The sequence below is a fragment of the Leptosomus discolor genome, chromosome 15 (genome assembly GCF_034619465.1).
Source record: "Leptosomus discolor isolate bLepDis1 chromosome 15, bLepDis1.hap2, whole genome shotgun sequence".
NCBI classification, from domain to species: domain Eukaryota; kingdom Metazoa; phylum Chordata; class Aves; order Leptosomiformes; family Leptosomidae; genus Leptosomus; species Leptosomus discolor.
The window spans coordinates 5,745,988-5,889,875 of NC_141405.1; the positions used below are offsets into that span (position 1 = coordinate 5,745,988).

At 48.3% G+C, this 143,888-nt stretch overlaps 2 protein-coding genes and 3 long non-coding RNA genes across 9 annotated transcripts; 3 read left to right on the forward strand and 2 right to left on the reverse strand.

Moving 5' to 3' along the window:
* Window positions 1-1,312: 1,312 nt before the first annotated feature.
* Window positions 1,313-23,251, reverse strand: CSNK1D (casein kinase 1 delta). 3 transcript variants are annotated; one of them, XM_086473799.1, is made up of 10 exons: window positions 23,160-23,251; window positions 17,718-17,828; window positions 14,953-15,101; window positions 14,219-14,447; window positions 13,673-13,843; window positions 11,936-12,084; window positions 11,204-11,375; window positions 10,716-10,855; window positions 5,442-5,508; window positions 1,313-1,391 (listed from the first exon to the last, which is right to left on the reverse strand). In XM_086473799.1, exons 1-9 carry the CDS (start codon window positions 23,233-23,235, stop codon window positions 5,476-5,478), a joined length of 1,230 nt encoding a protein of 409 aa, XP_086329925.1. In that variant the 5' UTR covers window positions 23,236-23,251; the 3' UTR covers window positions 1,313-1,391; window positions 5,442-5,475. The 3 variants fall into 3 exon arrangements, with proteins under 3 accessions (XP_086329925.1, XP_009944867.2, XP_009944865.2); XM_009946563.2 differs by lacking the exon at window positions 1,313-1,391 and adding an exon at window positions 3,619-3,656; XM_009946565.2 differs by lacking the exons at window positions 1,313-1,391; window positions 5,442-5,508 and adding an exon at window positions 2,872-3,656.
* Window positions 23,252-31,599: 8,348 nt separating this feature from the next.
* Window positions 31,600-32,600, forward strand: LOC147414383 (uncharacterized). The gene is made up of 3 exons (XR_015183909.1): window positions 31,600-31,777; window positions 31,863-31,916; window positions 32,012-32,600. It is a non-coding gene; the product is annotated as an uncharacterized LOC147414383 (long non-coding RNA).
* A 3,203-nt stretch (window positions 32,601-35,803) lies between these two features.
* Window positions 35,804-43,581, forward strand: LOC147414384 (uncharacterized). Of its 2 annotated transcripts, none has more exons than XR_015183900.1 (3): window positions 35,804-35,905; window positions 37,464-37,969; window positions 40,564-43,581. It is a non-coding gene; the product is annotated as an uncharacterized LOC147414384 (long non-coding RNA). The 2 variants fall into 2 exon arrangements; XR_015183901.1 differs by having other exon boundaries at window positions 40,591-43,581.
* A 4,275-nt stretch (window positions 43,582-47,856) lies between these two features.
* LOC147414385 (uncharacterized) lies at window positions 47,857-49,574 on the reverse strand. The gene is given in 3 exon segments (XM_086473508.1): window positions 47,857-48,093; window positions 48,095-49,420; window positions 49,422-49,574. Coding segments are annotated over 3 exon segments (1,716 nt in total).
* Window positions 49,575-71,332: 21,758 nt separating this feature from the next.
* On the forward strand, window positions 71,333-73,839 carry LOC147414386 (uncharacterized). 2 transcript variants are annotated; one of them, XR_015183904.1, is made up of 3 exons: window positions 71,333-71,604; window positions 72,549-72,705; window positions 73,193-73,839. It is a non-coding gene; the product is annotated as an uncharacterized LOC147414386 (long non-coding RNA). The 2 variants fall into 2 exon arrangements; XR_015183905.1 differs by lacking the exon at window positions 72,549-72,705.
* The last annotated feature ends 70,049 nt before the right edge of the window (window positions 73,840-143,888 follow it).

Below are 143,888 nucleotides of genomic sequence, written 5' to 3' on the forward strand. Positions count from 1 at the left end.
AATATTTGCTGATAAAGTTAGTAGGACTTTGCTGTGAAACAGATTCCTACTGAAGATCAGGCCTCTGAGCACTCTCCTGGCACAAAACTACTGAATGATGCATATAGTCCATAAAATTCAGGTTCGTACAATCACATAAATCTAGACGTATACATGTAATGCCAATAATTGTCACCTGAATAAGGAAGTATTGCATTCTTTAACAGCAAAAACTTTTTATTATCCTGTCTCATCCAGTGAAGTTCAGAAGCTACTCTGCTGGAGGATTTAAGTTCATGGTGGATTACACTTCCTCACAACTGGATTAAATCTAGATTTCTGACCAGATGGCTCAGCACTATTAAAAAAACAGCAGCATTGTTTGTTTTCACTTGGTATTTTGTACACACGAAGTGCTGCTTTTGTTAAGCAAAAGTTAATGAAAAAAATAAATATCTTTTTATTTCATTCTTTTACAAAGAGAAAATAAATATTCTTGAAATGAACATGTACGCTCTAGCCAATGATCTACTTACAAATCTGTAAATGCATCAGAAAATCCAATTTCTGAAAGTGTTGTCTTTGACAGATTTTATGGAGGAGCTGCCATTCAGAAGTCTGGAACGGGGGGAAATGAAGACAACAAATAGTTGTGCTTACATTATTTTTCTCCACTGGAGAATGAAGGATGAAATGTCTCCAAGGGAGGATTTGAGTACTTTCATGAAGTTCACATGGATATGGAGTCCTTAAATGCTTTTACTTAATGTCTCTCTTAGAAGTGTAGAATTTATTTTCAATTGCTTTCAAGGTACTTGTACCACAAAGAATTCAGACTCTGTAACCATCAAGATTATGTAAAACAGCAGCACAGGTGGTATTTTCCACATAATAGCCAGTTCTAAAGGAAAACGGTGAAGACAAATTAAATACCCTTCCAGCTTTTAGAGGCCTGCTAATCAGAAACACAGAGGATTCTTGAAGGTGCACTTGTGCTCAGATTATGAATAGATTTTTGAGAATTACATAGCAAAAGCCAGGACTTTTACTATACAGGGCACTGTGTGTAGAGCTCAATATTTTTCTTGCTTTTATCCTAGCTGCCATAACTGATCAAGTCTCAACAGCAATTCTTTTCCCATACTTCCTATCAATACAATGTAATACTTGATAAAAGAAAGTGTTTGTAAAAGCCTTCTAGAAAAGAAGCAATATCCAAACAAAAAACATTTACCTTTAAAGAGACATGTTTTCTGTGAACAAAGCAATGAAAGCCTTCTCTTTATTCCTGTATACCCTAACTGCTGCTTTCTGACCACAACTACCAAAATCCTTCAGTGAAAGTTTTTAATACCACGACAATGTCTTCAAATGTTTGCAATTGACAATGCTCTTTGTAGGTACAGAAACGCCTTTAGGGAAAAAAAAAAAAAAAAAGAGAAAGAAAAAAGTTACACCAAGTAGAGTAAGGATTCATTGTAAGTAAGTTACACCAAAGAAGAATAAAGTTATTATGAATGTATTTACACAATTGTTAAAGTACACAAATACAGTGGTAGTACAAATGAAGTGCTCTGAGATACTGGTTTCCAATACACAGGTTTATATAGACAGTCTAACTATTTTCCGCATGATGAAAGTTATCTATTATGAAGGACAAAAATTGCCCACAAGTGAGTACAGTTCTAGAAGTCTGCAGTCAACTTTTAAGTGTAGTACAGCAATCTAAGGTTCCAGATACAGAGAGAATAAAGAGGCTGCCTTTTTAAGTCCCTCTAACAGTACATTATTAACCACAGATATTTACAAGAAAAGCAGAGCGAAGTGTAAAACTGTTTGAATGGTAGTGCACATGCCTAAAATACTGAAATTTATAGTAACTGAGGAAGTAATTCTCTTACACAAACTTATCCATGGATCAAACTCTTAATCTTTTCCACTATACTCTCCCCAGTCAGACCCAGAGTACACACAAGCAAGTAGCTAATGTTCTGAAAGCATCTAAAGAAGAGTGACTAATAGTTAATACATGGACTTTTGGAGAGGCAAAAAGAATTTGTAAACACCAAAACAATAAAAATTACTCTTCATAAAACTTTGAAGACCAGTAGGCCTTTATAAAGAATTCTGCTTTCAAGCAGGGAAGAATTTCTCAAAATACCTAACTGTTCAAACAAAATCTCTGTATATACTTTCATTCCCAACATGGAACTTCCCACTATTTCCATCATATTAGAACAAACAGTACTTCTGATGCTGTTCCAAGTACTGTGAGGACAGAATACCTACTTTTATTTTGAGACCATTTACAAACAATATGAAGAATCTCCCATATTCCATAATCAACAGGTGCTAACAACACCTGCAGCAGTTTTTTTGGACAACCTAAGCATGTTGAGTCATTCATTCCTAGCTCATGATTCTGGGCATACTCAGGTTGAATACACTTAAGAATTAAATATGGTATGCACCTGAACCGTAAAAATTCTCAGGATTTCACAGTAAGAATAGGCTGGGGTTTGGTTTTGCCTTTTTTTTTTTTTTAAGCCTTCTTGAGTCTTGGCACGAAACAGAAGGCCTGAATCAAATTATTTATTTATTTTTAAACATGTAGGTGCTGAATGAAACGTGCAAACTCACTGAAGATTCAGTAGCAACGTGTATTTTCCACTCGTACCCTCCAAGCTAACCAGCCTCAGAGTGCAGGAAACAAAATTTTACCAATAAAAACAATGTTTGAAACTATCTATTAACTCAAACTGCGTAGAGATATAGGACAAGCTTTCAAATTCTAAATCCCTCAAATGCCAGTCTTTCACTTTGTCCTTCATATTCTTTAAAAAAAAAAAATCCATTATTATCATCTCTACTATACTTAAGACTCTCCTGCAAGATATTTAGTTCTCCTCTTTTATGAAAAAGAACAAGTATTAAAAATTCCTTTGTGTTACACGTAATAAAGTTAAATGTTAAGTGTGAATGAAGACAGCAAATAGCAAAGTAAAATTTTAACATTTTAAAAGTTTCATGAGAAAATTGTCTCAGTCAAAATGGGACCACACAAATAAGTAAACAGTTCAAATAAAGTCAGATGGTTTCGATTGATTTACATGTTCCCTGCCAGACTAATTTTTTTAAACAAGAAATTTCAAGTCATTGTCTTTAGTTTAGGTTTGTTTATATTCTACATTTTTAAATCAGACAAAAGCAAGAGTTCTTTACAGAGAATTAAGCCAATAATTCTAGCAAAATGATACAAAAAACTTTCTTAAACCAAGTAAAAGATCTATAGTTACAGTAGAATAATAAAAAGGGGGTAAAGTCTGCCGCCTGTGGAGGGAAAACTGAAATGGCCATCCAGTAACAGGCGGTCAACTCTGTAAACCATCTTTCTTTTCCAGCCCTGTTACCACAGGGTTCTCTTAAGGTCATTGGGTTTCTGGCAAAAGCGTCCTGCAATGGCAGCTGCTGGAGTCTGTCCATGTTCCTCCAAGTGCCTTTTAAGTCACATGGAGAACTCCAATTGTAATGTTTCCACTCTAGTTTAGGGTATTTTTGCTAGTAAAGCCATTGGTAACATAGGAGATCAGCCATGCATTATCTGCCCTCCATGGCAAAAGTAATTTTCATCGGTGCACAGCGGACTGGAGAACACTGGTAGTTACCCGAGCAGGAATCTACCAAAGCCAAAAAACAAGACAACATCAGCAAATATCCTCCCAGTTAACACCCAAGTGGCTCTCAATGTACTTTTAAATAATTCATTGCCAAAAGTAAGTATGTGAATTTAAAATCCAATGAGCTATACAGTGTTTCACACCCACCTGTACCTACACGAAGGTCCCTGTATTTTCCTCCTTTATTAGAAGTTAACATGGAAAATTCACCTTGCCAGCCAGAGGGAATGTTTTGAAGAAAAGTAAACAGAGCATAAACATGCACAGAAGAAAGAACAAACCAGATGAAAACACTACCAATGTGTAGAAGCAGACTCAATGATCCCAATAAGAGGGTAACAAAAAAATTAATTATTTTCAATGGCTTTTCATTTTTCATGGGACATTGTGTTAAAAGGTGCTTCATTAATTTCCATAGCTTGACCTATTTCAGTAACAGTGTTACATTATTTCAGTAACACTTTCACTGTGAAAATGAAAACCATCACTGCAATTTAAGAAGCGAGAAATGTCTAAGTAGCTGAATCAGTATTCAGTATTAATTTCACCGGTAAACAGCCACAAATAGTAAGGCATACAGTGAAGGCCAACCAACGCAGACACAACCCTGAGCAGACGAGAATCTGCACGTCTCCCACACGCAAGCTTTCCAACGCAAAGCTTTAGGTTTGCCTTCTTAGTTTTTTAAATTTATTTTTTATTAAGGTCTGATAATTGGACTTTGAAGTGTTAAGCTGCCATTTACAGACGAATCTTTTTAATGTTACAAACTGTTTACGAAGCAGCTTGTGCACAGTCAGCCAAGCACACAAAGCAGGAAGAAGAACAGCAGGATTCTTCACCAACTAGAGATACAGGATTAGTGCAAGCTTAGGCTTTATAGAGAAAGTGAGGCAGCAGATGGAGTTATACAACAGAATTTATTAAGGAACAGAAAAATCTCAAAGCCTTTTTTTAATAAGAAGCAAAGCAAAGAAGCTCCTGAAATACTTAAGAAAGCATCCTTCATCCATCAAGGTTCAGATTCCAACTGAAACTTGTTATTTCCCTGATGAAACCTGTTATTGCCAGAAGCAGAACAGACTAAAAAGCCAAAAGCTGCACACAGAAAGGCAGAAACTTCTACTGCACTGAACAGCGGAAAGGAGTTCTAAATACCCAGATCCAAGTCTGTCTACCTCCGAGATGCTCATGTTCAAACTATTCTCATTAGTATGGGAACATTTTAAAAATATAGATCTGAATATTTTTAAAATGACAGCTCATAAGGAATGGAGAAGAATATAAAACAGTGAAAAATGGATACGGCTGTAGTAGAACATTCCATTCACGACAAGACAGAGCCTCATTTGAGTAATATAGTCAATTGAGTCTTCATACAAGTATTTTGGTTTTACAATTCTGAAGCAGATCTAGTTTTGAATGGATGACACTGCTGCATGAACATCCCTGGAAAGACAAGTAATTCTCAAACAGCTAAAATTTAGACTTGGTTATTTTATTTTGTTGTTGATGCTTGAACAATTCTAGGGACTTTTTAAGTCACTATTTTTGTCAGCTCTGCTTAAGAGTCCAAGTGGAACAGCAGCAGTAATTCAACTTTTGGAAGGACATTTACTTTTGAGTTAGAGAAAAAAAATCACAATGCTCCATCAAGCATCTGATCAGAAGGCACAGGTACAACCATGAGAGAATGTGAGGAGAAGAAGCAAGGTTGGATGTTTCCAAAGATTTTTTTTTTCCCCACCCCATAAAAAGTTTTGGTGTCTAATGAGAAGCACTCACCCAGTGCTGCCTTCCAACGAAAGGAGACGAGCAGCTACTTGCCATGGTGTTCGAAAGGAATGCTATTCTGAGGTAGGGGAAAAGACAGCAATTTGTAACAGTTCCACTGCCCCAATATATAAAGATGTCTAACAAATATCCAACCTAAACTTGCAGTAGCAAATGTATCTTTTGAGGAGCTCCAATTTCTGACTTCCGTAAGACATTTTTATCATAGGGAGAGATACATAAAAGGAACAACTCATTATTCCTCAAAGAAAGCTGACAGGGTCAGAAGAACAATGCAGAGTATGATGCCTGTTAAGATGGATACACGGAGAAAGATTTGCTCATGAGGAGATGGAAAATGCAGAGGCATTGGAAGTACGTTGCTTTTTCCCCAGGGAAGTGGCACAACACTTATGTTGTTCAATGCCAGTGTTAGCTACAGTCCTCCAAAAACCTCTCCTGTGAAAGAGACTTAATCAAATATTTCTTTGTGCAGCACTCCAATCTTTTCTTCCAACTACAGAGAGAATACCTCTATTACCAGTAGGAATTACGCACAGCTTTGACTGTTGGGTGCTGAACATGCTACATTCAGGAAAAAAAATTAAACAACTTACTTGTATACCATGAGCAGCTGGATAGAACTTTCTGTGAAAGGAAATGAAGGCTACTCACCCATAACTAGACTCTTGAGACGATCATTGTTTTCGGGATGCAGTCTGTGCAATGTGGACCAATAGAACTGATTCAAAGTAGCTAAAATACTCGTGATCTCCTTTACTACGTTTCTTAACATTTAAAGACTGACTACGTAAAGGAGACTTAGTGAACAGTTCACTCATAGAACTTAAGAGCAGAAGGATCTTTTAACAGCTGATATGACTTTCTGTCCAGCACAGATCACAACTCTTCACTGCACAGAGACCTGTAATTTAGGCTTCCTTTAGACTCGAATACACCACCTAGAAATGAATCCAGTTTTGATGCAAAGGCAAAGGGGACAGATGATCTGCTTCTTTCAGAAGCTGCTTCAGTGGCTAACTGCCTTCACTTAGACCTCAGTTTTGCTTTTCTTTAACTGAGAGCGGTTTTAATTTTAAGCAGTAAGCTCTTCACATATGCTTTCTGCATAAATGTCAGTTCCTGTTAAAATCATTGTCTCTAAAACACTACACCAACTAACTGAAGATGATCCCTTACCTTTCAGACAAACTGAAAGACACTGATTTGAAACTCTTGCATTGTACAATCTGTTTTCCCAAACCAAATTTTAATGGCTCTTCTGTGTTACTTACAATTTTCCAACAATTTAAGATACTGAGAACTGAACTAAGCACAGTATTCCAGCATCCATCTCACTAATGCTATGAAATAGCTTCTCAATTTCTTTTCTTTACTGTACCACACACACACACCTTTTCATTATGACATCACATTAACCTCTCCAACATTACACCTAAAGCCTCCTCCATCATTGTTTGCCACAGATGCAGTTCCCCCGTGTAAGACAATGGGCTCCACTCTTCATCCTAATCAGTACTTTGGAGTATCACAGTAATACATATTTTATTTGAATAGGCTTTTCCTGACTGCTCAACTCTCACTAATATTTATCGCTGTCAAACATTTCAACTTGCAGGTTTTTAGCTGTTGCATTCACTTCCTTATAATTGAGAAAAGTAATGAGTAACATGTGCCACAGAACTTATGTAATTTCACTAGAAACACTTAAGTTTCACAAACCGTTTTATAGACATGCTAGTTGTTACTCAAATAAACACTCATTACTTAGTGTTACAGAGTGCTAGTGTTTCTAATGAGAATGATTTAGGTGCTATGTGGACAATACCTTGGAGGTGGGGAATATACATGACACCTATTTTGCTATCTTTAGCAATTAACGTTTTTCCCGTAAGTGTTAAATTTCTCTGAGAAGACCTATTTTCCATAAGAAAATTTTGGTTCTATTATCTACATTCCCAGCCTTTGTTTTCAGTTTTGGTCTGAACTGATCAGAACTCATTTTGTAAAAAAGAAAGGTAAAAACGTGGAGTCATCCTTTAAGAACTCTCCTTAGAGGTAAGTAGCTTTCATTATTTCTTTGAGTAACCTCTGCACATTTCCACTGCCCAGAGTTTAACAAGCAGTAGCCCTTCCTCTAGATGATGAGCTGTAGATTACAGCTGCAGCGTTGCCTTACCAAACCAAGGCATCCAAATAAAAAAACCCAAACAACACTCATTTATCAAGTCCTAAATAACAACTGTTAACAAATGTAGTTCTTAACATAAGACACCTGTGGATCTGCTTGGCAAACTTTGAAAGCTGCTTTCTACCAGGAGTATGGTCTAAGCACTTCCTCAAAAAGGAACAGTGGTAGCATATTTACTTAATCCTTACAAAGGAAACTAACACACTTGGAACGGGCATGGACAAAGAGTTGCTGTTCTTTACTGTTCTCCTGATAAGAACTGGTATAGATGATTTTCTATATTCTTACACCCAGTCAATCAAAATTCTCCTTAATAATCTTGCCATACGAGTTGGATACTTTAGGCTTTCCTGACTAAGAACAAGGTATAAAAATAATGGGAAACCCATGGCTTTAATCAGTAACCTCGCTAACATCTAAGGATAAATTTTGATTATGGAATAACTAGTTTAACGTTATGAAAATAGTAAGAGCATAAGCTATGAAAACTTGCAACTTGAGCCATCTTGCCTTCTATGCAGTAAGCCAGAACTGGGAAAATGAAAAGCAAACTGTCTCTAACGAGCTCAAGGGGAAGCGTTATAAGGTAAAGTAAGTAAATCTCTCTTGCCTTCCCAATCTGAGAGGGCCACAGGAGGATCTTTAAATTATACTACAGTCACACACTGTCATTCAGTCACCATAAGCGCTGACCAGCAGTGGTTCGCTGCCTTGATAAGAACTAAGTGAAGACAACAGATGATGAATGATTAATTCTAACAAACTCAGAGAAGATCCCAACTAGGCCACTATTGGGACTGTAAAGAAGTCAAGTGAGTGATCCCATACTTGGAGCAGAGTGTTAAAAACAGTGGGTATGGAAACGTGCCATTAAGCCAGACTGTACTGTTGGCCCACGCCACAAATTATGTACCTGATATTCAAAGACTACTCAAAAAACCCCACAGTCCTATACAATCTCAAAAGCATTCCCATTTTACAAGTTAGGTAGAACCACTGCAAGCCCATCTGGATTACTCATACCTTACAATATTTAGAGAAGTGTCACGTGCACACTGAGCTACATGTCAGTCATATAGCAAAAAAACCACACCAAACCAAACCAAAACAAAAAACCAAAAAACACACACACACTCTCGCCTAACACAGTCAAGTAACATCACTGCACTTACCACTTACTTCTGTTAACTATTTATCTGACTGACAAGAGAGACAAAGCATCTGAGATTTGCTCAGAATGCCAGAGACAAACCCTGGGCATCTTTACATTTGGGTAAACATTCAGGGGTAACTTGGCGTCACAGATTCACAGAACAGCTGAGGTCAGAAGGGTCACCTGGAGATCATTTAGTCCAATCCCACTACCCAAAGCGCAGTCACCTAGAACAGGCCACTCAGGACAATGTTCAGCTGGGTTCTGAGTAATTTGAGAGTGGGAGACACCACAACCTCTTAGGGCAACTTGTTCCAGTCCTTGCCCACCCTCATAATAAAAAAGCTTTTGCTTACGTTTAAACGGAATTTCAGTATTTCTATTTGTGCCCACTGTGCATTGTCCATTCACTGGATATCGCTGAGAATAGTCTGGCTGCACCTTCTTTACATCCTTCTATCAGGTATTAACACATATTTACAAGATCCATAACTATGGGCAGTTCTACCCTCATTGTTCTCATACTGTTTACAAACTTCAGCCGTAAAATATTTCAACAGGAGAATTTCTGGTGGCAAGAATTGTAGTTCAGTGAACAATTTCAGATGGCAAAAACTGCCACCAAAGCCAACACAGAAAACCTTACCTGACTCCTACTCTCATCCTTCTGCTCCTGAACTGTTTGTGCCTTGTGCAAGCACAAACATTTGTGCAGCTACATGGTGAAACAATTCATTCAGCTGAAAACCAACCCCCAAAAAATCCTACTTCACTTTTGTTACAGCAGAATTGTTTCTCCAATCCAGTTCACCCTCAGTCTTCATTAGAGATAGCCACCTGGCCTCCATCTAAAAAAGTGTTCTCTCTAGCAGTATAACTTTGCATATAAGAACATGAACTATCCAAACTAATTAATTCTGCCAATTAAATGATGACGCCAAAAGGAATTGAGCTAACTTCTATCAATATGCTCCGTCAATAATAATGAGGAATAAAATGAGTCCACAGCTAAAATTATGCAGTTTGAACTCCATCACAGCATGGAGGCATGACGGAAAAACCTCTAGGCGACTGCACCAGTGCTCATAACAGACTGCTATCCCAGTAATGTTGCAGTATGCCTACAGTACAGGTGATTCTCCATTCTGTAGGTAAGACTGAAGGTAAGCTGTACAAAGCCAGACACACGCTACTTAGGAAAAGCCTCTGTGCAAATACCCTGAAAAAGGAATGTTTCAGCTATAGCATAGAGAGCTAAAAATATATTTAAACATTGTCAGTCTTAAAGAGAAGCATGCCTAAAATTTCTTCGCTAAGTCACCATGAACAACGAGGATGATTTCAGTGCTGGCTACGGCTATGAATCACTCTATCATTCAACCCTCCTGCCATCCTTTCAAATAAGCCTTCTGCGACCTATCATTCACATATGTGGTTTCTGACCTGCTTTGAATTACAGTACTGCACTACATTTCTTCACTTTTGCACTTGTCTGTTCTTCACAAACTATTTCTTGTCTATTCTGCATGAATATTCTCTGCTCTGTTATTTGGAAACATGACTCACCACTGCCTCTAACTTACTCTGCTTCCTCACTGATAACAGATACAAGAAATTCAATAAGCAAAGGAGCTAAACACTAACTGTAGGTAAAAATGCTGCATCTCTAGGATTTTGCATCATCTCATATATCAACGACTCTGTATAACTGAGTATTTTATCCTTATAGCTGCCAAGGTAAAAAAAACAGTATTTTTTTCTTTACAGTAGGCTACAGTCACATCACAAACGTTCAAGTATTTGTAAGAGTCAATGTCATCTGCAAAATCAGTATGAAGTCACATCAATTCGCTGGTATGTTCTTTTGGCAAACTAATGTTATCAAATGACCCTCATTTTTCCATTACAGAGAAACCTTTACCTGCGAAGTTGACATGCGAGAGGTATCTTGTCGGCCTGTTAAGTCAGACGACGAGATATTGACTGGGGCACCACGATGCAATCTCATACTCACTTTCCTTTCTCGCTCCATACCAGAGACTGGACGAGGAGAGGTGTTGGCTGTGAGAAAAAACGCATTAGATTCTCATAATGAGAAATGGCATTGTAACATAGTGACTGGAAAAATTACACTCACTTTCTGTGAAACTTCCACAAAGTCATACATGAGAAAACAAGGCCTTTATTTTACATTCATAGAAATCTAAGTAGCAACTGGCAGGTAATGAGCGTATACAACTACCTTCAATCTACTGAAAAGCAAGGGAGAGATAAAAAAAAACCCGAACAAAAATCCCAAACCCTGACCAGAGACAAATACTCAGGTATCCTAATTCTAATTTGACCAGGAACAAACTGCAAATTAGAGTAGTCTACAAGGTGCATCTATCTAGGTACTTGCTTACTTACCAGCATGTGAAGTTGGGGTAAGAGGAGTAGGAGGAGCTACATCTTGCGCTCCTCTCAGCCTGCCAGAAGCAGTGGAGGGTAAACCACGCACAGCTGGATTTCGTGTATGTCTCAATCTTTCCTCTCGTTCTCGCCTTTCACGTTCAGCATCTTCAGCTGCTCTGCTTGCGCCCTGCGGGTCAAGACTAGTGAACAACTTGGGGGATTATTGAGCTTACAACTATAAATTCAGATAAAAATACTGAAAAATAAAGAACGTGACAACCTGTGAACTGCAGTTTGCTAAGGCATTAATTGTTTTGGTAAAATTTCTTGAGAACTGCCATAAATTTTGTTCATCAAACTGCTGGGACAGTCTTCAAAATGCTAATGTACACACATACTGTTATGGTAGCTGGACATCTCCTCAACAGTTGCAAATGACCTGTGCTGAAGATCAAGGTGGGAGAAAACAGTAATTCTGCAACCTAGCCTGATGCCTGCCCAGAAAGAAGTATCTCAGAAGCCTTACACATTTAAAACCCTGTAACTTCAATTTACTTGTCATTCAACCCCCATTTCATAGCTCCTGTATCTCCTGCCTTTCCTGGTTTCCCGACTTTTTTTTTTTCTCTAGACAATAGAGCTTCCAGGAGGAAAAAAGCAAGACAATTTTATGCTTTCAGATAAGATACTCAAAACTGACATGATAGTAAAAAAAAAAAGTTTTAGAAAGCTATGTCAGCTACTTACAAATTTCAGCATGTTCCAGTCAAACACATAGTCATAGGAGAACCCTTGTCGATGGAAGAGGTTTCTGAATAATTGCCTTAGATAGGAATAGTCTGGTTTGTCATCAAAACGCAAAGAACGGCAGAAATTCAAGTATGTGGCAAATTCAGCTGCAATAGAAGAAAGTGTGTTTTTTTCCTTCAGCTTCACATTTGCTTTTCACAATTCTGAATCACAAAAAAAACCCAACCACCCCAAACCCAACTAACAGGAAATCTCCTAAACGTAAGAAAGAATAATGACCTAATACTAGAAATCTACTGAAGGCAACACTATAACCCATCTGTCAAGTCAGTCATGAAAAGGAAATTATTTGTCTGCCACAGAGTAGGCAAAGATCTCATTGGTCAACAGCAGAGAGGATCCAATATTAGAGTTCTTTAACCAACACTTGGGAGAGAGAGAGAGAGAGGACAGGTTTAAAACTACAGTTGAGCAAAGAAAAGAGATTTTTTTGCCTTTCTTTGCTTTGAATATATTTAAACACAATTTCTTGCAGGACACAGAATACCATCTCTCTGCTTTTAAGTCGCATAAAGATTCGTGTCTGCTGTCTCACAAAACACACAAAAGCTAGGGAACCCATATAAGTTTCCCATGTAAGTCACGCTACCATTTTAGATTCGCAATAGTCTGAACGCCTGTTTTTATATGGCACAGGAAATATTAGTTATGCAGAAAAAAATTAATGTTCTTGTAAATTCAATGCACCAGAGATAACAGCAGTATGAAAATACCAGCTTTTGAGTGCAAGTCTTTCCAGCTGAAATAATATATTAATAATTTACGTTAAGAAATAAATTCTAACAAACAGCACAAGAAAAGTTGTTTAGTCTTCCCTGCCTGTTAACCCCAGAGAAAAAATATAGTTAATGAATGTAAAGGAACATATGAAATGACATTTGAGACAGATCGAAGACAGTAAGTTTTCATACCACCCTAACAAAAACTATCGTTCTTGTTATTGTACCTAGCTGCTGAAGCCAAGAGCGTGGAAAGAATAGACAGAACCCTTCATGAAAGACCAACAACATTCTCTGATGGCAACTAATGTTAACAAGTTTTAAAACAGATTTAATTATCATTTTGCAGGGCTCAAAAATGCCTAGTTATTACTGTGGTGTAAATACCAAACTGAGAAACAGAACAGCTTTGCGGCATGATGCTAGGATATATAGGAGAGTTTCTTACGTCTCTCACAGATGCTGACCATCACAGGCCAAACTAGATGAACCTGCAATGACAATTCTCAAGTGAAACAACTGCAACAGGTAATAGGCACATCTGGCTAGACAATCAAATTCATCCAAGAAACAGCACCAGTACATAGGAAGAAATGGGTAGTTTCTCAAAAAGCTATTTGTCTGTTAAAGAGTTATCCAGCCAGCATAGACGTACGGAGACACAATACAGCGCAAATCAGATGTACTGAGCTACCCTTCGACTTGAGGGCACCACAATGACTGTTTACTAAAAGACATGGAGTAATTAGAAATCGTCTGTGAACACTAAGATCCCAGTCTTGAAAGCACAGTATCTTTATCACAGACGTGCCCAGTCATTGGGGGTGGGTGGAGACATGGGGTGTGAAAATAAGAGAGAGGAGTCAAAAAGACTGGTAGAATTCAGTGTAAAGAAAAAAGGAAATAACAGTAAAACGTGAATATGTACGCCTAGCGCCATGAAAGAGTAACTTACAAGGATATCCTTTACACAAAACCTCAATGGGTGTCGACATTTTCTTTTCACTGATACGTTCGTATTTCTGCCTCTTTGTTGCTGCTTTCAGTCCCTGCCAGGGGAGGGAGCCCAGGTTAAAATACATCAGTACATAGCCCAAGGACTCCAAGTCATCTCTGCGAGATTGCTCTACAACAGCATAAAAAAGTGGACTCATTAGGTTTCATTTTCTACTGGAAAAACAAAAGACTGTGCAACAAGACTGTCATAAAAACCCTTAGAAAAACAAGAGACAGCTGAGAGTTACTATGCCCATGATAAACTCATCCAGTACAAGAAAAAAAGACTCATCACCCTTGCCATTACTAAAAAATATGCCAATTCCTGAGAATTACAAACTGACCAAATCCCACCCAATAAAGACATACGAGGCCAAGCATGCTGCACTGTTAGTGCCAGAACCAGGGACTGTCTTCTATGCCTCCATAAAGCAATATCTACTCGCACTAAAATTATGTCCATCAACACTTTAAAAGTTTCTATTTATTGCTTTCCTCAGCTCACCAATTCCAAGATGAGTGTTGATGGATGCATAACGGGCAGTTCCTGTTAAGTTTTTATTTTCACGATATGGAATATGTTGGTGAGTTCGAGCATCTCGATACTTCTTTGCTAATCCAAAGTCTATTATGTAGACAAGGTTGCCTTTCTTCCCCAGGCCCATTAAGAAGTTATCTGGCTTCACGTCTCGGTGGATGAAGTTCTTGGAGTGAATATATTCAATTCGACTAATCTAAATACAGAGGAAAAAAAAAACAACCCACCAGCAAACCATCATCAAAGAGTATGGACACACACCTTTTTTCTTATAAAAACCACTAGCAACACTGTCTTAACGATAAAAGAGGTACAGAAATTTTTTATTGTAAAATGTGAGGGCATTGAAGAGAACATAATTTAGAAGACAACAGATAAACCTTCTCTCCAGCTCTTTCCCTGCATCTATTTTACATTTGCTTCCAAAAACTTTCTTGGGGGAATTTGTCTTTCAGTAGTGCAACACCTGCTTGGCAAAGAGCAAAGGTCCAGTTTTTAAAAAGCCAAATTTAAACTTTATAATGACTTTTTAGGGGACACTTTATATTTACAGAAACAAAACTAATTTGGAGTCTTTTCTCTAATGCTACAGCCTATTCACCTCTAAATTACAGAAATAAAACATTGTTTGTTGTGATCCCTCAATAAATTTTAATATCCCAACATACTGCTCTACCAAGATCAACAAAGCAGTTTCCTACCATTTGGTCAGCCAGTAATAGGACTGTCTTGAGACTAAATTTCCTTGAACAAAAATTGAAGAGATCTTCAAGACTCGGTCCCAACAGCTCCATCACCATTACATTGTAGTCCCCTTCAGCTCCACACCACTTAATTGTGGGAATACCCACTAGAAAAAAGGAAACAGTTTATTCGGGATAACCATTTATGCAGTTCATACACACAAATCTTCAAGGCTTCATCTTAAAATTAATTCTGAGGGTCATTACTGTGAATGTTCATATTTACATGAAGCCTAACATTTTATGCTACCTTCAGCTATTCTGAAATGAAAAGTTTGATAATTTCACAGCAGAACCAACATAAAAATTATAGCAAAAAATGTCTAAACCCAGCCTTTTTCCTCTTCCCCAGAAACATCCCTTACATTACATTAGCTTGTAACTTGAAAGTATTTAGTGTTTTTGCTGGATTTGAACCTTAGGCATTTCGCAAGAATGAACACTTACGTAGTCTCCAAGATGGCAATAAGGAGCAAATTGGAAGTCTGAAAATAAGCACACTGTCAAACCACTAAATACTATTACTGAAAAAGGCCTTAGAAATTAATTTCTTAGTTTCAAAGCCTACATCACCGTAAAATACCTCTCTCTTCCATTTCAATTTGCAATGAATTTTCACCCTTGCTTCATACTCTTGTCTTTCCTCCAGTTCCACTGCATTTGCTGCTTGGTGAATCTCCATCAAAGTAGCATTGTTTATGAGATGCACTACATGTTCAGCTTGAGAGAGCTAAAATTAGCCCCACTTTATTGAGAAACTCAGGAAAGTTATTTCACACAAAACTGTAGAATTGCTCAAATACTTTCAATTAAACCTGTATGTAGGTAGCCTTATTCAGAATTTTAAATACCTTTACTTTGAGCTAATTTTATGCATTTTGGAAGTGAAATGGTATAAATCACCCATTTTAAACTCTTACTTTTACTTGATACGCATTATTTTTTTTTCTCTGAATTCCCTTCACCAAGAAACCCTTATTTGGATGAAAACTTAACCTTCTGCCACCTGCCTCTGCAGCGTCCATCCTCAGAAAGAACCCACCATGGCCTTAGTAAGCCCATAAAGGAAGCATTTTACCCTATGAAGGCTGTTCATGTTACACAGAGGTGGCAACTGAATGAGGCAGGAATTAAGTAGCAACTAAATGCAAATACACACTATCATCCATTTCTAGATACATGTTTACTGTATTAGGCATTTGAGATACAGTGGAATGTAGTCTTTATGCAAAGTATAGCCTCATTTAGGAAGAATTCAAGGGACTATGAAACAAAATCAAAACTTAACCATACTGAGTTTATGTCCTAGAACTGCATGGGAATCTCACATTCGCAGAATTACAAAATACACAAGTTGAGTTATTCTAGCGGAGTACCACACAGTAGCTAAGAAGTTACTTCGCTCCTGTTCTGTACTAGTAATGCCATTTTGTCTTAGAATTCCCACAGCAAGGAAATACTTTTAATGCGGAAGAAAAAATACTAACATATACAACAATGATCAACCTGAATTTACTAAGTTTAGAATTGTGCTACTATAATAAGCAAGTCAGGTTAAACACATCAGAACAGTGATTACTATCTTTCACTGACCCATGAGAAACTAAAGTCACGGAATCACAGAATGGTAGGGGTTGGAAGGGACCTCTGGAGATCATCTAGTCCAACCCCCCTGCTAAAGCAGGTTCACCTACACCAGGTTGCACAGGATTGTGTCCAGGCGGGTTTTGAGTATCTCCAGGGAAGGAGACTCCACCACCTCCCTGGGCAGCCTGTTCCAGTGCTCCATCACCCTCAAAGTAAGGAAGTTTTTCTTCATGTTGAGGCAGAACTTCACGTGCTCCAGTTTGTGCCTGTTGCCCCTTGTCCTGACACTGGGCACCACCGCAAAGAGCCTGGCCCTGTCCTCTTGACACCCACCCTTGAGATGTTTACAAGTGTTGATAAGGTCCCCTCTCAGTCTTCTCTTCTCCAGGCTAAAGAGCTCCCGGTCTCTCAGCCTCTCTTTGTAGGAGAGATGCTCCAGTCCCCTAATCACCTTAATAGCCCTCTGCTGGGCTCTCTCCAGTAGTTCCTGGTCCCTCTTGAACTGTGGGGCCCAGAACTGGACACAGTACTCTAGATGCAGCTTCACCAGGGCAGAGTAGAGGGAGAGAACAATCTCCCTTGACCTGCTGGCCACACTCTTCTTAATGCCCCCCAGGATACCATTGGCCTTCTCGGCCACAAGGGCACATTGCTGGCTCATGGTCAACTTGTTGTCTATCACAACTCCCAGGTCCTTCTCCACAGAGCTGCTCTCCAGCAGGTTGACCCCCAGCCTGTACTGGTGCACGGGGTTATTCCTCCCCAAGTGCAGGACCCTACACTTGCCCTTATTGAACCTCATTAGGTTCCTCTCTGCCCTGCTCTCCAGCCTGTCCAGGTTGAGTCCATCAGTGCGCTGCCAGGCAGGGTCAAACTTTGTTCCACATTTTAATATTCTGGCACCACAAGCAACGTCGGAGGATCTTAGGGTTATCATGAAGTTTGATAGCCACGGATTTGGAACGGCTACTCTGTACCGCTTGCAGAAGAGCTGAGGTACCCTTCATCTACCCTACCACACTACCCACCTTCTTACATGTCAAAAGACATCTTAACCAGTAAACACTTTCAGGTGGCAAATACACCAAAGACATAAAACCAGTTAAATCTCCGAAGAAGGAAACTAATTTGCTTACCTCCACCCTGCATCATTTTGTAGATTTTACTCTCTATGTGGAGCTGAGGATGTTTGGTTTTCACACATTCCAACTTAATTGCAACCTCCTCTCCGGCAGCAATATCAGTTCCTAAAACCGTAAGAATTTAAAGCATTGGTCAAAATATTTTTTAAAATGCATTTCCTTCATGAAGACTGAAACAAAATAAATATCTATAAACTACTTCTCAATGAGGGATTATTAAGTACTTTCAGCCACAATTTTCTAAAAATTGAAGTCTCACAGATTCTCTCCAACAGACTAGCAGTTTAAGAGATAACTATTAGACACTGTAGCACAGGAAGGCAAAACTGCTGCTATCCATTAAAAACAAAATTCAAACAAACAACGCACCTTCTGAGGGGTGTCTCTCCACTTCCAGTTTGTAGTGAAAGTGCTCAGAATGAATGTTTACAGGTGTGGCATGGATCTCTGCCAACCTAAGAAATGCTCAGAATTCCTATCACCTCCTCTTATGCTTTGGAAACAGAGACTACAGCTTCCTCAAATCTCAACCTGCTCCTGACACCTTATGATTTTATCCAGTTGGGAGGCAGACTATCTAGAATCACAAATTTGTCCTCTCAAAAAAAATTGTTTGAAATCTCATTAAATTCTTGTTTCAGGAATCAAATGACCGAAAAATTGGCTTACCTGTTCCCTTTCAAAATTTAAACATAAGTAGGGAAAACCTGACATTCTTAAAAAGAAACACCGAGTCAAGAAAATACATACTCTCACAGCCAAGCAACTTCAGAACTATAGGGAAACAGGAATTGGCAAGAGGAGACGTGTGACACTTTTTAGACATATTGCTGAGTCTCTCTGCTTTCAGAATGTGGCTTTCTCTTTTTTGCATTACCTCATGGTTTAGGATCACGTGAAGCACATCACCTGCTGTCTGTTCTCACCCCCACCCTTAACTTGAGCTCTGCTAGTTTTTGTTTGGAAAGAAACAGCAAAAAATCACTTTGTACACACTTTCTCCACAATGTTCAGGATTTCACAGAATTCTACCCTACCTCACTTCTCCTTAACTTTTGTCATTCTTTGTATAGAATTAATTTTTGATTACCACTAATTATTCCACATTTCACCTATCTGTTCCTTTTCCAGTGCCATAAGACCTTTTTGAGCACCACACAAAGCAATTAAGTCAGAGATGCACAACTACAATTTTATTCTGCTTACCTATTTTTTTCCATATACTTTTCTTTGATCATTAAAGAGTACTGAGCTAACATGTTCACCTAACATAACTGCAAAATCTTCTTCCTGAGATTAAGGAGCTACTTTAGTGCTTTACAGCCTTTTATCTCTAAAGTCAAGCTAACCAAGGCTAATAATGAAAGGCTAACATCCCACACCTCAAAATGGGCACGACTCTTCACTTTGCAAGGAACTGACGGTGTGTGGAATTATCTATGAGTTCATGCAGGGCTATTTTTTTTTTTAGGTTAATAAAATGTCTTTTTGTGTGCACTCACACGTGAGTATTAAGGTGTTGTTGCTGCTACAGCAAGTTATTCTGAGTGAACATCAGGGTTGATACTAGGCATTTCACAATGCACCTTAAGAAAACAAACCATCTGAAGCTCACTCTAGGCACAATAAGCACAACTCAAGGTGAACAACGGGAAGACGCAAAGGAAAATAAGACTGTACATATATCTGTCTCATATGCCTCCTTTGTAAGTGGCCTAATATGTGGCAGGATCCCCGATTGTTACTTTGGTCACAGCACAGTAACAGCAACTGGAAACTCTTCAATCTGTAATCTAAGGTTTTCACATTTTATGAATACATTATTTTGGTGGCCTTTAAATGAGTTATGGTGCACATTGATCCAGAGGTGTGAAAGGACAGACCAACAATACAAGGAGGAAGGCATTATCTTCTGATCTAAAACTGACCTCCTCAAACAAGTAAAAATCTTGATTTTGAACCACTACCTGTTCTCCCCAGTCCCACAGTAGCCAGTATCAGGGAAAGTGTGGACCAAAGACAATATTATCTCATGTGGGATCAGCAACAGATGTGGTTGTTTTGGGGCTTCGGTTTTTGGTTTTGTTTGTTTGTTTGTTTGTTTTTTTAAAAAAACCCCTTTTTCCAATCCAAAACAGACACATACTGCTGCCCGAGTACACTGAAAGACACATCTCTCTATAGATACCTGCCGACTTCTGTGTTTGATTAGGGCAAAAACTGCATGGGAGGATCAAGACCTGTATTATCAGTATCAAGTTCTGCTCAACACAGTATTAAACAGTTACTTGATAGACCATGGTCTTGACCTAGTAAGTAATTTCTTAGGATACCTGCTCTTCCCAAGAAGTCTTTATCACCTAAGATAGCCAAGATCCTTACCCTGAACTCTGCTACTGTATAAACCCTCTCCATCAAGACAAGAGATTTCGTATTAAAATAACAGAATTAAAACATTTGATCCAACGAAACTGATGAGAGGGGACAAAAATATAAATCATTCCTCCAAGCAAGGCAGTGCTTGTCCCCAAACAAGGACTTTTGGCCCCACTTAAACCCTGGGACAAAATTTCCGTAGCAACCAAAAGCTTAATTTCCTTTAAGGAAAACACAATATTCGAGAAGTAGCAAGAAGCACTATTATGAGAAGAATCAGTAACTAAAAAGTAGTAACAAGCAGTATAACGAGAAGTCACAATCTGTACGTGAATAAGAAAGTACAGAGTTGTGAAAGTACTTTCTTTTAAACTGCAAAATTCCAATTCACTTGGAATTGCAAAGTCCTCTACCATAAGGAAAGTCTTAGAAATTGTTTTAATTAGTTTATAACCCAAACCTCATTTGTAAGAAAAATGTATACATAACACAAAAATCATGAAAACACTGCAACTGCAATGCTTTTGTGACTCTCATACATTTGACCTCATGAACTGAGCAACAAAATAAATGCTTATTCTGACACCCCCACCCCCAGCCCTTTGTCCATCTTTTATACTATTTACAATATCTGTGAATCTATTTCTTTCATATCTTCCTCTGGAGGGTAACTTCAAAAGATACAGGTATGCTAAATTCCTAAATTTTATTTTAAGTTGTCCACACTCCTTTATCTACAATAGCGCCTTACAACTCAAAATCCTGTCCCACAGACCCTGCCATTCCAAGCAAGCAAATCTGGCAACATTTCAAATTCCAGAAGACATTATTTTGAAGGAGAATAGGAAATTATATGAAAGAACTATGATAATAATGAAAGACAGAGAAAGACAGACAGACCCTCCCCTCTACTCTGGAATGTCTTCGACACCCTTGTAGCTGCATTAAAAAAAAAAAACAACAAACAAGGGACTGGAAACAGGCAAAAATAATCAAATATTCCTTTTCAAAGCATAAAACCAAGCCAGAAAGCTACACTGAGGTAACGTATCACTAAGGGCTATCAGAAGGCATGTACTTAAAAAAAATTTGTGACTCCTAAAAGAATTAAAAAAGTTATTTTAAGGCACTTATGTCCTACTGTACAGTCTGAACAGCTAAGTAGAAACTTATTTTTAAAAAAAAATACAACACATTTCATTATCACAAAAAGCATATATTTTGAACTCCTCTGTTTTACCAGATAATGGTAGGGAAATCAAATGGGTCCCTACAAAAGGCTTCAGTTCTTGACAGACACTAATTTCCCCTGGAAAAAGAAAGCCATGCCATTAGCTGGATCTTCCATCCATATAATTCTCTGCGAGTTACTGGCTCAGGCATGACACATTTGCAGCAAATCCTGTAAGTAAATCCATGCTGGCTACTTAGAAATGAAGAGGTCAAAAACCGAGGATGAGGAAGTCTTGTGCAAAATGCAGTATGTCAGTAGTACTAAAGAACTATTATTTCCTGTGCAACTTTACAGGTGTGAGCTGTATGCATAAAGATTAAAAGTGATGAATAAAAAAGCCCTGTTTATTTTACTTGCACTTTAAATTTATACTACAATATAAACTTATTTACCTGAGCAGAAGTCAAATGCTAAAGTAGGAGTTTCTCAAATCATCTAAGATTTTTTCAGATTTTAACTGCTGTCTTAATCTCCACCCAAAATCCCAACGGTAGTGAATAAGGATTTTTGCAGAAGTGTTACCACCACCTTTCTCATAATAATCTTCAGTCTTTTATGCGAGCATTGCAGAGAGAAGGAATCGTGTTCTCTGCCTCTAGGCAATCACATGCCTTCAGCTAGAAACGTGGATTTTTCATCAGGCATATGATCTATATTACATACTTCATTATCTGTAAACAAGCAGCTTTAGCTAACAAATTATTTCGGAATGCCAGCTGTGCGCTGCCACATGAAGCACTGCTGTCTAGGAAGAAAAAACACCTCTCATACTGCGTACACTGCCAAACATACCACATACATTAGCTAGTGATGTTTTTACCCTCCCGATGTACGCGGTTAATGTACCTTAGCCCCTGCAAGTTCCACCTCCCCTCCCTTTTTGACCTGCTTTTCTAAGTTACTACAATTTTCAAAGCAGAGTACTCATTTCTATGTGGCAGGATGTAAAACTTCTATTTCTCTGGATTTGACCCATTTCTTATGGTTTGAGAGTTTGCAGAATATACTGAGTATTTTAAAAATACCTGCTTTCAAAACTTGTACCCACTACTGCTTGTCATAATCATAAGCAGTGAGCCATTATGATACAGAGCTACACAAACGGAGGAGCAAAGACAATGCCAATCCTGCAATTTTTAAAATTACATAGAAATCATGGCAGCAAAATAAGATACATGCAATAAGGCATTAGGGCAACATTCAAAAAACAGGACAGCTAAACTATGATGAGTCTTTGACGGATTTGAGGGGGTTTTAACCACAACTTAGTCATCTGCAGTTGTGTAATTTTTTTTCAGGCCTTGCAGTAGAAACAAACATCCCTGGGACAGTAATTTTTCCTAGTCCACTGCAGTGATATTTAACCCTGATGCACGCTTCTTTCCCAAAACATTTTTCTGAACGTGGAGGTTTGGGGTTGCTTTTTTTTTTTCCAAATGAGGGGATTTATACTCTTATCCCCATTACACAGATGAGAAGATTAACGGTGCCCAAGGTCACAAGACAACAATGGGAAGAGGCAGCTAAATAAGCCCGAATTCACGATTTCCGCACTGTCCAAGTTAGCACATGATGTCAACGAAATATTAAACGGCTATTGCCATGTCCCTAGCAAGATACCTCATATCAAAGCTCATTTCTCGGACAGCAGTGCAGCCTGAGCTACAGCGGGGGTGAAATGAGGTCCTGGTGGTTGCCCCCAGCCGAACCTCATCAGGGGCTGGGAACGGCCCGCAGCGAGCAGCGCCCACCCCGGCCCGGTCCCCGACGATCTCTACAGACCCGCAGAAACGCCAGGTACGGCCCCAGCGAGCCACCCTCCTTACCCAGGTAGATGTCCCCGAAGGAGCCGCTCCCGATCTTCCGGCCCAGCCGGTACCTGTTCCCGACCCTCAGCTCCATGGCGGCAGCTCGGTTCGTCCGCGACCCCGTTCTGTTGCCCTGCCCGCCCTGCCGGCTCGCGCTCTACTGCGTCACAGCCCCGCGGTTCCTGATGCCATCGCGGCCTTGGTCCCGCCGCTCGATGCTAGCGAGACAGGCAGCACCGCCGCCGCAGCTCCCGGGAAGGATGGACACGGATTCCCCGCAATACCATCCACTCACCCCCTTCGCCTCCAAGCCGCCATATTGCGTGACCTCACTTCCCTAGCAACGGGGGCGGGCCGCGCTGGCTGCGAGGGCGGGCGGGATACCTCGCGTGACTAGCCGTGGCGGGCGGGTGCGGTCCCGCCTCATCTGTCCCCCGTGCCTTCCTCGGCTGGGGTCAGGTGTCGCTGCGGCCGCACGGCCCCCGTGGGGAGGAGCCGCTCGCGGCGGCACCAGATGCTGCCCCATCGCATCGCATCGCATCGCGGGGCCCCACCGACCGGGCCCGCCCGGGCCCGCCCGGGCCGTCCCAGCCGTCTGCGCCGCGCCGAGTGTGCCGGGCGGCGAATGAGTTCCGCAGCCTTCCGGGTGCATGTGTCGTCGTCGTCGTCCCGCCGTGGGTCACTGCAGTGGAGAGGTACTGCGGGTGCCCTGGGCTCCGAGCAGTGCTCGTTTGGCCGTGGAGCGTCAGGGACTAAGTCTGAGTCAGGACTCCGCAAATTTCAGGGGAAAAACGTGTCATTCCTGCTGGGGAGGAGTGTTGCGATCCCCTCTGCGGGCTGCTGTGGGATGGAGGAACAACCTACCTCTGCTACAGTGGAAGAGGAGTGGTGAGAAAATCATGTTTGCATGTTTTCTTCTTTTTCTGCAGCAACGCCCCTTGAAAGCATGACCTTGGCAGGCTAGTGGTCGTCTTATACTGGACAATTTGAAGTTGCCTTCACTTATGGCAAGCAGAGGACTGCACTTGGAAGTGGGGAGATGGATTATGAAGCCAGCTTCTGGCATGAGCAGGATTGGGCTGCAAATGTCAGTGGGCTATGAGGTAAAAGGGCTGGGAGAATTGAGCCAGGTTTGTGTAGCAGAGGTGTAGGGTGGCAGAGGGAGGGAAAGAAAGGTCACAATAGGTTTCTAGGCAAAGAGCCTCGTGAGTAACCTTCCAGTTGTTTATGTGCTGTCCCACAAGGGGGAATTTTTCTGTGTCCTGAAAGTGAACAAACTGTATAAACCTGCATTTTGGAGGCACTTGCTTCCTACCAGTAATGCTACTGAGATGCAGGGTTTTCCAGAGCATTCTGCCTGCGTGGTGGTGCAGACGCAATCGTGTGGGCAGTGATTTCTGTGTTGCGTGCCGAGGCCTAAGCTACAGCTGCCTGTCGAGCAGGAGCTGCAGTATGCTCCTCAGAGGTGAGAAGTAGGATCTGAGCAGGAGGACTAGGCTACATGGGTACATGGGTACCTGTGTTTTTCTGTGGAAGGTGGATTGTTAAGAGCCTGCAGTGTAAGTGCACAGGGAGGGGTGAGTCAGAGAATATATGCATTAGGAAGCTGAGGGGACTGTCTCACCCCTCTTCAGATGGGTGGCATGTGTCCTGTACTCCCTCCTGCACAATCAAGGTCTGAGTCCTGCGGCATAGAGAGGGATCGAATACCAGCAAAATGTTTTATGTGTCAGGATGTGGTATCATGGAGTTCTGTGGAAAATGGGTGTATGTGTCACTTTTCCATGGGAAGTGCTTGTAGAGCACTGCAAACTCAAAACTGGAAGGGATCTTTGTAGTGAACATTGAGGGACTTTGGCTGTTTTTCTCCCTGTCGTGCATGTGTGCCTTGTCATTTGGCCTGCAGCAGTGCTGAGATGATCATTGTTCCCCACGATCTCCTGTACTGAGAGGAAAAGCTGTGCTGTGGTATAGTTACTAGAATGGAGAAAATGAGAGTAGTGTCCTCCTTGCTGTATGTATTAGGGAGTGCACTGTGCAGCCTTGGAGTTCGGGGTGTCCTGATGGGCTGGGCAGAACTAGTAGCAGAATCATAGAATCATAGAATGCATTGGGCTGGAAGGGACCCCCAAAGGTCATCTAGTCCAACACCCCTGCAGTGAGCAGAGACACCTTTAGCTAGATCAGGTTGCCCAGAGCCCCATCAAGCCTGATCTTGAAGGTCTCCAGGGATGGGGCCTCCACCACCTCTCTGGGCAAACTGTTCCAGTGCTTTACCACCCTTATGGTAAGGAACTTCTTCCTAATATCCAATCTAAATCTACCCATTTCTAGTTTAAAACCATTGCCCCTCGTCCTATCACTACGTGCTCTTGTAAACAGTCCCTCCCCAGCTTTCCTGTAGGCCCCCCCTCAGGTACTGGAAGGCCGCTATGAGGTCTCCCTAGAGTCTTCTCTTCTCCAGGCTGAACAGCCCTAACTCTCTCAGCCTGTCTTCGTAGGGGAGGTGCTTCAGCCCCCTGATCATTTTCGTGGCCCTCCTCTGGACCCGCTCCTACAGTTCCATGTCCTTTTTGTATTGAGGACCCCTAGGGGACACGACTCGTCACCCGTCTCCATCTGGACATCGAGCCATTGACCACTGCCCTCTGGATGCGACCATCCAGCCGATTCCTTATCCACCGAACAGTCCACCCATCAAATCCATATTCCTCCAACTTAAAGAAAAGGATGTTGTGGGGGACCGTGTCAAAGGCCTTGTGGAAGTCCAGATAGATAATATCCATAGCTCTTCCCTTGTCCACTGATGTAGTCACTCCATCATAGAAGGCCACTAGGTTGGTCAGGCAGGATTTGCCCTTGGTGAGGCCGTGCTGGCTGTCCCGAATCACTTCGCTGTCCACCATGTGCCCTAGCAGAGCTTCTAGGAGGATCTGCTCCGTGATCTTCCCAGGCACAGAGGTGAAGCTGACAAGTTGGGAGTTCCCAGGGTCCTGCTTTCTACCCTTTTTAAAAATGGGCGTAACATTTCCCTTCTTCCAGTCGCCTGGGACTTCACCTGACTGCCATGACTTTTCAAATATCATGGTGAGTGGCTTGGCAACTACATCAGCCAATTCTCTCAGGACTCTGGGATGCGTCTCATCAGATCCCATAGACTTAGGTAAGTTCAGGTTCCTTAGGTGGTCACGAACCTTGTCTTCACTCATAGTGGGAAGGAGTCTGTCACCCTGGTCCCCATCTTGTGGTCCTTCAGCTGTGGAGGTGCGAGGAGAAAGGTTGCCAGTAAAGACAGAGGCAAAAAAGTTGTTGAGAACCTCAGCCTTCTCGTTGTCTGTTATTACCATCTTGCCAGACTTGCTCATCAGCGGGGGTACGTTCTCTTTGACCCTCCTTTTCTGATTGACATACCTGTAAAAGCCCTTCTTGTTATTCTTCACATCTCTAGCCAAGTTCAGCTCCAGTCGCGCCTTGGCCTTCCTGACGGCATCCTTATGTGACCGGGCACAAGTACACAAGAGCATCTCAAACGAGGGTGGACAGCCAGAGATAGGAGGAAGCAGTGCTCTATTAGTTGGGCTGTTGGACCATGTGTACAGATTGAGATGTAGATTATGTAAATCATGTTGAGTTACTTAAGGCAATGAGGGTTTAGGACACAGTGGCAGAGGCAGTGCATTCTACTTGTGTTCATAAGAGGGCAAGCTTTGTTGATTTCTGCTTAGGTACATGACCTTGTACATATGGAGGAAGCTGCAGTGCTGGTATGGAAATAGAAACCTTTTTTTTTTCCTACAACCTTTGCGGTAGGAGGCAGGCTGAACATAGGACCAGAACTGTTGATCACAGCTGAGTAAGAGTTTCCATACCCTTGATTTTCACCAAAAAAGTGTAGGTGTGGGTATATTGGGGGAACGGTGTGGTGTCTTGGAATGTTGTCTAGCAAGGGCTGGCTATGGGGCAGCATTCCCCCTTTCCATCGGTAGTTTGCAAATCATGGGTTATTACTCATGGCTCCAGTAAGGATTTTGCAAAGCTACCTGTTGCTCAAGCTTTCTGATCAAGACCAAAGCCATTTGCCTTCTCCTCTCTGGTCTTGCCTTGTGATGACCACTAAGGGTCCAAGCATAGTAGCTTGTACGGCAGTGCATGGCAATTACGTGGTTTGCTAAATGACTATAACTAACACAATTAATAAACCTAAGTATAATTGCTGAAATTATTACTATAGAGCATAGAACCAAGTGAGAAATTTCTGCAATTGCTGAAGATGTCTCCGAGTCTGACAGAATGAGGGACAGTGCCTATAACTGAAGGCTAGCAGTCACTGCTGACAAACGTTCTTCTAGCAGGCCATGTGTCTCAGCTCCTTGGTCTTGCCTCAGAGTCTCCACCATGGCATTATAACTTTGTCAGCCATTGCTTGTCAATGCAGTTGTGGTAAGATCTGTCATTCTTCAAAAACATACAATAAATTTCAGTGTTCTACAGAAAAGCATGAACCAAAAAGTTACTATATAAGCCCAGGAGGATATCTAATGCACATATGGATATGCTGCCATAAGAAATTAAAATCTCTGAACTCTGTTTTAAGTTGAGATTGATTAGTAGGTGTCTATCTCATATGAGACTTTAATCTTTCATCTAGGTATCTGGTTTCCTGTTTCCCCAGTTACAATACCCAGGCAATTAAAAGGGGGGATTGCAGTAATTGTGCTTACCCAAGTTGATCTCTTACTTTTAAAACTTATTTCACACATCTTCTGTAGCTCCAATCACTGGAATGTCATCTACACAAGGTAATAACTTGGTTTCTTGTGGCTCTTAATGTCTTGTAGCTCTTGTGGCTCTCAGTATCACACACACGCAGACATGCATATATATACATATATATATGTATATACACACACACACGTAAAAAAAAAGGTATGTATGTACACATGTATATTCCATACGCAAATGTTACAATATATGTCGGTGGTCTATTAAGCATGATCAGTGTTAAAATAGTAATACTACATCAAGCCTCATCAACAGAAAGAGAGTTTCTCTTGTTTGAAGACAAAGGTGCTTTTAAACTGGCTCTATTTTCTTTTATTTGCTTCATTTGGGTGTATTTTCCTCTTGCTTTTAACTTCAGTCATGGCAACTAATGAAAAAAAGCGTACAGCCATACCCAGAAACCACCCATACCCCTGCCTGCAGGCCCCAGATGACTCTAGATGTCTCCAGCCTCCTTCTGCCACCCATTTCTGGCTTTCTGGCTCTCATGGAGACATTTGTGCACCCTCAGTTCTGTGCCACAGAGGAGTGGGATGTACGCCCCAATGCCACTTGGCCAGAGGCATGGAGCCCTCAAGGGGGTCCAAACTAGAAGAAACAGCTTCTACTCAAGTAATAGATGAATGTAGCTTTGTGTAATGTGAAGAGAAGCGGTTCCATCAATCATAGTTAAAGCTTTGGAAAAGTACTCTGAAAAATAGGATAAATTAAAGACCTCGACAGTCTTTTTAGTTTATTTTGCAGGGTAGTGCTTTGAGGGCCGACAACTTGAAGAGACACAGCTTGACCTGATTTGTTGATTTTAGTGATATTTTAAAGCAGCACGTAAGTATAGGGGCCTAGGGAGCATTAGGAAGAAAGGAAATAGCAAGTGAGGTTTGAAACAAAGGAAAAGCTAAGTCCTGTGACTACTGAAGTTGTTAAAGTTGGAGAGAATTTGAAGTTATGCACATCAGTGAAGAAAGAACCTGTGTGCTAGGCACATTGCAGGTGAGTGTAGCTGGAGCATGCCGAGGTGTGGGCTGGGCTGCCTGATCTGGGGCACACACGCAGGGAGGAGAATATATTATATATCTCCCTGTCCCTGTCTTTCTCTGACAATCTGTGTCCTGCTCCTTGTCCTGCTTTTTCCTCTCTCTGTCCCCCATCCTTCTTCTTGTCTTATTTTTCTCTTCCTACTTCTCTGTCCTGCTCCCCATCCCTCGCTTTCTTTCTCCACCCCCAAGTACTGCTCCCCATCCCTCCTTTCCTTGCTACCTGCCCCCTTGTCACGATTCAAAATCCAGTGGAGTTTCCCCGCACAGGTTTGAATCCTGTCCGTGGTGTCAATTTTAGAAATGTCATGACCCATTGTTGGGACTTTGGCAGAGGTTAAACCAGCTTGCTTTCCAACTGACCTCAGATAATTCTGGGTGGCTAGGGGCGGCTAGGTTTAACTCCTGAGTGATGTTCAATTAGATGTTTTATCATGACTAGATTCTTTGTATTCTTGGGAATGGAATTAAGACTCAGAATGGAGTCAAGTGCCAGCTCACTTTATTTAACCAACAACAAATACAAATCAAAAAGAGAGAAAGAGGAAAGTGAAAAAAGAGAAGTTGCGATAGCTACCACTACGGATCTGCGATGTCCCATCAGTCCGATGTGTCTTTAAGTGTGGTGGGAGAAAGTTCTGGTGTGTCCTTGCTGGTCTTGCCTTTTATAGCTTTGCCTTGTTGCGTAGTCAATGAGTTCTCGGAGCTGCTTTACATATCCATGCCTCCCACTCAGCGGTGATGCGCACGCCCAGTACCATCACTAGAGGGTCCTCAAATGTTCCAGAGGGTCCGAGGCCCCCCCTCGCTTTCAATGGACCCTGGGCCCGGGTGCATGCACAGAGGACCTGGGTGGTGCTCTGAGACAACAGGATGTATGTTTCCAATGGGAACCTGCCCAGTTGCTGTGGTGATGAGGTCCTTGTAGCTACACGGTCCTGCCAGCAATGTTGAGGCGTATTTCTAGTCCCTTACACCCCTCCTCGTTATCCTTGCATCTGTTGTTGTCTCTCCACCTGTTTGCCCTGCTCCCTATCTCTAATTTTCCATTTCTCTATCCTGCTTTCAGTCCCTGTTTTTCCTCTGGCTCCATCTCCCTGTCATTCTCCCTGTTGCTTTCACTTGCTCTCTATCCCAGTGTCCTGCTCCCCATCCCTCTCTTTTTCTCTGTATCCCATTTTCTTACTCCTTGTCCCTCACTTGTTTTCTGTATCCCCCTCTCCTTCCTTCTGTCCTTGCTTCACCCTGCCTTTCCACCTCTGGCCTGCTGCTTGTCACTGTTTTTTCTTTCTCCCATTCTCTGTCTGGGTTCTGTCGCTCTCTTTCTTTCTCTGTCCCTCTCCAACCTGCATTTTCCTCTCTATCCCTCTGCCCCTAATGCGTCTTTCTCTATCTCTCAGTCCTGCTCCCTGTCCCTTTTTTCCTCTCACTGTCCATCTGTCCTGCTTCCTCTCCCTGGTTATTTTGTCTTTATCCCTCTGTCCTGCTGCCTGTCTCATTGTTTCTAGTTATATCCCCCTGTCCAGCCAGCTGCCCCTTTTTTCTTATCTCTCTTCCCTATTCTGGCTCTACTTTTTCTTCCTTCATCTCTGTCAGCAGCCCATCATCATTTTTTTTCCCCTTCTCAATCTCTTTTGTCTTAACCTGCATCTGGTTCCCCCCACCCCCAGTTCCTCTGTCCTGTTCCTTGTCTGGCTTTTTGTCTCTCCATGTCCCATGCTCTATCTGCATCTTTATCTCTCTCTCCCTCCTTCCTTTTCCCTCCTTCTTTTTCTCTGTATCACAGAATGGTAGGGGCTGGAAGTGACCTCTGGAGATCATCTAGTCCAAGTCCCCTGCTAAAGCAGGTTCACCTACACCAGGTTGCACAGGATTGTGTCCAGGTGGATTTTGAATATCTCCAGGGAAGATTCAACCTCCCTGGGCAGTCTGTTCCAGTGCTCTGTCACCCTCAAAGTGAAGAAGTTTTTCCTCATGTTCAGATGGAACTTCCTGTGCTCCAGTTTGTCCCCATTTCCCCTTGTCCTGACACTGGGCACCACTGAAAAGAGCCTGACCCCATCCTCTTGACACCTGCCCTTTAGATATTTATAAGCATTGCTAAGATCCCCTCTTGGTCTTCTCTAGGCTAAACAGACCCAGGTCTCTCAGCCTTTCCTCATAAGAGAGATGCTCCAGTCCCCTAATCATCTTTGTAGCCCTCTGCTGGACTCTTTCCAGTAGTTCCTTGTCTCTGTTGAACTGGGGACCCCAGAACTGGACACGGTACTCCAGTGGCGTTGGAGGGAAGATGCAACTGGTGGCTATATGGCTAGCTTGTAACTTTTGGTTTGTTTATTTTATTTTGAAGGTGCAAAGTGGGATATCGGCAGTGGAGGTCGCTTGGGCCAGGTGAGCAATGACTAGTGGGCTGAAGTAGCAGTGCTTTTTCAGGTGTTGTATTGTCGGTGAAGTTATTAGAATCCCTTGTTGCTTATGTTTTACAGGTAGTACCGGAGCCTCACCGTTGTAACCTGTAAAGGACAGAGGCAGGGTGGGCGAGCGGCCAAGGTAAAGGAGCAGGAGATGGGAATGGGTATGGGCAGGCAGTGGTTTTGAGCAGTATCTTAGCACGTGCCTTTTGTTTTGATTTTTGCAGGTCACGCATATAGCCTCAGAGGGGTGAAGCCACATGCTGACAAGTGGCCTGAGAAGGGGAGGTGGTTGTCAGCCAGGTTGGTGTCTGAGAGCAGAGAATCATGTGACAGCTTGGTTAAGCATTTCTCTTTGGTTTTGCAGGTGCCATGGCAGGCCACCTTTGAAATTGGATGAGCATTTGAGGTGAGCTAAGGAGTAGCAAGGAGGCGTGTGGGGCTGGTGATTTCTTGTGAGTGCAACAGTAGTTTTCTGTCTTTTGGTGTCTTAGTTGCCACGAGCAATGATGGCTGCAGTGTCCAACACTGGAATTGGTTCAGAGCAGGTAAGCAGAAGGCCACATTCCTTTCAAGGAGGAGGGTGTTGTGGAAGAGGTCTGTGTTGACCCATGTGACACTACTGTCGCTGTATTTTTTGCAGGTGATAGAGAAACCTGGCAACTACAGAAATATCTTGGTTAGCTGATTGTGGTTTGCTGAGTACGGATTCAGACCCCCGGCCCTCTGAAAGCTAAGTTGAGGGACCAGGGACCGCTGCCCTACAGTGTGTGATTTTGACTTCTGTTGGAAAGAGACTTTCCAAAATGGAAATTTTTCTCATTGAAAGAAGCAGCATTTCATGAACTTCCATCAGAGTACATCTTCGGAAATGATATACTTGGCTGTAGAAGTCGTCAGCAATAAGACTTTTCACTCTCTTTTTAAACAAAAAAAAAAAAAAAAGGAAAAAGTCAATTTCCTTTTAAAGACCCAAGCACAGCACGTTTTCCAAAAGTTTGATGGCATTGCTGGTCTTTGGGTTCTCAGTTGTAACAGTTGATATATAGATAAAAAAATGTTCCTCTGTGTGCTTCAGTACACCCAAAAGCATTAGAAAATCTGCCAGTCCTTTTTGGTAGCCTTATGTATTGTAGCACAGGGGGTTTGGATTTTTTTTCCTCTTGAAAAGTAAAACCATATGGGGGTAGTCTTATCTCACTGATTTTTTTTCTATCATAAATGAAACTTTAAAAAAAGTTAAAATTGTATAATTTACAAATTGACTAGCATTGTTTAAACTGTAACTGCCAATAGCTGCAGCATATAATTTATTAGGTGTACTTAAGCGGTTAGGTATTTTTCTGAATGTTTAAAAAAGAGAGGCAACTGAATGTTACAGGGTTTCTTCCCAATGTTTTGACAGAGTGTTCTGAAGTCCTTTATTTCTAATTTTATAACCAAAAAAAAAGGCAGAGACAAAGTATAACTGCATTTTAGAGATGGCTGTAAGAATTGATTCTAATTCCAGTACAACCTTATCCTGCAGCCTCACAGGGTTGTGTCCCTGGAGCAGTGCTGTCAGGAAGGGATGAGACCTTGTCCAACACCAATAACCAAAGGGATACTCACCTACGAGGTTTTTTACTTTTACCCTTCTGATTCTCTCCCTCATCTCACCGAGGGTGGGCGGTAATGAGTGAGATGTTGCATGGTGCTTAGTTGCTGACCAGGATTAAACCACCACACAAGGTTAGTCGTAAGCCCTGCCTGGCTAATGCTTTAGCCTCTCCATATTATTCCTACCATCTTGATAGGCCAAAGAACATCCTTGTTCTTCGTAGTTGCTTTATAAAGCCTTTTGCTCCGTAAGCAACAGTACTTGGGCTGTGCAAGCATACCTGTCTCCCAACCTCTGGGAAGTAAGTCTGTGAAAGACAAAGAGCGAAATAGCCACGGCACAATCTACAGCAATTCTGTGTCTCAAGGAACCCAAGCTGATCACCCAATGCAGGCAGCAAAGTGCCACTGACATGTGCTGCAGGAGCAGCAAGGAATGCAGAGCTATGCTCCTGTAGAGAGCAAAGATGGAACCTCTGGGCTTCACCGTCATCTGCTAAGGCCCTCTTTGCTTTCCCTGCTTCCTGTCTAATTTACTTTGCATGCTGGGGACAGGGTGGTAAGTAACATCAGGCATTGTCTCTAATCTGAGTGACAGGGCTGGCAGAGGAAGCCTTGTGTGCATGCAGGATCAGGAGAGCAGAGTACAGGTAGCACAGAGGTGAGGAAAGGTGCAAACAATACAACAGAGCCCAAGGAGCACCAGCGTGTTGTGCATTTGCTGAGCAGCCACTTGCATCTGGTCTGCTTGGATGCACTGTTTCCTGATAAACATTGCGGCATCTCTTGCAGAAAACAGTCTCTTCTTGTGTGCCTTCAGCATGGCATCTGTGTTGCCTTCCCCTTGCCACCCAGCTTCTGTAGACTTGCTGCTGTCACTCCTGCCACCTTGATGCCATGTGCGGATGGATACAGCAAGTGCTGGGGCTTACTCCAGGGAAGGAGAAATCTCTCCCAGAGGTTCCTGCTACTTCTTCTCCCCCTAGGTAAGGGGCGGGGGGGCAGCGACAGAAACAACTGCCAAAGTTTTAAAGCAGCCAAATGCAAAAGGCTGAAATTCTCGAGTCATGTGGATGCTTTTTGGTACGAGACAACGAACATTACTGCTGGGGCTGCGAGTGGGAAAAGGGCAGAGAAATGTAAGCCCTGAACTCCAGGTTACTAAGTACTTTGGAGGGTATAACCTGGGCTGAGACACGAGTCGTTTCTGGTCCTGCTGACTGTTCGGAAAGCATAATTAAGGTAATGCTGCCACTCCGTGACTAAAATTCGGTACTGCAGACCGCAAGCCCCGCATGTGTGCTAGCGGGGCTTTGCCGCTCTCGCTGCTGCCACCCTCTGACCAAAGTTCGGTCCTGCAGTTCGCAGCTGCGCACACGCAGTGACGCGCTTTTGGGCGCTCCCTTCTGCCACTATGTGGCCAGAATTTATTACTGCAGCTCTGGAGCCGAGCACGCGCATTGACGCGCTCTTACCGCACTCGCTGCGGCCGCCCTGTGATCAAAATTCGGTACTGCAGCCCAGGAGCCGCGCACGCGCAGTGGCCCGCTTTTGCCGCGCTCGTTGCTGCCACTCTGTGATCAATATTCTGTACTGCCGCAAGCAGCCACGCATGCGTCCTAGCGGCGCGTTGCGGTGCTCTCTGCTGCCAGCCTTTGATCAAAATTCGGTACTGCAGCCCTGGAGCCGCGCATGTGCGGTGGGCGCGCGTTGCCGTGCTCTCTGCTGCCACTGTCTGACTAAAGTTCGGTACTGTAGCCCGGAAACTGCGCATGCGCTTTGGTGACGCATTGCGACGCTCTCTGCTGCCACTTGTTGACCAAAACGCGGTACTGCAGCCCGGGTGGCGCGCATGCGCTGTGGATGCGCGTCGTCGTGCACTCTCTTGCCACCCTGTGACCAAAATTGGGTACTGCAGTCCTCGAACCGCGCATGTGCAGTGGGTGCCCGTTGCTGTGCTCTCTGCTGCCACCCTATGATCAATATTCTGTACTGCACCCTGGAAGCCGCGCATGCCCGGTGGGCGCGCGTTGCCGTGCTCTCTGCTGCCACTCTTTGACCAAAATGCGGTACCGCGGCCCGAATGCGCGCATGCGCCTTGGCATCGCTCTCTGCTGCCACCGTGTGACCAAAGGCCGGTACTGCAGCCCCGGAGCCACCCATACGCGGTGTCGCTCGCTTTTTCCACGCTGCCGTTCGTCTGTAACGCCCATGCGACACTGCGGTGCTTGCGGGCGCTGCCTGGCGCTGGCTGCTGCCTCCCGGTTAGGCAGCCCCGCTTTCGCTCCGCGGGCGCGGTGCCGGCGCCGCCGTTCCGCCCCTCGCCCGAAGAGCGGTCCTGCAGCCCGGCGTTCGCGCGCCGGCTCTGGCCCCTTCGGCGCATTGTTGGTGGACGGGGCATCCGTGTGCCCGGCAGCAGCACGGCGGCGCGCCGGGGGAGGGCCGAGGCCAGCGGTGAGGCGAGCGAGTCATCCTCTTCGGCGTGTGCGCGAGGTCTCCCGCTTTCCGGACACCCGAAGGTGCCGTCCCGCTACCCCCCCTTCCTTAGTAGCCGTGCCTCGCCGCCCCTCCCCGCCCCGGCCGGATGTGCCTTGCCGCATCCCCCCGCCCACGGTGCGCGTGCTTTGGCGCGTCCCCCCGATGTTCCCACCCAGCCCGGGTTGTGTCTTCCCTGCTCTCCCCGCCCTTGTGGGCGTGGTTTTCCCTTCCCCCCGCCCGGCTGGGGGCGTGCTTTGCCGCATCCCACCGCCCTGATGGGCGTATCTTCCTTCACCCCCACGCCCCGCCTGAAGCATCACTTCCGCCTTTCTCCCCACCCCCTCCGGGATTACTCGTTCACCCAGACTCCGGTGCACTGCCTGGCAGTCCGAGTTACGCCAGGAGTGGTACGGTCGCTGAGCGTTGCGGGGCTGGGGCTGCGGCTCCGCCGAGGGAGCGGGTGAGTGGGGACCGGGCGATCGAACGGCGGGCCCCGGGGAGAGCCGTGAGGCGGGCGGCCAGGCCGGCGGGGTCCGTGTCGGGGGCGCGGAGCGGAGGGGCTGCGGGCGGAAACGCGCCGTGTGGGAAGGAGCGGCGGGGGCTGCCCGGAGCCGGGCGGGCGGGAGCCGCGCCATGGCGGGGCGGGGCGGGGGGGGGCGGGGCGGTGTCCCCGCAGGGCCGGAAGGCGGACAAGCGCCTCTCGCGGCACGGCGGGAGCGGCGGTCCCGGGGCGCGACGCTGCCGGGCGGCGATGCCGGGCGGCCCTGCCGGCGCGTCGGAGCGGGCCGGGCGGTGCTCGCCGGTGTCCGGGGCGGGACGGAGGGGTCTCCTCGGTGCCGAGCAAAGGGGAGAGAAACCGGCCGGCCGGCCGGGGCTCCCGGGGACCCGGCCAGGCCCCTTGGGCAGAACCCTGCTCGGTCTTCTCGCCGCTGGCCGGGCGACCTGACCAAGCGTTTCCTGTTCCGCCGCCTCTTCCCGGCGTCACCTTCCGCGTCCCGCGAGGGAAATCCCGTGCAGGCGGCTGCGGTCGGTGCTCGGGTGATGGCCCGTGTGGGGCTGGGGGAGCGCGGAGGGGCCAGGGCGGGTGGAAGGGTCTCCCCTCCCTTCCACACCCAAGCCCGGGAAACGGACCATCTGCTGCCGGGGCAGACAAGCTGGGGACAAAGCGCCGTTAACGGAGCACGGCTCGTTCCCCGGGAGGTCCCTTGGGAGTCGGGAGTGGGTTTTTTTCCGGGTCGAGGAACAGACTTTGCTCTATAAGTGCGGAGCTGCCTGTTGCCTTCTTGAGTGTTTCTCTTCTGTTGGTTCACCCTGATTTTATGGGTGAGATGGAGGTGGCCTTTTATTTTTAGATGCCCAAGTACATTGTCAGTAACCTGTGATGTCAGGACAGGGAACTTTTGAGCACCTAGATGCCAGTAGAAATGTAACCAAAGAAACAGGATGGAAAGTGATGTTTAAACTTGGTGTATAGTCGATTTGTTTTTTTCGTTAGAGTGTTGATGACTGCTTGTCCTGTGGTTCAGTCCACATTCTATTCTGTGGAGCCCTCAGTCTAGGACATTTACTGGGGGGGGGGGGGGGGGGGGGGAAGCTTGTCCTTCCACAAAAGGACTAGTCCTTTGTAGGACTGAGGTGTAGACTTGGAGAGTCTCTTAAAGACATGATCAGAATTAAAGCCGGATTTCACTTAACATTGCTGCTGTTTGTCTTTGCTTTTGTTATTGTCCCCACTGCTCCGTCATGATTTGGAGCTCCGAATTGTGCTTTTTTTTTTTTTTTTTTTTTCTTCCCAATCTGTAATGCCTTTCTTCCCTACCCCCACCCGAGGACTGTAGTGTAGAGACCCTACATTTAAAAGTTAGTTTGTTTCCTCACTGTAATAGGTAACATTGTGCTTTGTTCATTAAACCTGTATGGGAGGGTATGGAAAACCTTTGTACCCACAAGGCTTGACAGCCTAACCGCAGAACATCCGGCAAAGTAAACAGGAACTGAGTTATCACATTTTTGCGAAGTTCACCCACAGGACAACGAGGAAGACCTTCAGCCTTCATCCTGACGACCACCAGGAGGCAGAGAAAGACCCCCTAGCAACACAATGCACAGGCGCAGAACGCAGCGGAAGTATACGTGGCACAAGGAAGTAGAAGACTATAAGAACAAAGGACTCCAGGAAGGGGGGCACGAGCCGTTGGTGGAGCGAAGACTCCCTGGCCGCCCAGCGCTGTTTGCTTGCTATCGCTTGCTTGATTTTAATAAAACTCAAATTGGATTTTAGCTAACCCTGTCCTGTCAATTATTCGGATGGGCTAACACATAACAAATTTGGTGCCGTGACTCGGATAAAGGCAACTCGGTGCAGAACCTACTTGGGGGAGGCACCCCGCTGCAAAGCGGCCCCCACCTAGGGGTACTCACCAAGACCTTTACCGACGAACCCTAAAATTCGATAGCAAGCAAAGAAAAGCCGGCAACCCTGTAATCTTTGTGCACGAAGACCCGAACGAAGACGCAGGAGGGCGTAAGTATAGGCCGGTTACCCATTCGGTTGGGGTTGGGAATCCTGAGGTGTGCTGTGGTGAGATGTCCAACTAAGGACTAAGTGAGTGCGGACTCCTTAATAGTGCAGTTCCCACATCCCGTGAGGGACTGGGCCACGAACAGGAGGCGTGTGTGTGCGTGTGTGTGAAGGCACCTCAGAAGATGGGACAGAAGAAAAGCAAGTCTTCTGATCCCATGGATGGGGGACCCCAAGGGAGGCTCCCCCACATACCTCCAGATAGTCCATTAGGATTAATGATCATGCATTGGGAAGAATACCCCTCTAGACAGGGTAAAAGTAAAGTTAAGATGATTCACTACTATATGGAAATATGGGGAGGAAAACAGATTAGAGGGCATCACCTCTACTGGCCGGTCTTTGGGTCATTTGAGGATTGGATTTGCCAGGCCCTGAATATCTATGTGAACTCAAAGGACCCTTTCAGCCTTGAGGAGAGTGAATATGCTCGTCTGTGGATAGGGTCTGAGACTAGAGTGAATTTATATCTGCTGAAAGAAAAAGGGGGGGGAAAGAAGAAGAAATCAAGCGTAGAAGAGGTCCCTATTTCACCCCCACCGTATATACCTCCACCTCCCCCTCCTGTTCCACAGCCCCCACCTCCTCTGCCACAACTCACCCCTACAGCTCCGGACCCCCCCTTGGGCTCGGAATCTGACTCCGACTCCTCGGAGGATGATCGGAGGCGGGTAACTAGAAGCCAAAGTAGAATCAGACAAGCCAGAGGTGTGGAAGGACTGTACCCCTTGAGAGAAATTGCAATGGGGGGACCTCAGGCTGGTATGGGATATGTGGCCGTACCTCTTAATTCAGGCGATGTGATAGAATTTAAGAAGGAAATGGGGAATCTGTTAGAGGACCCCCTAGGAATGGCGGAACGGGTAGACCAGTTTTTGGGACCCAACGTATACACCTGGGAAGAGTTGCAATCAATACTGGGAATATTGTTTACTTCTGAAGAAAGAGGAATGATAAGGGGATCAGGATATGCCATAATTGATGGAAAAACATTTAGTGTAATGGAGTCAGGACCCCTGAGCCCTAGTTGGTCAGCCCAGGCCTGTGAATTATATGCTGTATTGAAGGCCCTAAAGCGATTAAGAAACAAAATTGGCACTATCTATACTGATTCAAAGTATGCATTTGGCGTAGTGCACACATTTGGAAAGATTTGGGAAGAGCGGGGACTGACAAACTCACAAGGAAAAGGACTCATACATCAAGAACTCATAACACAAATTTTATGAGCAATACGGGGTCCGATAAGAATAGCAGTAGTACATGTAAAAGGCCATCAAAGGCGATTAGGCCCCCTGATTAGGGGAAATAACTTAGCCGACCAAGAAGCAAAAAAGGCAGCACTAATGACAATCGAGATGATGGATGATAGAGGAGATTGCCCAGCGTGTGGGATTGGAACAGATCTGGAAGAGGAGTTACCTTGTTATGGGTGCTGGAAGGATTTTGGAATTGACGCGCTCCCTTGTCGATGTTATATGTATATGCCCCCTGGCTACCCAGACGGGAAGCCTAAAAATGAAAATTGTTTCCACCACGGGAAAATATATTCTCTTTTTAGTTGTACTGTGCAAGAGAAAGAAAAATTAAGATGGGGGCTGACCAGGTAGGGGAAAGGTGGAAATGTCCAGACGGACGGGAGGTATTACCAAAATCAATAGCTACAAAAATCATGCAGAGATTCCATGAGACCACCCATTGGGGAACCCAAGCCCTGGTGGACCAGTTTGCCACCAAATACGTATGTATAGGAGTATATAACATAGCCAAACGAATAGTAGGAGAATGTATAACCTGCCAGAAGGTCAATAAACGGCAGCTATGGGAGGTTGTCTCCAGGGGAAGGGAACTAGCTCATAGGCCATTTGCGCGGGTACAAATAGATTTTACAGAACTACCAAAAGTGGGTAGATATAAGTATCTGTTGGTAATAATAGACCATTTAACCCACTTTGTTGAAGCATTGCCAACTGCAAGAGCTACAGCTCAGACAGTAGTCAGAATACTTTTAGAAGAAATAGTTCCTAGGTATGGGGTAATAGAAGTAATAGACTCTGACAGAGGCCCCCACTTTGTTTCCAAGGTAGCTAAGGAAACTTTACAATCTTTGGGTATGCAATGGCAATACCACACCCCCTGGCACCCACAAAGCTCTGGAAAAGTTGAAAGAATGAATGGAGAAGTAAAGAAACAGCTCACAAAATTAATGTTGGAAACAAAAATGTCTTGGGTGAAGTGTCTTCCCCTAGCCCTAATCAACATACGGACACAGCCCAGAACGGATATAGGCATATCCCCTTTCGAAATGTTATATGGAATGCCATATGATTTAGAAGCCCCACAGGACCACCCTCAATTGGAGAACTCACAAATTAAACCCTATTTGATACAGCTAATGACTCGGAGGGAAAAGCTGCGAACCAAGGGCTTAGTAGTACTAAGACCACCCTTAGATATAGCCATACATAAGATACAACCTGGAGATAGGGTTTTAATTAAGTCATGGAAAGAATCCTTATTAACTCCTTGCTGGGAAGGACCCTGTGTTGTTTTACTCACTACAGAAACTGCCATTTGGACAGCAGAAAAAGGGTGGACACATGCAAGCCGAGTGAAAGGACCAATACGAGATACATCTTGGAAGGTCACCACTGCGCCTGGAGACCTGAAAGTCACATTCAAGAGGACTTAAATGGACTCATCTGTAACAGTGATTCGAGTGAGGCAATTTGGAGAATTGGCAGGGTATACCAAACAATGTGCTAGTGACTTCAGAGTTAGATGTGGGGACCTGAATTTTAACTGCTATCCCTTTGTGTGTTTTATATGCAAAGTGTGCCGGGAACAGTGGTGGTCCCATTGCCACAACGGGATACCCCCTAGAGGAGTGTGTCGAAGCTGCTATGATCAGGAACGGGGGATTACTAAATTAACACTCGATCTCAAAGTATCAAGAGGAGAAATCAAAGAACAAGGCCTTGAGTGGTGGAAAATTTTTACGCTTGGAGCTAGGCCAGAATATTATTGTTATCACTCAAACGAGCCAGCTCCCCTAATAATTGAGATCGTTAAAGGGTGTTGTCGGAAGGCCCTAAAAGGGGTTGGGTGTAGTTCTCCAACAGTAAAAGATAGTAACTGGAGAGCATATACACAGAGGCAAGCAAATAAAAGTGTCTTTGGACCTCCTGAAGAGTAATCCTGCTGCCGAGAAGATGGTACACACCGTGGCTCGCAGCAACCGAGTCGACGGGCGAGGCAGAGGAGTAACAAGTGGTGGAGGGAAAAGAACCCCGGATGGGACAATGCAAAGATGCTGGATGAGCTGCCTGAATGCTGATCAAGTTCTCAAACACACACAAACCTCTAAGGGACATAAGAAACACCAAAAAACGGGGAAAGCAGCAAAGACAGCCCAGGGGCAGGGACTCTACCCTTTCCGGTGCACTTTCATAATCATTGCAGTGTTGTGTGAACTATCTAGAGGGGACCTTTCTGTACAGTCCCACCAGCCCTTCAATTGGACCCTTTCCAGCCTAGATGAATCCAGGATCATTAGGTTCAACCTCACAGCGGGACCGCCTTCCTTTAATGTAACTAATTGTGATTTATTGGGATCTGTACTGGGCTGCTCCCCAGACCGAAGTTGCTGCCGGAGCACCTCATGGAGTGTAAAATCTACTTATTGGTGTCCCAGCTCGAATCCTGGAAAAAGCTATTGTAACTACCCTGGTCACTACTATTGCGGTTATTGGGGCTGTGAAACCATAGTAACCGGAGGATGGTATCCAGATACTCCGGATAAATATCTTAAGGTTACTTGGTGGCCGGAAGGTTGTGAACAGCCAAGATATGCCTTTGAAGGTGAGGTGCCTTCACGTTTGGGAACGTGTAAAACTCTGTTACTCACAATATTACAAGATCAGGATCCGAGCTGGTTCATAGGTAGAACTTGGGGCATAAGATTTTGGGAACCAGGAGCTGACAGAGGAGGGCATATCCAAATAAAGAAGGCCTTACCTTCTGAGGAAACTAAAGCAATTTGACCTAACCAAGTCTTGACAGGAGAGGTAGTACAAACTATAGCAGTTAATAGCTCCCTTAACGGAACCTCAATAGAAATGGAAGAAAATATAACCAATGCAACCCCGGCCCAAAAGGAAAGTATCAAAGGAAACAGTCTTTGGAAAATAATGAAAGCAAGTTATCGTGTACTAAATCGCACAAACCCAAATTTAACTAACCATTGCTGGCTTTGTTTTGGAATAAAACCACCCTTTTATGAGGCAGTAGGAGTAACTGAAAAGCCGAAATGTGTAAATGGAAGTAATCCAACACAATGTACCTGGGGAAAAGACACTCCAGGGATCACCCTAGCCCAGGTGACAGGGAAAGGCAAGTGCATAGGGTCGGTTCCTAAAGAAAAGCAACATTTATGTAAACCTAAAAGGAATAATTCCAGGACTAAGAAACCAGCTGACTGGTTAATACCTGCTAAAAATACAAAATGGGTATGCTCAAAAATGGGGGTGACCCCCTGCATCCACTTAAGATTGTTCAACGAATCCAGTGAATATTGTGTACAAGTAGTGATTATACCCAAGATCCTATATCATCCTGAGGATTACGTATACGAGCACCATATAACCCCAGGGCACCATTTGACAAAGAGGGAACCATTCACAGCATTAACAATTGCCACCCTGATGATATTAGGAGGAACCGGAGTAGGAACAGGGGTAGCTTCTCTTGTTAAACAAAATCAAGAGTTCATCTCATTGAGAGTAGCTGTAGATGAAGATTTGGCCCGGATAGAACAATCTATTAGCGCCATAGAAAAGTCTCTTAAATCCTTATCGGAGGTAGCCTTGCAGAACAGAAGAGGGCTGGACCTAGTATTTTTGCAACAAGGATGATTATGCGCAGCCCTAAATGAAGAGTGTTGTGTATATGCAGATCATACCGGAATAGTGAGGGATACTATGGCTAAATTAAGAGAAGGACTAGAAAAGAGAAAACGAGAACGGGAAGCAAATCAAAGCTGGTACGAAACGTTACCCGATGAGCCAGATTTGGCAGGAACTCTTATCTTGAGTACCCAAGAGCTACAACGGTTCAATGAACAAAATAATGGACAAAAGAAAAAGGGGGGATTGTAATAGGTAACATATTGTGCTTTGTTCATTAAACCTGCATGGGAAGGTATGGAAAACCTTTGTACCCACAAGGCTTGACGGCCTAACCGCAGAATATCTGGCAAAGTAAACAGGAACTGAGTAATCACATTTTTGCGAAGTTCACCCACAGGACAACGAGGAAGACCTTCAGCCTTCATCCTGACGACCACCAGGAGGCAGAGAAAGACCCCCTAGCAACGCAATGCACAGGCGCAGAACGCAGCGGAAGTATACGTGGCACAAGGAAGTAGAAGACTATAAGAACAAAGGACTCCAGGAAGGGGGGCACGAGCCGTTGGTGGAGCGAAGACTCCCCGGCCGCCCAGCGCTGTTTGCTTGCTATCGCTTGCTTGATTTTAATAAAACTCAAATTGGATTTTAGCTAACCCTGTCCTGTCAATTATTCTGATGGGCTAACATATAACACACAAACGTGGAAGTCCTTAGAATTGAGTTCTGATGATTGAAACCACAGCAATGATGTCTGTCTGTCTTACAGATCCGGAGTATTTTTGAACATGTACCCTCACGGGCAAATGTCATGGGGATACAGATCTTCTGCACTTCATCCTCCAGCAGGACAATCTGCTGAGACGGGGATGAGCTGTGAAGGGGGGGGGGGGGGGGGGGGGGGGGAAGGTACAGGGTAGTGGGTTGGGGTTTTTTGGTGTGGTTTTTGTGGGTGTTTGGGTGAGGAAGGGGGGTGGTGCTGTGGTTTGTGGGTGCGGGATCATTTCTGTGGGGGTATGGTTTTGGGGGGCAGGGGGGAGATAGAGTGCAAGGCTGCCTGGTGGCAGCCTGCAGAGCTCTTTTGCTGCCTGACCTCTGCTTTCCTTTTCCTTTGCTCCTCTGTCAGGGCTGTAATTGCTCTTGTGAAATGACCCAGAGGACAATGAAGTTACTTGCCTGTGTAAATGTGCTGGTAATAGCAGGAAGGGGAGTGCTTGGGTATTGAATAACTTGGCTGCAAGTAGATCTTCTGAAGGAAGAACAACAAGAAGGGGAAGCAGATAGCAAGCTTCCAAAAATGTGTGTGTGTGAGACGTCAAAGTTGTATTGCCAAACGTCGTTTCTGGCAATGTGTTCCCTGTGGCTGTTTTTGGTAAAGTTAAAGTTTGAGGAAATTTGGGGTTGTGTGTATCAAAAGATGCCCTTCTGTTTGTGTTCCCTGCTGCCTAAATAGCATTGGTCGATAGCCCGTGCAGGGGCAGGGCTGCTGTTCCCTGCTGTCACCGTTGCCGCGGTAGTGCTGCGACTTCTGGACCTAACGGGTGGGTTTAGGAGCGGAAGGAGAACGAAATGTTTTCCGTAAGGGCTGGGGATGCCGACCCTGTTCTCCGTCCACCGCTTTCCTGTGCACACACTGAACCAGTTTTATTTTTCTCCCTTGTTCCTGGTCTAAATGTTTTTGAAGCTGTCGCTGCTGTGGCTTTGCCGTTTGCGTTCCTGCGTTTTCGTGGCATCCTGGATAGGGATCGCCTCCGCTGCGGTGAAGCATCAAGATGCAGTTTTCAGTTGAAAGCTTCAGAAACTGCGTTTGCTAAAATGGGTGCAGGTGAAACTGTTGCAAATCTGCAGTGGTAAGAAAAACTCATCTACAGAAAGTTAGATAAGTAGAGACGTCCTTTATTAACGATGCGCACCGGGGACATGGGATCCTTCCCAAAGATGTCCACCGGCACATTGCAATCAACAAATATTTATATATTAAATTCATACATATTCAGTCTATACAATGCATATTCATTTTCATCCTCTTGATGATTGGTTTTTCTTCTCTTGCTTCTGATGGAATTAGTGTGCAGCCTCTGTCGTAGTCTTCTATTGTTCTCTTTTGAGTAGGTGGTATAATTTGGGTAGGTGGTCCATGAGTCGGAGGTCTCAACCACTCCTCGAATTGACCGTGTATGGTCAAGGAACATGTCCTTGGCTTGTAGGCTCTTGTCTCGTACCTACTTCGGTCATGATTCAAAGATTATACACAATGGGTACCATCATAAATCCTGTCTTGCAGACATCTTGGACTACAGCATACTGTCCTTGTTTCTAACCACTAACAGATTATTGGTTAATGAATACCTTAGGTCTGGAATTTTACAGGAGTATGCTAGCAGCATTGGCAATACAGATTTTATTTTATATTTGATCATTTATTCCATTTGAGACTTATTTTCCCAATATAATCATTAGTCTCTCCTGTTAATATTCACTAATTAGAATTCTTGATATTCAAATCAAGATGGGAAAAGTAAGGGGATTTCTAAGCAGTATCCTAAAATCCTAAATCTGGTGCTTTCTGCAACAAGACCAGTCTGGCACACACAGCCATGCTCGTGGGGTGGCTCGGTGGCTCCTCGTTGAAACGGCGAGGTGTGCGTGGGCGTCCATAGGGACACGCGCTGGGTCTGAGAGCGCACTGCGTTTTTGCTGTTGGAAGACAGAACGGAGTGTGCTCCCTGTGAAATCTGAGGAGAGTCAAGTGCCGGGAGGGACCCTAAGCAGGTTGGGTGGCCCAGCTGCAGCTTTAAAGGTTCTTGACAGCTTGGAGGAGTGGCCTGGAAAAAAAATCATTCCTTTTCTGCAAGGAGACAGTTGACGAGGGCAGGTGGGTCGCTGTACTCTTTAAGGAAAATATTCGACTTGGGACATCTAGGGTGAGGAAACCCTGGCTCTATGTAGGCTTGAGAAAAGGTGTGTAGTTATCTGTGTGGACCTAGGGAAGGGAGTTCCGGTGAGACTGAAGCTGCCAATGAGTCAGAAGGAAAAAAGAAAGGCAAAAACCGCCTAGTTTTCTACAAAAACCAAAATCTCTAGTGGCCTGTCTCAACAGCTGTAGCAAAGATGATGCAAAATGCTTTTTCTTCCACTCGGTTGTAGTCTTTGCAAACCTTTGCTGAAATAGGAAGCTTTTGATTCCTAGCCAGCTTTGTGCTAAAAGGTGTTTTTGTTTGGTTGGTTGTTTTTTTTCCCTCTCTCAGCAGAATATCAACTGGCATCATTTCACCGTGGTGACCTTTTCTTCTGCCTTGGAGGTACAAGATGGGTGGAAAGGATCCTGAGTGTCCTGCAAGGATAAGGTATGTCTGCCATATGCGTCTGCGTTTTTCCCCATGTACTTGTAGTATGGACTTTAAAGTGAACGTGAAGAATGTGCCAGCTCTGCTTCTCTAGTTTTGATAGGAAGTACTTCAGCAGAAACACTCAAAATAAAATAAGGTCTGTTCTGGAGCACATTGTGCCTGTGCGAAGTGTACTCCCCTCCATTTATTTGCTCTTCCTGAGAGTGTGCGTAGCCTTCTGTTTTGTGTGCTCACTGAGAAACAATTCTGTGAGAATCGTGCGGTACTGAAAGGGGAAAGAAACTATGTGTAAGAGCTTGGGTGTTCTGAAGAAATGGACTGTGTTCCGGATAACAGCTTTCTGCTTTTTCAGTCCTTAAGTGTTTAAAGTATCTCATAGGGGTATGTGAAAATCTGACTGAGATACTGACATCTGTACTAAGAGCAATCAAGGTGGTGGGTTGGGGGGTTTTTTGTGTGGTTTTTTTTTCTTTGTTTGTTTGTTTTTCCCCTGCCTCTCTCTAGCAAATCTTCCAGTCCTGTTTGGTAGCCTTAAGTACTACAGCACTGAGGTTTTGATTTCCACGCCCTTCCCCCAAAGTAAAATAATATGAGGGATCTCTTATCTTACTAATCTTTTTATAAGTTTCACTTCCGATAGGAAAAAAAAAAAAAGCAGTTCATGTTGTGTAATATACAAATGGACTTGCCTTGTTTAAACTGTAACCGCCAAAGAGCTGCAGGGTACGATTGATGAGGGTGTTTAAGCAGTTCGGTATTTCTTCTATATGTTTAAAAAGAGAGGCCACTGAATGTTACGGATGTTTTTCCCCATATTTGGAGGGAGCACTCTGAAGTACTTTATTTCTGTCTGGCTTTTGATGGCGTGTTTCCGTGGCTGCTTGGTGGCATCTCTCCTGGGCGGTGCAGCTGCCCAGATGTCCCTCCTAATTGCATAATGCACAAGAAACCCCCCAGTCGGATGGGAATGGTGTATTTTGGAGACAGGTGATTTAATGATATCTGTTTACTGCTAGGCGAGTGCAGTTAACACAAATATCAGATCAAATACTTTTGTAGCGTAAGCATTTTTGTTGGACATAGATGAACATCCACATGCCTTTTTTTTTGTATAAAGTGAACAACTGAGATTTGTTCTTTCTTTAAAGAAAGTTTCAAACTTGAATTTATTATGATTAAGTTTTGCATTTACATTTTCATTCATTGACCAAGCAAGCGAGACATGCGGTGGCGCAAGGGCTGTAGCTGTTGTGGTGAGTGTGATGACGGTATGAGGTCATCCTGTGGTCTCGGGGGGGGTGTGGTGGGGGGGTGTGTATCTCCCTGCAGGGGTGCCGTAAGAAAGGAATGAGACATTTTCCAGCACCAGCAAGCGTGTTTGCTTTTTATGCTGAGAATGCATTCAAAATCTTTTTGATGAGTCTTAATATTGAATTTAAGAGTACTGGTGGCTCTGGTTTTGAATAGACATGTTGTATTTTGAGCTTACCTCCTTTAGGATGCCAGGCCATCGGATCCACACAGTCCAGTATACCCCGTCATCCCTTTTCTTCTCCTGGCCGAAGGCAGGGACCCTCTATTCCTGTTCCTCATCGGAATATTCACTGTCTGATCTTTGCATTGCCAGACCAGAAGTTCCCTCAGCAGGATCAAGGGAGGTGATCTCAGTTCTTTTATGTCTGGGAGATTGTTGATTGCCTTCTTGGGTCTTTGCAGAAACTACGCTGACAGCCTTCTTGGGTGATCCCTTCTTAACAGGTGTCTTCCCTCTCAGTTCGTGTACACAGGCTTCCAGCTTGGAGGTGGGTTCACCAATCCCGCTTCCTCATGTCCTCCCCCTGGTCACGCAAGAAAAACCAGGGTGCACCACGTGGCATACGTTTAGGGCTTCCTTTCCCTCTGACCGGCGCAGGAGAGGACTGTCTTCTTGGGGCACCCCTGACAGCTAAGGTGCTGTCCCATAAGAATAAGGTATACAGATTTTCTTCAAAGTTCCGGAGCCAAGCAGATACTCTTTCCACAGTCACTGTATCCATATCTGGGTTATACATTGAAGCCAGGCTGCTAGAATATAACACAGGGGCACTTTGAACCACCTTCCTCCACATGGCCTGTGTGCACGGAACATCCTCTGGATCTTTGGGGACTTTATCTTTGTCCAGATTGCTATAGATGATTTCCAGCACCGCTAGTTCTCTCAGGTACTGGATGCCTTCGTCTGCAGTAGTCCACTTTCCTGGTGAGGTTGCAAGATCTTCCTTGAATGGATATCTTGCCTTTACACTTAAGAGCAGCTGTCTCCAGAGACTGCAAATTGCTGTCTCTTTTCCAATTCCTCTTTCTATTCCCCGGTCTCTAGCAAGGGATCCCAGCTGTTGGGCTTCCCTACCTTCCAGCTGCTGACTGTCGGCCCCATTATCCCAGCATCGGAGCATCCAGGTGGCAATACGCTCACGTGGCTGACAGCTGTAATCTTTCTGCAGGTCTCGAAGTTCTGATGAGGTTAAGGACCGAGTAGTTTCTGCTTCTTGTTTGATTTCTCTTACTTCTTCCTCTGATTTCCTTGTTGAAGGACTGGCTTCTTGATCGGATACTTCTTCCTCCCTTGTTAATCGAGGATGTGGACCTGTTGCTTTTCTTATCCACTGTTTCTTCTTCACTACTGGGGCAATTACTGTAGTCGTTGTTGTTTGCGTTCCTATATCGGCCATGGTGTTCTCAGATGTAGTTTGGGTCCCTGCTTCAGCCACAGTCCTCTGAGAGTATTGAACTGTGGCTCGATAGGCACAGGCCAGGCCCCAGTACAGGGTTAGAAGCTGCTGGGTTTCATTGGAGTAGGTAAGGCACCCTTCTATCAGGTGGTGCATTAGTTTGCTAAGATCACTTGCCTGTTTAGGTGTGAAGTCCCAGGTTATGGGAGGTGATAACCGTCCTAAGAATCTGCCCAAATCCTTCCACACACTCTGCCACCTAGGGACTGGCTGCCTCAGGGCACTTTTCGGTATTGCCTGACCCAAAAGCTGTCTTCTCTTATACCAGGATGATGCCAGATTCCACAGAACCCATACCATGCCAAAAGTATTAATGAGTAATATTAAACAACTCACATAAGGGTGAATGAGAACCTTGGGAGCCTGCATAAACAAAGTCATCTACATCAATTTCAGGTAGGGAGAGGGAGACGAATTCTTTCATCTTCTCCACAACATAGCTCCCCAAGCACAACAAGGCCATCACTACCAGGCAAGAGCACATAGCTATTATTTGAGCTAGCATGTTCCCAAGCTCCTTCATCCTCCCCACTCAATAGCTTCCCCAGCACACTAAAGTTATCAATGTGATACCAGAGTACATAGCAATTGTTTGTACTAGCATGTTCCCAAGCAGAGCAAAATAAAGAGATAAGCACTGCAGCTAACAAACTCCATGACCTGCACAGGAGTTTTGTCACTCAATAGCTACTACAGCTACAGCACACTTAATGCAAAACTGTCGTTATTGTGCCCCACGTTGGGCACCAAAATGACTGTGGTGGTTTGGTCCTGGCCAGATACCCACCAAAGCTACTCTATCACTCTCACCCCCTCAGCTGGACAGGGGAGAGAGAATATAACAACAGGCATGTGGGTCAGATAAAGACAGTTTAATGAAGCACAAGCTGCGCGAGGGAGCAAAAGCAAAACAAAAGATCTTATTCTCTACTTCCCATCAGCAGGCGATGTCCAGCCACTTTCCGGGAAGTAGGACTCTGGTATGCATAGCAGTTGCTCTGGATGACAAACGCGAAACGAATGTCCCCCCCTTCTTCCTGTTTTCCCCAGCTTATGTTGCTGAGCAGACGTCATGTGATATGGAATATCCCTTTGGACAGTCTGGGTCAGCTGTCCTGGCTATATCCCCTCCCAAGTTTTTACCCACCCCCAGCCTACTGGGGAAATGTTGGGGAAACAGCCTTGGTGCTGTGTGAGCCCTGCTCAGTAGTAGTCAAAACACTGGTGTGTTATCTAGCTACCACTACACAGCACGGTGAGGGCTGCATCTCAGGCAGACCCATTATACTGCCGTGTGGCAGCTCCCCGCTGTCTTCCCTTTCTTCATCTCTCTCTCTGGACGGCTCCCGCTTCCCTGTTTTTCAATTTCTTCCTTCTGGGCCCTGTAGCCTGTGGTGATTGTGCTGCTTTCTCAATCTCTCTGTCTGGCTCTGGATCCCAATTTTTTAATTCCTCCTGCTTCTCCCTGTAGCCTGTCTTTCTGTCCGCCTCCTCCCCCTTTATCTGTCTCCCCACCCCGCCTCTAACGCCCTGTCCCTGTGTTTTAATTCCTCCCTCTCTGCCCTCCAGCTGTTGCTGTGCTTCCTGCGTGTGTCACACTGGGTCAGGCTCCTCGTCCCTGTCTTTTCATTCCTCTGGCTCCTCCCTGGAGCCCGTCGCTGTCATTTTCTTTTGCCATTTCTCTGTCTGGCTCCAGATCCTTGCATCTTCCTCCCCCCCCCCCCCCCCCGCCCCCATTGCTCCTGGCTGTTTTTTCTGTCTCGATTTCTCTGTGCCTGGCTCTGGCTCCCCGTTTTTTCATTCCTCCCTCTCTGTCCTGTAGCCCATTGGCATATTTTCTTTCTTTGGGCTCTCTTTGGCCGTTTCCCTGTCCCTGTTGTTCAGTTTCTTCGTTCTCAGCCCTGTAGCGTGCCGCGATTCTTTTCCTTTCCCCCCCTTTCCCAGCTCCCAGTCCCTCCCATTTAATACCTCCCTCCCTGTCCTGTTGACGGTCAGGTGTCATGTGTCCGGGGGTCCCCTGCCTCCCCCCCGCCCCCCAGCCCCTTCTCACTTTCGCACTTCCCGTCTGTGTTTTTTAATTCCCTCTTCTTTGCTGTGTAGCCTGTCGCTTTTTTCTTTTCTCCATCTCTATGTCTGTCTCAGTGCCCCCATTTTTTCTTACTCTCCGCCCTCTACGCCACCCCTATTTTTGCCTTTCTCTGACACTCTGTATCCAGCTCCCTGTCCCTATTGATTTTCTCCTTCTTACTCCTGCACCCGCTGCTATTCCCTGCTGTCGCCATCCCTCTCTGTTGATCTCCCTGTGCCCAGATTTTAATTCCTCCTTCTGCCCCCCATAGCCTGTCTGGATTTTCACCCTGCTCTCTGGCTCCCTCACTCTGCCTTTGTGTTCCACATTCTTTGTCCCATAGCCCCAAGCTCTTTGTCTGTCTTTCTCAGTCTCTTCTGTCTGGCTCCCTGCTGCTATTTTTTTATTTCCTCCCTATTTGTCTCATAGCCCATCACTGTTTTGTGGTGTGTTTGTTTTTTTTTTTATGTCTCTGTCCAGCTCCCAGTCCCTGTTCTTGAATTTCTCTTCCCTCTAGCCTGCTCCTGTTTTTTTCTGTTCTCGATCACGCTCTGTCTGGTCCCCTGTCCCTGTTGGTCAATTCTTCTTTCTCTGCCCTACAGCCCGTGCAGTGTTGTACTTTTTTCCGTCTCTCTCTGGCTGGACTCTGTTGCTGCTCATGAATTCCTCCCTCTCTGCCCTGTAGCCTGTTGCTTTTGTCCTTTCTCCATCTCACTGTCTCTGGCTCCCTGATGACGCTATTTTAATATTCCCCCCCTTCTTTTTGTATGCATCGCTATACTTTTTGCTCTCCAGCTTTTTTTTTTCTGGCTCCCTGTCCCTATTTCTTAATTCGTCCACCTGTAGCGTGTAGCTCTGTGGTTTGTGCTGTGTTGTTGTCATTCCCCAACCCCCCCCCGCCCCTTCCCTCCATCATTGGCTGTCTCTGCTCCCTGTCTCTGTTGTTTCATCCTCCCTCTCTGCCCTGTTCTTTGTTGTCTTTCTCCATCTGTCTCGGTCCAGCTTCCTGCCCCTGTTCTTCTTTCCTCCCTCTCTGTCGTGCTGCCCATCCCAGGTTTTTCCTGTGTCTCCGTCCTCCTTTGTCGGTCTCTGCCCTGCTCCCTTCTCCCTCTATCTGCTGCCTCTCTTCCTCTCTCCCTGCTGCTGCTTTCTCCACCTGTCGGGCTCCCTGTCCCTGTCCTTCTCTCGCCATCCTGTTCCCTGCCTCAGGCGCTCTCGCTGCACCCGCTGCCTGCATGACTGAAGAAACGCTCGCTGTCTCCTTGGCCCTCCTGGCTGCATTTGCAGTCCCTTCACAGTGGGCAAGGGGCTGTGAGGGAGCCCAGGGGAGGAGGTGCTGCACGGCGGGGGTCGGGCGATGGCCCCCTGGCTCCTGCGGCACGGCCCAGCCCTCGCCACAGCCGCCGCACGAGCTGTGGGCTCGTTGCCAAGGTTGCGCAGCTGCCCGTGGGCATCCGGCTCGGGCACCATGCTCAGCGCTGTGCCCAGCGAGCGGCAGTCTGTCCTGCCGGCGGGCGCCGCCGGTAACGGCCGCGTGATGCTGCGAGGCCTGTGGGACGGGGCCACCGTGCCCGCTGTCGCCTCCCCGTGAGGAAAGGCCGCTGCTGCCCACAGGCACGGGGCTGATGGGTGCGCTCTTTTTGTCCGCCGGGCTCCCTGACCCTGTTTTCTTTGCACCGTGTCCCTGCAGGGCTCCTCATCCTTTTTTATCTGTTTCTCCATTTCTTTGTTTTCCCGGTACCTCTCTTTCTCTGCTCCTCGGTTCCTCTCCCTCACCTTATTTTTCTGTTTCTGTTCCTCTGCCCAGCTCCCCCTGGCTGTGTTTTCATTCTCCGTACCTGCTGCCCCAGCACGGACTGCTGAGCGGTCCCAGGGAAGGGTAAGTGGACGGGCTCTGAGCCCCAGAGCAGGCGCGTTCCCGGCACTTAGACGCATTCACAAATAAACCCTTGCTCTGTGTCCTTTGTACTCGCTGAGTGGCGGTCAAGAGTCCAGGGGAGCAGGTACACAGCAGGGGTAAGGGGCCATGGCTGCAGCTGCGGGCTGGGTCCGGAGGAGCCCCGGAGGGAGCCAGCGAGGCTGATGGCGATGGCCACTCTGTGTCATGGGGCTGCAGCCCCAGGGGATAGTGCTGCTGGGGCACACCTGCCCAAGAGTGCCGACAGCAGACGGGCTGAGGGTCGTTTGGAGTCGGGCCCCGTCAGGGCAGCTCCCAGGGATTTTCTGAGCTGGTGGAGAATAAGGAGGAAGAGGGGCAGATGGCTGCCTCCGGGCATCTGGAGGCCTTCCCACCCCTTGGAAAATCTGGCCCCACTCGCCCCATGCAGCTGCCCCCAGCTCCAGCTCCTCCTCTGAAGCCTATCCCATAGCCCCACACTGCCCCATACCTTGCCCTCATGGCAGCAAGCTGGCCCGTGAATATCCTTTATTGCACCGTAAATGCAGATGCTGTTAGCATCAGTTTGGGGAAAGAGCAGCATCTCCAGCAGCTCCTGCAGAAGGAGGGGTTCCTGCCCAGGGAGAGGGGTGGCTGTTGCTGTGGACAACAGTTGGCCGTTCTTTGTCTCCCAGGGGCAGCGCTGAGGACTCAGTTGCCGGTTCCTCCCCTGAGGATGTTGCCGCCTGCGTCTGGCTCAGGTTTGTGTCCTTATTTTCCTAGTTAAAGTGGTTCCTTTAGTTTAATTCCCTACCCGGTCACGTTGCTGATGCCGCAGATGCAGTAGAAGAGCAGATGTTGTCCTTTGCGGTATGGGCGCTGTCTCTGCTCAGCGCTTTGTACCCCATAACACAGAGGTAGGTGAGGAAACTCCCTGCTGCTCCTCCGTCCGCCCTTGTCTGCTGGGGGTCGCCCCAGGTCCTTTCCCAGGGGATTGCAGGAAGGGTGGTGAGCAGGGCCCCGGGTGTATGAGCCCCGGCCTCTGCACAGGGAGCCTGTTCTGCTCCAGGCTGCTGCGGTGCAGGCGCTCCGCTGGTCGAGTCGCTGGTGGCAGCTCTGAAGCCAGCTGGGCTGCATGGGCGTCGGGGGTTTGGTCACGGTGAGAAGTGGAGACGTCGGTGTGAAGGAAGAGCTTTGGGACCGGCTGAGGTTCGGTTGTAGGCATAGTAGGAAGTATCCTTGTATGCAGTTGGTTTTGTTGTTTCAGGCCAGCGGTTTTCCGCTGAGGGTTTGAGGGTGGAAAAATGGTTTAATAGCCTGCCCTTTTTTTTCTTTTATTTTAGATGCATTGTGTTTTCCTGGAATTCCTGACTACAGGAGATGGAACCTTGTTGTTTTTCCCCACCGTTTTTACTGCATGCTGTGGAAGTTGCTGATGTCTTGATCAACACTGATTTTTCTCTTTGATAGGACCGGTGGTGAGATTGTCCAGCAAGGGTTAGGGTGAGCGTCTTGTACTCGCCTACATACGGAGCTTGAGTGTTTCTCGAGAAGGCATCTTCCCTGGAACTTCTCAGAGAAGAGGGTCTGTGTTCTTTGCGCTGGTAACAGTCTCCAGACGGGGTCTGTCTTCTGTCGTAGGCCTGAGCATGCGAACCTTCCCGTTACTCTGTTTCTTAATTTTTTATAAAGTGCCTGATGAGACGTGTTGTAGTGCCGGTCATGACTCTTAAATTTCCATGTTGTTTTTCACCTGTTGTGCGTTTAGCACCGGTTTCTGTGGTTGTAAGGTGCCTGGTTTAGATCTTGGAGCCGCCGTGGTTTTTCCGTCAGCTGACCGCTGCTGTGATTCCCTGAGGGGTTCAGTGGTAAGGAGGTAGTTGGTGGTGCTTGTTCCATGTGCGCTATACTGCACATTACTGGGGTCTCGATCTTCCAGCAGTTTATTCTTTTGTGGTAGGCGGGCGCATCAGTAGCTGCACCGAGAGTCTCGTGCTCCTCGACTCACTGGCGTACCGCCGACCGAGCACTCCCCATCTCGCACGAGAAGCTGAAGGCGCAGATCTGTCCGGCGCGTCTCGCGTCCGAGAAGCTGATGGGTGGTCCGGGATGCGCCAGGGTATCCGCTGTTGAGCAGTCTATTCTCACAGAGCCCTCTTCTGGGACGATGACTTCTCTGCGTCCTGTGGATGTTTGGTCTTGGGGCCCGGCTTCTCACGCGTCCACCGTTGTGGTTGCGGCTGTATCTTTTCGTTTGGGCCACGGTGTTTGACTTCTGGGGCAGCTGTAGGTTCTTCCTTGCGGCCCTCTAAGATCGTCTTGCCCCTAAGGGAGTCTTTTCTCTGGGAGTAAATCATCTTGCGGAGAGTCTTTCTACGTCTCTGGGTGAAGTAGTCTGTTGTTTGCATGCGGTGTTGGTCTGCACGCAGGTCTGGGCTGGAGCCGCTCTGCTGGGTGCGTGGTGATGTTAGTCGGGGGAAGCGTGACAGTCAGTCGATCGTGAACGTCGATGGGCCTCGACCATGTGGCTATGGGCCGCGCAGGCTGCCTCAGAGCAGGTAGTCCCCAGCGGTGGGCGAGGGAGAGTATTTGGGAGAGGCCGCTCGAGCGGTAGTTGCACGGGTTGACTCTCAAAGGTGTTAAGGGTTGTACGCGTAGGGCTGGGTGTTGCTTTGGCTTTGGTTTTCTGTGATGGCTGGCTGGCTGTTGTTGGAGTCTAGAGGGTATTCCTACGTGGGAAGGAGACCTCTGGAACCATTAAGCTGTTGTTCCACATCCGGGTGACTCGTTCGATGCCGTTTTCAGATGCGGAGAGATGAGCTGTGTGCCAAAGGGTTAGAGGAGGGGTGGGGCAACGGCTGTAAGAAGGCGGGTCGGCACGCGGTGTGAGTCAGTGGCTGTGTGAGCAGCTGACAGGGCTTGGTAGGTTTGTTATATTCCGAAGGTGCGAAGCAGCGAGTGAAGCGGGTTAGCGGCACCGCGGGTGGCTGAGGCGAGGCAAGCTGGGACTGGTGGGCTGCAGCAGCGCAGTTACTTTTCAGGCATTGTGTTGTTCGTGAAGTTTATAAGCATCCCTTATTGGTTGTGTTTTACAGGTGGTACCCGAGCCTCAAGGTGGCAGCTGGCAGAGGTAGGTTGGGTGGGTGAGTGGCCGAGGTAAAGGAGGAAGAGAAGAGGGGAATGGGCGTGGGCAGGCTGTGGTTTCGGGCGGTATCTCAGCACGTGCCTTTTGTTCTGGCTTTTGGGGGTCATGCGAGTAGCCTCGGAGGGGCAAAGCCGTGTTCTGACCAGCGGCCTGAGGCGGCGAGGCGGTTGTCAGCCGGCCTGGCGTCTGAGAGCGGAGCATCCTGTGGCAGCTTGGTCAAGCGTTTCTGTTCAGTTGTGCAGGTGTTACGCAGCTGCCTTTGGAGTTGGGTGAGCTTTTGAGGTGGTGAGCTAAGGAGCAGCAAGGAGGAGCATGGGGCTGGTGATTTCTCCCAAGCGTGACGGTATTTCTCTGTCTGTTGCTACCTTAGGTACCGCAAGTGATCACGGCTACAGCGTCCAACACGGGAATCGGTGCGGAGCAGTAGAGTGGAAGACGACGTTCCTTTTGAGGAGGAGGGTGTTTGGAGGAGGTCTGTGTTGACCCGTGTGACAACTACCGCTGTCAGCTGTAGGGTTTTTTTTCTGCAGGCGATGAAAAGGAACGTGGCAACTGCGGGAGTAATCGGGTTAGTTGATGTGGTTTCTGTTGAGGATGGACGCGGGTCCCTGGCCGTCTTCTGGAAGTGAAGCTGAGGTACCGGGGACCGTTGTCCTGCAGTGCGTAACTTTGATTTCAGTTGGAAAAGAGATTTTCCCGGAATGGGAATCTTTCTCCTTCAAAGAAGTTGCGTTGTATGAACTGCCTGTCGGAGTTTGTGTGCTTGGCTGTAGAAGTCATGAGCAGCGAGATTTTTTGCCCTCATTTGAAAAACAAAACACAGAAAAGTCAATTTGTTTCTGGAGACCGAAGCACAGCAGGTGTTCCAAAAGAGGATGGCGTCATTGGTCTTTGGATTCTTGGTTGCAACGATCGAGATACGATTAAAAAATGTTCCTCTGCGTGCTTTGGTACAGCCAGAAGCCTTAGCGCATCTGCCAGTCCCGTTTGGTGGCCTTACCTAATGCAGCCCTGGGGATTTGAATTTCTTTTTTTTTTTTTTTCTTTTTAACAAGTAAAACCTTGTGGGGGATCTATTATTTCACTCATCTTTTCCTATCATACATGAAACTCTAGTGAAAGTTAAAATTGTATAATTGACAGAATGACTAACGCGGTTTAAACTCGCCGCCGAATCAGTACAGAGTGTGATTTAGGAGATGTACTTAAGTGGCCAGGGGGTTCTCTAACTCTTCCAAGCCAGAGGCAGCTGCATGTTACTGGGTTTCTTCCCCGTGTTTTGACAGAGTGGTCTGAAGTGCTTTATTTCTAATCATGTGACACGATAGAACAAGGAGGGGGGAAGCACAGTCAAATAACAACTGTGTATTTTGGAGACAGGTGTAAGCATAGATTTAGATGGCTGTGTACAGCCTTGTGCTGCAGCAGCACTGTAAGGAAGGGTGTCAAACATGAGCAAGAGCGTTTGCTTTTCTGCTAAGAATGTGTTGGAAATCATATCTGTTTGTATTACTATGGAGTGTAAGTATTCAAATCACATTGGTTTGTAGAGGATGCGTTTGTATTTCGGGCTGGTCACCTTCAGTTTGACTGCTCTTCTGTCCCTCATTCTATTGAATTCGTCTCCTTTCTTCTGTGTTGTTCTTCTAATGTGCTGAACTATGGTTGGGGCCTTTTGGTTCCCAATGTCTTGCTGTGAGTGTCCGATGCTGTGCTGCAGCTCCCCCCACCGCCCAGGTTTGCCCACTGGTCACGCAGTGCTCTCACCCCCCTGGCCCAGCTGTGTCTCCGTCCTGGGGCTGTGTGGTGGCGAAAGGGACAGTTGCTGCTTAGAGGAGCCCGTCCCGGCGTGGTCCGGGAGGGGAACGTGGCAGTCAAGTGCCAGCAAGAGCCACGGCACCGTCCTTTGGCGGACACACCCCGCCCCTCTGCTGTGCGGCAGCCAGCGTCGATCTGGCAGGGGGCAGGCATCAAGCGTGGATTCTGCCTTGTGGACTGTGGTAGGTGAGTGCTCAGCTGTGGGTTATGCCGGGGGGAGCCCTGGGTGTCGGTCATCCCCCACCCGTCTCCGGGTCAGCCTGTACCCCCAGCGGCAGAGAAAGACGCAGGTGCTACTGCCACGCTGTGACCTCACGGGGGTGCTGCGTGAAACGGCGCTCTGTGCTGCCACCGCGTGGCAGGCTGCGGTACTGCAGCCCGGGAGACGCGCATGCGCACTGGTGGCCCTTTGCGGCTCTCACTACTGCCACCATTTGACTAGGATTGGGTACTGGAGCGTGGTACACGCGCGTGTGCGGTGACACCGATTTGTGGCACTTGCTGCTGCCACCCTGTGACCAAAAAGCGGTACTGCAGCCGCAGCAGCGTGCTACCGCGCTCTCTGCTGCCACCGTGTGAGCAAAGACTGGTACTGCAGCCTGGAAGCCGCGCATGCGCTTTGGCGGCGCGTTGCCGCGCTCTCTGCTGCCACCCTGTGACTAAATAGCGGTACTGCAAACCCAGCGGCGCTGCCGAGCTCCCTACTGCTACCGTGTGACCGAAAACCGGTACTGCAGCCACGAAGGCGCTGTCGCGCTCTCTGGCGCCACCCTGTGACTAAAGAGCGGTATTGCAGACCCAGCGGCGCTGCCGCGCTCTCTGCTGCCACCCTGTGACCGAAAAGCGGTACTGCAACCCCGAAGGCACTTTTCTCGCTCTCTGCTGCCACCCTGTGACCGAAAGTCGGTACTGCAGCCCCAGCGGAGCTTTCCGCGCTCCCTGCTGCCACCGTGTGACCAAAAACCGCTTATGCAGCCCCGGCGGCGCTGCCGCGCACCCTGCTGCCACCCTGTGACCAAAAGGCGGTACTGCAGCCCCGGTTTCGCGCTGCCTCGCTCTCTCCTGCTACCGCCTACAGTGGGTGGGCTGCGCACTGCACTCTCTCCCCTTTGTGCCACGTGGCGGCCCCTTCCCCGGGGGATGGTGGGAAGGGCGGTGGGCGGGGCCTGGGGTAGATAAGCCCCGGGCTCTGCCGAGGGAGCTCCTTCTGTGGGAGGTGAGAGCTGTGGGATTGGGCAGGGTCAAGCAGCACCCACAGTAGAGACTACCCTAGGATGCAGCTTGGGCTTTTTTTTTTTTTTTTTTTTTGGTCAGCAGTTTCATACTGAGTGTTCAGGGGTGACGAGAGGGTTTTAAAACACACAGTTTTTTTAACTGATTTTGTTCTTGGGGTTGTTTTGTTCTAGGTGCACTGGATTCTCCTGGAACTCTGAACTTCCTGCAGGATGGCAACTTGTTTTTTGTGGCAAGTGTTTGTGACCCCATTTCCCTTCCTAGGACTGAAGGTGAGATTATCGAGCAGCATGAGGATGTGCACCACGTCTGCATCTGTCTACGCCCCCCCTCCCCCTGTCTGTGCCTTCAGGTGGGGTTTTTCCCATGCCACCCCGTTCTTTGTGGCCTTGACTCCCGTGTGTGTACCTGGCCCTACTTCCCATGTCCCTGCCTCCCAAGGGCGTGCCTCACCTGCTTTTTTTCACGGTAGGGACGGACAACGACAAGAGTATATGTAAGAAGGCACTCTTTATTAAGTTGCAAAAGCCAAGATGGCCGAGATGGTGCAGCAGAAAAAGCATAGCCTTTTATAACCTTTCTTATCTGTCCACCTGTTCATGCACTAAGGCTGCTAAAATGATTCACTCAATAGCTCTGTCCATTCACCTCTATTCACATACTGATTGACTGGAGTTCCTACTGTATTTCCCACTGTATCTACTTTTCTCTTGCCAAGTTTCTGCTCTGTGGTATTTACTTCTTCAGTATCTTCTTGCTCAGTCTCTTATCACTTCCTCAAACTTGTTTACAACATTCTTCATTCACTTCTTCTGTCTTTTCAAGGGTATACTGGAATGCTGTCAAGGTCAACTTCATCTTCCTTAGTCAGGTTATCCCCGACAGCTTTTTGTACCCACTTTATGTGTGTGCATAGCTCACACCCTATCCTCCCCCCTGCCTTGCCCCCCCCCCCCACCCCTCGCCATGGGTGTGCCTTGCACCTGCCTCCCATGGGCATGCTTTGCCCCCCCCCCCCTTGTCCCTGCTCCATGCACCTGCCTTGCCCCCACCTCTCCAACCTCTCCAAGTACTGCTGCTCCAGATGCACAGCACCAATAAACTGTTTGCATTCCAAACTTTGCTCTGGCACTTCCTTGGGCTCCAAATCCCTGAGACTACCCCCAAAATGCCATCATCAGTAGATGTCAGGGGGAATGGGGGGCACCGAGCAGGGACACCCTGAAGCCTCATTGTTTCCATCAGGCTTTCCCAAGGGCAGGGGTGGGCGGGAGAGTGGAAAAGCAGTATCACTTTTCACATTTTCTTCCTACATCTCCCTCTTCTGAGCTCCTTGTCCCTGGGTGTTTGTTCTTGCCTGTGGCCACTGTTCCTGATGGGCTCCAGGTGTGGCCAGTGGGGCTAATGACAGGGCTGGCCCTGCTGTGGGCTATAAAGGGGCTGCTTGAGGGAGCTGGTAAAGGGGAACTGGCTGAGGAGGGAGTGGATGTGCATCCAGCATGGAATAGCTGGTCCCTGTGGTGAGGAAGGATCCCCCTGAGCTGTCCATGATGGAACAGACCACCAGCACACATTGCCGTGAGCTTGGTGCCCGCATTGGCTGTGTGTGTGAGCTGCTGGCCAGCCTGGCGGTGGAGGGGAGTTGAGAGAAAAGTGTTGGGGCGCTGAAGGTCTGAGCCGGTGCCAGGAGCTGGGTTGAGTCATACGTTCTCCCGTGCACATCCTGGTCCATCTCTGCTGCCCTGCCTGTCGCTCCTTCCGCTGCCTGGGAAAGGGCTGCCCAGGGATGAGGAGGGCCAGCAATGCCTTTCTGTTCTGGCCTCTTTGCTGTGGGAGCCCGCTGGACAGCCTACCACCTTCCTGACTGCACTGGGGCTTCCCCTCAAGCTGAGGGGAGGTGGCAGGGCTGGAAGAAATTGGAGGCTGAGATGGGGTGTGAAGTCAGGGAAAATGAGGAAGTCAAGAGGGGGTGGAAATGGTGTCACTTTTTACATTGTCTTTGTAAGGCTCCCTCTTTCTGTCTTCCTGACCCTATGTGTTAGTTCTTACTTCTGTTTCTTTTCCCCTATTGCTTCAGAATATTTCCCTGTCCTTTGTCTTGTCCCTGCCTTGTGGTCCTGCTGGTCCCTTTGGCCTCTCTCTCCTGCTCCCCCTCTCTCTTATGTATTCCTCCATCTCTCCTTGGGTTTTTTGCTCAGTGTCCCAGTACTCTTCTCTCTACGCTACTGTCCTGCTCCCTGTCCCTCTCCTGTTTGCAGCATCCCGTTTGCTGGCTGCCTGTCCCCCACCTCTTCTCTACCTTCCTCCTGCTTTTTCCCTTCTCTTCTCTCCTGCTGTCCTGCTGTGTTTGGGCACCGAGCCTGGTAGCCAGCTCAGTGCCAGGACTTGTTCTGGGCAGGAGTGAGTAAAATTTTCCTGCCTCCTCTGTGCCCCTGGATGGTTTTCAAGCCCCTGGGTGCAGAGCTCTTGGCTGTGGGCAGGTGCCAGGGAGGGGGCCATGTGCTGTGGGGCTTTGCCCAGGCCCCTGTTCCTGATGGGCTCCAGCTGGGGCAGGTGTGGCCAGTGAGGCTAATGATGGGGCTGGCCCTGCTTTGGGCTATGAAGGGGGCTTCCTGGACATGCCTGCCTGCAGGAGCTGGCTGAGGAGTCAAACCAAGGGGCTTCCACAGACAGCTGTCTCCAGCTGGTCCCTGTGGCAAGGAAGGATCCCTCCCAGCTGTCCCCAACAGAGCACACCACCAGCACATGGCACCAGGACCTTGGTGGCTCTGTTGGCCACACGTGAGAGCTGCTGTGTGTCCAGGAAACCTCGTGGGAGAAGTGCGTTGAGTCACCCACCACCTACTCCTAAGGTCAGGCAGCCAGCACTGTGGAGGAGGAAGGGGCAGAGACAGAGATAAAAGCCTCGGGGCGGTGAAGGTCTGCCGTTGGTGCCAGGAGCCGTGCGTCCCCGGGCCCATCTCTGCCCCGGTTCTCCAGATCTCTGCCTGCCTCCTTGCCTGTCCCTGCCTCTGTCTGCCTTTCAGGCTGTCTGGTTCCCCAAAGCTTTTTGCTCTTCTGCTAGCATTGCCCTGTAAAGTGTCACCTTCTACCTTTCCCTTCTATGTCTTTTCCTTTCTGGCACCCCACCAGCTCTGATTTCATTCTTCCCCGTTGCTTGTGACAATGGCATTCCTAGCTCTCCCTCTCTCTGTGTCTCCGTTTATCCAGTTCCCTGTGATTGTGGGAAGGGTCGTGGTCGGGGCCTGGGGTATATGAGCCCCGGGCTCTGCTCAGGGAGCTCATTCTGCTCTGGGGTTGCTGTGGTGAGGGTGTTCTGTTGGTGCTGCCAGTGGTGGCAGCTCGGGAGCTGGCTGGGCTGTGTGGGCATTGGGGTTTGGTCATGGAGAGAAGCGGAAGCATCTGTGTGAGGTAAGAGCTGCGGGACTGGGCAAGGTCCAGCAGCACATAGAGTAGAGAGTGACATTGCATGCTGGTTTGTTTTTTTTGATGTCAGCAATTTTATACTGAGTGTTCAGGGGTGGCAAGATACTTTAAAAACACAGATTTTTTTTTTTAACTGATTTTTTTGTTTTGTTTTATTCTAGCTGCACTGGATTTTCCTGGAACTCTGGACTTCATGCAGGATGGAAACTTGGTTTTTTCCCTAGTTTGGCTGACAGCTTTTCCCTTAATATGACTGAAGGTGAGATTATTAGGTATTAGGATGTGCAACATGTATGCACCTGTATATGCCCCTCCCTATCCACCTGTCCATGCCTCCGTGAGAGGTTTTTGCCCCTGTGAGGCTTTTCCCCTGCCTGGTCTTCTCGCCGCTGGCCAGGCAAACTGACCAAGAGGTTCCTGTTCCACAGCCTCTTCCCAGTGTCACCTTCCGTGTCCCGTGTGGGAGTGTAGCTCACTGAAAACAGGCATGGAATGCTAGAGGGCCTGCACAAGGAAAACTCTGTTGAACAGTTTGTCTAAACTAATATAGTAGGCCTCAAGGACGCTTCGACCTTGAGGGTCAGAATAGAAGAATTAGAAGCTAACATCCTGTCCTAGGTTACAGTGTAAAATGTGCCAAAAGGAAAAAAAAGTGTTCTATTACCATCTTCAGGAGCTGTTGAGACCAGGTGGGGCGGTGCTCCCTGCCTCCCCCTCTGGACTATCTCCTGTTAATGGGCACAACAATGCCTTATCGCCTGACCCATCGATAACTTGCTCCTGGACTATCTCCTGTTAATGGCCCATCAAGGAACTGCCTCACGACTCCCCATCCCATTGTGAGATGCTTCGCCTGGGGGGAAGGAGCCAAGCAGTCCATGCCAAATAAAAACTGAGATCTCGAACACCCTAGAGCTACCTACCTACCACTGGACCTTCGGAGGAAGACCAGACTCTTTTACCTGATTGCTGCTTCCACAGAACTACATCCATCGCTTCAGGAGGACTGCAGCCATCATCTTATCGAACTGCTACTGCCACCCTAACAGGGTGTCAGGTTGTATTTCTGACTCTGTCAGTGTAAACCAGTGGGTTGTTTGTTTTTTCCCTGCCTTGTGTTTTATATATATATATATATATTAGTAAAGAACTGTTATTCCTATTCCCCATATGTTTGGCTGAAGGCCCGTTAATTTCAAAATTATAATAATTTGGAGGGAAGGGGGTTGCACTTTCCATTTCAAGGGAGGCTCCTGCCTTCCTCCGCAGACACCTGTCTTTCAAAACAAGACGGATTTTGGCGCCCAACGTGGGGCCTGAGGGCATCGAGAGAAAAAGGAATAACGGTTCTTGTGCGTTAGATATAAATTCCTTGTTAGGTGGCATCATGTGGGCTAGCTTATCCTGGTTCGTGTGGCATGTGGTGGTAGCTGTATTTCTCCCATTTGCAGGCCCTTATCTAAACATGGGTCCTATAACTAAGGCTACTGTGACTGTTATCCAGTTTGTTTTATGGATTAATAAGGTGAGGAATTCATGGCTTATTAACTTCCTCTGGAAGGTGGGCACATGGATTCAGAGCTATCACACACTAACTCTATGTTTTTGGGGTTACTTTAATAATGGTACCTACTGTAGGGAAATGACACTGGGAGAAACTTTCTCCCAACCCTTAACCCAGCTCTTTGGGTCTACTCCACCAGTTTTCGAAGGATTCAGATCTTCCCTAAGTGCTGATGATATCATACAGTGGCTAGTGTTGCTGATAGTCCTATTTTATTCAGTATTCAGAGATCAGGGGAGATTGACTTGGATGACCATCCTGACTAGGAATGCTGCTCCAGAACCTGACCCTGCCTCACAGCTCACATCAGAAATGAACCACCCGGATTGGGTGAAGGAGATACGTGAGATGGGCCAGATGCTGAAGGAGTGCATTCTCTCAGCTGCTGGGAAACCCTCCTCCTGCCTCAAAGAGGGAGAGTCTAATGGTGCAGCAGTAGAACCCACAGACGTTACAACCGTCCAGGTTCCAGCTGAACCACAAGGGCAGTCACAGCCAGCAGCAGTCGCCCCTGTGGAAACGAGGAAATCTAAGATGAAATCAGAGCGCCCAGTTAAGAAAGGAGGGCCCTCAGAACCTGCAGGTGAGCCAGTGGTTGAGATAATCGAGTCCCTGACATACGACAGTCTCCGTAATCTGCACAAAGACATCGTACGGCGGGGGCGTGAGGCTTTTACAACCTGGTTACTTCGGGTCTGGGACCTTATGGGTACGGGTGTGCAACTGGATGGCAGTGAGGCAAGGAATTTGGGACCCTTGACTCAGGACTCAGGTGTCAATCTGGTATTTGTAAGGGAGCCGGGGACCCTTTCCCTCTGGGAGCGGCTTTTAATGAGTGTGAGAGAGAGGTTTGTCCACAGAGAGAGAATGCAGGAGCACCATCACAGAATGCGCTGGAAGACCCTTGAGGAAGGGATCCAGCAGCTGAGAGAAGTGACAGTATTGGAGGTACTCTTTGGGAGGGATGGACAGCATGGTAATGACCCTGACAAAGTCAGGTGCACAGGGCAAATGTTGTGGAATCTGGCAAATCTAGGGCCATCTCAATACTCCACCTTCATTGCAATGATTAATGCAGATAACGACCGAGAGACAGCAGGTTCTGTCACGAGCAAGCTTAGAAATTTTGAAAGCATGATCAATGGCCCAATGCAGGCTAACGTCTCTGCTGTGATTAAGAGCCTACAAGAGGAGATGAGGGAAATAAAGGAGGAGGTGAGGAGGAGCAGTTCCCATTTGGCACCGGTACGTCACAGGCCCCAAAGTCGGAGCCCAACGTCCCCCAGCTAGAGGGAGAGGGTACACCCCACGAGCTGAGCTATGGTACTTCCTGCATGACCATGGGGAAGACATGGGAAGGTGGGATGGGAAACCTACTTCTGTCCTGGCAGCACGGGTGCGTCAACTCAAGGAGGGAAACACTAACCGGGGGAGTAACACTGAAGTGAAGGTAGCCTCAACCTCCCAGGACCGAGCTGCCAGATATTACAGAAGGGAGGATGATCTGACAGATCCCCTTGAAGGAACCTCTAGTATGTATGTCCAGGAAGGAAATGGTAACCAGTGCTAGAGGGGCCCTGCCTCTAGCCAGGGAGAGGCACGGGAAAACCGGATGTTTTGGACGGTGTGGATCCGATGGCCTGGCACGTCAGAGCCACAAAAATACAAAACATTAGTTGATACTGGTGCGCAGTGTACCCTAATGCCATCGGGACATGTGGGGGCAGAACCTGTTTCCATTGCCGGAGTAACGGGGGGATCACAGCAATTGACTCTGTTGGAAGCCGAGGTGAGCCTTACTGGGAAGGAGTGGCAGAAACATCCGATTGTGACTGGCCCAGAGGCCCCATGTATTCTGGGCATAGACTTCCTCCAGAACGGCTATTACAAGGACCCAAAAGGTCTCAGGTGGGCATTTGGGATAGCTGCTGTGGAGGCAGAGAGCATTAGGCAATTGAACACCTTGCCCAGACTATCAGAAAACCCATCTGCAGTAGGACTCTTGAAGGTGGAAGAGCAACAAGTGCCAATTGCCACCTCGACAGTGCACCGCCGGCAGTATCGGACGAATCGAGATGCCGTGATCCCCATCCACAAAATGATCCGCGAGCTGGAGAGTCAAGGGGTGGTCAGCAAGACCCACTCACCCTTCAACAGCCCCATTTGGCCTGTGCGCAAGTCTGTCGGAGAATGGAGATTGACTGTGGACTATCGTGGCTTGAATGAAGTGACTCCACCGTTGAGCGCTGCCGTGCCGGACATGCTGGAACTCCAGTACGAGCTGGAGTCCAAGGCAGCAAAGTGGTATGCCACTATTGACATTGCCAAGGCTTTTTTCTCCATTCCTCTGGCAGCAGAATGCAGGCCTCAGTTTGCCTTCACCTGGAGGGACGTACAGTACACCTGGAACTGACTGCCCCAGGGGTGGAAGCACAGTCCAACCATCTGCCATGGACTGATCCAGGCTGCACTGGAAAAGGGTGAAGCTCCGGAACATCTGCAGTACATCGATGACATCATTGTGTGGGGGAGCACGGCAAAGGAAGTATTTGGGAAAGGAGAGAAGATCATCCAGATTCTCCTGGAAGCTGGTTTTGCCATCAAGAAGCGCAAAGTCAAGGGACCTGCCCGAGAGATCCACTTCCTGGGGGTAAAGTGGCAAGACGGACGGCGTCAGATCCCCACCGAGGTCATCAATAAGATCACTGCGATGTCTCCACCAACCAGCAAGAAGGAAACACAGGCTTTCCTAGGCGCCATAGGTTTTTGGAGAATGCACATTCCTGAGCACAGCCAGATTGTGAGCCCTCTGTACCTGGTTACCCGCAAGAAGAACGATTTCCACTGGGGCCCTGAAGAGCAACAAGCTTTTGCCCAAATCAAGCGGGAGATCGCTCATGCGCTAGCCCTTGGCCCAGTCAGGACGGGACCAGATGTGAGGAACGTGCTCTACTCTGCGGCCGGGAACAATGGTTTGTCCTGGAGCCTTTGGCAGAAGGTGCCTGGAGAGACTCGTGGCCGACCACTGGGATTCTGGAGTCGAAGTTATAGAGGGTCTGAGGCCAACTACACTCCCACAGAGAAGGAAATCCTAGCAGCCTATGAAGGAGTCCAAGCCGCCTCGGAAGTGATTGGCACCGAAGCACAACTCCTCCTGGCACCCCGACTACCGGTGCTGGGGTGGATGTTTAAAGGAAAGGTTCCCTCCACCCACCACGCCACCGACGCCACATGGAGCAAATGGATTGCCCTCATCACACAGCGTGGCCGTATTGGAAACCCAAATCGCACTGGGATTTTGGAGATAATTACGAACTGACTGGAAGGTGAAGACTTTGGCCTCACTGACGAAGAGGAGCAGGAGCAAGTGACGCGGGCTGAAGAAGCTCCACCGTACAACCAACTACCAGCAGAGGAAACACGATATGCTGTTTTCACTGACGGTTCCTGTCACATCGTAGGGATGAACTGGAAGTGGAAAGCAGCCGTATGGAGCCCCACACGACAGGTTGCACAAGCTACTGAAGGAGAAGGTGGATCAAGTCAACTTGCTGAACTCAAAGCCGTTCAACTGGCCCTGGACATTGCTGAAAGAGAGAAGTGGCCAAAGCTCTACCTTTATACTGATTCGTGGATGGTAGCCAACGCTCTGTGGGGCTGGCTGGAAAGGTGGAAAAAGGCCAACTGGCAGCGTAGGGGAAAACCAATCTGGGCTGCTGATGAGTGGAAAGATATTGCCACTTGGGTAAAGAAGCTACCTGTGAGGGTCCGTCATGTAGATGCTCATGTCCCCAGGAGTCGGGCTAATGAAGAACATCGTAACAACGAACAGGTAGATCAGGCTGCAAAAATAGAGATGTCCCAGATAGACTTAGATTTGCAACATAAAGGAGAGTTGTTCTTAGCTCGATGGGCCCATGATGCCTCAGGCCATCAAGGCAGAGAGGCCACTTATAAATGGGCACGGGACCGAGGGGTGGATCTAACCATGAACAGTATCTCCCAGGTTATCCAAGACTGTGAGACCTGCGCTGCGATCAAGCAGGCCAAGCGGGTGAAGCCTCTGTGGTACGGTGGACGATGGTCGAAGTACAGGTATGGGGAAGCCTGGCAAATTGACTACATCACTCTTCCCCAAACCCATCAAGGCAAGCGCTACGTGCTGACCATGGTGGAAGCAACCACTGGGTGGCTGGAGACCTACCCTGTGCCTCATGCTACTGCCCGGAACACCATCTTGGGCCTGGAAAAGCAAGTTCTTTGGAGACATGGCACCCCTGAGAGAATCGAGTCAGACAACGGGACACATTTCAAGAACAGCCTCATAAGCACTTGGGCCAGTGAACATGGAATCGAATGGATATATCATATCCCTTATCATGCACCAGCTGCTGGGAAAGTTGAACGGTGCAACGGGCTACTTAAGACTACCCTAAAAGCACTTGGAGGGGGGACTTTCAAAAACTGGGAACTGAACTTAGCAAAGGCCACCTGGATGGTCAATACCCGAGAGTCCATCAATCGAACTGGTTCCGCCCAGTCTGGACCCTTGCACACAGTGGACGGAGATAAAGTCCCTGTGGTACACACGAGAGGTATGTTAGGAAAGACTGTTTGGATTAATCCCACATCAGGCAAAGGCACACCCCTCCATGGGGTTGTTTTTGCTCAAGGACCTGGTTACACTTGGTGGGTAATGCAGAAAAATGGGGAAACCCATTGTGTACCACAAAGAGACCTAATTTTAAGTGAGAACTCTGTGTAAGGTTTCATTGTGTATATATGTATATATGTATCTGTAAGGGGGAATTGAGTTGGGTATGGTGTAGATGGTAATAGAATAAGGGGTGGATTATATCCTAGGTTACAGTGTAAAATGTGCCAAAAGGGAAAAAAAGTATTCTATTACCATCTTCAGGAGCTGTTGAGACCAGGTGGGGCGGTGCTCCCTGCCTCCCCCTCTGGACTATCTCCTTTTAATGGCCCATCAAGGAACTGCCTCACAACTCCCCATCCCATTGTGAGATGCTCCGCCCGGGGAGGGGGGGGAAGGAGCCAAGCAGTCCATGCCAAATAAAAACTGAGATCTCGAACACCCTAGCAGCCTTCTTCCACTGGATTCCCAGAGGAGTTTTTCCCCCCACTGGAGTTCCAGAGGACAAGAGCTACCTACCTACCACTGGACCTTCAGAGGAAGACCAGACTCTTTTACCTGATTGCTGCTTCCACAGAACTACATCCATCGCTTCAGGAGGACTGCAGCCATCATCTTATCGGACTGTTACTGCCACCCTAATAGGGTGTCAGGTTGTATTTCTGACTCTGTCAGTGTAAACCAGTGGGTTGTTTGTTTTTTCCCTGCCTTGTGTTATATATATATATATATATATTAGTAAAGAACTGTTATTCCTATTCCCCATATGTTTGGCTGAAGGCCCGTTAATTTCAAAATTATAATAATTTGGAGGGAAGGGGGTTGCACTTTCCATTTCAAGGGAGGCTTCTGCCTTCCTCCACAGACACCTGTCTTTCAAACCAAGACACATCCGTATGAGGCGGAACACATTACTATTAATAGTAAAGTGATAGGTAGAAGCAGATGACTGATGTATGTATAGCACAATTGGAGTTTATGAAAAACTGCAAGTCATGATGACTTTGGAAAATTATGCTATATAAGAAAGAGCATCTGCACAATAAAAAGAGTTTCCTGATATAACTCATATTGAGTCTTTTGTGGATTCTCCAAACTCCCGTCTCCACAAGTGGTGCCCAAACAGGGACCTGAAGAATGAGCAGGACTCATGTTCGGGGTAATTAAGGAAAAAGCTCGCCTCTGCAGCAGAGTTGGAGCTCGGCGGAGAAAAGGAGAAAACAGGTGGCCCATCAGGGAAAGCCGGAAAAAAGAAAACAGGCGGCCCATCAGGGAAAGCCAGAAGAAAGAAACTCGACACCGCGGTAAGATAATGGAAAAAGAAGTAACTATCACTACTGAAAAGCTTTCAGGGAAAGCTGGGTGTAAATATTGGAAAAAAGACTTTAATATCTCTTTATACTTGGGGATATGTAAAAGGACATTTCTCGGACTCAAGCACATTGTTTGATGTGTCCAAGTGGCGTAGATGTGGGGACTCGTTATGGGATGCGGTTATTGATAAGGACCAAACAGCAGAAAGGCTGGGGGCGCTGTGGCGGGAAGTAACTAACTGTTTGAAAAAGTATAAAATGGAACTATCGGTGGCGGCTGCCGCTGTGAGACATCTTCATGCGGTTGACAGTTCGTTGGTATTTATGAAACCCCAGATGTCTCCTGGGTCTGAGGTCTTCCCGCTTGCGCTGCCGTTCCCCCCCCCCCCCCCGATGGGCAGTGCCCTGCGGTGGGGCCAAGCGCACTGCCGGAGGAAAAGCGGTGACTCTCATAGTTACCAGGCAGGAGGAGAGAAAAGGAAGGTGCGCGCCTCGTCGTGAAACGACTGCGGAATCTCACCCTGATCAGACACAGACCGTGAGTTCGAGGGCTAGTGGGGCCTCTGCGGGGACCGCACCCTCGGAGGAGGAGGTGCGTCATAATGGCGCCGACCCGATCGCAGTAACAAGGGACTCGGCGAAGAACGCAGAAAAACTACAAGAGGGCGCGGGCAAAGAAAAGGGACAAGTACGTGAACCAGTAGAATCCTGCCTTTATCGCGATGTCACAACGACCTGCCTAGAATCCTGCCCTTATCCCGACGTCACGACGACCTGCCTACAGGAAGACTCTCTTTCTCCAGGGATCATGTCAAAACAAAAGCAGAAAGAGGAACTGTTTGATGAAGTCCTACAGCAACTCATAAACAAACTATCGGAACTCAATATCGCAGCGGACAGCAACAAGAAGAATCCAGAAAACGCTGTGACTCATAATCCTTTTGCTGTACCATCATCACTACCAGTGCCTTTGTCGCAAATGCCTGTGCCAACTACTTCATTTTCAAATACACTATTAAATGAACAAGCAGCAGGACGAAGATGGAAAGGAGTTATTCGTGATGCCCTAATTGAAGGAGATTTTCTTTCTTCTGCCTTTCCTGTTGTTACAGATCAGGCAGGAGGTAGAAAATGGGAACCATTTGATTGGAAAATCCTTGAAAAAGCACCTTTAGCAGTATCGCAATATGGGCTTCAATCTAGTTATACTCAGCAATTATTACAATCTATTTTTACAGCAGGTGTTTTGTTGCCACTTGATTCACAACAGATTGCTAACATTCTTTTGTCCCCTTCTCAGCAGCTTATGTTCTCCAAGGCCTGGCAACAGCTCTGTGACCAGGAGGCTGCATGACCAAGGCAGCAAGGGGATCCATTGTATGGGGTACAAGCACAAATGCTAACAGGCCAAGGTCCTTTTGCGAGCGCGGCTTTACAACAAGGTTTTATAGGAGAGGTATTATAATTGTCACAGCAGTTAGCTTACCAAGCAATAACTTCAATCAGGGAACCAGGAAAGGTATATTCCTTTGCCAATATTAAGCAGGGTTCACAAGAAAGTTTTCCTTCTTTTATTGATTGTTTATATCAGGTTATTATTAGTCATCCAGATTCGGATGAGGGCATGAAGGAAAAGGTTTTTAAAATGTTTGCCTTTGAGAATGCTAATGATACAACAAAAAGAGCTTTAAGTACCCTACCTAGAGATGCACAAGTAGCTGATATGCTTAAAGTTATAGAACGCACCAATGGTACCACGTTCTTACTTGCTGCTGCTGTATACAGTGCTGTTCGACCCCTCATAGATAGAAAGGAGAGAGGCAAGCAAAAGAGATGTTTCAATTACGAGACAATGGGTCACTTTATGAGCCAATGTAAACTCATTTCAGTCCCTTTGTAAATCAAACTTCCGCAGTTAAACGGCATACCAAATTCTAATCGCACTGTAGGTTTGTGCTTGCCAGGCAAGTTTAAAAAGTGCTTAATTTTTCAGTCATTGCAATAGGGTCAAAGCAGGTCCTTGTTTTAAAACTATTTTTTAAACTGTCTTATGATCTGTATGTGTCTGGTCAAAAAGAAAGCTTCATAATGCTATTTTTATTCTGGATGTTAGCTGGCTGTAAAATATGAGGCATTTTATCTAAAGCAGGCAAAGAAATTCAGGATTCATTTACAGGTTGCCTATAAAGTTGTGTAATTTGAAAAGCAGTATTCATTATGAAAGAGCTCTCAAGTTCCTTGTAAAGACAATATTAAACCCCCCCCCCCAAACAAACAAACAAAAACGAAAAAGGGGGATCTGCATAAAAGATATAAAAGCCTTTGACAGATTTCTTGACGTGCAATGGAGAATGGAGAATACCTGCTTGATAACACTTAGTTGTTATTGAGTTTTCTCAGATTCAGTTGACAACCCAGATGCGACAATCTCTGTCCAGCTGCAGGAGCCAATGAGGACTGGGACTCCCTAGGCGCGCCCCAGGACCCTTTCTCGGAGGGGCTCCCTGACTCAATTTGGCTCGCTGCAGGGGCAGACACGGCCCATCTACGGAAAAAGGTATTCTTTCTGGTCTGTTTTTGTAATTTGCTACATGTTCGCACTGTGCACTGATCGGCATTGATGTCAATGTGTATTTTCACCACTCGCACTGATATTTAACTACATGAATGGGGTTAGTCTGCTTGGTGTGGTGGTTGCTATTCTAGTAATCATGTTTGCAGGTGTCTTCTTGTATGTTTTGTGTGAATTGTGTAAAGGAGCTCCTTGTGTGATAGTGTAAAACTGGTTATCAATATTTGAATGCATGAGCGAGTGAGATGCAGTGTTATTGTTATCATTGTATAGAAGATATGTTGTTAACCGCACTTTGCCTCTTTTCACAAAAAAAAAAAGGGGGGGGGCAAGCAAATAGAGAAATTAGCTTGCTGGTCAGAAAAGCAGTCGAATGTAACTACGCAAATCCTAGAACAGATGCTATTAGATCAAAATAGCTTAAGATATGCGGTCTTGCAGAACCGTGCGGCTATTGATTTCTTGCTTCTAGCACAAGATCATGGGTGTGAAGATGTCCAAGGGATGTATTGCTTCAACCTGAGTGATCATGGAGAATCGATTCATCAGCAGTTGCGGTGGCTGAAGGAGCACAGCCAAAAGATTCAGAAGGATACGAATTTGTTCGACTCATGGCTGCAAACATCTTTGGAAATCTCTCCCCTTGGTTACTAGGCTTAATCAAAGAAGGCATACGATGGCTTATTATAATCATATTGCTATTGCTAGGGTTAGGCTTTGTATGGAATTTGCTGCAGAAAGGCATATCGAGTCTTGTTCACAGAGTTTTATTTGTGCATAATGAAAAAGGGGGAATTGTGGGAGCGTAGCTCACTGAAAACAGGCATGGAATGCTAGAGGGCCTGCTCAAGGAAAACTCTGTTGAACAGTTTGTCTAAACTAATATAGTAGGCCTCAAGGACGCTTTGACCTTGAGGGTCAGAATAGAAGAATTAGAAGCTAACATCCGTATGAGGCAGAACGCATTAGTATTAATAGTAAAGTGATAGGTAGAAGCAGATGACTGGTGTATGTATAGCACAATTGGAGTTTATGAAAAACTGCAAGTCATGATGACTTTGGAAAATTATGCTATATAAGAAAGTGCATCTGCACAATAAAAAGAGTTTCCTGATATAACTCTTATTGAGTCTTTTGTGGATTCTCCAAACTCCCGTCTCTGCAGTCCCGCGAGGGAAATCCTGCGCAAGCGGCTGCGGTCGTTGCTCGGGCAATGGCTCATGTGAGGCTGGGAGAGTGTGGAGGGACCGGGGCGAGTGGAAGGGTCCCCCTGCCCCTCCCCACCCAAGCCTGGAAAACAGCCCATCTGCTGTCAGGGCACAAAAGCTGGTGACAAAGTGCCATTAACAGAGCATGGCTTGTTCCCCAAGGGGGCCTTTGGGAGTTTGAAATGTTTTCATTCCAGGTAAAGGAACAGACTCATCTGTGATAAAGTAAGAGCTGCCTGTTACCTTGTCTGTTTCTCTTCTGTTGGTTCACCCTAATTTTATGGGTGAGATGGAGTTGGCCTTTTATTTTTAGATGCCTGAGTACATTGTCAGTAACCTGTGGTGTCAGGTTGGTGAACTTTTGAGCACCTAGATGCCGGTAGAAATGTAACCAAAGAAACAGGATGGAAAGTGATGTTTAAACCTGGTTTATAATTGATTTGGTTTTTTCGTTACAGTGTTGATGACTGCTTGTCCTGTGGATTCCTCAGTCTAGGACTTTTACGTAAAAAAAAAAAAAAAAAAAAAAAGCTTGTCCTTCCAAAAAAGGCCTAGTCCTTCGTAGGACTGAGGTGTAGACTTGGAGAGTCTCTTAAAGATGTGATCAGAATTAAAGCTGGATTTCACTTAACATTGCTGTTGTTTGTATTTGCTTTTGCTGCTTTCCCCACTGCTCCGTCATGACTGGATAAATAAAATCATGTCTATCCTGGAGCACGTTAGGCCTATGAAAAACGTACTTCCCTCTGTTTATTTTCTCTTCCTGAGAGCGTGCGTGTTCTTCTGTTTCTGTGCGCTTACTAACAAATGATTCTGTGAGAATTGTATTGTAATCAAAGGGGAAAGAAACTGTGCATAAGAGTTCGGGTGTTCTGAAGAAACGGACTGTTTTCACAATAAAACCTTTATGCTTTTTCAGTCTGTAAGCTTTTAAAATATCTTTTAGGGGTATGTGAAAACCTGACTGAGATGCTGACATCTGTACTAAGAGTGATCAAGGTTATTTTTTCTTTTTCTTTTTTCTTTTTTTTTTTTTTTCTGGCACATCTGCCAGTCCTGTTTGGTAGCCTTAGGTATTGCAGCACTGGGGATTTGTTATTAGGGTGAGGAAAAGGCTGAGGTACTTAATGCCTTCTTTGCCTCAGTCTTTAATAGTCAGACTAGTTACCCTCAAGGTAATCAGACCCCTGAGCTGGAGCATTCCATCATAATCCAGGAAGTAGTAGTTAATGACCTGCTCTGCCAATTGGACACTCACAAGTCGATGGGGCCAGATGAAATACACCCGAGAGTGCTGAGGGAGCTGGTGAAGGAACTTGCTCAGTATTGGGCTGGTCTTGTTTAATATCTTTATCAACGACCTGGATGAGGGGATCAAGCGCACCCTCAGCAACTTTGCAGATGACACAAAATTAAGTGGGGCTGTTGATCTGCTTGAGGGTAGAGAGGCTCTGCAGAGGGATCTGGACAGGCTGGATCGATGGGCTGAGGTCAATTGTATGAAGTTTAACAAGTCCAGCTGCCGGGTCCTGCGCTTCGGTCACAACAGCTCCATGCAGCGCTACAGGCTTTGGAAAGCGTGGCTGGAAAGCTGCCCGGCAGAAAAGGACCCGGGGGTGCTAGTTGACAGTCGGCTGAACATGAGCTGTCAGTGTGCCCGGGTGGCCGAGAAGGCCAACAGCATCCTGGCCTGTATCAGCAATGGTGTGGCCAGCAGGAGCAGGGGAGTGATTGTGCCCCTGTACTTGGTGAGACCCCACCTTGAGTGCTGTGTGCAATTTTGGGCACCACAGTGTAGGAAAGACATTGAGGTCCTGGAGCAGGTCCAGAGAAGTGGAATGAAGCAGAGGGGTCATGAAAACATATCTTATGAGGGGCTCCTGAGGGAACTGGGATTGATTAGCCTAGAGAAGAGGGGGCTGAGAGGAGACCCTATTGTTCTCTACAGCTACCTAAAAGGAAGTTGTAGTGAGGCTGGTGTTGGTCTCTTCTCCCAGGTAACTAATGACAGGACAAGAGGTAATGGCCTCAAGCTGCACCAGGGGAGATTTAGATTGGATATTAGGAAGAATTTCTTTACCGAAAGAGTGGCTAGACATGGGAACAGGCTGCCCAGGGAGGTGGTGGAGTCACCATCCCTGGAGGTGTTCAAAAGACTTACAGGTGTGGTGCCGAGGGACATGGTTTAGTGGTAGGCTTGGCAGTGTTAGGATAACAGTTGGACCTGATGACCTTAAAGGTATTTTCCAACCAAAATGATTCTATCATTTTATTTTTTTCTTCCCCAAAAAAGTGAAACCATATGGAGGATCTCTTATCTCATTGACTTTTTATAAGTTTGATTTATGACAGGAAAAAAAAAAAAAGTTAAATTTGTGTAACTTAGAAATGGATTTGCATTGTTTAAACTGTAACTGCCAAATAGCCGCAGTGTGTGGTTTATGAGGGGTGTTTAAGCAGTTTGGTATTTGTTCTAAATGTTTAAAAAGAGAGGCTGCTGAATGTTACAGGTGTTTTTCCCCATGTTTGGATGGAGTGCTCTGAAGTACTTTGTTTCTGTCTGGCTTTTGACGGTGCGTTTCCCTGGCCGTTTGGTGTCATCTCTCCTGGGCAGTGCAGCTGGCTAGACGTCCCTCCTAATGGTGTAATGCACAGGAAACCTCCTAGTCGGGTGGGAACGGTGTATTTTGGAGCCAGGTAATTTAATGGTATCCATTCACAGCTAGGCAAGTTCAGTTAATGCAGATGGAAAATCAAATAATTTTGTAGGGTAAGCACTTTTGTTGGATGTACATAAACATCCACGTGCCTTTGTAGTATAAAGCGAATTACTGAGATTTGTTCTTTCTTTAAAGAAAGTTTTAAACTTGACTTTATTATTTTTATTTAAAGTTTTACACTTCACTCTTCAGATTTATTGACTGAGCAAATGAGACGACAGTACTCCTGGCAGCATCAAGTGTGAGAGCTGTGGTGAGTCCTGGGCCCTGGGGGACCCTGTCACCCCTTGTGCATCCCAGTCCACCCCCACCCCTCCTCTGGCCCTTTCTCTTTCCCATGCTGTTGTGATGTTTTTGCTTCCCTATACTTCTCTTCTATCCTGCTCCCTTTTCCTCTCTCCCTTCCTCTCTCCTGTTCTACTACTCCCTTTTCTTTTTCTCTGCACTTCTTCCTGCTCCCTCTCCTTTTTTTTATCCTGTTTCTGCCCTGTAGCCCACTGCTGTTTTTCCCTTTTTTTGTGTCTCTTTGGCCTGATTTGCATCTGTCTCTCTCCCCCCCCCCGCCCCCAATTTCTCTGGCTTGTCTCCTGGCACTCTTTTCTTCTCTGCACCTGTATGTGCTGCTCCATGTTCTTGTCCTGCTCTGGTTAAGATTTTCCCGTATTAACGTTGCGAGGCCTGGTTGTTTTAAGCTATGTAATTTAGTCTTTGAGAACCAATTGACCTTATGCCCTGTGTTTGTAATTTACATTGCTTGTCTGTCAGAGATCAGTCAAAGAGACAGGGAACTTATTATGTGGTTGTGCCAAGGAAGAAGAATGACCTTTGGTGATTGGAAGATATAGATATACCAACATATGTAAATAACAGGAACTTGGAATGATACACAAGTAAACCATGAGGTCAGGGGTAATGAAAAATATGTTCCAAGATCATCAACATGTAGTAATGAATTCTAGGAAAGTACTGAATATGTAATGAGTATGGATGGATTAAACTGTACTTAAACTGCTTTGTGAAACCACTCCGGTGGAGCGATCCCCAGTGCTGTCCAGCGCTGCAATAAAGAATGCCTGCTTAATAACACTCTGTAGTTTTTGAGTTTTCATCTCGGAATCCTTACCCAGCCGCACCTAGCCTCCCACCTCTGTGAGGAGCATTAGAAAGCAAGGGAGTTTGGAAGCTCTGAATTTTGTTTCAGTCCTCTGGTAGCTTTCCTTCCTTTTTCCTTCTTTCTCAATGCCCCTCTGGCCTTGCCCACTGTTGCTGTGTTTTTCATTCTGTATCTCACTGCCCTGTTCCTCCTTGCTGTTCATCTCTTCCTCTCTCTGATCCTTTGTGCTTCTCCCTGTTCCTGTTATTTATTACTTCACTTCTCTGTCCCTGTCATTCTCTGTTGCTCTTGTCATCTCTTTCTCTGGGTATCTGGCTTCCTGCCCCTGTCTCTTTCAGAGTATCCAGCTTTCTGGCTCCCTGTCACTCACCTGTTTTCTATGTTGCTCTGTCCTTCCTCCTGTCTTTCCTTGTCCCTCTGGCCTGCTCCCTGTCACAGTCTTTTTTTTTTTTTTTTTTCTGTCTTTCCTTATCTCTTGGTGGTGGCGGGCCAAGTGGTCAGTGATCAAGGCTAAAAGGTTATGGTGTCACAGGTCAAAGGTCAGATGGTCAAAGTCTAAAGGGCACGGGGAAATGTTAAGGACCAAGGGTCACGGGTCAAAGGCAAAAAAGGTCGCAGGGTCAAAGGTCCAAAGGTCATGGAGTCAAAGGTCAAGGTTAAAAGGGAGCGGGATCAAAGGGTCATGGGACCAAAGGCAAAAAAGGTTGCAGGGTCAAAAGGCCATGCGGTTAAAAGCCAAGGTCCAAAGATAGCAGTGTCAAAGGTCAAAAGGTTGTGGGGTCAAAGTCAAAAGGTCATGGGGTCAAAGTTGAAAAGATCACGACTCAAGAGAAGGTCAAAACGTCTCAGGGTCAAAATATCACTGGGTCAGTCAAAAGATATCAGAGACAAAGGTCAAAAGGCCACAGGTCAAAGATGAAGGGTCAAAATATCACAGGGTCAAGGTGAAAAGGTCACAGGGCTGAAAGTCCAAGGTCAAAAGGTCAGGGCTCATGGTCAAAAGGTCACAGGGTCAAGGCAAAAAGGTCAGAAGGCCACGGGGCCAAGGCAAAAAGGTCACGGGGTCACGACCAAAAGGTAAAAGGTCAAGGTCAAAAGGTCATGAGGTCAAGTTAAAATGGACAAAAGGTCACGGGGTCAAGGTAAAAAGGTCATGATGTCACGGGTTCAAGGTCAAAGGCTCAACGGGTCAAAGGCAAAAGGTCACGGGGTCATGGTCAAAAGATAAAAAGGTCACGGGGTCAATGTAAAAAGGTCAAGAGGTCAAGGTCAAAAGGTCACGGGGCAAGGGAAAATGTCAGAGTGGCAAGGTCAAAAGATCAAGGGGTCAAAGTTCAAAAGTTAGTGGGGGTGAAAGGTCAAGTTCAAGAAAATCAACAGTAGGGGGTCAAAGGTGAAAAGGTCATGGGGGTCAATGGTCAGGAGGTTATGGGGTTAACAGTAAATCCAAATGTCATGGGGTCAAAGGTCAAGGTAAAAATGTCACATGTCAAAGATCAACAGTCATGTGGTCAAAGGTCAAAAGGTCAGTTGCCAAAAGTTATGGGTCAGGGGTCAAAAGGTCAAGGTCAAAATGCCAGAGGTAAAGGCTTGGGGTCAAAGGGTCAAAGGCCAAGGAAAAAGTCACAAGGTCAAATCTGAATTTTAAAAGCTCAAGTATCACGATCAAAAGGTCACAGGTCAAAGGGGTACGGGTCAAGGTCAAAAGGCCATGCTGTCAAAGGTCAAGGTCAAAAGGCCAGGGGTCACATGGTCAAAGGTCAAGGTGAAATGGTCACAGGATCAAGGTCAAAAAGTCCCAGGTTCAAAGACCACAGGGTCAAGGTCAAAAGTTTATGGGTCAAGGCTTTGGCCTTGGGTGCTCGGCCGGTGCTGCCAGCAGTGTCAGCTCTGGAGCTGGCTGGATGTGTGGGCACTGGGCTTTGGTCATGGAGAGAAGCGGAGATGTCTGTCTGAGGTAAGCGCTGCGGGAGAAGGCAAGGTCCAGCAGCACATAGAATAGGAACTACCGTTGTATGCAGTTTTTGGTTGTTTTTCAGGTTGGTAATTTTCTGCTGAGGGTTTGGGGGGGCAAGATGGTTTAATGGTGTGCAATTTTTTCTTTTATTTTAGATCCATTGTGTTTTCCTGGAATTCCTGACTATGAAAGATGGAACCTTGTTTTTTTTTCAACTGGTTTTGCTGTATGTTCTGTAAGTTGGTGATATCTCAACCTATGCTGATTTTCTCTCTTAATAGGACTGACAGTCACGTTGTCTAGCAGGGGTTAGGGTGAGCAACTTGTATGCATCTGTATACAGAGTTTGAGCATTTTTTCAAAATAGCAGCAACAACAAAAAGCATAGTGTCTTTCAGGGTCTAAGATGGCCCGTTGCCTTTCCCGGTCACCTGCAGAGCACCACATTGTCTCTAAAAAGACGTCCCGACGTACAGCCTGAGAGATGTCCCGACGTAGAGCCCAACAGACGTCCCGACTAAGAGCCCAACAGTCGTCCCGACGTAGATCCGAAAGCGAGCTCAAGACACAGTTCCCAAACTAGAGCCCAAGACACGTCCCGACATAGAGCCCAACAGACGTCCCGACGTAGAGCCCAACACATGTCCAGTTGTAGAGCCCAACATACGTCCGGACGTAGAGCCCAACAGACGTTCCAACGTAGAGAAGAAAGTGAGCTACAGCCAGACGTAGAGCCCAAAAGTCGTCCCGACGTAGAGCCCAAGCGACGTCCCGACGTAGAGCCCAACACACGTCCCGACGTACAGCCCAACACACGTCCCGACGTAGAGCCGAAATTAACCTCAAGCCAGACGTAGAAACCAACGTACGTCCCGACGTAGAGCCCAACAGACGTCCCGACATAGAGCCGAAAGCGAGCTCAAGCCAGACGTACAGCCTAAAGAGACGTCCCGACTTAGAGCTCTAAATACGTCCTGACTTAGAGCCAAACAGACGTCCCTATCTAGAGCCCAACAGACGTCCCGACGTAGAGCCGAAAGCGAGCTCAAGCCAGACATATCGAAGTAGAGACCAACAGACGTCCCGACGTAGAGACCAACAGATGTTTCGACGTAGAGCAGAAAGTGAGCTAAAGCCAGACGTAGAGCCCAAGAGAGGTCCCGAAGTAGAGCCCAACAGATATTCCTACTTAGAGCTGAAAGTGAGCAAAAGCAAAACGTAGAGCCAAGAGATGTCTGGATGTAGAGCTCAACAGACGTCCCGACGCAGAGCCTATAAACGTTCCTACGTAGAGCCGAAAGTGAGCTACAGCCAGACATAGAGCCCAAGAGACTTCCTGATGTAGAGCTGAAATTAACCTCAAGCCAGACGTAGACACCAACGTACGTTCCGACGTAGCGCCCAACAGACGTCCCGTTGTAGAGCTCAAAAGACATCCCGACGTAAAGCCGCAAATGAGCTAAAGCAAGACGTAGAGCCCAACAGTCGTCCCGACGTAGATCGGAAAGCGAGCTCATAACACGCTTCCCAAACTAGAGCCCAAGACACGTCCCAACTTAGAGCCCAACAGATGTGCCGACGTTGAGACCAACAGACATCCCAACGTAGAGGAGAAAGCGAGCTCAAGCCAGACGTAGATCCCAAGAGACGTCCCGACTTAGAGCCCAACAGACGTCCCGATGTAGAGCCCAACACATGTTCCGTTGTAGAGCCTAACATACGTCCCGACGTAGAGCCCAACAGACGTTCCAACATAGAGACGAAAGTGAGCTACAGCCAGACGTAGAGCCCAAGCGACGTCCCGACGTAGAGCCCAAGCGACGTCCCGACGTAGAGCCCAACACACGTCCCGACGTAGAGCCCAACACACGTCCCGATGTAGAGCCGAAATTAACCTCAAGGCAGACGTAGAAACCAACGTACGTCCCGATGTAGAGCCCAACAGACGTCCCGACGTAGAGCTGAAAGCGAGCTCAAGCCAGACGTCCCGACGCAGATCCCAAAAGACGTCCCAACGTAGAGTCCAACAGACGTTCCGACTTAGAGCCCAACATACATCCAGACATAGAGCCCAACACACGTCCCGACGTAGAGCCCAACAGACGTCCCGACGTAGAGCCCATATGATGTCCCGATGTAGAGCCGAACACACGTCCCGACGTAGAGCCGAAAGCGAGCTCAAGCCAGACATATCGAAGTAGAGACCAAAAGACGTCCCGACGTAGAGACCAACAGATGTTTCGACGAAGAGCAGAAAGTGAGCTACAGCCAGACGTAGAGCCCAGCACACGTCCCAACAAATAGCCCGAGAGACGTTTCGATGTAGAGCTGAAATTAACCTCAAGCCAGACGTAGACACCAACGTACGTTCCGACGTAGCGCCCAACAGACGTTCCGACGTAGAGCCGAAATTAACCTCAAGTCAGACGAAGACACCAACGTATGTTCCGACGTAGCGCCCAACAGACGTCCCGTTGTAGAGCTCAGAAGACGTCTCAATGTAGAGCCGAAAGCGAGCTCAAGCCAGACTTCTTAAAGTAGAACCCAAGACACGTCCCTACGTAGAACCCAACAGATGTCCCGACGTTGAGACTAACAGACATCCCGACGTAGAGCCGAAAGCGAGCTCAAGCCAGACATATCGAAGTAGAGACCAACAGACGTCCTGACGTAGAGACCAACAGATGTTTCAACGTAGAGCACAAAGTGAGCTACAGCCAGACGTAGAGCCCAACACACGTCCCGACGTATAGCCCGAGAGACGTTCCGATGTAGAGTTGAAATTAACGTCAAGCCAGATGTAGAAACCAACGTACGTTCCGACGTAGATACCAACAGACGTCCCGACGTAGAGTGCAACAGACGTCCCGACATATAGCCGCAAATTAGCTAAAGCCAAACGTAGAGCCCAAGAGACATCCTGACGTAGAGCCCAACAGATGTTCCAACGTAGAGCCGAAAGTGAGCAAAAGCAAAACGTAGAGCCCAAGAGACGTCCGGACGTAGAGCACAACAGAAGTTCCGACGTAGAGCCGAAAGTGAGCTAGAGCCAGACGTAGAGCTCAAAATACGTCTCGACTTATAGTGGCAAATGAGCTAAAGCCAGACGTAGAGCCCAAGAGACGTCCCGACGTAGAGCCCAACAGATGTTCTGACGTAGAGCTGAAAGTGAGCAAAAGCCAAACGTAGAGCCCAAGAGACATCCGGACGTAGATCCCAACAGACATCCCGACATAGAGCCCAACAGACGTTCCGACATAGAGGTGAAAGCAAGCTAAATCCAGATGTAGAGCCCAACATACATCTAGACGTAGAGCCCAAGAGACGTTCTGATGTAGAGCTGAAAGTGAGCTAACAACAAAATTAGAGCCCAACAGACGTCCTGACATAGAGCCCAACAGACGTCCTGACATAAAGCCCAACAAACGTCCCGACTTAGAGCCAAAAGCGAGTTCAAGCAAGACATCCCGACGTAGAGCCCAACAGACGTCCCAACGTAGAGTCCAACAGATGTTCCGATGTAGAGCTGAAAGTTAGCTACCTACAGATTAGAGGCCAACACACATCACGACGTAGAGCCCAACAGACGTCTCGATGTAGAGCCGAAACCGAGCTGAATACAGACGTCCCGATGCAGATCCCAAAAGACGTCCCAACGTAGAGTCCAACAGACGTTCCGACGTAGACCTGAAAGCAAGCTAAATCGAGATATAGAGCCCAACATACATCCAGACGTAGAGCCCAACACACATTCCGACGTAGAGCCCAACAGACGTCCCGACGTAGATCCCAACAGATGTCCCGTGGTAAAGCCCTATAGACGTCCCGAGGTAGAGCCGAAAGCGACCTGAAGCCAGACGTCCCGACGCAGATCCCAAAAGACGTCCCAACGTAGGGTCCAACAGACGTCCCGACGTAGAGCCCAACAGACGTCCCGATGTAGAGCCGAACACACGTCCCGACGTAGAGCCCAACAGATGTCCCGACGTAAAGCCCAACAGACGTCCCGACGTATAGCCCAACAGATCTCCCAAGGAAAAGCCCAACAGATGTCCCGACGTAGAGCCGAAAGCGAGCTGAATACAGACGTCCCGACGCAGATCCCAAAAGACGTGCCAACGTAGAGTCCAACAGACATTCCGACGTAGAGGTGAAAGTAAGCTAAATCCTGATGTAAAGCCCAAGAGAAATCCTGACGTAAGCCCAATAGACGTCCCGACGTAGCGCCCAAGAGATGTCCTGACATAAAGCCCAACAGACGTCCCGACGCAGATCCCAAAAGACGTCCTGATGTAGAGCCCAACAGACTTCCGGAAGTAGTGCACAACAGATGTTCCGACGTAGATTTGAAAGTTAGCTAACTACAATCGTAGAGCCCAACACACGTCCCGACGTAGATCCCAACAGATGTCCCGAGGTAAAGCCCAACAGACATCTCGACGTAGCGTCAAAAGCGAGCTCAAGCCAGACGTCCCGACGTAGAGCCCAACACACGTCCCGACGTAGAGCCGAAATTAACCTCAAGCCAGACGTAGAAACCAACGTACGTTCTGACGTAGAGCTCAAGAGATGTCCGGACGTAGAGCCCAAGAGACGTCCGGACGTAGAGCCCAACACATGTCCCATTGTAGAGCCCAACACACATTCCGACGCAGAGACAAACAGACGTTCCAAGGTAGAGACGAAAGTGAGCTACAGCCAGACGTAGAGCCCAAGCGACGGCCCGAGGTAGAGCCCAACACACGTCCCGACGTAGAGCCCAACACACATTCCGACGTAGAGCCAAAATTAACCTCAAGCCAGATGTAGAAAGCAACGTACGACCCGATGTAGAGCCCAACAGAAGTCCCGACGTAGAGCCGAAAGCGAGCTAAAGCCAGACGTACAGCCCAAGAGACGTCCCGGCGTAGAGCCCAACAGATGTTCTGAGGTAGAGCTGAAAGTGAGCAAAAGCCAAACTTAGAGCCCAAGAGACGTGCGGACGTAGAGCCCAAGAGACGTCCCGACTTAGAGCCCAACAGACATCCCGACGTAGAGTCAAACAGACGTTCCACGGTAGAGACGAAAGTGAGCTCAAGCCAGGCGTAGAGCCCAAGCGACGTCCCGACGTAGAGCCCAAGCGACGTCCCGACGTAGAGCCCAAGCGACGTCCCGACATAGAGCCCAACACACGTCCCGACATAGAGCCGAAATTAACCTCAAGCCAGACGTAGAAACCAACGTACGTCCCGATGTAGAGCCCGAGAGACGTCATGACGTAGAGCCCAACAGACGTCCCGACGTAGAGCCGAAAGCGAGCTCAAGCTAGACGTAGAGCCCAAGAGACGTCCCGACTTAGAGCTCTAAAGACGTCCTGACTTAGAGCCGAACAGACGTCCCGAAGTAGAGCCCAACACACGTCCCGACGTAGAGCCGAAAGCGAGCTCAAGCCAGACATATCAAAGTAGAGACCAACAGACGTCCCGACGTAGAGCCAAAAGCGAGCTCAAGCCAGACATATCGAAGTAGAGACCAACACACTTCCCGACGTATAGCCGAGAGACGTTCCGACGTAGAGGTGAAATTAACCTCAAGCCAGATGTAGAAACCAACGTACGTTCCGACGTAGAGCCCAAGAGACGTCCCGACGTAGAGCCCAACAGACGTTCCAAGGTAGAGACGAAAGTGAGTTACAGCGAGACGTAGAGCCCAAGAGACGTCCTGACGTAGAGCCCAACACACGTCCCGACGTAGAGCCCAACACACATCCCGACGTAGAGCCGAAATCAACCTCAAGCCAGACGTAGAAACCAACGTACGTCCCGATGTAGAGCCCAACAGACGTCCCGACGTAGAGCCGAAAGCGAGCTAAAGCCAGATGTAGAGCCCAAGAGACGTTCCGGCGTAGAGCCCAACAGATGTTCCGACGTAGAGCTGAAAGTGAGCAAAAGCCAAACATAGAGCCCAAGAGAGGTCCGGATGTAGAGCCCAAGAGACATCCCGAATTAGAGCCCAACAGACGTCGCAACGCAGAGCCCAAGAGACGTCCCGACGGAGAGCCGAAAGCGAGGTCAAGACAGACGTCCCGACGCAGAGCCCAAAACACATCCCAACTTAGAGTCCAACAGACTTTCCGACGTAGAGCTGAAACAATCTAATTCTAGATGTAGAGCGCAACAGATATCTCGACGTAGAGCCCAACAGACATTCCGATGTAGAGCCCAACAGACGTCCCGACTTAGAGCCCAACCTACGTTCCGACGTAGAGGTGAATGTGAGCTAACAACAGACTTAGAGCCCAACAGACATCCCGACATAGAGCCAAACAGATGTTCAGATGTAGAGCTGAAAGTTAGCTAACTACTGACGTAGAGCCCAACACACGTCTCGACGTAGAGATCAACAGAAGTCCCGACATAAAGCCCAACAGACGTCCCAACGTAGAGCCCAACAGACGTTCCGACGTAGAGCTGAAAGTGAGCTAACAAGAAAAAAAGGGCCCAACAGACGTCCCGACCTAGAGCACAACAGATGTCCCAAGTTAAAGCCCAACAGACGTTACTAGGTAGAGTCGAAAGTAAGCTAAATCCTGATGTAGAGCCCAACACCCGTCCCGACGTAGAGCCCAACACACGTTCGGACATAAAGCCAAACAGACGTCTCGACGGAGAGCCGAAAGCGAGCTCAAGACAGACTTCCCGACGCAGAGCCCAAAAGACATCCCAACTTAGAGTCCAACAGACGTTCCGGCGTAGAGCTGAAAAAAGCTAAATCTAGATGTAGAGCGCAACAGATATCTCGACGTAGAGCCCAACAGAAGTCCCGATGTAGAGCCCAATAGACGTCCAGACGTAGAGCCCAACCTACGTTCCGACGTAGAGGTGAATGTGAGCTAACAACAGATTTAGAGCCCAACAGACGTCACAACGTAGAGCCAAACAGATGTTCAGATGTAGAGCTGAAAGTTAGCTAACTAATGATGTAGAGCCGAACACAATTCCCGACGTAGAGATCAACAGATGTCCCGACATAAAGCCCAACAGACATCCACACGTAGAACCCAACAGACGTTCCGACGTAGAGGTGAAAGTAAGCTAAATCCTGATGTAGAGCCCAACAGACGTCCCGACGTAGAGCCCAACACAAGTCCCGAGGTAAATCCCAACAGATGTTTGGACATAATGCTAAAAGTTAGCTAACTACAGACGTAGAGCCCAACACACGTCCTGACATAGAGCTGAAAGTAAGCTAAATCGTGATGTAGAGCCCAACAGACATGCCGACGTAGAGCCCAACACAAGTCCCGACGTAGAGCCGAACACACGTCGCGACGTAAAGCCCAACAGCCATCACGACGTAGAGCTGAAAGTAAGCTAAATCCTGATGTAGATCCCAACACACGTATCGACGTAGAGGCCAACACACATCCGGACGTAAAGCCAAAGAGATGTCTCGACGGAGAGCCGAAAGCGAGCTCAAGACAGACGACCCGACGCAGAGCCCAAAAGACATCCCAACTTAGAGTCCAACAGACGTTCCGGCGTAGAGCTGAAACAAGCTAAATCTAGATGTAGAGCGCAACAGATATCTCGACGTAGAGCCCAACCTGCGTTCCGACGTAGAGGTGAATGTGAGCTAACAACAGATTTAGAGCCCAACAGACGTCCCGACGTAGAGCCAAACAGATGTTCAGATGTAGAGCTGAAAGTTAGCTAACTACAGATGTAGAGCCCAACACACGTCCCGACGCAGAGATCAACAGCTGTCCCGACATAAAGCCCAAGAGAAGTCCCAAAGTAGAGCCCTACAGAAGTTCCGACGTAGAGGTGAAAGTAAGCCAAATCCTGACGTAGAGCCCAACAGAATTTCCGACGTACAGCTGAAAGTGAGGTAACAACAAAATTGGAGCCAAACAGACGTCCCGACCTAGAGCACAACAGATGTCCCGTGTTAAAGCCCAACAGACGTCCCGAAGTAGAGCTGAAAGCGAGCTCAAGCCAGACGTCCCGACATAGAGCTCAACAGACGTCCGGACGTAGTGCCCAACAGATGTCCCGAGTTAAAGCCCAACAGACGTCCCGAAGTAGAGCCGAAAGCGAACTCAAACCAGACGTCCTGACAGAGAGCTCAATAGACGTCCGGACGTAGTGCCCAACAGATGTTCAGACGGAGAGATGAAAGTTAGAAAACAACAAAATTAGAGCCCAACAGACGTCCCGACGTAGAGCCCAACACAAGTCCCGAGGTAAATCCCAACAGATGTTCCGACGTAGTGCTGAAAGTTAGCTAACTACAGACGTAGAGCCCAAGACACGTCCCGACGTAGAGCTGAAAGTAAGCTAAATCCTGATGTAGAGCCCAACAGACATGCCGACGCAGAGCCCAACACACGTCCCGACTTAGAGCTCAACAGACGTCTGGAGGTAGTGCCCAACAGGTGTTCAGACGGAGAGATGAAAGTTAGAAAACAACAAAATCTGAGCCCAACAGAAGTCCCGACGTAGAGCCCAACAGACGTCCCGAGGTAAATCCCAACAGATGTTCCGACATAGTGCTGAAATTTAGCTAACTACAGCCCAACACACATCCAGACGTAGATCGCAACACACGTCCGGACGTAAAGCCAAACAGATGTCTCGACGGAGAGCCGAAAGCGAGCTCAAGACAGACGTCCCGACGCAGAGCCGAAAAGACATCCCAACTTAGAGTCCAACAGACATTCCAGCGTAGAGGTGAAACAAGCTAAATCTAGATGTAGAGCGCAACAGATATCTCGACGTAGAGCCCAACAGACATCCCGATGTAGAGCGCAACAGACATCCCGACGTAGAGCCCAACACACGTCCGGACGTAGAGCCCAAAACACGTCCGGACGTGAAGCCAAACAGATGTCTCGGCGGAGATCTGAAAGCGAGCTCAAGACAGACGACCCGACACAGAGCCCAAAAGACATCCCAACTTAGAGTCCAACAGACGTTCCGGCGTAGAGCTGAAACAAGCTAAATCTAGATGTAGAGCCCAACAGACGTCGCACGTAGAGCCCAATATACCTTCCGACGTAGAGATGAATGTGAGCTAACAACAGATTTAGAGCCCAACAGACGTCCCGACGTAGTGCCCAACAGATGTTCAGACGGAGAGATGAAAGTTAGAAAACAACAAAATTAGAGCCCAACACACGTCCCCACGTAGAGCTGAAAGTAAGCTAAATCCTGATGTAGAGCCCAATACACGTCCTGACGTAGAGCCCAACACGCGTCCGGACGTAAAGCCAAACAGACATCTCGAAGGAGAGCCGAAATCGAGCTCAAGACAGACGTCCCGACGCAGATCCCAAAAGACATCCCAACTTAGAGTACAACAGACGTTCCGGCGTAGAGCTAAAACAAGGTAAATCTAGATGTAGAGCGCAACAGACATCTCGACGTAGAGCCCAACAGACGTCCCGATGTAGAGCCGAACAGACATCCCGACGTAGAGCCCATCAGACTTTCCGACGTAGAGCTGAAAGTGAGCTAACAACAAAATTGGAGCCCAACAGTCCGACGTCCCGACATAGAGCACAACAGACGTCCCGAAGTAGAGCCGAAAGCGAGCTCAAGCCAGACGTCTCGACATAGAGCTCAACAGACGTCCCGACGTAGAGCCCAACACAAGTCCCGAGGTAAATCCCAACAGATGTTCCGACGTAGTGCTGAAAGTTAGCTAACTACAACGTAGAGCCCAAACACGTTCCGACGTAGAGCCGAACACACGTCACGACGTAGAGCCGACAGACATCCCGACGTAGAGCTGAAAGTAAGCTAAATCCTGATGTAGAACCCAATACACGTCCGGACTAAAGCCAAACAGAGGTGTCGACGGAGAGGCGAAAGCGAGTCCAAGACAGATGTCCCGACGCACAGCCCAAAAGACATCCCAAATTAGAGTCCAACAGACGTTCCGGCGTAGAGCTGAGAGAAGCTAAATGTAGATGTAGAGCGCAACAGATATCTCGACGTAGAGCCCAACAAACGTCCCGATGTAGAGCCCAACAGACGTCCCGACGTAGAGCCAAACAGATGTTCAGATGTAGACCTGAAACTTAGCTAACTACTGACGTAGAGTCCAACACATGTCCCGACGCAGAGATCAACAGATGTCCCGACATAAAGCCCAACAGACGTCCCAATGTAGAGCCCAACAGACGTTCCGACGTAGAGGTGAAAGTAAGCAAAATCCTGATTTAGAGCCCAACAGACATCCCGACGTAGAGCCCAACAGACTTTCCGACGTAGAGCTGAAAGTGAGCTAACAACAAAATTGGAGCCCAACATACGTCCCGACCTAGAGCACAACAGATGTCCCGTGTTAAAGCCCAAGAGACGTCCCGAAGTAGAGCCGAAAGCGAGCTCAAGCCAGACGTCCCGACATAGAGCTCAACAGACGTCCGGACGTAGTGCCCAACAGGTGTTCAGACGGAGAGATGAAAGTTAGAAAACGACAAAATTAGAGCCCAACAGACGTCCCGACGTAGAGCCCAAGACAAGTCCCGAGGTAAATCCCAACAGATGTTCCGACGTAGTGCTGAAAGTTAGCTAACTACAGACGTAGAGCCCAACACTCGTCCCAAGGTAGAGCCCAAAAGACGTTCCGACGTAGAGGTGTAAGTAAGCTAAATCCTAACGTAGAGCCCAACAGACATCCCGATGTAGAGTCTAACAGACTTCCGACGTAGAGCTGAATATGAGCTATCAACAAAATTAGAGCCCAACAGAAGACCCGACGTAGAGCCAAACAGATTTTGAGATCTAGAGCTGAAAGTTAGCTAACTACTGACGTAGAGCCCAACACAAGTCCCGACGTAGAGATCAACAGCTGTCCCGACATAAAGCCCAACAGATGTCCCAACGTAGAGCCCAACAGACTTTCCGACGTAGAGCACAACACACGTCCCGACGTAGAGCCCAACAGACATCCCGACGTAGAGCTGAAAGTAAGCTAAATCCTGATGTTGAGCCCAACACACGTCCCGATGTAAAGCCAAACAGATGTCTCGACGGTGAGCCGAAAGAGAGCTCAAGACAGACGTCCCGACATAGAGCTCAACAGACGTCCGGACGTAGTGCCCAACAGATGTTCAGACGGAGAGATGAAAGTTAGAAACCAACAAAATTAGAGCTTAACAGACGTCCCGACGTAGAGCCCAACGGAAGTCGCGAGGTAAATCCCAACAGATGTTCCGACGTAGTGCTGAAATTTAGGTAACTACAGAGGTAGAGCCCAGCACACGTCCCGACGTAGAGCTGAAAGTAAGCTAAATCGTGATGTAGAGCCCAATACACGTCCCGACGTAGAGCCCAATACACGTCCGGACTAAAGCCAAACAGAGGTGTCGACGGAGAGCCGAAAGCGAGTTCAAGACAGACGTCCCTACGCAGAGCCCAAAAGACATCCCAACTTAAAGTCCAACAGACGTTCCGGCGTAGAGCTGAAACAAGCTAAATCTAGATGTAGAGCGCAACAGATATCTCGACGTAGAGCCCAACAAACGTCCCGATGTAGAGCCCAACAGACGTCCCGATGTAGAGCCAAACAGATATTCAGATGTAGACCTGAAAGTTAGCTAACTACTGACGTAGAGTCCAACACACGTCCCGACGCAGAAATCAACAGATGTCCCGACATAAAGCTCAACAGACGTCCCAACGTAGAGCCCAACAGACTTTCCGACGTAGAGCTGAAAGTGAGCTAACAACAAAATTGGAGCCCAACAGACGTCCCGACCTAGAGCACAACAGATGTCCCGTGTTAAAGCCCAACAGACGTCCCGAAGTAGAGCCGAAAGCGAGCTCAAGACAGACGTGCCGACATAGAGCTCAACAGACGTCCGGACGTAATGCCCAACAGGTGTTCAGACGTAGAGATGAAAGTTAGAAAACAACAAAATCTGAGCCCAACAGAAGTCCCGACGTAGAGCCCAACAGACGTCCCGAGGTAAATCCCAACAGATGTTCCGATGTAGTGCTGAAAGTTAGCTAACTACAGACGTAGAGCCCAACACACGTCCCGACATAGAGCTGAAAGTAAGCTAAATCCTGATGTAGAGCCCAACACACGTCCCAACGTAGAGCCCAACAGACGTTCCAACGTAGAGCCCAACAGACGTTCCCGCATAGAGGTGAAAGTAAGCTAAATCCTGATGTAGAGCCCAATAGACTTCCGACGTGAGCTGTAAGTGAGCTATCAACAATATCAAAGCCCAACAGAAGACCCAACGTAGAGCCAAACAGATTTTCAGATATAGAGCTGAAAGTTAGCTAACTACTGACGTAGAGCCCAGCACACGTCCCGACGTAGAGCTGAAAGTAAGCTAAATCCTGCTGTAGAGCCCAATACACGTCACAACGTAGAGCCCAACACACGTTCGGACTAAAGCCAAACAGAGGTGTCGACGGAGAGCTGAAAGCAAGTTCAAGACAGCCGTACCGACGCAGAGCCCAAAAGACATCCCAACTTAAAGACCAACAGACGTTCCGGTGTAGAGCTGAAACAAGCTAAATCTAGATGTAGAGCGCAACAGATATCTCGACGTAGAGCCCAACAAACGTCCCGATGTAGAGCCCAACAGACGTCCCGACGTAGAGCCAAACAGATGTTCAGATGTAGACCTGAAAGTAGCTAACTACTGACGTAGAGTCCAACACACGTCCCGACGCAGAGATCAACAGATGTCCCGACATAAAGCCCAACAGACGTCCCAACGTAGAGCCCAACAGACGTTCCGATGTAGAGCTGAAAGTGAACTAACAACAAAATTGGAGCCCAACAGACGTCCGGACGTAGTGCCCAAGAGATGTTCAGACGGAGAGATGAAAGTTAGAAAACAACAAAATCAGAGCTCAACAGACGTCCCGACGTAGAGTCCAACACAAGTCGCGAGGTAAGTCGCAACAGATGTTCCGACGTAGTGCTGAAAGTTAGCTAACTACAGACGTAGAGCCCAACACACGTCCCAACGTAGAGCCCAACAGACGTTACCACATAGAGGTGAAAGTAAGCTAAATCCCGATGTAGAGCCCAACAGACTTCCGACGTAGAGCTGAAAGTGAGCTATCAACAAAATTAGAGCCCAACAGACGACCCGACCTAGAGCACAACAGATGTCCCGAGTTAAAGCCCAACAGACGTCCCGAAGTAGAGCCGAAAGAGAGCTCAAGCCAGACGTCCGACATAGAGCTCAACAGACGTCCGGACGTAGTGCCCAACAGGTGTTCAGACGGAGAGATGAAAGTTAGAAAACAACAAAATTAGAGCACAGCACACGTCCCGACGTAGAGCTGAAAGTAAGCTAAATCCTGATGTAGAGCCCAACAGACATGCCGACGTAGAGCCCAACAGACGTTCCGACGTAGAGCTGAAAGTAAGCTAAGTCGTGATGTAGAGCCCAACAGACATCCCGACGTAGAGCCTAACAGACTTCCGACGTCGAGCTCAAAGTGAGCTATCAACAAAATTAGAGCCCAACAGAAGACCCGACGTAGAGCCAAACAGATTTTCAGATGTAGAGCTGAAAGTTAGCTAACTACTGACATAGAGCCGAACACACGTCCCGACGTAGAGATCAACAGATGTCCCGACATAAAGCCCAACAGTCGTCGCGAAGTAGAGCCGAAATCGAGCTAAAGGCAGACGTCCGACATAGAGCTCAACAGACGTCCGGACGTAGTGCCCAACAGATGTTCAGACGGAGAGATGAAAGTGAACTAACAACAAAATTGGAGCCCAACAGACGTCCCGACGTAGAGCCCAAGACAAGTCGCGAGGTAAATCCTAACAGATGTTCCGACGTAGTGCTGAAAGTTAGCTAACTACAGACGTAGAGACCAGCACACGTCCCGACGTAGAGCTGAAAGTAAGCTAAATCCTGATGTAGAGCCCAATACACGTCCCGACATAGAGCCCAACACATGTCCGGAGTAAAGCCAAACAGAGGTGTCGACGGAGAGCTGAAAGCGAGTCAAGACAGACGTCCCGACGCAGAGCCCAAAAGGCATCCCAACTTAAAGTCCAACAGACGTAACGGTGTAGAGCTGAAACAAGCTAAATCTAGATGTATAGCGCAACAGATATCTCGACGTAGAGCCCAACAAACGTCCCGATGTAGAGCCCAACAGACGTCCCGACGTAGAGCCAAACAGATGTTCAGATGTAGACCTGAAAGTTAGCTAACTACTGACGTAGAGTCCAACACACGTCCCGACGCAGAGATCAACAGATGTTTCGACATAAAGCCCAAGAGACGTCCCAACGTAGAGCCCAACAGACTTTTCGACGTAGAGCTGAAGGTGAGATAACAACAAAATTGGAGCCCAACAGACGTCCCGACCTAGAGCACAACAGATGTCCCGAGTTAAAGCCCAACAGACGTCCCGAAGTACAGCCGAAAGCGAGCTCAAGACAGACGTCCCGACATAGAGCTCAACAGACGTCCGGACGTAGTGCCCAACAGACGTCCCGACGTAGAGCTAAAAGTAAGCTAAATCCTGATGTAGAGCCCAACACACGTCCCAACGTAGAGCCCAACAGACGTTCCGGCGTAGAGCTAAAACAAGCTAAATCTAGATGTAGAGCGCAACAGATATCTCGACGTAGAGCCCAACAAACGTCCCGATGTAGAGCCCAACAGACGTCCCGACGTAGAGCCAAACAAATGTTCAGATGTAGACCTGAAAGTAGCTAACTACTGACGTAGAGTCCAACACACGTCCCGACGCAGAGATCAACAGATGTCCCAATATAAAGCCCAACAGACGTCCCAACGTAGAGCCCAACAGACGTTCCCACGTAGAGGTGAAAGTAAGCTAAATCCTGATGTAGAGCCCAACAGACATCCTGACGTAGAGCCCAACAGACTTCCGACGTAGAGCTGTAAGTGAGCTATCAACAAAATTAGAGCCCTACAGACGACCCGACCTAGAGCACAACAGATGTCCCGAGTTAAAGCCAACAGACGTCCCGATGTAGAGCCGAAAGCGAGCTCAAGCCAGACGTGCCAACATAGAGCTCAACAGACGTCCGGACGTAGTGCCCAACAGATGTTCAGAAGGAGAGATGAAAGTTAGAAAACAACAAAATTAGAGCTCAACAGACGTCCCGACGTAGAGCCCAACAGACGTCCCGAGGTAAATCCCAACAGATGTTCCGACGTAGTGCTGAAAGTTAGCTAACTACAGACGTAGAGCCCAGCACACGTCCCGACGTAGAGCTGAAAGTAAGCTAAATCCTGATGTAGAGCCCAACAGACATGCCGACGTAGAGCCCAACAGACGTTCCGACGTAGAGCTGAAAGTAAGCTAAATCCTGATGTAGAGCCCAACACACGTCCTGACGTAGGGCCCAACACACGTCCCGACGTAGGGCCCAACACACGTCCCGACGTAGAGCCCAACACACGTCCCGACGTAGAGCCCATCAGACATCCCGACGTAGAGCCGAAAGTTAGCTAAATACTGATATAGTTCCCAACACACGTCCCGACGTAGAGCCGAACACACGTCCGGACGTAAAGGCAAACAGACGTCTTGACGGAGAGCGGAAAGCGAGCTCAAGACAGACGTCCCGACGCAGAGCCCAAAAGACATCCCAACTTAGAGTCCAACAGACGTTCCTGCGTAGAGCTGAAACAAGCTAAATCTAGATGTAGAGCGCAACAGATATCTCGACGTAGAGCCCAACAGACGTCCCGATGTAGAGCCCAACAGACTTTCCGACGTAGAGCTGAAAGTGAGCTAACAACAAAATTGGAGCCCAACAGTCAGACGTCCCGACCTAGAGCACAACAGATGTCCCGAGTTAAAGCCAACAGACGTCCCGATGTAGAGCCGAAAGCGAGCTCAAGCCAGACGTGCCGACATAGAGCTCAACAGACGTCCCGACGTAGTGCCCAACAGATGTTCAGACGGAGAGATGAAAGTTAGAAAACAACAAAATTAGAGCTCAACAGACGTCCCGACGTAGAGCCCAACACAAGTCGCGAGGTAAATCTCAACAGATGTTCCGACGTAGTGCTGAAAGTTAGCTAACTACAGACGTAGAGCCGAACACACGTCCCGACGTAGAGATCAACAGATGTCCCGACATAAAGCCCAACAGACGTCCCGAAGTAGAGCCGAAATCGAGCTCAAGGCAGACGTTTCGACATAGAGCTCAACAGACGTCCGGACGTAGTGCCCTACAGACGTCCCGACGTAGAGCTAAAAGTAAGCTAAATCCTGATGTAGAGCCCAACACTCATCCCGACGAAGAGCCCAACACACGGCCGGACGTAAAGCCAAACAGACGTCTCGACGGAGAGCCGAAATCGAGCTCAAGACAGACGTCCCGACGCAGAGCCCAAAAGACATCCCAACTTAGAGTACAACAGATGTTCCGGCGTAGAGCTAAAACAAGGTAAATCTAGATGTAGAGCGCAACAGACATCTCGACGTAGAGCCCAACAGACGTCCCGATGTAGAGCCCAACAGACATCCCAACGTAGAGCCCAAGAGACTTTCCGACGTAGAGCTGAAAGTGAGCTATCAACAAAATTAGAGCCCAACAGACGACCCGACCTAGAGCACAACAGATGTCCCGAGTTAAAGCCAACAGACGTCCCAATGTAGAGCCGAAAGCGAGCTCAAGCCAGACGTGCCAACATAGAGCTCAACAGACGTCCGGACGTAGTGCCCAGGAGATGTTCAGACGGAGAAATGAACGTTAGAAAAAAACAAAATTAGAATCCAACAGAAGTCCCGACGTAGAGCCCAAGACAAGTCCCGAGGTAAATCCCAACAGATGTTCCGACGTAGTGCTGAAAGTTAGCTAACTACAGACGTAGAGCCCAAGAGACATCCCGACGTAGAGCTGAAAGTAAGCTAAATCCTGATGTAGAGCCCAATACACGTCCCGACGTAGAACACAACCTACGTTCCGACGTAGAGGTGAATATGAGCTAACAACAGATTTAGAGTCCAACAGATGTCCCGACGTAGAACCAAACAGATGTTCAGATGTAGACCTGAAAGTTAGCTAACTACTGACGTAGAGTCCAACACACGTCCCGACGCAGAGATCAACAGATGTCCCGACATAAAGCCCAACACACGTCCCAACGTAGAGCCCAACAGACGTTCCGACGTAGAGGTGAAAGTAAGCCAAATCCTGATTTAGAGCCCAACACACGTCCCAACGTAGAGCCCAACAGAGGTCTCGACGGAGAGCCGAAATCGAGCTCAAGACAGACGTCCCGACGCAGAGCCCAAAAGACATCCCAAATTAGAGTCCAACAGACGTTCCGGCGTAGAGCTGAAACAAGCTAAATCTAGATGTAGAGCGCAACAGACGTCTCGATGTAGAGCCCAACAGACATCCCGAATTCGAGTCCAACAGACGTTCCGTCGTAGAGGTGAAACAAGCTAAATCTAGATGTAGAGCACAACAGATATCGCGACGTAGAGCACAACAGACGGCCCGACGGAGAGCCCAACCTATGTCCCGACGTAGTGGTGAATGTGAACTAACAACATATTTAGAGCCCAACACACGTCCCGACGTAGAGCCCAACAGACGTTCTGACTTAGAGGTGATACTAAGCTAAATCCTGATGTAGAACAAAATAGACTTTCCGACGTAGAGCTGAAAGGGAGCTAACAACAAAATTGGAGCCCAACAGACGTCCCGAACAAGAGCACAACAGATGTCCCGAGTTAAAGCCCAACAGACGTCGCGAAGTAGAGCCGAAAGCGAGCTCAAGCCAGACGTCCGACATAGAGCTCAACAGACGTCCCGACGTAGTGCCCAACAGATGTTCAGACAGAGAGATGAAAGTTAGAAAACAACAAAATTAGAGCTCAACAGAAGTCCCGACATAGAGCCCAACACAAGTCACGAGGTAAATCCCAACAGATGTTCCGACGTAGTGCTGAAAGTTAGCTAACTACAGACGTAGAGCCCAACAGACTTTCCGACGTAGAGCTGAAAGTAAGCTAAATCCTGATGTAGAGCTCAACAGACATCCCGACGTAGAGCCTAACAGACTTCCGACGTAGAGCTGAATATGAGCTATCAACAAAATTAGAGCCCAAAAGAAGACCCCGACGTAGAGACAAACAGATTTTCAGATGTAGAGCTGAAAGTTAGCTAACTACTGACGAATAGCCGAACACACGTCCCGACGTAGAGATCAACAGATGTCCCGACATAAAGCCCAACAGTCGTCCCGAAGTAGAGCCGAAATAGAGCTAAAGGCAGACGTTTCTACATAGAGCTCAACATACGTCCGGACGTAGTGCCCAACATATGTTCAGACAGAGAGATGAAAGTTAGAAAACAACAAAATTAGAGCCCAATAGACGTCCCGACGTAGAGCCCAACACAAGTCCCGAGGTAAATCCCAACAGATGTTCCGACGTAGAGCCGAACACATGTCCCGACGTAGAGCCCAAGAGACATCCCGACGTAGAGATGAAAGTAAGCTAAATCGTGATGTAGAGCCCAATACACGTCCCGACGTAGAGCCCAACACACGTCCGGACTAAAGCCAAACAGAGGTGTCGACGCAGAGCCGAAAGCGAGCTCAAGCCAGACGTCCCGACATAGAGCTCAACAGACGTCCGGACGTAGTGCCCAGCAGGTGTTCAGACGGAGAGATGAAAGTTAGAAAACAACAAAATCTGAGCCCAACAGAAGTCCCGATGTAGAGCCCAACAGACGTCCCGAGGTAAATCCCAACAGATGTTCCGACGTAGTGCTGAAAGTTAGCTAACTACAGACGTAGAGCCCAACACACGTCCCAACGTAGAGCTGAAAGTAAGCTAAATCCTGATGTAGAGCCCAACACACGTCCCAACGTAGAGCCCAACAGACGTTCCGACGTACAGGTGAAACTAAGCCAAATCCTGATGTAGAGCCCAACAAACATCCCGACGTAGAGCCCAACGGACGTCCCGACGTAGAGCCCAACACAAGTCCCGACGTAGAGCCGAACACACGTCCAGACGTAGAGCCCAACAGACGTCCCGACGTAGAGTTAAAGTAAGCTAAATCCTGATGTAGAGCCCAACACTCGTCCCGACGAAGAGCCCAACACACGTCCGGACGTAAAGCCAAACAGACGTCTCGACGGAGAGCCGAAATCGAGCTCAAGACAGAAGTCCCGACGCAGAGCCCAAAAGACATCCCAACTTAGAGTACAACAGACGTTCCGGCGTAGAGCTAAAACAAGGTAAATCTAGATGTAGAGCGCAACAGACATCTCGACGTAGAGCCCAACAGACGTCCCGATGTAGAGCCCAACAGACTTTCCGATGTAGAGCTGAAAGTGAGCTAACAACAAAATTGGAGCCCAACAGTCAGACGTCCGACCTAGAGCACAACAGATGTCCCGAGTTAAAGCCAACAGACGTCCCGATGTAGAGCCGAAAGCGAGCTCAAGCCAGACGTGCCGACATAGAGCTCAACAGACGTCCGGACGTAGTGCCCAACAGGTGTTCAGACGGAGAGATGAAAGTTAGAAAACAACAAAATTAGAATCCAACAGTAGTCCCGACGTATTGCCCAACACAAGTCGCGAGGTAAATCCCAACAGATGTTCCGACGTAGTGCTGAAAGTTAGCTAACTACAGACGTAGAGCCCAGCACACGTCCCGACGTAGAGCTGAAAGTAAGCTAAATCCTGATGTAGAGCCCAAGAGACATCCCGACGTAGAGCCCAACAGACTTCCGACGTAGAGCTGAAAATGAGCTATCAACAAAATTAGAGCCCAACAGACGACCCGACCTAGAGCACAACAGATGTCCCGAGTTAAAGCCCAACAGACGTCGCGAAGTAGAGCCGAAAGCGAGCTCAAGCCAGACGTCTGACATAGAGCTCAACAGACGTCTGGACGTAGTGCCCAACCATTGTTCAGACGGAGAGATGAAAGTTAGAAAACAACAAAATTAGAGCTCAACAGACGTCCCGACGTAGAGCCCAAGACAAGTCGCGAGGTAAATCCCAACAGATGTTCCGACGTAGTGCTGAAAGTTAGCTAACTACAGACGTAGAGCCCAGCACACGTCCCGACGTAGAGCTGAAAGTAAGCTAAATCCTGATGTAGAGCCCAATACACGTCCCGACGTAGAGCCCAACACACGTCCGGACTAAAGCCAAACAGAGGAATCGACGGAGAGCCGAAAGCGAGTTCAAGACAGACGTCCCGACGCAGAGCCCAAAAGACATCCCGAATTCGAGTCCAACAGACGTTCCGGCGTAGAGCTGAAACAAGCTAAATGTAGATGTAGAGCGCAACAGATATCTCGACGTAGAGCCCAACAGACGTCCCGATGTCGAGCCCAACAGACTTTCCGACGTAGAGCTGAAAGTGAGCTAACAACAAAATTGGAGCCCAACAGTCAGACGTCCCGACCTAGAGCACAACAGATGTCCCGAGTTAAAGCCAACAGACGTCCCGATGTAGAGCCGAAAGCGAGCTCAAGCCAGACGTGCCGACATAGAGCTCAACAGATGTCCGGACATAGTGCCCAACAGATGTTCAGACGGAGAGATGAAAGTTAGAAAACAACAAAATTAGAATCCAACAGACGTCCCGACGTAGAGCCCAACACAAGTCGCGAGGTAAATCCCAACAGATGTTCCTACGTAGTGCTGATAGTTAGCTAACTACAACGTAGAGCCCAACAAACGTTCCGACGTAAAGCTGAAAGTAAGCTAAATCGTGATGTAGAGCCCAACAGACATGCCGACGTAGAGCCCAACACACGTCCCGACGTAGAGCCGAACACACGTCACGACGTAGAGCCAACAGACATCCCGACGTAGAGCTGAAAGTAAGCTAAATCCTGATGTAGAGCTCAATACACGTCCGGACTAAAGACAAACAGAGGTGTCGACGGAGAGGCGAAAGCGAGTCCAAGACAGACGTCCCAACGCAGAGCCCAAAAGACATCCCAAATTAGAGTCCAACAGACGTTCCAGCGTAGAGCCCAAGACAAGTCGCCAGGTAAATCCCAACAGATGTTCCGACGTAGTGCTGAAAGTTAGCTAACTACAGACGTAGAGCCCAGCACACGTCCCGACGTAGAGCTGAAAGTAAGCTAAATCCTGATGTAGAGCCCAACACACGTCCCAACGTAGAGCCCAACAGACGTTCCCTCATAGAGGTGAAAGTAAGCTAAATCCTGATGTAGAGCCCAACAGATATCCCGATGTAGAGCCCAACAGACTTCCGACGTAGAGCTGAAAGTGAGCTATCAACAAAATTAGAGCCCAACAGACGACCCGACCTAGAGCACAACAGATGTCCCGAGTTAAAGCCCAACAGACGTCCCGAAGTAGAGCCGAAAGCGAGCTCAAGCCAGACGTCCGACATAGAGCTCAACAGACGTCCGGACGTAGTGCCAAACAGATGTTCAGATGGAGAGATGAAAGTTAGAAAACAACAAAATTAGAGCTCAACAGACGTCCCGACGTAGAGCCTAACAGACTTCCGACGTAGAGCTCAAAGTGAGCTATCAACAAAATTAGAGCCCAACAGAAGACCCGACGTAGAGCCAAAGAGTTTTTCAGATGTAGAGCTGAAAGTTAGCTAACTACTGACGTAGAGCCGAACACACGTCCCGACGTAGAGATCAACAGATGTCCCGACATAAAGCCCAACAGTCGTCCCGAAGTAGAGCCGAAAGCGAGCTAAAGGCAGACGTTTCTACATAGAGCTCAACAGACGTCCGGACGTAGTGCCCATCAGATGTTCAGACGCAGAGATGAAAGTTAGAAAACAACAAAATTAGAGCCCAATAGACGTCCCGATGTAGAGCCCAACACAAGTCCCGAGATAAATCCCAACAGATGTTCCGACGTAGAGCCGAACACATGTCCCGACGTAGAGCCCAAGAGACATCCCGACGTAGAGCTGAAAGTAAGCTAAATCGTGATGTAGAGCCCAATACACGTCCCGACGTAGAGCCCAACACACGTCCTGACTAAAGCCAAACAGAGGTGTCGACGGAGAGCCGAAAGCGAGTTCAAGACAGACGACCCGACGCAGAGCCCAAAAGATATCCCGAATTCGAGTCCAACAGACGTTCCGTCGTAGAGGTGAAACAAGCTAAATCTAGATGTAGAGCGCAACAGATATCTCGACGTAGAGCACAACAGATGGCCCGACGGAGAGCCCAACATACGTTCCGATGTAGAGGTGAATATGAGCTAACAACAGATTTAGTGTCCAACAGACGTCCCGACGTAGAGCCCAACCTATGTCCCGATATAGTGGTGAATGTGAACTAACAACATATTTAGACCCCAACACACGTCCCGACGTAGAGCCCAACAGACGTTCTGACTTAGAGGTGATACTAAGCTAAATCCTGATGTAGGGCAAAATAGACTTTCCGACATAGAGCTGACAGGGAGCTAACAACTGATGTAGAGCTCAATACACGTCCGGACTAAAGACAAACAGAGGTGTCGACGGAGAGGCGAAAGCGAGTCCAAGACAGACGTCCCGACGAAGAGCCCAAAAGACATCAAAAATTAGAGTCCAACAGACGTTCCTGCGTAGAGCTGAAACAAGCTAAATCTAGATGTAGATCGCAACAGATATCTAGACGTAGAGCCCAACAGACGTCCCGACGTAGAGCCCAACAGACTTTCCGACGCAGAGCTGAAAGTGAGCTAACAACAAAATTGGAGTCAACATACGTCCCGACCTAGAGCACAACAGATGTCCCGTGTTAAAGCCCAACAGACGTCCTGAAGTACAGCCGAAAGCGAGCTCAAGACAGACGTCCCGACATAGAGCTCAACAGACGTCCGGACGTAGAGCCCAACAGGTGTTCAGACGGGGAGATGAAAGTTAGAAAACAACAAAATTAGAGCTCAACAGAAGTCCCGACGTGGAGCCCAACAGACGTCCCGAGGTAAATCCTAACAGATGTTCCGACGTAGTGCTGAAAGTTAGCTAACTACAGACGTAGAGCCCAACACACGTCCCAACGTAGAGCCCAACAGACGTTCCCACGTAGAGGTGAAAGTAAGCTAAATCCTGATGTAGAGCCCAACAGACATCCCGACGTAGAGCCCAACAGACTTCCGACGTAGAGCTGAAAGTGAGCTATCAACAAAATTGGAGCCCAACAGACGACCCGACATAGACCACAACAGATGTCCCGAGTTAAAGCCCAACAGACGTCCAGACGTAGAGGCGAAATAGAGCTCAAGCCAGACGTCCGACATAGAGCTCAACAGACGTCCGGACGTAGTGCCCAACAGATGTTCAGACGGAGAGATGAAAGTTAGAAAACAACAAAATTAGAGCTCAACAGATTTCCCGACGTAGAGCCCAAGACAAGTCGCGAGGTAAATCCCAACAGATGTTCCGACGTAGTGCTGAAAGTTAGCTAACTACAGACGTAGAGCCCAGCACACGTCCCGACGTAGAGCTGAAAGTAAGCTAAATCCTGATGTAGAGCCCAATACACGTCCCGACGTAGAGCCCAACACACGTCCGGACTAAAGCCAAACAGAGGTGTCGACGGAGAGCCGAAAGCGAGTTCAAGACAGACGTCCCGACGCAGAGCCCAAAAGACATCCCAACTTAAAGTCCAACAGACTTTCCGGCGTAGAGGTGAAACAAGCTAAATCTAGATGTAGAGCGCAACAGATATCTCGACGTAGAGCCCAACAGACGTCCCGATGTAGAGCCCAACAGACGTTCCGACGTAGAGCCAAACAGATGTTCAGATGTAGACCTGAAAGTTAGCTAACTACTGACGTAGAGTCCAACACACGTCCCGACGCAGAGATCAACAGATGTCCCGACATAAAGCCCAAAAGACGTCACAACGTAGAGCCCAACAGACTTTCCGACGTAGAGCTGAAAGTTAGCTAACAACAAAATTGGAGCCCAACTGACGTCCCGACCTAGAGCACAACAGATGTCCCGTGTTAAAGCCCAACAGACGTCCCGAAGTAGAGCCCAACACAAGTCGTGAGGTAAATCCCAACAGATGTTCCGACGTAGTGCTGAAAGTTAGCTAACTACAGTCGTAGAGCCCAACACACGTCCCGACGTAGAGCTGAAAGTAAGCTAAATCCTGATGTAGAGCCCAACACACGTCCCAACGTAGAGCCCAACAGACGTTCCCTTGTAGAGGTGAAAGTAAGCTAAATCCTGATGTAGAGCCCAACAGACATCCCGATGTAGAGCCCAACAGAATTCCGACGTAGAGCTGAATATGACCTATCAACAAAATTAGAGCCCAACAGACGACCCGACCTAGAGCACAACAGATGTCCCGAGTTAAAGCCCAACAGACGTCCCGAAGTAGAGCCGAAAGCGAGCTCAAGCCAGACGTCCAACATAGAGCTCAACGATCGTCCCGACGTAGTGCCCAACAGATGTTCAGACGGAGAGATGAAAGTTAGAAAACAACAAAATTAGAGCTCAACAGAAGTCCCGACGTGGAGCCCAACACAAGTCGCGAGGTAAATCCCAACAGATGTTCCGACGTAGTGCTCAAAGTTAGCTAACTACAGACGTAGAGCCCAACAGACTTTCCGACGTAGAGCTGAAAGTAAGCTAAATCCTGATGTAGAGCTCAACAGACATCCCGACGTAGAGCCAAACAGACTTCCGACGTAGAGCTCAAAGTGAGCTATCAACAAAATTAGAGCCCAACAGAAGACCCGACGTAGAGCCAAACAGATTTTCAGATGTAGAGCTGAAAGTTAGCTAACTACTGACGTAGAGCTGAACACACGTCCCGACGTAGAGATCAACAGATGTCCCGACATAAAGCCCAACAGTCGTCCCGAAGTAGAGCCGAAATCGAGCTAAAGGCAGACGTTTCGACATAGAGCTCAACAGACGTCCGGACGTAGTGCCCAACATATATTCAGACGGAGAGATGAAAGTTAGAAAACAACAAAATTAGAGCCCAATAGACGTCCCGATGTAGAGCCCAACACAAGTCGCGAGGTAAATCCCAACAGATGTTCCGACGTAGAGCCGAACACATGTCCCGACGTAGAGCCCAAGAGACATCCCGACGTAGAGATGAAAGTAAGCTAAATCGTGATGTAGAACCCAATACACGTCCCGACGTAGAGCCCAACACACATCCGGACTAAAGCCAAACAGAGGTGTCGAAGGATAGCCGAAAGCGAGCTCAAGCCAGACGTCCCGACATAGAGCTCAACAGACGTCCGGACGTAGTGCCCAACAGATGTTCAGACGGAGAGATGAAAGTTAGAAAACAACAAAATTAGAGCTCAACAGACGTCCCGACGTAGAGCCCAACACAAGTTGCGAGGTAAATCCCAACAGATGTTCCGATGTAGTGCTGAAAGTTAGCTAACTACAGATGTAGAGCCCAACACACGTCCCGACGTAGAGCTGAAAGTAAGCTAAATCCTGATGTAGAGCCCAATACACGTCCCGACGTAGAGCCCAAAACACGTCCGGACTAAAGCCAAACAGAGGTGTCGACGGAGAGCCGAAAGCGAGTTCAAGACAGACGTCCCGACGCAGAGCCCAAAAGACATCCCAACTTAAAGTCCAACAGACTTTCCGGCGTAGAGCTGAAACAAGCTAAATCTAGATGTAGAGCGCAACAGATATCTCGACGTAGAGCCCAACAAACGTCCCGATGTAGAGCCCAACAGACGTTCCGACGTACAGCCAAACAGATGTTCAGATGTAGACCTGAAAGTTAGCTAACTACTGACGTAGAGTCCAACACAAATCCCGACGCAGAGATCAACAGATGTCCCGACATAAAGCACAACAGACGTCCCAACGTAGAGCCCAACAGACTTTCCGACGTAGAGCTGAAAGTTAGCTAACAACAAAATTGGAGCCCAACAGACGTCCCGACCTAGAGCACAACAGATGTCCCGTGTTAAAGCCCAACAGACGTCCCGAAGTAGAGCCCAACACAAGTCGTGAGGTAAATCCCAACAGATGTTCCGACGTAGTGCTGAAAGTTAGCTAACTACAGTCGTAGAGCCCAACACACGTCCCGACGTAGAGCTGAAAGTAAGCTAAATCCTGATGTAGAGCCCAACACACGTCCCAACGTAGAGCCCAACAGACGTTCCCTTGTAGACGTGAAAGTAAGCTAAATCCTGATGTAGAGCCCAACAGACATCCCGACGTAGAGCCCAACAGACTTCCGACGTAGAGCTGAAAGTGAGCTATCAACAAAATTAGAGCCCAACAGACGACCCGACATAGACCACAACAGATGTCCCGAGTTAAAGCCCAACAGACGTCCAGACGTAGAGGCGAAATAGAGCTCAAGCCAGACGTCCGACATAGAGCTCAACAGACGTCCGGACGTAGTGCCCAACAGATGTTCAGACGGAGAGATGAAAGTTAGAAAACAACAAAATTAGAGCTCAACAGATTTCCCGACGTAGAGCCCAAGACAAGTCGCGAGGTAAATCCCAACAGATGTTCCGACGTAGTGCTGAAAGTTAGCTAACTACAGACGTAGAGCCCAGCACACGTCCCGACGTAGAGCTGAAAGTAAGCTAAATCCTGATGTAGAGCCCAATACACGTCCCGACGTAGAGCCCAACACACGTCCGGACTAAAGCCAAACAGAGGTGTCGACGGAGAGCCGAAAGCGAGTTCAAGACAGACGTCCCGACGCAGAGCCCAAAAGACATCCCAACTTAAAGTCCAACAGACTTTCCGGCGTAGAGGTGAAACAAGCTAAATCTAGATGTAGAGCGCAACAGATATCTCGACGTAGAGCCCAACAGACGTCCCGATGTAGAGCCCAACAGACGTTCCGACGTAGAGCCAAACAGATGTTCAGATGTAGACCTGAAAGTTAGCTAACTACTGACGTAGAGTCCAACACACGTCCCGACGCAGAGATCAACAGATGTCCCGACATAAAGCCCAAAAGACGTCACAACGTAGAGCCCAACAGACTTTCCGACGTAGAGCTGAAAGTTAGCTAACAACAAAATTGGAGCCCAACTGACGTCCCGACCTAGAGCACAACAGATGTCCCGTGTTAAAGCCCAACAGACGTCCCGAAGTAGAGCCCAACACAAGTCGTGAGGTAAATCCCAACAGATGTTCCGACGTAGTGCTGAAAGTTAGCTAACTACAGTCGTAGAGCCCAACACACGTCCCGACGTAGAGCTGAAAGTAAGCTAAATCCTGATGTAGAGCCCAACACACGTCCCAACGTAGAGCCCAACAGACGTTCCCTTGTAGAGGTGAAAGTAAGCTAAATCCTGATGTAGAGCCCAACAGACATCCCGATGTAGAGCCCAACAGAATTCCGACGTAGAGCTGAATATGACCTATCAACAAAATTAGAGCCCAACAGACGACCCGACCTGGAGCACAACAGATGTCCCGAGTTAAAGCCCAACAGACGTCCCGAAGTAGAGCCGAAAGCGAGCTCAAGCCAGACGTCCAACATAGAGCTCAACGATCGTCCCGACGTAGTGCCAAACAGATGTTCAGACGGAGAGATGAAAGTTAGAAAACAACAAAATTAGAGCTCAACAGAAGTCCCGACGTGGAGCCCAACACAAGTCGCGAGGTAAATCCCAACAGATGTTCCGACGTAGTGCTCAAAGTTAGCTAACTACAGACGTAGAGCCCAACAGACTTTCCGACGTAGAGCTGAAAGTAAGCTAAATCCTGATGTAGAGCTCAACAGACATCCCGACGTAGAGCCAAACAGACTTCCGACGTAGAGCTCAAAGTGAGCTATCAACAAAATTAGAGCCCAACAGAAGACCCGACGTAGAGCCAAACAGATTTTCAGATGTAGAGCTGAAAGTTAGCTAACTACTGACGTAGAGCTGAACACACGTCCCGACGTAGAGATCAACAGATGTCCCGACATAAAGCCCAACAGTCGTCCCGAAGTAGAGCCGAAATCGAGCTAAAGGCAGACGTTTCGACATAGAGCTCAACAGACGTCCGGACGTAGTGCCCAACATATATTCAGACGGAGAGATGAAAGTTAGAAAACAACAAAATTAGAGCCCAATAGACGTCCCGATGTAGAGCCCAACACAAGTCGCGAGGTAAATCCCAACAGATGTTCCGACGTAGAGCCGAACACATGTCCCGACGTAGAGCCCAAGAGACATCCCGACGTAGAGATGAAAGTAAGCTAAATCGTGATGTAGAACCCAATACACGTCCCGACGTAGAGCCCAACACACATCCGGACTAAAGCCAAACAGAGGTGTCGAAGGATAGCCGAAAGCGAGCTCAAGCCAGACGTCCCGACATAGAGCTCAACAGACGTCCGGACGTAGTGCCCAACAGATGTTCAGACGGAGAGATGAAAGTTAGAAAACAACAAAATTAGAGCTCAACAGACGTCCCGACGTAGAGCCCAACACAAGTCGCGAGGTAAATCCCAACAGATGTTCCGATGTAGTGCTGAAAGTTAGCTAACTACAGATGTAGAGCCCAACACACGTCCCGACGTAGAGCTGAAAGTAAGCTAAATCCTGATGTAGAGCCCAATACACGTCCCGACGTAGAGCCCAAAACACGTCCGGACTAAAGCCAAACAGAGGTGTCGACGGAGAGCCGAAAGCGAGTTCAAGACAGACGTCCCGACGCAGAGCCCAAAAGACATCCCAACTTAAAGTCCAACAGACTTTCCGGCGTAGAGCTGAAACAAGCTAAATCTAGATGTAGAGCGCAACAGATATCTCGACGTAGAGCCCAACAAACGTCCCGATGTAGAGCCCAACAGAAGTTCCGACGTACAGCCAAACAGATGTTCAGATGTAGACCTGAAAGTTAGCTAACTACTGACGTAGAGTCCAACACAAATCCCGACGCAGAGATCAACAGATGTCCCGACATAAAGCACAACAGACGTCCCAACGTAGAGCCCAACAGACTTTCCGACGTAGAGCTGAAAGTTAGCTAACAACAAAATTGGAGCCCAACAGACGTCCCGACCTAGAGCACAACAGATGTCCCGTGTTAAAGCCCAACAGACGTCCCGAAGTAGAGCCCAACACAAGTCGTGAGGTAAATCCCAACAGATGTTCCGACGTAGTGCTGAAAGTTAGCTAACTACAGTCGTAGAGCCCAACACACGTCCCGACGTAGAGCTGAAAGTATGCTAAATCCTGATGTAGAGCCCAACACACGTCCCAACGTAGAGCCCAACAGACGTTCCCTTGTAGAGGTGAAAGTAAGCTAAATCCTGATGTACAGCCCAACAGACATCCCGATGTAGAGCCCAAAAGAATTCCGACGTAGATCTGAATATGACCTATCAACAAAATTAGAGCCCAACAGACGACCCGACCTAGAGCACAACAGATGTCCCGAGTTAAAGCCCAACAGACGTCCCGAAGTAGAGCCGAAAGCGAGCTGAAGCCAGACGTCCGACATAGAGCTCAACAGACGTCCGGACGTAGTGCCCAACAGATGTTCAGACGGAGAGATGAAAGTTAGAAAAGAACAAAATTAGAGCTCAACAGAAGTCCCGACGTGGAGCCCAACACAAGTCGCGAGGTAAATCCCAACAGATGATCCGACGTAGTGCTGAAAGTTAGCTAACTACAGACGTAGAGCCCAACAGACTTTCCGACGTAGAGCTGAAAGTAAGCTAAATCCTGATGTAGAGCTCAACAGACATCCCGACGTAGAGCCTAACAGACTTCCGACGTAGAGCTCAAAGTGAGCTATCAACAAAATTAGAGCCCAACAGAAGACCCGACGTAGAGCCAAACAGATTTTCAGATGTAGAGCTGAAAGTTAGCTAACTACTGACGTAGTGCTGAACACACGTCCCGACGTAGAGATCAACAGATGTCCCGACATAAAGCCCAACAGTCGTCCCGAAGTAGAGCCGAAATCGAGCTAAAGGCAGACGTTTCGACATAGAGCTCAACAGACGTCCGGACGTAGTGCCCAACAGATGTTCAGACGGAGAGATGAAAGTTAGAAAACAACAAAATTAGAGCCCAATAGACGTCCCGACGTAGAGCCCAACACAAGTCCCGAGGTAAATCCCAACAGATGTTCCGACGTAGTGCTGAAAGTTACCTAACTACAAAGTAGAGCCCAACAGACGTTCCGACGTAGAGCCCAACACACGTCCCGACGTAGAGCCCAACAGACATCTCGACGTAGAGCTGAAAGTAAGCTAAATCCTGATGTAGAGCCCAACACACGTCCCGATGTACAGCCAAGCAGAGGTCTCGACGAAGAGCCGAAAGCGAGATCAAGAGAGACGTCTTGACGCAGAGCCCAAAAGACATCCCAAATTAGAGTCCAACGGACGTTCCGGCGCAGAGCTGAAACAAGCTAAATCTAGATGTAGAGCGCAACAGATATCTCGACGTAGAGCCCAACAGACGTCCCGACGGAGAGCCCAACCTACGTTCCGACGTAGAGCTGAATATGAGCTAACAACAGATTTAGAGCCCAACAGACGTCCCGACGTAGAGCCAAACAGACGGTCCGACGTAGAGGTGAAATAAGCCAAATATGATGTAGAGCACAACAGACATCCCGACGTAGAGCCCAACAGACGTTCCGACGTACAGCCTAAGAGACTTCCGACTTAGAGCTGAAAGTGAGCTATCAACAAAATTAGAGCCCAACAAACGACCTGACCTAGAGCACAACAGATGTCCCGAGTTAAAGCCCAACAGACGTCCCGAAGTAGAGCCGAAAGCGAGCTCAAGCCAGACGTCCGACATAGAGCTCAACAGACGTCCGGATGTAGTGCCCAACAGATGTTCAGACGGAGAGATGAAAGTTAGAAAACAACAAAATTAGAGCTCAAGAGACGACCCGACATAGAGCCCAAGACAAGTCGCCAGGTAAATCCCAACAGATGTTCCGACGTAGTGCTGAAAGTTAGCTAACTACAGACGTAGAGCCCAGCACACGTCCCGACGTAGAGCTGAAAGTAAGCTAAATCCTGATGTTGAGCCCAACACACGTCCCGATGTAAAGCCAAACAGATGTCTCGACGGTGAGCCGAAAGAGAGCTCAAGCCAGACGTCCCGACATAGAGCTCAACAGACGTCCGGACGTAGTGCCCAACAGGTGTTCAGACGGAGAGATGAAAGTTAGAAAACAACAAAATCTGAACCAAAAAGAAGTTCCGACAAAAAGCCCAACAGAAGTCCCGAGGTAAATCCCAACAGATGTTCCGACGTAGTGCTGAAAGTAAGCTAACTACAGACGTAGAGCCCAACACACGTCCTGACGTAGAGCTGAAAGTAAGCTAAATCCTGATGTAGAGCCCAACACACGTCCCAACGTAGAGCCCAACACACGTCCCGACGTAGAGCCAAACACACGTCCCGACGTAGAGTCCAACACACGTCCCGACGCAGAGATCAACAGATGTCCCGACATAAAGCCCAACAGACGACCCAAAGTAGAGCCCAACAGAATTTCCGACGTAGAGCCGTAAGTGAGCTAACAACAAAATTGGAGCCCAACAGAAGACCCGACCTAGAGCACAACAGATGTCCCGAGTTAAAGCCCAACAGACGTCCCGAAGTAGAGCCGAAAGCGAGCTGAAGCCAGACGTCCGACATAGAGCTCAACAGACGTCCGGACGTAGTGCCCAGCAGATGTTCAGACGGAGAAATGAAAGTTAGAAAACAACAAAATTAGAATCCAACAGAAGTCCCGACGTAGAGCCCAAGACAAGTCGCGAGGTAAATCCCAACAGATGTTCCGACGTAGTGCTGAAAGTTAGCTAACTACAGACGTAGAGCCCAACACACGTCCCGACGTAGAGCTGAAAGTAAGCTAAATCCTGATGTGGAGCCCAACACACGTCCCGACATAGAGCCCAACACACGTCCCGACGTAGAGCCAAACACACGTCCCGACGTAGAGTCCAACACACGTCCCGACGCAGAGATCAACAGATGTCCCGACATAAAGCCCAACAGACGACCCAAAGTAGAGCCCAACAGAATTTCCGACGTAGAGCCGTAAGTGAGCTAACAACAAAATTGGAGCCCAAGAGACGTCCCGACCTAGAGCACAACAGATGTCCCGAGTTAAAGCCCAACAGACGTCCCGAAGTAGAGCCGAAAGCGAGCTCAAGCCAGACGTCCGACATAGAGCTCAACAGACGTCCGGACGTAGTGCCCAACAGATGTTCAGACGGAGAGATGAAAGTTAGAAAACAACAAAATTAGAGCTCAAGAGACGTCCCAACGTAGAGCCCAAGTCAAGTCGCCAGGTAAATCCCAACAGATGTTCCGACGTAGTGCTGAAAGTTAGCTAACTACAGACGTAGAGCCCAGCACACGTCCCGACGTAGAGCTGAAAGTAAGCTAAATCCTGATGTAGAGCCCAATACACGTCCCGACGTAGAGCCCAACACACGTCCGGACTAAAGCCAAACAGAGATGTCGACGGAGAACCGAAAGCGAGTTCAAGACAGACGTCCCGACGCAGAGCCCAAAAGACATCCCAACTTAAAGTCCAACAGACGTTCCGGCGTAGAGCTGAAACAAGCTAAATCTAGATGTAGAGCCCAACAGACATCCCAACGTAGAGCCCAACAGACTTTCCGACGTAGAGCTGAAGGTGAGATAACAACAAAATTGGAGCCCAACAGACGACCCGACCTAGAGCACAACAGATGTCCTGTGTTAAAGCCCAACAGACGTCCCGAAGTACAGCCGAAAGCGAGCTCAAGACAGACGTCCGACATAGAGCTCAACAGACGTCCGGACGTAGTGCCCAACAGGTGTTCAGACGGAGAGATGAAAGTTAGAAAACAACAAAATCTGAGCCCAACAGAAGTCCCGACGTAGAGCCCAACAGACGTCCCGAGGTAAATCCCAACAGATGTTCCGACGTAGTGCTGAAAGTTAGCTAACTACAGACGTAGAGCCCAACACACGTCCCGACGTAGAGCTGAAAGTAAGCTAAATCCTGATGTAGAGCCCAACAGACATCCCGACGTAGAGCCTAACAGACTTCCGACGTAGTGCTCTAAGTGAGCTATCAACAAAATTAGAGCCCAACAGAAGACCCGACGTAGAGCTGAAAGTAAGCTAAATCCTGATGTTGAGCCCAACACACGTCCCGATGTAAAGCCAAACAGATGTCTCGACGGTGAGCTGAAAGAGAGCTCAAGCCAGACGTCCCGACATAGAGCTCAACAGACGTCCGGACGTAGTGCCCAACAGGTGTTCAGACGGAGAGATGAAAGTTAGAACACAACAAAATCTGAGCCCAACAGAAGTCCCGACGTAGAGCCCAACACAATTCCCGAGGTAAATCCCAACAGATGTTCCGACGTAGTGCTGAAAGTTACCTAACTACAAAGTAGAGCCCAACAGACGTTCCGACGTAGAGCCCAACACACGTCCCGACGTAGAGCCCAACAGACATCTCGACGTAGAGCTGAAAGTAAGCTAAATCCTGATGTAGAGCCCAACACACGTCCCGATGTACAGCCAAGCAGAGGTCTCGACGAAGAGCCGAAAGCGAGATCAAGAGAGACGTCTTGACGCAGAGCCCAAAAGACATCCCAAATTAGAGTCCAACAGACGTTCCGGCGCAGAGCTGAAACAAGCTAAATCTAGATGTAGAGCGCAACAGATATCTCGACGTAGAGCCCAACAGACGTCCCGACGGAGAGCCCAACCTACGTTCTGACGTAGAGCTGAATATGAGCTAACAACCGATTTAGAGCCCAACAGACGTCCCGACGTAGAGCCCAACAGACGTTCCGACGTAGAGGTGTAAGTAAGCTAAATCCTGATGTAGAGCCCAACAGACATCCCGACGTAGAGCCTAACAGACTTCCGACTTAGAGCTGAAAGTGAGCTATCAACAAAATTAGAGCCCAACAGACGACCCGACCTAGAGCACAACAGATGTCCCGAGTTAAAGCCCAACAGACGTCCCGAAGTAGAGCCGAAAGCGAGCTCAAGCCAGACGTCCGACATAGAGCTCAACAGACGTCCGGACGTAGTGCCCAACAGATGTTCAGACGGAGAGATGGAAGTTAGAAAACAACAAAATTAGAGCTCAACAGACGTCCCGACGTAGAGCCCAAGACAAGTCGCCAGGTAAATCCCAAGAGATGATCCGACGTAGTGCTGAAAGTTAGCTAACTACAGACGTAGAGCCCAGCACACGTCCCGACGTAGAGCTGAAAGTAAGCTAAATCCTGATGTAGAGCCCAATACACGTCCCGACGTAGAGCCCAACACACGTCCTGACTAAAGCCAAACAGAGGTGTCGATGGAGAGCCGAAAGCGAGTTCAAGACAGACGACCCGACGCAGAGCCCAAAAGACATCCCGAATTCGAGTCCAACAGACGTTCCGTCGTAGAGGTGAAGCAAGCTAAATCTAGATGTAGAGCGCAACAGATATCTCGACGTAGAGCCCAACAAACGTCCCGATGTAGAGCCCAACAGACGTCCCAACGTAGAGCCCAACAGACTTTCCGACGTAGAGCTGAAGATGAGATAACAACAAAATTGGAGCCCAACAGACGTCCCGACCTAGAGCACAACAGATGTCCTGTGTTAAAGCCCAACAGACGTCCCGAAGTACAGCGGAAAGCGAGCTCAAGACAGACGTCCGACATAGAGCTCAACAGACGTCCGGACGTAGTGCCCAACAGGTGTTCAGACGGAGAGATGAAAGTTAGAAAACAACAAAATCTGAGCCCAACAGAAGTCCCGACGTAGAGCCCAACAGACGTCCCGAGGTAAATCCCAACAGATGTTCCGACGTAGTGCTGAAAGTTAGCTAACTACAGACGTAGAGCCCAACACACGTCCCGACGTAGAGCTGAAAGTAAGCTAAATCCTGATGTAGAGCCCAACACATCCCGACGTAGAGCCTAACAGACTTCCGACGTAGTGCTGTAAGTGAGCTATCAACAAAATTAGAGCCCAACAGAAGACCCGACGTAGAGCCAAACAGATTTTCAGATGTAGAGCTGAATGTTAGCTAACTACTGACGTAGAGCCCAACACACGTCCCGACGTAGAGATCAACAGATGTCCCGACATAAAGCCCAACAGACGTCCCAACGTAGAGCCCAACAGACTTTCCGACGTAGAGCACAACACACGATTCGACGCAGAGCCCAACAGACATCCACACGTAGAGCTGAAAGTAAGCTAAATCCTGATGTAGAGCCCAACACACGTCCCGATGTACAGCCAAGCAGAGGTCTCGACGAAGAGCCGAAAGCGAGATCAAGAGAGACGTCTTGACGCAGAGCCCAAAAGACATCCCAAATTAGAGTCCAACAGACGTTCCGGCGCAGAGCTGAATCAAGCTAAATCTAGATGTAGAGCGCAACAGATATCTCGACGTAGAGCCCAACAGACGTCCCGACGGAGAGCCCAACCTACGTTCCGACGTAGAGCTGAATATGAGCTAACAACAGATTTAGAGCCCAACAGACGTTCCGACGTAGAGGTGTAAGTAAGCTAAATCCTGATGTAGAGCCCAACAGACATCCCGACGTAGAGCCTAACAGACTTCCGACTTAGAGCTGAAAGTGAGCTATCAACAAAATTAGAGCCCAACAGACGACCCGACCTAGAGCACAACAGATGTCCCGAGTTAAAGCCCAACAGACGTCCCGAAGTAGATCCGAAAGCGAGCTCAAGCCAGACGTCCGACATAGAGCTCAACAGACGTCCGGACGTAGTGCCCAACAGATGTTCAGACGGAGAGATGAAAGTTAGAAAACAACAAAATTAGAGCTCAACAGACATCCCGACGTAGAGCCCAAGACAAATCGCCAGGTAAATCCCAACAGATGTTCCGACGTAGTGCTGAAAGTTAGCTAACTACAGACGTAGAGCCCAACACACGTCCCGACGTAGAGCTGAAAGTAAGCTAAATCCTGATGTAGAGCCCAACAGACATGCCGACGTAGAGCCCAACAGACCTTCCGACGTAGAGCTGAAAGTAAGCTAAATCCTGATGTAGAGCCCAACAGACATCCCGACGTAGAGCCTAACAGACTTCCGACGTAGTGCTCTAAGTGAGCTATCAACAAAATTAGAGCCCAACAGAAGACCCGACGTAGAGCTGAAAGTAAGCTAAATCCTGATGTTGAGCCCAACACACGTCCCGATGTAAAGCCAAACAGATGTCTCGACGGTGAGCCGAAAGAGAGCTCAAGCCAGACGTCCCGACATAGAGCTCAACAGACGTCCGGACGTAGTGCCCAACAGGTGTTCAGACGGAGAGATGAAAGTTAGAAAACAACAAAATCTGAGCCCAACAGAAGTCCCGACGTAGAGCCCAACACAATTCCCGAGGTAAATCCCAACAGATGTTCCGACGTAGTGCTGAAAGTTACCTAACTACAAAGTAGAGCCCAACAGACGTTCCGACGTAGAGCCCAACACACGTCCCGACGTAGAGCCCAACAGACATCTCGACGTAGAGCTGAAAGTAAGCTAAATCCTGATGTGGAGCCCAACACACGTCCCGACATAGAGCCCAACACACGTCCCGACGTAGAGCCAAACACACGTCCCGACGTAGAGTCCAACACACGTCCCGACGCAGAGATCAACAGATGTCCCGACATAAAGCCCAACAGACGACCCAAAGTAGAGCCCAACAGAATTTCCGACGTAGAGCCGTAAGTGAGCTAACAACAAAATTGGAGCCCAAGAGACGTCCCGACCTAGAGCACAACAGATGTCCCGAGTTAAAGCCCAACAGACGTCCCGAAGTAGAGCCGAAAGCGAGCTCAAGCCAGACGTCCGACATAGAGCTCAACAGACGTCCGGACGTAGTGCCCAACAGATGTTCAGACGGAGAGATGAAAGTTAGAAAACAACAAAATTAGAGCTCAAGAGACATCCCAACGTAGAGCCCAAGTCAAGTCGCCAGGTAAATCCCAACAGATGTTCCGACGTAGTGCTGAAAGTTAGCTAACTACAGACGTAGAGCCCAGCACACGTCCCGACGTAGAGCTGAAAGTAAGCTAAATCCTGATGTAGAGCCCAATACACGTCCCGACGTAGAGCCCAACACACGTCCGGACTAAAGCCAAACAGAGATGTCGACGGAGAACCGAAAGCGAGTTCAAGACAGACGTCCCGACGCAGAGCCCAAAAGACATCCCAACTTAAAGTCCAACAGACGTTCCGGCGTAGAGCTGAAACAAGCTAAATCTAGATGTAGAGTCCAACAGACATCCCAACGTAGAGCCCAACAGACTTTCCGACGTAGAGCTGAAGGTGAGATAACAACAAAATTGGAGCCCAACAGACGACCCGACCTAGAGCACAACAGATGTCCTGTGTTAAAGCCCAACAGACGTCCCGAAGTACAGCCGAAAGCGAGCTCAAGACAGACGTCCGACATAGAGCTCAACGGACGTCCAGACGTAGTGCCCAACAGGTGTTCAGACGGAGAGATGAAAGTTAGAAAACAACAAAATCTGAGCCCAACAGAAGTCCCGACGTAGAGCCCAACAGACGTCCCGAGGTAAATCCCAACAGATGTTCGAACGTAGTGCTGAAAGTTAGCTAACTACAGACGTAGAGCCCAACACACGTCCCGACGTAGAGCTGAAAGTAAGCTAAATCCTGATGTAGAGCCCAACAGACATGCCGACGTAGAGCCCAACAGACCTTCCGACGTAGAGCTGAAAGTAAGCTAAATCCTGATGTAGAGCCCAACAGACATCCCGACGTAGAGCCTAACAGACTTCCGACGTAGTGCTCTAAGTGAGCTATCAACAAAATTAGAGCCCAACAGAAGACCCGACGTAGAGCTGAAAGTAAGCTAAATCCTGATGTTGAGCCCAACACACGTCCCGATGTAAAGCCAAACAGATGTCTCGACGGTGAGCCGAAAGAGAGCTCAAGCCAGACGTCCCGACATAGAGCTCAACAGACGTCCGGACGTAGTGCCCAACAGGTGTTCAGACGGAGAGATGAAAGTTAGAAAACAACAAAATCTGAGCCCAACAGAAGTCCCGACGTAGAGCCCAACACAATTCCCGAGGTAAATCCCAACAGATGTTCCGACGTAGTGCTGAAAGTTACCTAACTACAAAGTAGAGCCCAACAGACGTTCCGACGTAGAGCCCAACACACGTCCCGACGTAGAGCCCAACAGACATCTCGACGTAGAGCTGAAAGTAAGCTAAATCCTGATGTAGAGCCCAACACACGTCCCGATGTACAGCCAAGCAGAGGTCTCGACGAAGAGCCGAAAGCGAGATCAAGAGAGACGTCTTGACGCAGAGCCCAAAAGACATCCCAAATTAGAGTCCAACAGACGTTCCGGCGCAGAGCTGAAACAAGCTAAATCTAGATGTAGAGCGCAACAGATATCTCGACGTAGAGCCCAACAGACGTCCCGACGGAGAGCCCAACCTACGTTCCGACGTAGAGCTGAATATGAGCTAACAACCGATTTAGAGCCCAACAGACGTCCCGACGTAGAGCCCAACAGACGTTCCGACGTAGAGGTGTAAGTAAGCTAAATCCTGATGTAGAGCCCAACAGACATCCCGACGTAGAGCCTAACAGACTTCCGACTTAGAGCTGAAAGTGAGCTATCAACAAAATTAGAGCCCAACAGATGACCCGACCTAGAGCACAACAGATGTCCCGAGTTAAAGCCCAACAGACGTCCCGAAGTAGAGCCGAAAGCGAGCTCAAGCCAGACGTCCGACATAGAGCTCAACAGACGTCCGGACGTAGTGCCCAACAGATGTTCAGACGGAGAGATGAAAGTTAGAAAACAACAAAATTAGAGCTCAACAGACGTCCCGACGTAGAGCCCAAGACAAGTCGCCAGGTAAATCCCAAGAGATGATCCGACGTAGTGCTGAAAGTTAGCTAACTACAGACGTAGTGCCCAACACACGTCCCGACGTAGAGCTGAAAGTAAGCTAAATCCTGATGTAGAGCCCAATACACGTCCCGACGTAGAGCCCAACACACGTCCTGACTAAAGCCAAACAGAGGTGTCGACGGAGAGCCGAAAGCGAGTTCAAGACAGACGACCCGACGCAGAGCCCAAAAGACATCCCGAATTCGAGTCCAACAGACGTTCCGGCGTAGAGCTGAAACAAGCTAAATCTAGATGTAGAGCGCAACAGATATCTCGACGTAGAGCCCAACAAACGTCCCGATGTAGAGCCCAACAGACGTCCCAACGTAGAGCCCAACAGACTTTCCGACGTAGAGCTGAAGATGAGATAACAACAAAATTGGAGCCCAACAGACGTCCCGACCTAGAGCACAACAGATGTCCTGTGTTAAAGCCCAACAGACGTCCCGAAGTACAGCGGAAAGCGAGCTCAAGACAGACGTCCGACATAGAGCTCAACAGACGTCCGGACGTAGTGCCCAACAGGTGTTCAGACGGAGAGATGAAAGTTAGAAAACAACAAAATCTGAGCCCAACAGAAGTCCCGACGTAGAGCCCAACAGACGTCCCGAGGTAAATCCCAACAGATGTTCCGACGTAGTGCTGAAAGTTAGCTAACTACAGACGTAGAGCCCAACACACGTCCCGACGTAGAGCTGAAAGTAAGCTAAATCCTGATGTAGAGCCCAACAGACATCCCGACGTAGAGCCTAACAGACTTCCGACGTAGTGCTCTAAGTGAGCTATCAACAAAATTAGAGCCCAACAGAAGACCCGACGTAGAGCTGAAAGTAAGCTAAATCCTGATGTTGAGCCCAACACACGTCCCGATGTAAAGCCAAACAGATGTCTCGACGGTGAGCTGAAAGAGAGCTCAAGCCAGACGTCCCGACATAGAGCTCAACAGACGTCCGGACGTAGTGCCCAACAGGTGTTCAGACGGAGAGATGAAAGTTAGAACACAACAAAATCTGAGCCCAACAGAAGTCCCGACGTAGAGCCCAACACAATTCCCGAGGTAAATCCCAACAGATGTTCCGACGTAGTGCTGAAAGTTACCTAACTACAAAGTAGAGCCCAACAGACGTTCCGACGTAGAGCCCAACACACGTCCCGACGTAGAGCCCAACAGACATCTCGACGTAGAGCTGAAAGTAAGCTAAATCCTGATGTAGAGCCCAACACACGTCCCGATGTACAGCCAAGCAGAGGTCTCGACGAAGAGCCGAAAGCGAGATCAAGAGAGACGTCTTGACGCAGAGCCCAAAAGACATCCCAAATTAGAGTCCAACAGACGTTCCGGCGCAGAGCTGAAACAAGCTAAATCTAGATGTAGAGCGCAACAGATATCTCGACGTAGAGCCCAACAGACGTCCCGACGGAGAGCCCAACCTACGTTCTGACGTAGAGCTGAATATGAGCTAACAACCGATTTAGAGCCCAACAGACGTCCCGACGTAGAGCCCAACAGACGTTCCGACGTAGAGGTGTAAGTAAGCTAAATCCTGATGTAGAGCCCAACAGACATCCCGACGTAGAGCCTAACAGACTTCCGACTTAGAGCTGAAAGTGAGCTATCAACAAAATTAGAGCCCAACAGACGACCCGACCTAGAGCACAACAGATGTCCCGAGTTAAAGCCCAACAGACGTCCCGAAGTAGAGCCGAAAGCGAGCTCAAGCCAGACGTCCGACATAGAGCTCAACAGACGTCCGGACGTAGTGCCCAACAGATGTTCAGACGGAGAGATGGAAGTTAGAAAACAACAAAATTAGAGCTCAACAGACGTCCCGACGTAGAGCCCAAGACAAGTCGCCAGGTAAATCCCAAGAGATGATCCGACGTAGTGCTGAAAGTTAGCTAACTACAGACGTAGAGCCCAGCACACGTCCCGACGTAGAGCTGAAAGTAAGCTAAATCCTGATGTAGAGCCCAATACACGTCCCGACGTAGAGCCCAACACACGTCCTGACTAAAGCCAAACAGAGGTGTCGACGGAGAGCCGAAAGCGAGTTCAAGACAGACGACCCGACGCAGAGCCCAAAAGACATCCCGAATTCGAGTCCAACAGACGTTCCGTCGTAGAGGTGAAGCAAGCTAAATCTAGATGTAGAGCGCAACAGATATCTCGACGTAGAGCCCAACAAACGTCCCGATGTAGAGCCCAACAGACGTCCCAACGTAGAGCCCAACAGACTTTCCGACGTAGAGCTGAAGATGAGATAACAACAAAATTGGAGCCCAACAGACGTCCCGACCTAGAGCACAACAGATGTCCTGTGTTAAAGCCCAACAGACGTCCCGAAGTACAGCGGAAAGCGAGCTCAAGACAGACGTCCGACATAGAGCTCAACAGACGTCCGGACGTAGTGCCCAACAGGTGTTCAGACGGAGAGATGAAAGTTAGAAAACAACAAAATCTGAGCCCAACAGAAGTCCCGACGTAGAGCCCAACAGACGTCCCGAGGTAAATCCCAACAGATGTTCCGACGTAGTGCTGAAAGTTAGCTAACTACAGACGTAGAGCCCAACACACGTCCCGACGTAGAGCTGAAAGTAAGCTAAATCCTGATGTAGAGCCCAACACATCCCGACGTAGAGCCTAACAGACTTCCGACGTAGTGCTGTAAGTGAGCTATCAACAAAATTAGAGCCCAACAGAAGACCCGACGTAGAGCCAAACAGATTTTCAGATGTAGAGCTGAATGTTAGCTAACTACTGACGTAGAGCCCAACACACGTCCCGACGTAGAGATCAACAGATGTCCCGACATAAAGCCCAACAGACGTCCCAACGTAGAGCCCAACAGACTTTCCGACGTAGAGCACAACACACGATTCGACGCAGAGCCCAACAGACATCCACACGTAGAGCTGAAAGTAAGCTAAATCCTGATGTAGAGCCCAACACACGTCCCGATGTACAGCCAAGCAGAGGTCTCGACGAAGAGCCGAAAGCGAGATCAAGAGAGACGTCTTGACGCAGAGCCCAAAAGACATCCCAAATTAGAGTCCAACAGACGTTCCGGCGCAGAGCTGAATCAAGCTAAATCTAGATGTAGAGCGCAACAGATATCTCGACGTAGAGCCCAACAGACGTCCCGACGGAGAGCCCAACCTACGTTCCGACGTAGAGCTGAATATGAGCTAACAACAGATTTAGAGCCCAACAGACGTTCCGACGTAGAGGTGTAAGTAAGCTAAATCCTGATGTAGAGCCCAACAGACATCCCGACGTAGAGCCTAACAGACTTCCGACTTAGAGCTGAAAGTGAGCTATCAACAAAATTAGAGCCCAACAGACGACCCGACCTAGAGCACAACAGATGTCCCGAGTTAAAGCCCAACAGACGTCCCGAAGTAGATCCGAAAGCGAGCTCAAGCCAGACGTCCGACATAGAGCTCAACAGACGTCCGGACGTAGTGCCCAACAGATGTTCAGACGGAGAGATGAAAGTTAGAAAACAACAAAATTAGAGCTCAACAGACATCCCGACGTAGAGCCCAAGACAAATCGCCAGGTAAATCCCAACAGATGTTCCGACGTAGTGCTGAAAGTTAGCTAACTACAGACGTAGAGCCCAACACACGTCCCGACGTAGAGCTGAAAGTAAGCTAAATCCTGATGTAGAGCCCAACAGACATGCCGACGTAGAGCCCAACAGACCTTCCGACGTAGAGCTGAAAGTAAGCTAAATCCTGATGTAGAGCCCAACAGACATCCCGACGTAGAGCCTAACAGACTTCCGACGTAGTGCTCTAAGTGAGCTATCAACAAAATTAGAGCCCAACAGAAGACCCGACGTAGAGCTGAAAGTAAGCTAAATCCTGATGTTGAGCCCAACACACGTCCCGATGTAAAGCCAAACAGATGTCTCGACGGTGAGCCGAAAGAGAGCTCAAGCCAGACGTCCCGACATAGAGCTCAACAGACGTCCGGACGTAGTGCCCAACAGGTGTTCAGACGGAGAGATGAAAGTTAGAAAACAACAAAATCTGAGCCCAACAGAAGTCCCGACGTAGAGCCCAACACAATTCCCGAGGTAAATCCCAACAGATGTTCCGACGTAGTGCTGAAAGTTACCTAACTACAAAGTAGAGCCCAACAGACGTTCCGACGTAGAGCCCAACACACGTCCCGACGTAGAGCCCAACAGACATCTCGACGTAGAGCTGAAAGTAAGCTAAATCCTGATGTGGAGCCCAACACACGTCCCGACATAGAGCCCAACACACGTCCCGACGTAGAGCCAAACACACGTCCCGACGTAGAGTCCAACACACGTCCCGACGCAGAGATCAACAGATGTCCCGACATAAAGCCCAACAGACGACCCAAAGTAGAGCCCAACAGAATTTCCGACGTAGAGCCGTAAGTGAGCTAACAACAAAATTGGAGCCCAAGAGACGTCCCGACCTAGAGCACAACAGATGTCCCGAGTTAAAGCCCAACAGACGTCCCGAAGTAGAGCCGAAAGCGAGCTCAAGCCAGACGTCCGACATAGAGCTCAACAGACGTCCGGACGTAGTGCCCAACAGATGTTCAGACGGAGAGATGAAAGTTAGAAAACAACAAAATTAGAGCTCAAGAGACATCCCAACGTAGAGCCCAAGTCAAGTCGCCAGGTAAATCCCAACAGATGTTCCGACGTAGTGCTGAAAGTTAGCTAACTACAGACGTAGAGCCCAGCACACGTCCCGACGTAGAGCTGAAAGTAAGCTAAATCCTGATGTAGAGCCCAATACACGTCCCGACGTAGAGCCCAACACACGTCCGGACTAAAGCCAAACAGAGATGTCGACGGAGAACCGAAAGCGAGTTCAAGACAGACGTCCCGACGCAGAGCCCAAAAGACATCCCAACTTAAAGTCCAACAGACGTTCCGGCGTAGAGCTGAAACAAGCTAAATCTAGATGTAGAGTCCAACAGACATCCCAACGTAGAGCCCAACAGACTTTCCGACGTAGAGCTGAAGGTGAGATAACAACAAAATTGGAGCCCAACAGACGACCCGACCTAGAGCACAACAGATGTCCTGTGTTAAAGCCCAACAGACGTCCCGAAGTACAGCCGAAAGCGAGCTCAAGACAGACGTCCGACATAGAGCTCAACGGACGTCCAGACGTAGTGCCCAACAGGTGTTCAGACGGAGAGATGAAAGTTAGAAAACAACAAAATCTGAGCCCAACAGAAGTCCCGACGTAGAGCCCAACAGACGTCCCGAGGTAAATCCCAACAGATGTTCGAACGTAGTGCTGAAAGTTAGCTAACTACAGACGTAGAGCCCAACACACGTCCCGACGTAGAGCTGAAAGTAAGCTAAATCCTGATGTAGAGCCCAACAGACATGCCGACGTAGAGCCCAACAGACCTTCCGACGTAGAGCTGAAAGTAAGCTAAATCCTGATGTAGAGCCCAACAGACATCCCGACGTAGAGCCTAACAGACTTCCGACGTAGTGCTCTAAGTGAGCTATCAACAAAATTAGAGCCCAACAGAAGACCCGACGTAGAGCTGAAAGTAAGCTAAATCCTGATGTTGAGCCCAACACACGTCCCGATGTAAAGCCAAACAGATGTCTCGACGGTGAGCCGAAAGAGAGCTCAAGCCAGACGTCCCGACATAGAGCTCAACAGACGTCCGGACGTAGTGCCCAACAGGTGTTCAGACGGAGAGATGAAAGTTAGAAAACAACAAAATCTGAGCCCAACAGAAGTCCCGACGTAGAGCCCAACACAATTCCCGAGGTAAATCCCAACAGATGTTCCGACGTAGTGCTGAAAGTTACCTAACTACAAAGTAGAGCCCAACAGACGTTCCGACGTAGAGCCCAACACACGTCCCGACGTAGAGCCCAACAGACATCTCGACGTAGAGCTGAAAGTAAGCTAAATCCTGATGTAGAGCCCAACACACGTCCCGATGTACAGCCAAGCAGAGGTCTCGACGAAGAGCCGAAAGCGAGATCAAGAGAGACGTCTTGACGCAGAGCCCAAAAGACATCCCAAATTAGAGTCCAACAGACGTTCCGGCGCAGAGCTGAAACAAGCTAAATCTAGATGTAGAGCGCAACAGATATCTCGACGTAGAGCCCAACAGACGTCCCGACGGAGAGCCCAACCTACGTTCCGACGTAGAGCTGAATATGAGCTAACAACCGATTTAGAGCCCAACAGACGTCCCGACGTAGAGCCCAACAGACGTTCCGACGTAGAGGTGTAAGTAAGCTAAATCCTGATGTAGAGCCCAACAGACATCCCGACGTAGAGCCTAACAGACTTCCGACTTAGAGCTGAAAGTGAGCTATCAACAAAATTAGAGCCCAACAGATGACCCGACCTAGAGCACAACAGATGTCCCGAGTTAAAGCCCAACAGACGTCCCGAAGTAGAGCCGAAAGCGAGCTCAAGCCAGACGTCCGACATAGAGCTCAACAGACGTCCGGACGTAGTGCCCAACAGATGTTCAGACGGAGAGATGAAAGTTAGAAAACAACAAAATTAGAGCTCAACAGACGTCCCGACGTAGAGCCCAAGACAAGTCGCCAGGTAAATCCCAAGAGATGATCCGACGTAGTGCTGAAAGTTAGCTAACTACAGACGTAGTGCCCAACACACGTCCCGACGTAGAGCTGAAAGTAAGCTAAATCCTGATGTAGAGCCCAATACACGTCCCGACGTAGAGCCCAACACACGTCCTGACTAAAGCCAAACAGAGGTGTCGACGGAGAGCCGAAAGCGAGTTCAAGACAGACGACCCGACGCAGAGCCCAAAAGACATCCCGAATTCGAGTCCAACAGACGTTCCGGCGTAGAGCTGAAACAAGCTAAATCTAGATGTAGAGCGCAACAGATATCTCGACGTAGAGCCCAACAAACGTCCCGATGTAGAGCCCAACAGACGTCCCAACGTAGAGCCCAACAGACTTTCCGACGTAGAGCTGAAGATGAGATAACAACAAAATTGGAGCCCAACAGACGTCCCGACCTAGAGCACAACAGATGTCCTGTGTTAAAGCCCAACAGACGTCCCGAAGTACAGCGGAAAGCGAGCTCAAGACAGACGTCCGACATAGAGCTCAACAGACGTCCGGACGTAGTGCCCAACAGGTGTTCAGACGGAGAGATGAAAGTTAGAAAACAACAAAATCTGAGCCCAACAGAAGTCCCGACGTAGAGCCCAACAGACGTCCCGAGGTAAATCCCAACAGATGTTCCGACGTAGTGCTGAAAGTTAGCTAACTACAGACGTAGAGCCCAACACACGTCCCGACGTAGAGCTGAAAGTAAGCTAAATCCTGATGTAGAGCCCAACACATCCCGACGTAGAGCCTAACAGACTTCCGACGTAGTGCTGTAAGTGAGCTATCAACAAAATTAGAGCCCAACAGAAGACCCGACGTAGAGCCAAACAGATTTTCAGATGTAGAGCTGAATGTTAGCTAACTACTGACGTAGAGCCCAACACACGTCCCGACGTAGAGATCAACAGATGTCCCGACATAAAGCCCAACAGACGTCCCAACGTAGAGCCCAACAGACTTTCCGACGTAGAGCACAACACACGATTCGACGCAGAGCCCAACAGACATCCACACGTAGAGCTGAAAGTAAGCTAAATCCTGATGTAGAGCCCAACACACGTCCCGATGTACAGCCAAGCAGAGGTCTCGACGAAGAGCCGAAAGCGAGATCAAGAGAGACGTCTTGACGCAGAGCCCAAAAGACATCCCAAATTAGAGTCCAACAGACGTTCCGGCGCAGAGCTGAATCAAGCTAAATCTAGATGTAGAGCGCAACAGATATCTCGACGTAGAGCCCAACAGACGTCCCGACGGAGAGCCCAACCTACGTTCCGACGTAGAGCTGAATATGAGCTAACAACAGATTTAGAGCCCAACAGACGTTCCGACGTAGAGGTGTAAGTAAGCTAAATCCTGATGTAGAGCCCAACAGACATCCCGACGTAGAGCCTAACAGACTTCCGACTTAGAGCTGAAAGTGAGCTATCAACAAAATTAGAGCCCAACAGACGACCCGACCTAGAGCACAACAGATGTCCCGAGTTAAAGCCCAACAGACGTCCCGAAGTAGATCCGAAAGCGAGCTCAAGCCAGACGTCCGACATAGAGCTCAACAGACGTCCGGACGTAGTGCCCAACAGATGTTCAGACGGAGAGATGAAAGTTAGAAAACAACAAAATTAGAGCTCAACAGACATCCCGACGTAGAGCCCAAGACAAATCGCCAGGTAAATCCCAACAGATGTTCCGACGTAGTGCTGAAAGTTAGCTAACTACAGACGTAGAGCCCAGCACACGTCCCGACGTAGAGCTGAAAGTAAGCTAAATCCTGATGTAGAGCCCAATACACGTCCCGACGTAGAGCCCAACACACGTCCGGACTAAAGCCAAACAGAGATGTCGACGGAGAACCGAAAGCGAGTTCAAGACAGACGTCCCGACGCAGAGCCCAAAAGACATCCCAACTTAAAGTCCAACAGACGTTCCGGCGTAGAGCTGAAACAAGCTAAATCTAGATGTAGAGCCCAACAGACATCCCAACGTAGAGCCCAACAGACTTTCCGACGTAGAGCTGAAGGTGAGATAACAACAAAATTGGAGCCCAACAGACGACCCGACCTGGAGCACAACAGATGTCCTGTGTTAAAGCCCAACAGACGTCCCGAAGTACAGCGGAAAGCGAGCTCAAGACAGACGTCCGACATAGAGCTCAACAGACGTCCGGACGTAGTGCCCAACAGGTGTTCAGACGGAGAGATGAAAGTTAGAAAACAACAAAATCTGAGCCCAACAGAAGTCCCGACGTAGAGCCCAACAGACGTCCCGAGGTAAATCCCAACAGATGTTCCGACGTAGTGCTGAAAGTTAGCTAACTACAGACGTAGAGCCCAACACACGTCCCGACGTAGAGCTGAAAGTAAGCTAAATCCTGATGTAGAGCCCAACAGACATGCCGACGTAGAGCCCAACAGACCTTCCGACGTAGAGCTGAAAGTAAGCTAAATCCTGATGTAGAGCCCAACAGACATCCCGACGTAGAGCCTAACAGACTTCCGACGTAGTGCTCTAAGTGAGCTATCAACAAAATTAGAGCCCAACAGAAGACCCGACGTAGAGCTGAAAGTAAGCTAAATCCTGATGTTGAGCCCAACACACGTCCCGATGTAAAGCCAAACAGATGTCTCGACGGTGAGCCGAAAGAGAGCTCAAGCCAGACGTCCCGACATAGAGCTCAACAGACGTCCGGACGTAGTGCCCAACAGGTGTTCAGACGGAGAGATGAAAGTTAGAAAACAACAAAATCTGAGCCCAACAGAAGTCCCGACGTAGAGCCCAACACAATTCCCGAGGTAAATCCCAACAGATGTTCCGACGTAGTGCTGAAAGTTACCTAACTACAAAGTAGAGCCCAACAGACGTTCCGACGTAGAGCCCAACACACGTCCCGACGTAGAGCCCAACAGACATCTCGACGTAGAGCTGAAAGTAAGCTAAATCCTGATGTGGAGCCCAACACACGTCCCGACATAGAGCCCAACACACGTCCCGACGTAGAGCCAAACACACGTCCCGACGTAGAGTCCAACACACGTCCCGACGCAGAGATCAACAGATGTCCCGACATAAAGCCCAACAGACGACCCAAAGTAGAGCCCAACAGAATTTCCGACGTAGAGCCGTAAGTGAGCTAACAACAAAATTGGAGCCCAAGAGACGTCCCGACCTAGAGCACAACAGATGTCCCGAGTTAAAGCCCAACAGACGTCCCGAAGTAGAGCCGAAAGCGAGCTCAAGCCAGACGTCCGACATAGAGCTCAACAGACGTCCGGACGTAGTGCCCAACAGATGTTCAGACGGAGAGATGAAAGTTAGAAAACAACAAAATTAGAGCTCAAGAGACGTCCCAACGTAGAGCCCAAGTCAAGTCGCCAGGTAAATCCCAACAGATGTTCCGACGTAGTGCTGAAAGTTAGCTAACTACAGACGTAGAGCCCAGCACACGTCCCGACGTAGAGCTGAAAGTAAGCTAAATCCTGATGTAGAGCCCAATACACGTCCCGACGTAGAGCCCAACACACGTCCGGACTAAAGCCAAACAGAGATGTCGACGGAGAACCGAAAGCGAGTTCAAGACAGACGTCCCGACGCAGAGCCCAAAAGACATCCCAACTTAAAGTCCAACAGACGTTCCGGCGTAGAGCTGAAACAAGCTAAATCTAGATGTAGAGCCCAACAGACATCCCAACGTAGAGCCCAACAGACTTTCCGACGTAGAGCTGAAGGTGAGATAACAACAAAATTGGAGCCCAACAGACGACCCGACCTAGAGCACAACAGATGTCCTGTGTTAAAGCCCAACAGACGTCCCGAAGTACAGCCGAAAGCGAGCTCAAGACAGACGTCCGACATAGAGCTCAACGGACGTCCAGACGTAGTGCCCAACAGGTGTTCAGACGGAGAGATGAAAGTTAGAAAACAACAAAATCTGAGCCCAACAGAAGTCCCGACGTAGAGCCCAACAGACGTCCCGAGGTAAATCCCAACAGATGTTCGAACGTAGTGCTGAAAGTTAGCTAACTACAGACGTAGAGCCCAACACACGTCCCGACGTAGAGCTGAAAGTAAGCTAAATCCTGATGTAGAGCCCAACAGACATGCCGACGTAGAGCCCAACAGACCTTCCGACGTAGAGCTGAAAGTAAGCTAAATCCTGATGTAGAGCCCAACAGACATCCCGACGTAGAGCCTAACAGACTTCCGACGTAGTGCTCTAAGTGAGCTATCAACAAAATTAGAGCCCAACAGAAGACCCGACGTAGAGCTGAAAGTAAGCTAAATCCTGATGTTGAGCCCAACACACGTCCCGATGTAAAGCCAAACAGATGTCTCGACGGTGAGCCGAAAGAGAGCTCAAGCCAGACGTCCCGACATAGAGCTCAACAGACGTCCGGACGTAGTGCCCAACAGGTGTTCAGACGGAGAGATGAAAGTTAGAAAACAACAAAATCTGAGCCCAACAGAAGTCCCGACGTAGAGCCCAACACAATTCCCGAGGTAAATCCCAACAGATGTTCCGACGTAGTGCTGAAAGTTACCTAACTACAAAGTAGAGCCCAACAGACGTTCCGACGTAGAGCCCAACACACGTCCCGACGTAGAGCCCAACAGACATCTCGACGTAGAGCTGAAAGTAAGCTAAATCCTGATGTAGAGCCCAACACACGTCCCGATGTACAGCCAAGCAGAGGTCTCGACGAAGAGCCGAAAGCGAGATCAAGAGAGACGTCTTGACGCAGAGCCCAAAAGACATCCCAAATTAGAGTCCAACAGACGTTCCGGCGCAGAGCTGAAACAAGCTAAATCTAGATGTAGAGCGCAACAGATATCTCGACGTAGAGCCCAACAGACGTCCCGACGGAGAGCCCAACCTACGTTCCGACGTAGAGCTGAATATGAGCTAACAACCGATTTAGAGCCCAACAGACGTCCCGACGTAGAGCCCAACAGACGTTCCGACGTAGAGGTGTAAGTAAGCTAAATCCTGATGTAGAGCCCAACAGACATCCCGACGTAGAGCCTAACAGACTTCCGACTTAGAGCTGAAAGTGAGCTATCAACAAAATTAGAGCCCAACAGATGACCCGACCTAGAGCACAACAGATGTCCCGAGTTAAAGCCCAACAGACGTCCCGAAGTAGAGCCGAAAGCGAGCTCAAGCCAGACGTCCGACATAGAGCTCAACAGACGTCCGGACGTAGTGCCCAACAGATGTTCAGACGGAGAGATGAAAGTTAGAAAACAACAAAATTAGAGCTCAACAGACGTCCCGACGTAGAGCCCAAGACAAGTCGCCAGGTAAATCCCAAGAGATGATCCGACGTAGTGCTGAAAGTTAGCTAACTACAGACGTAGTGCCCAACACACGTCCCGACGTAGAGCTGAAAGTAAGCTAAATCCTGATGTAGAGCCCAATACACGTCCCGACGTAGAGCCCAACACACGTCCTGACTAAAGCCAAACAGAGGTGTCGACGGAGAGCCGAAAGCGAGTTCAAGACAGACGACCCGACGCAGAGCCCAAAAGACATCCCGAATTCGAGTCCAACAGACGTTCCGGCGTAGAGCTGAAACAAGCTAAATCTAGATGTAGAGCGCAACAGATATCTCGACGTAGAGCCCAACAAACGTCCCGATGTAGAGCCCAACAGACGTCCCAACGTAGAGCCCAACAGACTTTCCGACGTAGAGCTGAAGATGAGATAACAACAAAATTGGAGCCCAACAGACGTCCCGACCTAGAGCACAACAGATGTCCTGTGTTAAAGCCCAACAGACGTCCCGAAGTACAGCGGAAAGCGAGCTCAAGACAGACGTCCGACATAGAGCTCAACAGACGTCCGGACGTAGTGCCCAACAGGTGTTCAGACGGAGAGATGAAAGTTAGAAAACAACAAAATCTGAGCCCAACAGAAGTCCCGACGTAGAGCCCAACAGACGTCCCGAGGTAAATCCCAACAGATGTTCCGACGTAGTGCTGAAAGTTAGCTAACTACAGACGTAGAGCCCAACACACGTCCCGACGTAGAGCTGAAAGTAAGCTAAATCCTGATGTAGAGCCCAACACATCCCGACGTAGAGCCTAACAGACTTCCGACGTAGTGCTGTAAGTGAGCTATCAACAAAATTAGAGCCCAACAGAAGACCCGACGTAGAGCCAAACAGATTTTCAGATGTAGAGCTGAATGTTAGCTAACTACTGACGTAGAGCCCAACACACGTCCCGACGTAGAGATCAACAGATGTCCCGACATAAAGCCCAACAGACGTCCCAACGTAGAGCCCAACAGACTTTCCGACGTAGAGCACAACACACGATTCGACGCAGAGCCCAACAGACATCCACACGTAGAGCTGAAAGTAAGCTAAATCCTGATGTAGAGCCCAACACACGTCCCGATGTACAGCCAAGCAGAGGTCTCGACGAAGAGCCGAAAGCGAGATCAAGAGAGACGTCTTGACGCAGAGCCCAAAAGACATCCCAAATTAGAGTCCAACAGACGTTCCGGCGCAGAGCTGAATCAAGCTAAATCTAGATGTAGAGCGCAACAGATATCTCGACGTAGAGCCCAACAGACGTCCCGACGGAGAGCCCAACCTACGTTCCGACGTAGAGCTGAATATGAGCTAACAACAGATTTAGAGCCCAACAGACGTTCCGACGTAGAGGTGTAAGTAAGCTAAATCCTGATGTAGAGCCCAACAGACATCCCGACGTAGAGCCTAACAGACTTCCGACTTAGAGCTGAAAGTGAGCTATCAACAAAATTAGAGCCCAACAGACGACCCGACCTAGAGCACAACAGATGTCCCGAGTTAAAGCCCAACAGACGTCCCGAAGTAGATCCGAAAGCGAGCTCAAGCCAGACGTCCGACATAGAGCTCAACAGACGTCCGGACGTAGTGCCCAACAGATGTTCAGACGGAGAGATGAAAGTTAGAAAACAACAAAATTAGAGCTCAACAGACATCCCGACGTAGAGCCCAAGACAAATCGCCAGGTAAATCCCAACAGATGTTCCGACGTAGTGCTGAAAGTTAGCTAACTACAGACGTAGAGCCCAGCACACGTCCCGACGTAGAGCTGAAAGTAAGCTAAATCCTGATGTAGAGCCCAATACACGTCCCGACGTAGAGCCCAACACACGTCCGGACTAAAGCCAAACAGAGATGTCGACGGAGAACCGAAAGCGAGTTCAAGACAGACGTCCCGACGCAGAGCCCAAAAGACATCCCAACTTAAAGTCCAACAGACGTTCCGGCGTAGAGCTGAAACAAGCTAAATCTAGATGTAGAGCCCAACAGACATCCCAACGTAGAGCCCAACAGACTTTCCGACGTAGAGCTGAAGGTGAGATAACAACAAAATTGGAGCCCAACAGACGACCCGACCTGGAGCACAACAGATGTCCTGTGTTAAAGCCCAACAGACGTCCCGAAGTACAGCGGAAAGCGAGCTCAAGACAGACGTCCGACATAGAGCTCAACAGACGTCCGGACGTAGTGCCCAACAGGTGTTCAGACGGAGAGATGAAAGTTAGAAAACAACAAAATCTGAGCCCAACAGAAGTCCCGACGTAGAGCCCAACAGACGTCCCGAGGTAAATCCCAACAGATGTTCCGACGTAGTGCTGAAAGTTAGCTAACTACAGACGTAGAGCCCAACACACGTCCCGACGTAGAGCTGAAAGTAAGCTAAATCCTGATGTAGAGCCCAACAGACATGCCGACGTAGAGCCCAACAGACCTTCCGACGTAGAGCTGAAAGTAAGCTAAATCCTGATGTAGAGCCCAACAGACATCCCGACGTAGAGCCTAACAGACTTCCGACGTAGTGCTCTAAGTGAGCTATCAACAAAATTAGAGCCCAACAGAAGACCCGACGTAGAGCTGAAAGTAAGCTAAATCCTGATGTTGAGCCCAACACACGTCCCGATGTAAAGCCAAACAGATGTCTCGACGGTGAGCCGAAAGAGAGCTCAAGCCAGACGTCCCGACATAGAGCTCAACAGACGTCCGGACGTAGTGCCCAACAGGTGTTCAGACGGAGAGATGAAAGTTAGAAAACAACAAAATCTGAGCCCAACAGAAGTCCCGACGTAGAGCCCAACACAATTCCCGAGGTAAATCCCAACAGATGTTCCGACGTAGTGCTGAAAGTTACCTAACTACAAAGTAGAGCCCAACAGACGTTCCGACGTAGAGCCCAACACACGTCCCGACGTAGAGCCCAACAGACATCTCGACGTAGAGCTGAAAGTAAGCTAAATCCTGATGTGGAGCCCAACACACGTCCCGACATAGAGCCCAACACACGTCCCGACGTAGAGCCAAACACACGTCCCGACGTAGAGTCCAACACACGTCCCGACGCAGAGATCAACAGATGTCCCGACATAAAGCCCAACAGACGACCCAAAGTAGAGCCCAACAGAATTTCCGACGTAGAGCCGTAAGTGAGCTAACAACAAAATTGGAGCCCAAGAGACGTCCCGACCTAGAGCACAACAGATGTCCCGAGTTAAAGCCCAACAGACGTCCCGAAGTAGAGCCGAAAGCGAGCTCAAGCCAGACGTCCGACATAGAGCTCAACAGACGTCCGGACGTAGTGCCCAACAGATGTTCAGACGGAGAGATGAAAGTTAGAAAACAACAAAATTAGAGCTCAAGAGACGTCCCAACGTAGAGCCCAAGTCAAGTCGCCAGGTAAATCCCAACAGATGTTCCGACGTAGTGCTGAAAGTTAGCTAACTACAGACGTAGAGCCCAGCACACGTCCCGACGTAGAGCTGAAAGTAAGCTAAATCCTGATGTAGAGCCCAATACACGTCCCGACGTAGAGCCCAACACACGTCCGGACTAAAGCCAAACAGAGATGTCGACGGAGAACCGAAAGCGAGTTCAAGACAGACGTCCCGACGCAGAGCCCAAAAGACATCCCAACTTAAAGTCCAACAGACGTTCCGGCGTAGAGCTGAAACAAGCTAAATCTAGATGTAGAGCCCAACAGACATCCCAACGTAGAGCCCAACAGACTTTCCGACGTAGAGCTGAAGGTGAGATAACAACAAAATTGGAGCCCAACAGACGACCCGACCTAGAGCACAACAGATGTCCTGTGTTAAAGCCCAACAGACGTCCCGAAGTACAGCCGAAAGCGAGCTCAAGACAGACGTCCGACATAGAGCTCAACGGACGTCCAGACGTAGTGCCCAACAGGTGTTCAGACGGAGAGATGAAAGTTAGAAAACAACAAAATCTGAGCCCAACAGAAGTCCCGACGTAGAGCCCAACAGACGTCCCGAGGTAAATCCCAACAGATGTTCGAACGTAGTGCTGAAAGTTAGCTAACTACAGACGTAGAGCCCAACACACGTCCCGACGTAGAGCTGAAAGTAAGCTAAATCCTGATGTAGAGCCCAACAGACATGCCGACGTAGAGCCCAACAGACCTTCCGACGTAGAGCTGAAAGTAAGCTAAATCCTGATGTAGAGCCCAACAGACATCCCGACGTAGAGCCTAACAGACTTCCGACGTAGTGCTCTAAGTGAGCTATCAACAAAATTAGAGCCCAACAGAAGACCCGACGTAGAGCTGAAAGTAAGCTAAATCCTGATGTTGAGCCCAACACACGTCCCGATGTAAAGCCAAACAGATGTCTCGACGGTGAGCCGAAAGAGAGCTCAAGCCAGACGTCCCGACATAGAGCTCAACAGACGTCCGGACGTAGTGCCCAACAGATGTTCAGACGGAGAGATGAAAGTTAGAAAACAACAAAATCTGAGCCCAACAGAAGTCCCGACGTAGAGCCCAACACAATTCCCGAGGTAAATCCCAACAGATGTTCCGACGTAGTGCTGAAAGTTACCTAACTACAAAGTAGAGCCCAACAGACGTTCCGACGTAGAGCCCAACACACGTCCCGACGTAGAGCCCAACAGACATCTCGACGTAGAGCTGAAAGTAAGCTAAATCCTGATGTAGAGCCCAACACACGTCCCGATGTACAGCCAAGCAGAGGTCTCGACGAAGAGCCGAAAGCGAGATCAAGAGAGACGTCTTGACGCAGAGCCCAAAAGACATCCCAAATTAGAGTCCAACAGACGTTCCGGCGCAGAGCTGAAACAAGCTAAATCTAGATGTAGAGCGCAACAGATATCTCGACGTAGAGCCCAACAGACGTCCCGACGGAGAGCCCAACCTACGTTCCGACGTAGAGCTGAATATGAGCTAACAACCGATTTAGAGCCCAACAGACGTCCCGACGTAGAGCCCAACAGACGTTCCGACGTAGAGGTGTAAGTAAGCTAAATCCTGATGTAGAGCCCAACAGACATCCCGACGTAGAGCCTAACAGACTTCCGACTTAGAGCTGAAAGTGAGCTATCAACAAAATTAGAGCCCAACAGATGACCCGACCTAGAGCACAACAGATGTCCCGAGTTAAAGCCCAACAGACGTCCCGAAGTAGAGCCGAAAGCGAGCTCAAGCCAGACGTCCGACATAGAGCTCAACAGACGTCCGGACGTAGTGCCCAACAGATGTTCAGACGGAGAGATGAAAGTTAGAAAACAACAAAATTAGAGCTCAACAGACGTCCCGACGTAGAGCCCAAGACAAGTCGCCAGGTAAATCCCAAGAGATGATCCGACGTAGTGCTGAAAGTTAGCTAACTACAGACGTAGTGCCCAACACACGTCCCGACGTAGAGCTGAAAGTAAGCTAAATCCTGATGTAGAGCCCAATACACGTCCCGACGTAGAGCCCAACACACGTCCTGACTAAAGCCAAACAGAGGTGTCGACGGAGAGCCGAAAGCGAGTTCAAGACAGACGACCCGACGCAGAGCCCAAAAGACATCCCGAATTCGAGTCCAACAGACGTTCCGGCGTAGAGCTGAAACAAGCTAAATCTAGATGTAGAGCGCAACAGATATCTCGACGTAGAGCCCAACAAACGTCCCGATGTAGAGCCCAACAGACGTCCCAACGTAGAGCCCAACAGACTTTCCGACGTAGAGCTGAAGATGAGATAACAACAAAATTGGAGCCCAACAGACGTCCCGACCTAGAGCACAACAGATGTCCTGTGTTAAAGCCCAACAGACGTCCCGAAGTACAGCGGAAAGCGAGCTCAAGACAGACGTCCGACATAGAGCTCAACAGACGTCCGGACGTAGTGCCCAACAGGTGTTCAGACGGAGAGATGAAAGTTAGAAAACAACAAAATCTGAGCCCAACAGAAGTCCCGACGTAGAGCCCAACAGACGTCCCGAGGTAAATCCCAACAGATGTTCCGACGTAGTGCTGAAAGTTAGCTAACTACAGACGTAGAGCCCAACACACGTCCCGACGTAGAGCTGAAAGTAAGCTAAATCCTGATGTAGAGCCCAACACATCCCGACGTAGAGCCTAACAGACTTCCGACGTAGTGCTGTAAGTGAGCTATCAACAAAATTAGAGCCCAACAGAAGACCCGACGTAGAGCCAAACAGATTTTCAGATGTAGAGCTGAATGTTAGCTAACTACTGACGTAGAGCCCAACACACGTCCCGACGTAGAGATCAACAGATGTCCCGACATAAAGCCCAACAGACGTCCCAACGTAGAGCCCAACAGACTTTCCGACGTAGAGCACAACACACGTCTCGACGCAGAGCCCAACAGACATCCACACGTAGAGCTGAAAGTAAGCTAAATCCTGATGTAGAGCCCAACACACGTCCCGATGTACAGCCAAGCAGAGGTCTCGACGAAGAGCCGAAAGCGAGATCAAGAGAGACGTCTTGACGCAGAGCCCAAAAGACATCCCAAATTAGAGTCCAACAGACGTTCCGGCGCAGAGCTGAAACAAGCTAAATCTAGATGTAGAGCGCAACAGATATCTCGACGTAGAGCCCAACAGACGTCCCGACGGAGAGCCCAACCTACGTTCCGACGTAGAGCTGAATATGAGCTAACAACAGATTTAGAGCCCAACAGACGTTCCGACGTAGAGGTGTAAGTAAGCTAAATCCTGATGTAGAGCCCAACAGACATCCCGACGTAGAGCCTAACAGACTTCCGACTTAGAGCTGAAAGTGAGCTATCAACAAAATTAGAGCCCAACAGACGACCCGACCTAGAGCACAACAGATGTCCCGAGTTAAAGCCCAACAGACGTCCCGAAGTAGAGCCGAAAGCGAGCTCAAGCCAGACGTCCGACATAGAGCTCAACAGACGTCCGGACGTAGTGCCCAACAGATGTTCAGACGGAGAGATGAAAGTTAGAAAACAACAAAATTAGAGCTCAACAGACATCCCGACGTAGAGCCCAAGACAAATCGCCAGGTAAATCCCAACAGATGTTCCGACGTAGTGCTGAAAGTTAGCTAACTACAGACGTAGAGCCCAGCACACGTCCCGACGTAGAGCTGAAAGTAAGCTAAATCCTGATGTAGAGCCCAATACACGTCCCGACGTAGAGCCCAACACACGTCCGGACTAAAGCCAAACAGAGATGTCGACGGAGAACCGAAAGCGAGTTCAAGACAGACGTCCCGACGCAGAGCCCAAAAGACATCCCAACTTAAAGTCCAACAGACGTTCCGGCGTAGAGCTGAAACAAGCTAAATCTAGATGTAGAGCCCAACAGACATCCCAACGTAGAGCCCAACAGACTTTCCGACGTAGAGCTGAAGGTGAGATAACAACAAAATTGGAGCCCAACAGACGACCCGACCTAGAGCACAACAGATGTCCTGTGTTAAAGCCCAACAGACGTCCCGAAGTACAGCGGAAAGCGAGCTCAAGACAGACGTCCGACATAGAGCTCAACAGACGTCCGGACGTAGTGCCCAACAGGTGTTCAGACGGAGAGATGAAAGTTAGAAAACAACAAAATCTGAGCCCAACAGAAGTCCCGACGTAGAGCCCAACAGACGTCCCGAGGTAAATCCCAACAGATGTTCCGACGTAGTGCTGAAAGTTAGCTAACTACAGACGTAGAGCCCAACACACGTCCCGACGTAGAGCTGAAAGTAAGCTAAATCCTGATGTAGAGCCCAACAGGCATCCCGACGTAGAGCCTAACAGACTTCCGACGTAGTGCTCTAAGTGAGCTATCAACAAAATTAGAGCCCAACAGAAGACCCGACGTAGAGCTGAAAGTAAGCTAAATCCTGATGTTGAGCCCAACACACGTCCCGATGTAAAGCCAAACAGATGTCTCGACGGTGAGCCGAAAGAGAGCTCAAGCCAGACGTCCCGACATAGAGCTCAACAGACGTCCGGACGTAGTGCCCAACAGGTGTTCAGACGGAGAGATGAAAGTTAGAAAACAACAAAATCTGAGCCCAACAGAAGTCCCGACGTAGAGCCCAACACAATTCCCGAGGTAAATCCCAACAGATGTTCCGACGTAGTGCTGAAAGTTACCTAACTACAAAGTAGAGCCCAACAGACGTTCCGACGTAGAGCCCAACACACGTCCCGACGTAGAGCCCAACAGACATCTCGACGTAGAGCTGAAAGTAAGCTAAATCCTGATGTAGAGCCCAACACACGTCCCGATGTACAGCCAAGCAGAGGTCTCGACGAAGAGCCGAAAGCGAGATCAAGAGAGACGTCTTGACGCAGAGCCCAAAAGACATCCCAAATTAGAGTCCAACAGACGTTCCGGCGCAGAGCTGAAACAAGCTAAATCTAGATGTAGAGCGCAACAGATATCTCGACGTAGAGCCCAACAGACGTCCCGACGGAGAGCCCAACCTACGTTCCGACGTAGAGCTGAATATGAGCTAACAACCGATTTAGAGCCCAACAGACGTCCCGACGTAGAGCCCAACAGACGTTCCGACGTAGAGGTGTAAGTAAGCTAAATCCTGATGTAGAGCCCAACAGACATCCCGACGTAGAGCCTAACAGACTTCCGACTTAGAGCTGAAAGTGAGCTATCAACAAAATTAGAGCCCAACAGATGACCCGACCTAGAGCACAACAGATGTCCCGAGTTAAAGCCCAACAGACGTCCCGAAGTAGAGCCGAAAGCGAGCTCAAGCCAGACGTCCGACATAGAGCTCAACAGACGTCCGGACGTAGTGCCCAACAGATGTTCAGACGGAGAGATGAAAGTTAGAAAACAACAAAATTAGAGCTCAACAGACGTCCCGACGTAGAGCCCAAGACAAGTCGCCAGGTAAATCCCAAGAGATGATCCGACGTAGTGCTGAAAGTTAGCTAACTACAGACGTAGTGCCCAACACACGTCCCGACGTAGAGCTGAAAGTAAGCTAAATCCTGATGTAGAGCCCAATACACGTCCCGACGTAGAGCCCAACACACGTCCTGACTAAAGCCAAACAGAGGTGTCGACGGAGAGCCGAAAGCGAGTTCAAGACAGACGACCCGACGCAGAGCCCAAAAGACATCCCGAATTCGAGTCCAACAGACGTTCCGGCGTAGAGCTGAAACAAGCTAAATCTAGATGTAGAGCGCAACAGATATCTCGACGTAGAGCCCAACAAACGTCCCGATGTAGAGCCCAACAGACGTCCCAACGTAGAGCCCAACAGACTTTCCGACGTAGAGCTGAAGATGAGATAACAACAAAATTGGAGCCCAACAGACGTCCCGACCTAGAGCACAACAGATGTCCTGTGTTAAAGCCCAACAGACGTCCCGAAGTACAGCGGAAAGCGAGCTCAAGACAGACGTCCGACATAGAGCTCAACAGACGTCCGGACGTAGTGCCCAACAGGTGTTCAGACGGAGAGATGAAAGTTAGAAAACAACAAAATCTGAGCCCAACAGAAGTCCCGACGTAGAGCCCAACAGACGTCCCGAGGTAAATCCCAACAGATGTTCCGACGTAGTGCTGAAAGTTAGCTAACTACAGACGTAGAGCCCAACACACGTCCCGACGTAGAGCTGAAAGTAAGCTAAATCCTGATGTAGAGCCCAACACATCCCGACGTAGAGCCTAACAGACTTCCGACGTAGTGCTGTAAGTGAGCTATCAACAAAATTAGAGCCCAACAGAAGACCCGACGTAGAGCCAAACAGATTTTCAGATGTAGAGCTGAATGTTAGCTAACTACTGACGTAGAGCCCAACACACGTCCCGACGTAGAGATCAACAGATGTCCCGACATAAAGCCCAACAGACGTCCCAACGTAGAGCCCAACAGACTTTCCGACGTAGAGCACAACACACGTCTCGACGCAGAGCCCAACAGACATCCACACGTAGAGCTGAAAGTAAGCTAAATCCTGATGTAGAGCCCAACACACGTCCCGATGTACAGCCAAGCAGAGGTCTCGACGAAGAGCCGAAAGCGAGATCAAGAGAGACGTCTTGACGCAGAGCCCAAAAGACATCCCAAATTAGAGTCCAACAGACGTTCCGGCGCAGAGCTGAAACAAGCTAAATCTAGATGTAGAGCGCAACAGATATCTCGACGTAGAGCCCAACAGACGTCCCGACGGAGAGCCCAACCTACGTTCCGACGTAGAGCTGAATATGAGCTAACAACAGATTTAGAGCCCAACAGACGTTCCGACGTAGAGGTGTAAGTAAGCTAAATCCTGATGTAGAGCCCAACAGACATCCCGACGTAGAGCCTAACAGACTTCCGACTTAGAGCTGAAAGTGAGCTATCAACAAAATTAGAGCCCAACAGACGACCCGACCTAGAGCACAACAGATGTCCCGAGTTAAAGCCCAACAGACGTCCCGAAGTAGAGCCGAAAGCGAGCTCAAGCCAGACGTCCGACATAGAGCTCAACAGACGTCCGGACGTAGTGCCCAACAGATGTTCAGACGGAGAGATGAAAGTTAGAAAACAACAAAATTAGAGCTCAACAGACATCCCGACGTAGAGCCCAAGACAAATCGCCAGGTAAATCCCAACAGATGTTCCGACGTAGTGCTGAAAGTTAGCTAACTACAGACGTAGAGCCCAGCACACGTCCCGACGTAGAGCTGAAAGTAAGCTAAATCCTGATGTAGAGCCCAATACACGTCCCGACGTAGAGCCCAACACACGTCCGGACTAAAGCCAAACAGAGATGTCGACGGAGAACCGAAAGCGAGTTCAAGACAGACGTCCCGACGCAGAGCCCAAAAGACATCCCAACTTAAAGTCCAACAGACGTTCCGGCGTAGAGCTGAAACAAGCTAAATCTAGATGTAGAGCCCAACAGACATCCCAACGTAGAGCCCAACAGACTTTCCGACGTAGAGCTGAAGGTGAGATAACAACAAAATTGGAGCCCAACAGACGACCCGACCTAGAGCACAACAGATGTCCTGTGTTAAAGCCCAACAGACGTCCCGAAGTACAGCGGAAAGCGAGCTCAAGACAGACGTCCGACATAGAGCTCAACAGACGTCCGGACGTAGTGCCCAACAGGTGTTCAGACGGAGAGATGAAAGTTAGAAAACAACAAAATCTGAGCCCAACAGAAGTCCCGACGTAGAGCCCAACAGACGTCCCGAGGTAAATCCCAACAGATGTTCCGACGTAGTGCTGAAAGTTAGCTAACTACAGACGTAGAGCCCAACACACGTCCCGACGTAGAGCTGAAAGTAAGCTAAATCCTGATGTAGAGCCCAACAGGCATCCCGACGTAGAGCCTAACAGACTTCCGACGTAGTGCTCTAAGTGAGCTATCAACAAAATTAGAGCCCAACAGAAGACCCGACGTAGAGCTGAAAGTAAGCTAAATCCTGATGTTGAGCCCAACACACGTCCCGATGTAAAGCCAAACAGATGTCTCGACGGTGAGCCGAAAGAGAGCTCAAGCCAGACGTCCCGACATAGAGCTCAACAGACGTCCGGACGTAGTGCCCAACAGGTGTTCAGACGGAGAGATGAAAGTTAGAAAACAACAAAATCTGAGCCCAACAGAAGTCCCGACGTAGAGCCCAAGACAAGTCGCGAGGTAAATCCCAACAGATGTTCCGACGTAGTGCTGAAAGTTACCTAACTACAAAGTAGAGCCCAACAGACGTTCCGACGTAGAGCCCAACACACGTCCCGACGTAGAGCCCAACAGACATCTCGACGTAGAGCTGAAAGTAAGCTAAATCCTGATGTAGAGCCCAACACACGTCCCGATGTACAGCCAAGCAGAGGTCTCGACGAAGAGCCGAAAGCGAGATCAAGAGAGACGTCTTGACGCAGAGCCCAAAAGACATCCCAAATTAGAGTCCAACAGACGTTCCGGCGCAGAGCTGAAACAAGCTAAATCTAGATGTAGAGCGCAACAGATATCTCGACGTAGAGCCCAACAGACGTCCCGACGGAGAGCCCAACCTACGTTCCGACGTAGAGCTGAATATGAGCTAACAACCGATTTAGAGCCCAACAGACGTTCCGACGTAGAGGTGTAAGTAAGCTAAATCCTGATGTAGAGCCCAACAGACGTCCCAAAGTAGAGCCCAACAGAATTTCCGACGTAGAGCCGAAAGTGAGCTAACAACAAAATTGGAGCCCAACAGACGTCCCGACCTAGAGCACAACAGATGTCCCCTGTTAAAGCCCAACAGACGTCCCGAATTAGAGCCGAAAGCGAGCTCAAGCCAGACGTCCGACATAGAGCTCAACAGACGTCCGGACGTAGTGCCCAACAGATGTTCAGATGGAGAGATGAAACTTAGAAAACAACAAAATTAGAGCTCAACAGACGTCCCGACGTAGAGCCCAAGACAAGTCGCGAGGTAAATCCCAACAGATGATCCGACGTAGTGCTGAAAGTTAGCTAACTACAGAAGTAGAGCCCAACACACGTCCCGACGTAGAGCTGAAAGTAAGCTAAATCCTGATGTAGAGCCCAATACACGTCCCGACGTAGAGCCCAACACACGTCCTGACTAAAGCCAAACAGAGGTGTCGACGGAGAGCCGAAAGCGAGTTCAAGACAGACGACCCGACGCAGAGCCCAAAAGACATCCCGAATTCGAGTCCAACAGACGTTCCGGCGTAGAGCTGAAACAAGCTAAATCTAGATGTAGAGCGCAACAGATATCTCGACGTAGAGCCCAACAAACGTCCCGATGTAGAGCCCAACAGACGTCCCAACGTAGAGCCCAACAGACTTTCCGACGTAGAGCTGAAGGTGAGATAACAACAAAATTGGAGCCCAACAGACGTCCCGACCTAGAGCACAACAGATGTCCTGTGTTAAAGCCCAACAGACGTCCCGAAGTACAGCGGAAAGCGAGCTCAAGACAGACGTCCGACATAGAGCTCAACAGACGTCCGGACGTAGTGCCCAACAGGTGTTCAGACGGAGAGATGAAAGTTAGAAAACAACAAAATCTGAGCCCAACAGAAGTCCCGACGTAGAGCCCAACAGACGTCCCGAGATAAATCCCAACAGATGTTCCGACGTAGTGCTGAAAGTTAGCTAACTACAGACGTAGAGCCCAACACACGTCCCGACGTAGAGCTGAAAGGAAGCTAAATCCTGATGTGGAGCCCAACACACGTCCCGACATAGAGCCCAACACACATCCCAACGTAGAGTCCAACACACGTCCCGACGCAGAGATCAACAGATGTCCCGACATAAAGCCCAACAGACGACCCAAAGTAGAGCCCAACAGAATTTCCGACGTAGAGCCGAAAGTGAGCTAACAACAAAATTGGAGCCCAACAGACGTCCCGAAGTAGAGCCGAAAGCGAGCTCAAGCCAGACGTCCCGACCTAGAGCTCAACAGACGTCCGG

Excerpts from the sequence above, each read along its gene's own strand:
- CSNK1D (XM_009946565.2), bottom strand. The coding sequence starts at position 23,235 with ATGGAGCTGAGGGTCGGGAACAGGTACCGGCTGGGCCGGAAGATCGGG. Across the intron at positions 14,448-14,952 it reads TATTACTGGCTGACCAAATG|ATTAGTCGAATTGAATATAT; the intron begins GTAGGAAACTGC and ends CTCTGTATTTAG. Across the intron at positions 10,856-11,203 it reads TACCCCAACTTCACATGCTG|CCAACACCTCTCCTCGTCCA; the intron begins GTAAGTAAGCAA and ends TTTTTCTCACAG.